Raw genomic sequence first — 125,806 nt, forward strand, 5'->3', positions numbered from 1 at the left:
TCTTTAAACAGGGCCAATCTCTGAGTGCACCCCCAGCAATGACAAGTTGGGTAGGTCTTGATTTTTTTTTTTCCTTACCATGTAAGTAAAGTGGCATCAGCAATGGCACTGTGGGACACTGGTGCACCCTCAGATCTAGGTGATGAGCTCATCAGCATCATGTCATACCTGCAGGCTCACACCATAGTTTCTTGGAGGCATATCTTGGTTTTCCTGGGGAAAACCATCCCAATCCAGCCACCTCTTGAGGTAAAGTGTGGCCTCCTGGGTGAAGGAAAAGCAGAGGGTTGTGTGTTTTGGGCAAAACTCCTTGTGGCGTTAATACTGTTGAGTCATTTACTCATGGTTTTAATTATCTAGATATTATATTGTAAATAGCTCACTTAAATACTGAGAGGACCTTTGTCCCCACCCCCCTGTGGAGGCAAGTCACAAATAACACCACTATTAACAAGCAGGCTGCCTCTGGCGCACACACACACACACACACACACACACACACACACACACACACACACACACATTATGACAACAGTCAATAAAAACATTTTTTTCCATACAGTACTCCAGAGGTTATTCTTGGTGACAGTGCTTTCAGCTTGTGGCCAGGCAACTGCTGCTCCCATTTGTGTGTGCTTGTTCTTACACCAAGGTCATGGTCATGACCATTCCCCAACAGAATTAACCCCAAAATTTCCCCATGCCCACCCCCAAAGCAATGCCAGGTGAATGATATGAGGATTCCTGAAGCTGTGCAACACTACACATTCAAAAACTGATTGAGGATGGTCTATCCAGAGAGGTGGTGCAGTCATTGTCTGTGGAGGTGTTCAAGAAATGTGTACAAGTGGCACTGAGGGGCAAGGTCAGTGGGCATGGTGGGGAGAGTGGGTATGGTGGGGATGGGTTGATGATTGGACTTCAGTGGTCTTTTCCGAACTTTATTATTCTATACTTTATCTCACCAATGTTGAAGTACTATAGTGGCTTTCAAAATGCCTTCCCAAAGTGAAGTGCTTTGCTAGGGAAGGCATGTGAATTGGTGTCATCCTACCACAGCAATGGGCCAGGGCTACTGAAGCCCGTGGTGGTGGCACTGGGCAGCCAGTGGTGGCTTCTCCTTGCGGGTGGTGCTGGGAATAAGGCAGTGTTGCTGTTTTCAGATGACGAGTGGAGGATACCAGGGACAAATGGCTTACAAATGAGTCCAGCAGCCACAGCTGTGAGATCAGAGGAAATGTAAATTGCAGAATATTTCTGTCTTTAATTTGTGCTTGTCCAGAAAAGTTCTGATGACACTAACACAACAGTAACTACCAAAAAGGTAAGAGACTCGGAGCTAAGAGCTGCAAATGCATTCCTCCCTGGTTTAGAAAGTTTGCTCAACAGCTTTAACAGCCTCTCAGTTCTTAACTGTTACTGCAGTAGATTCTCCAGGCCTGCAATCTCCTCTCATTCAGCCCAGCTTTCTTTGGAATGGCATCTTCAGGTTCCAGACTATCCTCTGGGTGCTGGGCTGCCTCTGTGCTGTGGTGGTAGTGAGCCAGGTATGCAGGGGACTCCAGCACCCTATACCCCAAACATAGTCACTGAAGCCAAGGGCAACAGCTTTCCCTTGTTTGCAGCAGCAAGGAAAACAGAGCAGCAAAAGTTCCCCTCTGCAAAGGGTAAGCTGCTGCTAGATCCACCTAGCACACCCAGGCAGGGAGTGAAGCAGGCTGGGTGAGTGATGGTGCCCAGACATCTGCCCAGATGCAAGCACACAAACCAAAAATAAAACATAAAAGCCTCAGCAAAAACAAATCCCCAAGGCACCACGTTTGCTTTTTTTTTTTTTTTTTTTTTTAGCTTGCATATTTTTTAATGAAGTAAAAAAGGAAAAATAAAATAAACACTCCACTGAAGTTGTCAGGTTGGCACAGATCTCCGCAGTGCACCGAGGGCACCAAAGTCACCATGCAATTGGCAGTCACAGATGCTCGTCCCCCTGCACCCCCTCCCACAGAATGAGCCTAAGAAAGCTGCAAATGAAAAGCACATGACTGATACAGCACAAGCAACAGAATAACAGCACTGCAGCTCCCCACGCCCAGGTTTTTAGCTAGGAATGGGTGAACTGACATGGTTAAAATAAGAACTCAACAGACTTGACATGTCCAAATTAAAAACAGCAATGATAACGTAATCCCCTGGCACCCTAAACACCTTTACACATACAGCCAGAGAACATTTTGGGGGCTTCTTTCATTTTTCCTTCCGTATCACACGTCTGTGCTCTGGGGTTCCAGCCTGGATGGCAGCAGAGGTGGTACCCAACGCCGGCAGGAGCTGCTCGGTGGGTGGTGGCATGGCCAGAGAGATCAACACACTTGGCAGGATCCCCATCTTTCCTGTGCCCTCCCTCAGAAGCCACCACAGAGGGAAGAAAGGAGGCAATAACCTGTCTTCCTTTTGGCTTCCACGAAGGACACTCCACCTGCAAAGCTCCCGCAAGATGGCTCCTTCTTCTCTGCCTCTTGCTTACGCACATTTACACAGCAAGATATCTGATAAACCTTTTGTACGAAAATAAATATTTCATCTGTGTTTTAAGGACCACTGTCACGCTCATCTCTTTACCTGCTCTAATGCTAAGAGTGTTCCGTCCGTGACAGCCTGAGTCCTGCTGCTTTTCCCTCACCTGCAGCCACCGTCTCCCTGTCCCAGGGCAGCAGGAAGCACTCCCGTAGGCCGACAGCCCCTCGTGTCCGTGCTGTGCTGACTGCCTGGGTTTGGCTGATGCTAGCGAAGTCACGGATGTCCCTGTACAGCACCTGTGTCTTGATAGAAGAAATTATCTTCCTCTTGAAAACACTTTAAAAAAAGCAAGGTTTTTTAACAACCTCTTCCAGGTCTCAGTTAAGAAATGTGTTTATAGATAGAGCTGTTTATATAGATATAGGTATAAGTTTTATTTAATTTGATTACCAACCCAACATTTCGAGTTGTAGCCGTTGATGTAAGTAAGTCATGACATACTCTTGCTTTGATTTTTGTTGTTCCTGAAAAAAGAAATGCACTTCAGATGAAAAGGGTGTGCCTGTCTGCCTGTCTGCTCTCCTGGGATGCGCTGGGGTTGGCACAGGACTGCAGGTGGGCAGCAGTTTGAAGCCCGGCCGCTTTCATGGTGTGCAACCTGCCCTTGAGACGCCAGGCCAGGCAGGTGAGCAGGGCTGTGGTGCAGCTCAGGGCAGGGCATGCAGCACAGCACCGACGCTCCCTGGGCTTCCTGTCACCCTTCACTTACTCCTCCGCTGCTCTGGTGTGGTTTTCTCAGCAGCTGGGTGACACTGAGGCCAGAGATCAATGCACGAGGGAGGTGATGGGTGGGACAGGGACCCTGCTCCTGTTCACCAACCTGTGAGTTTAAACCTAACCTCAACCTGGAAGGCCAACGCTGAGAGAGTTGTGGGAGACACCTGGAGGCTTCCTGCTCACGTCGGCACACCAGAGCAGCGTGTCACTCACTGGGATTCACTCCCACATCCAGTGAGGCCTACAGGACAGGGCTGTGCCACCGCCTCCATCTTGGGCAGCCGCTGTCCACTACTGCTCGCCCATTAACATCATTTTCTCCTGCAGTACCACAAGCTCAAAGTTAATTATACAAAGAGAAATGCCATAGTCAAAATATACATGATACATACTATATAAGAGGGTTGGGGTTGGGTTTTTTTTTCCTCTTTTTTTTTTTTCTTAGCCCAGGCAGGTGATTGAGATGCTACATGCTTCAGCCTTTGTCACTGAACTGGTGTGTGTGTGTGTGTGTGTGTGTGTGTGTGTGTGTTTGTATTAAAAATATATCAGTCCTGTGATGCTCTTAAAAAAGAAAGAAATGGACGGAGGCGGGGAAGGAAACTTGTGAGAGTGAAAAAGTTCTTTGACAGTGTCAGAGTCTGTTGTGGCTTCAAAAAATACACCTTCAATTCCAGCACTGACGGCAGCTTGAAGCTTTAGATTTTAAACTTTTAACATTTTTCTGTATAAGTAGTAGGAAAAAAAAAAAGAAACAAAAAAAAAAAAGCTGTGTGCCCCCCCCCCCAAACTAAAAAAGCAATAAGCAAAAAAGATAAAAAATAAAATAAAATAAAATTTCCTATCATATTTCTGCAATTCCTAAAGAGTAAAAACAAGAAGGCATCTCCTTACAGCAGAGGGGTGCTCCAGGGAAGAGGAAACAAACCTGCGGAAGAGGCGGCCTTGGTACATGGCTGAGACTTCTTGATCACATCAACTGGGGTCAGTGGCTGGGTTCACTTTGCTTTGTTCATTTAAACACTTGCCGTTGTACTTTCTCTTCTTTTGCATCATTTTTTGGGGTGGTTTTCGTGGATTTCTTTTTTGTCCCTTGATGGATCTGCCCATCCTGGCACCCAGCTGTCACGGCAGCGGGCTGACAGCCGTCCCTCCTGCCGAAACCGCGCGCCCAGGGCCGGTGTCCGGTGAGGTAATGGAGGAGGGGGTCCCTCCCTCGGCGGCACCGTCCCTCCACCGCCTAAAACCCCTTGATGTAGCAATAGGCCTCCAGGGTGGCAAAGAGGATGTAGAGCAGCCACAGGCTGACGAAGAGCAACGTTGTGGCCAGTTTGCAACCCCGGGGACCGCCCAGCTCTCCCCCGAGGTGGGGCCGCCGGCGGTAGAGGAGGACGCTGATGCAGATGAAGGCGAAGATGGTGAAGAGGGTGACAGAGAAGGCCAGGGTGCCGGCCGACACCTGGAACTCCTGCCCCTGTGACGCCCAGTAGATTGCCGCCACCGACCACGCCAGCCCGATGCCCAGGAAGACGTTGACAGCGTTGCTGCCTGTGACGTTGCTGATCGAAGCATCGGCGTACACATCCTGGATGGCTGCAGCTTTGCTGGCGAACGTGTCTGCAGGGGAAGGAGGGAACATCAGGGTCCCAACAGGAGAAATGGGCAATCCTTCATGCCTGGGGGATGTGGATCCCACTCTCTAGACCCCCCCGTCCCCTCCCCACGGCCTTCCCACCTGGTACGGAGGTGCCGAAGGCTACAAACACAACGGCAGTCACGGAGTCCTTGAGGCCGATGGTGCAGCCGAAGTGGGAGGCGAGGTCACCGATGACAGCTGTGAGCATGCCAATGATGAGGATGGAGACAACGAAGCAGGCCCAGCCATTGCAGTACTCGGTGGGGGGCACGCAGGCAAACAGCACCTTCCAGAAGACGGTCAGGAAGTGCATCACGTAGTCGAAGCAGGATGGCAGGCGCTCTTCACCAGACTCATCTTCATCTTCATCACCCGCTGCAAACAATGTGGAAGAAGAGGTCCAGCTCGTATGATAGAGCATCCTCACCGCCACTCACCTGCTGCTGCACTTTTCCAGCCTGGACAGTGGGTGCAAGATGGGGAGGTTGCCTCCCTCCCTAAGCTGCTCCCTCCCAGCACAAAGCAGCACGGAGGTGTACAACATTGCTGCCAGTCACCACCTTGAGAACCAGCTGGTGGGACTTAGCAGCTGCCATAGCCCTCAGTGGCAGTGGTGGGGCCCAGTGAGACAAAGGGACTCCTCAGTCACCTCAAGACCACACATCCATGCCATGTGGCTACGGGACAGTGAGCAGCATCCTCAGGGGTTGTCCTTTTCTCATCCCCAGCCATAGGCCATCATGGAGCACCTAGTTAGCCTGTGGAAATCACTGCTGAGGGAGATCATGAAATCACAAAAAGTTATAGAAATGAGTGCCACTGAGGGAAACTAGAGGGCCCTCTTGGTCCATCTGCTCCAAATCATGAGCTGATGGACAGTGTGTTCCCAGCAAGAAGTGTCACACCTGTATGAGGGTATAAGTAGCAGCAGCTGTGTGATCTCTTGAAGGGGGGGGGAGACTAACTCAGAGATTGGAGGCACTGCTGGTCTGGATGTGAATACAAGACGATGGAAAGAAAGAAACTGGAGAAAGTAGGTATGGAGCACAGGGCAGATAGCAAGGGAGGAAGAAAGGAGGTGGCCTGGGAGAAAAGACTGCTCCAAGCATGAAGGTACTGTTCCCAGTGAGGTCATTTTGTTAGTTGCTAAAAAGAAGAAAAGTGAATATCCTGCATCTCTCTTTTTGCTTCAGAAAAAGCCCTTCTGGCCACTGGTGAAAGACCACCATGTATATACTCAACAGCTGAGCAGGTCTGACCAGGCAGAAGCTGCCTCACGGACCCAAACACATCTCATCCCTGGATGCACATGCCCTGGGTATGCTGATCCACCCCCTCACCTGCGCTGACGGTGATGGCCTCCAAAAACTGGTCCCTCCAGGAATGTGTCCCTACAACCAAAGCTAGGTTTGTCTTCTTAATGAGCTTGTCCACAGTACTCTGTTGTGGGAATAAAGGTGCACAGTATTAGACCCTTTGTTAGCAGGCAAAGCTGATCTTCCCTTCTGCCCCGTTCCAAACTGTGGAGGTGCCACAAACATGCTCCTACCAGGAACTCCACGCTGAACCCACTCATAACTCCCTCATTCATGAGCTGTACTTCACCAGAGTCTCCTTGTTTACAACTCCTTATCCAAACAAAGCTCAAGCTCAGCTCCTTCTCTGCTCAATCCTGCTTTACAGGTACAGTTTGCTCCTGCCTTCTCTTGCATGCTGCCATCTTCTGCTTCCAGCAGGACTTCCCTGTCTTCCTCTCTTCACCTTTGCCTACCAGCAGCTGCAGCTCCTGGCATTTCTTTAGGAAATACCCTCTATTGTATCACGCACTCCTTTTCCTCATCTGGCAGCACTCTCCCTGCACACACAGCCACCCCCTCCTTCTTCAGCCCTGCTTTCTATAGCAGCTCTTCACTGCCACATAGCCTCCCCCTCCTGGAGGACCCCAGGGACAGCCACTGACCTTGAACTCATAGGACTCCTCAATGATGACTTCCAGTTTGGGGTGCTCGCCAAGTATTGGTTTGCCCATCTCTGCAATCCTCTTGGCTTCTTCTTCTTCAACCGTCAGCTTCCTCTCAGCCACTTCTGCAAAAGCAAGGCCAACACTGAGCTGGGGACAGCAGCTGCCTCACAGCTCCCTGCAGTAACACAGACACAGGGCAGGGGTGGGGTGCTGGGCGACGGGAATAGAGGGCCAAGATTTCTGCCTATCGATAAGTCACTGAGAGCATATAAAGCATGGTTGTCTTTTTAAAGAAAAAATTTCCAGCCTGCATTGGTGCTCTTGGATGATATATGCTGAGTTGTGGGAGCTCGGCAGAACCTGGGGAACAGCGTCCCATTCTGGCCAAGCAGTGGGTCAGGTATTTCCAAGGCTTCCTGCTGAGTTCACGAACACCCCAGGTAATGCCTCAGATGTAACTAATCCCACAAGGACTCCAGCAGATCTCACACTCCTCACCAATATCACACAGAAGAGATAAACTCCCAGCACAGTCCAGCTGTAAAATGTGCCTTCTTTTCCTCAGCTCTGCTGGACTGTCTGAGGAGACTGTAAGCCTTGTGAGACTGCAGGGTTTGTAAGATGTATGAGAACTCCTATGTCAAGTGGTATTCCTATAGCCCATCACAGAAGCACAAACAACTACATCCATCACTTGAAATCAATGAAGTACATCATAACCATTACTGCCTATCTCCAACACACGTCCTGTGGATCTGGGAATCCCCAGAAGTTTACACGTACTGACAGAGACAGAAGAGCAGAGCAGATGGGGCAACACAGGGTGGTGGAGGGATGGAAGGCGAGAGCAGGCAAAGGCCAAGGGGTCCCGGAGGGGATACCTGGAAAAGTATTCTGCCGTATGCTATGCTTGGAGGAAAGATTCAAGCTACTTATATGCACACAGGCAGGGAGTTCATTAAATCTACATCTCTTTCTCCAAGACAGAGACCTAGAAAATCCAGTCTCTGCCTCTACCCAGAAGTTTGCGGGGACAACAAGCTGTATCTAACATCAAAGATTCGGGTGCTTGCACATCAGTAATTACTGTTTCACATGTGTGGCTTACTCCCCCCCCATCTCCCCCAACAGCAAAAAAAACTCAGGGGAGGAAGCACTCACAGCTCTGCAGGGGCCCAGCATGGCAGATGATGCTGATGTGTGCCCACAGCAGGGAGCTGAGGATGAATCACAACAGCCAGCCATCCCAGTAGGGCTGCACGACCCAGACCCAGTGACAATCTGGCTCACTATGACCTTCCCTAGGAAGTAACTCAATCAGAACAGCCATGGGCTGCAGCTGGCAGCACCAGGCTCTTGCCCACCAGCTGCTGTCACACAGCAGAGAAAACAAGAGTCTGGAATCAGAACTGCCCTGAAAACCAGGAATCTTGGACCACATTTCCCCAGCTCAATAACTACAGGAGAGGTGCTGTAAAAAACATCTCAGTCCCCTCTTTAACTGATTTGACAGAAGCTTTTGACGCAGTAGGACAACAGAGCCTCATGCAAATCTTACCATCTTCAGATTGGTCCCTAAGAGCGCGCAATGCAGAACGTGCTCTCCTCCCTGCGGGGAGCAGCATCTAACACAGACTTATCTCAGCCCCTGCCTCCTTTCTCATGCTGTTTGATGTGCCTGTGCCAGGCAGGGCAGTGCAAGAGCTGCAGCAGCACGCTGAGGAGCGGGGCTGCATAGAGCACCGTGCCCAGGCTGGCAGCAGGACCTCTAGCTGCTGGCACGTGGCTCTGGGATGTGCAGTACTACCACAAGTGTCAGCAGAAGTGCCACCTTCACACCCAAGGCCTCGCCAGGTGATGGCCAGAGCTGGAGAGCTGCAACCTGCTGACAGCATGACCTGCATAAGGGAAGCCCAGCTGCCTGCACACAGCTCCTCTGGGGCTAAGAGAAAACATGGTCACCCAAGAAGCCAAGACAAGGGTGCCCACTGTGGGCAGGTGGTTGAATACCACTGCCATGCTAAATCCCTCAGATACGAGCTGCAAGTAGGTGTCAGCTCATAGGCAGCATGTCTGATGGGGAATCTCACAGAAACATTCACAGAGGAAGCTTATTTCAGCTGCAAAAAGGAGGCAATTCCTGCACGACTCGAGAATCATAGAATCACAGAATCACCAAGGTTGGAAAAGACCTACAAGATGATCCAGTCCAATCGCCCACCTATCACCAACAGTTGATAAAACCAAACTCACAAAACTGTGTTCCTCAGCTGTGTTAGACACAGACACCTCCAGGGTCGGTGACTGCACCACCTCCCTGGGCAGCCCGTTCTATCACCTGAACACTCTTTTGGAGAAGCAGTAATGCCCAACCTGAATCTCCCCTGGCACAACTTGAGGCCATTCCCTCTCATCCTACAACTAGTTACACAAGAGAAGAGGCCAACCCCCAGCTCCCTACAACCTCCCTGCAGGTAGCTGTAGGGAGCGATGCTGTCTCCCCTGAGCCTCCTCCAGGCTAAACAATCCCCATTCCTTCAGCCACTCTTCATAAGACTTGTGCTCCAGACCCCTCACCAGCTTCATTGCCCCTCTCTGGACATGCCCGAGGGCTACAAAAAGCAGAAATATTTCCAGTATATTTCCAAATATGCAACAGGAAAAAGAAGAACCTCTTATGCAAAGTTCAAAAACATAACTTCAAAGGTGAGTTTGAAAATGTTAAACCTGAGTCTTTGGTCCTAAGTTCAGATACAACCTGAACTGAGCTTGCTGATTCTGGCTGTTCCCATGGGACGCTGAGTGGAGCCCCATGAGTAGAGGCCCAGCAGCTGAGCAGGATGGGAGAGGCAGACTTTTTAATTTGCAAGGTCAAGTCTGACAAGGTGAACGCTGCCAAACTGCAGCTTAATTATTAACTAGCCTGACTTCTGTTTGTATCAGCATCTGCACCTACTCTTCAATGCGGATTGCACCCTGGACTCCTAGCTGTCAACCCCAATTAAGCCTGATAGGGTCTGGATATGCCTGGCAAGAACAGGAGCTCACCAAAGCCTCCTGGGCTGTCATCACCTCCTTCCTGGGAAAAGGAAGGTGGGGAAAGAGCAGTCCCCAAAACCCTGCTTGCACTGGGATGTACATTGGTGACCACCAAGGGATAACAGTCCATCGGGACTATAGGAGATGTGTAGACTGCTCAGGCTACACAAGCTGAGCCTTAAGCACCAGGTTCTGCAGGACAGTACGTGCTCCTAGTGCCAGGTTGCTCGTGGGCTGCTACAGGCAGGGGAGACCTTTCAGTCTGCAAGAGCAAAGGCTGGGTGGGAGCTCCTCCCACCTATTTTTCCCCTAGGAATGGGGAAAGCAGAACAGCATTCCCACAGCGTGCACTGCATCTGAATGCTTGCTTGCTCAAATCCCTTCAGACCACTGGGAACAAGTGGGAACTGGACATTGTCTGGGTATATGGTAAATCACTTAGATACAGTCCACTGCCAGCTCTGCGCTGAAACAGGCAATGGCAAGGCCCAGCAACACTGCTGGAGAGGTAGATACCTATCACCTAGGAAATGCTGCAAGACCAAACAGCCACGGGCCGGTCTCCATTCCCTGTCACTTTCTGAATAAATTGGATTAAAACCAGCAATGCATTCATGAAAGACTGCTACGAAGGCTATTTCACACCCCTTGAGCTATCTCATATCCATCCATTTCTACAGTGGGCACAGATCTGCAGGAAGGTCACCCCTTCTGGGAACTGTGCTGCTAGGAAGAAATTAAAGTGACAATTAAAGTGGGATTTTTTCTGCGGCTCAATAAAATATAATCCCTGCTACACAAAGTAAACAGTGTGCGTGAATGAGCTCCTCTCTCCGGAGGACTGTCAATCCATCAGTCACAACTGGGAAAGGCTGCTGGCTAAGAGACACACTGCTGGTGGACGCTGGCATATTGACATGCCCTTTAAAGGAACACGTGCACACACACATGCACGCACACTCACATAGCCTGTGCCACTGTCTAAAATGGGAGGAATCTGCTTACTTAGCTCTGAAAGCTATTTTTGAGGTGTGATGCATCCAATGTACATGCTCCAGTGTCCTTAATGCTAAGTGAGAAACTGTGCATCCATGAGAGGAGGGCTAACACGCAGCCAACGCACAGATTCTATAGTTGAACTTGATACTCCTTATGGGGATCCAAGGATCCAACCTGGGCTATTCTATGATTCCCTAACTTCCCTGCTGCTCTGCTCTCAGGCCCATGCTGGTGGCCCTGCTCCCCAGCCTTGTCACCACAAAGCAGGCAGCGGCCACGCAGCTCACGTGCCAAAAGCGGGTCCATGAATTTCAATGCTCAAAGAAACATTTTTAGAATCATTATTCCTTTGCTGTGGATGAATATGTGGAACTGAGGGTAAATAAGTAGCTAATATTTCAGTAATTCCTCATACCTTTAAGAATCCAAGTATCCTAAGCCCCCAAAAAGCTTGCAAGTCTGCCTTGGGGATTGGTGAATGCAAATGGCACAGCTGAACCCGAGCCAAAGCTGTCCCAGCCCAGCAGTGCTGCCCTGTGTATAACAGCCCTGCTTTCCCGGGTATGGGCCTGCAGGAGTTGGCACACTCAGGCTCTCCAGTGTTAAACAAAAGGCCGCTTGGCCATGAAATGTGTTTGCAATTGGGCTCATCTCCCCACTTACACTGCATCCAGGCTCTGGGGATTTCTGCAAAAAGATGGGGTGGGGGCTGTGCCATGCAAAGGCAGGGGAATGTGGGAGATGGTCTACAAGGGAGACGGCTGGAAGATTCCCCCAGAACGCTCAACAAATGCATTTTTACAAAGATTCCTGCACTTCTCTGTAACTTAAATCAAACATGACATGAACTAAATGAGAACATCACTTCTCTCCCTACTTATTAGCCATGATGGCTGCTGAGTGATACTCCAGCAACATGCTCTGGGAGTGGGGCTGAGTGCTGCCAGCCCAGACCCCGGTCAGCACCTGGCCAGAGGCATGGGGCATCCCAGCTCAGGGGACAGGGGGGGCTGCACCCCACAGACCTCCCCATCATGTGCAGCTATCTCTGTTTGCTGGAGAACAGCTTCTCAGAGCTGGTGACCACAGCATTTGCTAACAACTACCATAAGCAGTCGAGCCGGATTGCAACAGAGGGAGAAAGTTATATTATTTTAATACAGATTATTTGGTTCCCAAGGTTCTGATCAAATTAGGCAGCTACTGAATTAAAGCAATGAAATTACTGTGAAGGATGCTGTGCTCAACTTATTCGTAGTCATCCTGGAGCTGAAAAAGTAACAAAGGAAGCCATCCAAACTGCTCGGAGGAGTTTTCCATAAACACCCTAAGCTGATACTCGGGGAGCTGGGGATTTCTGCCTGCCACTAGCAATTTCCTAATTAGCCCCATCTCCTGTGGGCTCAGGCCTTCCCTGCACAGCACATTTGGCATGCTCCTAAAAATTGCAGAGACAGAAGCTTTCATAGCAGATACTCCCAGTTTGCAGCGCAGCTTGGGTGTTACGAATAAATGCCATCAGCGCTTTGAATTCACCTGCAACAAAACCTACTAAAAACCAAGGCCTGTACTGATCCAAAGGAGCACAGAGCTCTTCTTGGGGTTCTGAAGCCTGCAAACAGCCCCCACCATCACTGCAGCCACTGCAGGACTCACAACTCCTACATACGGGGATGCTGGTTTTCAACTCGGCATGCCAACCTGCCAGCTTTTCCCCGTACCCCGCTCACCTGGCCTTGAGCTTTTGATAAATGTTTCTTTAGTGCAGACTGAACTGTAATCATAGCTGGGGTTGAAGGAGTGAGAAAAATACAGGAGGCATAAATCACCACTGCGGTGTGATCGAGATAGACCAGCAGAACAGGGATTTCAGGCAATGAAGTGGGATTTGGCACTAATAAAGGTAAATGCTGCTATGGGGAGGTGAGAAGCAAGAGCAGGGCTGGCAGCAGTGCTTCCAGCAAGGGTGCCTGCTCTGGCCAAGGGGTTCTGTGACCACAGGAAAACCCGGGTGCAGCAGAAAAAAACAAAAAACAAACACACACAAAAAAAAATCACCCAAAAGGCCCAGAGCTGCCTGAGGAGGGGGCAGAGTCGGGGTCAACGCTGTGGGCCCTGCCTTGCAGCCTGGTTGGGCCATTTGCTGAAACTGCAGGGAAATTTCTGGAATGGGGAGGAAGGGGTCTCAGGCTTCAGTCACTGCTATGGTCTTAATGCACGGCTGTGACCCAGCCCCTGCTGAATGGGAGCGCCTGGAGCTGGGGTGCCTTGCACCTGCATGCAGCAAATGCAGACAGAGAGGGCTGACTAAAGAGGACAAAAACAGGCAGAGCAGGATGAGGAAAGGAGAAAAAGCAGTCTTACCTTGGGTGAGCAGCAGAGCTGTGGGGAGAGAAGAACAACAAGGGACAGACAGAGAGAGAGAAGAAAACAGGGAGAAAGTTAATGTTGCACTGGGAAAAGCAGGAGAAGCTGTTTAGCAGAAGACAACGTTCAGTGAGTGATGGCCATGGCCCAATGCAATATGTGAGCTTCTCAGGGCAGCATGCCAGGCAGAGGCTGGGGACATGGCAGCAACATGGAGGTGATGCTGGTGAGCACCACACCAGGGCTCCCAAAAATCACCCCCCAAGCAAAGGCAGAGGGATGGGATGCAGGTGGGAAAGGGAAGGGAAAGGAGCAGGGGACAGCCACGCTTGCCATCGGGGCCTGGCATGACTGCAGCTTGGTGTCCCCCTAAAAAGCCACAGTCTACACCCAGCTTTCAAAGTAACAACAGTGAAGCCTGTGAGAGAGATCACACAGCAAAACATACCAAACCTTCTCCAAAAGGAGTGAGCACTGTGCCTTAGCTGTAACTTCTGCTTGTCCTTCAAGCAGCAAGCTGGTCTCCAGAGACTCGGTTGCATGCTATGACGATATCATAATTACTAACACTTATTATCACGCACTTTGAGTCTCAGAAGCTTAAAACTCTGTACAAAGACTGAGTCAGTATTAACATCCCCACTTGACAGATGGTGAAACCAGCAAAGAGAGGCTAAAGGGAACATTTTGCAAACTCAGAAGTGGGCAGGAGTCCAAAAGTGCTAATTTATGCAGGCTTGCCAGCTCAGGCCTCAGAGAAGCAGGCACCTTTGCACAGAGGTACCTAATTTTATCTATGCTGGTTTGAAAGTGATTTCCTAAGCAATTTGTCAAAGGTCGCATAGCCAGGGGAGCACTGTTGTGTCCTGGCTCTCCTGCGTGCTGTGAGAAACCCTGCCCTGAAGGCTGCAAAGAGGCATCGACCATACAAGACCAGCCCCATAGCTCAGCACCATTCATGGCCCTGGTTGTTGCCCCTGAATCTCTGTAGCTCTGTCCTAGCTCCATGCTGTGGCCTCCTTCCTCTTCCATGGTCTACTAGTCCTCCAGACAATGGGAGGAAATTTAATTTTCCTTTTGCAATTACAAGTATTAATACAATGGGTCGGCTCCATGTCCAAATTTAACGTAATGAAGTATTACTGGGCCCCTGAGCTACTGTGCTTATTAAAAATAATAATAATAATAAATCATTGGTTCCTCATGCTTCTTTAAAATGTTACCCTAGCGCACTGGGATTTGAGTTTATTTTTTCCCCATTTACTTTTGAGCCTGAAAAAGAAATATTTTTCTCCCTTTCACTTATGGTATGATACATGAATATTTGAAGAAGCCTATAAAGCTATGAATGAAACATTAAGAATACAGCAAGCGGAAAGCCAAGGGATTATTTTATCTGTATATTTCTGAGTGAATGTTGTGCGTACAAGCAAGAAAATGATTTCACGGACTAAAGCTTCCTTCCCGCACATGCATCCGCTAATGTGCCCTCAGTCCTGACCCGTACAGCTTCCTGACAGTCTGTCTGAGTATGCCACACCTATACTGGCTTCCCACAGCCCCTGTGCTGTTCCTGCAGGCCTCCTCCTGCACTTCTCCACCCTGCCCTTCCATCCCTCTCCGAGCCCAAGCCAACCTCAGCACTGCTGCTGGTATGTCAGGTAGGCCTGGCAAGCATCTCTTCATAGGCAGCTGCTAAAATTAGCTCAGCAGCCAGATCCAAATGAGCAGCCTTGAGAATCCCTAGCCTAAACCTCGCACAGCTGGAATGCGGACAAAAACCTGTGCCTGCAGACAAGGCCACGGACACTAATGCTGCCTTCCCCTGGACTCTCATAAGACTCAAAGCCTTGATTTCCATAGGGAAAGAGTACAGCGGCAAATACTGAAAGGAGCAAGCGTGGGGGAGTGGTACACAGATAAAACCACACAAGCTCAGATGTTTTCTGAACAATAACGTATCTTTTTCTGCTCTTACTTTTTCACAGAAAGAGTTCACCACACCGCATGCTTTATTTTGGCCTCATTGCTCAACTACATAAATCTAATCAATGTACCTAAAGATTCCAGAAAGCCGCTACGTAGCTAAAAGGATCCGCAGAGGAGGTTAAATGCATACTGCTTACAAAACAAATGGAAACAAGGTAGGCTGAGGATTTGGAGGAAAGCCCCACGTACAGCACACGCAGTGAGAGGAAAGGTGAGTACATAGGATCATAGAATGATTTGAGTTGGAAGGGACCCTTAAAGGCCATCTAGCCCAACCCCTCTGCAATGAACAGAGGCACCCACAGCTAGATCGGGTGCTCAGAGCGTGAACTTCAGTGTCTGCAGGGACAGGGCACCTACCACCTCTTGGGGCAACCTGTGCCAGTGCATCACCACCCTGACTGCAAACAGCTCCACAGACTTGCTGAGAATGTACTCAGCTCCACTGCTGAGAAAAAGAGCACAGCCTGGACCCTGGGGGCACACAAAGGAAACACCACACCACAAGCTACCAGCCCACCAGCCTGAAGCAGGGCTCACTGTAACTGCCCATGGGCTCTGGCTCCAGCTTGCACTGAAGTGAGCAAACTGCTTTCCTAAAGGACTGTGAAGAGCTATGAACATGTATTTTTCATTAGATAAACAAGGCAGAGATTTTGAAGCTTTAGCCTTAATCCTGTTATTATTGAAGTCAATGGCAAAGACTCCAAGAAACAGACCCTGATCCATTCTGTCCATCAAGAAAATTCAGCTTAATCACAGAGCTGCAACAAATTATTAAACCTTTGGGGAACAAGGCAGCAGCAATCTAACATTTCTTTGATATTCCCATTAGCAGCTAATGGTAGAAGGAGTTTTCAGAACCTGCCCGCACCACAGAAAGCTGCTGCACAAATCCTCACATATCGATGTGGCACAGACCTTTTTACCCACTCGTGCCATCATCAACATTTTGAAACATAATTTGTTTGGATCAATCCAAGCTAGGAACCCATTTTTCTTTGCAGTTTAATCCTCACACTGACTTCCAGCCACATCTGCCCTCTCAGCAATGACGCTTTCATGTACAGGGAGGTGACAGAGATGTGTGTCAGAACATCCCTACAACCAATTCAAGCTGTGCTGGGAAGGCTGAAGGGGAGTTGAGAACAAAATCTTCCCAAACCAGCTGCCTATTTACTAGTGTTCACCAGCTACCTGTGCTCCCACTTCCAGTGAAGTCATACCTTGTAGTTGCATCATTGTTCTGAAGCAAAATCTTGCATGAAGGATGTTAGTCCCTTTTGCAGAGTGTAACGCTCTAGAATCAGCATTCAAGCTCCATCCCTGGGGTTGAATCCTCTGCCACTGCGCCTCTAGTTGGGTTCTCATGGGCAATCACCCTCATGAAACAATTTTCCAATAGTTATTATCTGTTACCAAGGGAAATCTTCCAGAGTAGCCATTTGAGCTTTATCAACCTTAAGGTTAACCACAATTTAGGCAGAAGACCGATTTCTTCCAGGAAAAGCAAAACAAGTTTTGTTCCCGTAATCCAGGACTACAGACAAACTGTGAAAGCTAATGTGTGAAGAAAGTAAAAACAGGCTGGACTTCTCTGACATCCTGCAGGGCTGGCAGCAGTAAAAACCTATCTCTGAGAAGTGACACAATACCAGAGCTGCCATGGGAGTAACAGTGAAACCAAAATATTGCATCTTGTCATAAATCAAAGAACTCATTTCACAGAAGGAACACTTTAGAAAGGTGCTGAGAAAAGGATGGCCAGAAAGGTGGCTGAGGGCAGGGAGGTTTCAAAGCCCTGCTGTCCTTGGTGGACAGAGATTTGGTTTATGTGACTGCAAACACAGAGGAAAAGTGTAACAAGACAGATCCAGAGATTAATTTCTTGTAAATGGAAAAGATGAAAAAAGAAAGAATCAGGAAATGTGCAAGATGGACAGGAAGACAAAGAAAAGTAACACTCACTCTTTGCCTTTCGCCTCTTTGCCGAGAAGGGAACGGGATTCTCCCTTTGATTTCTTTGTATTTATTCACATCAGTAAAACCAGCTTGCAGCATGTACCATCTTCGCTAGCTCTCCTTGCATCTGACATGCTGCTACAGAGTCGGTGTCAGTCTTCCTCATGGAATGGGCTGGCAAGATACCCATCGCAGATCTATCTGATCTCTGAATTATTTGAGTACATCAACAGAAAAGTTGCTAACGCCAACTTGCTCAGTGTGATTTGTTTGGACAACAAGAAAGTCTTTGAGAAACCATGGCTGCAGAAAGCAGCTGATGAAGAAAGGGGCTACCAGACAGATTCTGGTACCGCACACATAACATCTATATATGAAGAAGTGCATAGAATGGAGTATGTGGTCAGCAACTCTTATGGCAAAGTATAACAGCAGCACATCCCCAGGCTCAGAGCAGGTGTGGTACTGATTCAAGTGGCACTGAGGAGTAGTGACTGCAGATAGTGCAGCATGTTTTAGTCAAAATTCTCTATCAGCCATGACACAGGCAGGAGGAGCACCCATCTTTACCCTGAGGTGCCTGCCCACAGTGTGGGCCCCGAGCAGCCTGAAGACAGCAGCTTGCGTCTGGATTACCGTGGGCCCCTTCATGGGTAGGTACGTTGTTCCTCTGGGAGAGTGCTTCCAGGTGCAACAGAGCCAAAGCATGGGTATGAATTTCCACACGGAACCCAGGAACACCTCACCTCACAGCCACTCCCCTCTTCATCCCAGCTCTGGCCAGGGTTGTGCAGACACATCTCCCTGCCCACTTCAATCCTGCCGCCTTGCTCCTGTCTATCAGACAAGCCAACAGCTGCGCTGAGGCCGTGGGCAAGTGCAGGCCTTGGCATGACGCAGTCCTAGTGCAGGCTCCACAGGGATGAAGAAGCTGCCTCTGCACAGCTGGGCGGCAGGCTGCTTCCCAGCATGTCTGGCAGCCAGCCGAGGCGTGCAACACAATCCTGCTCCCAGGGGGGCCAAAAGAGATGTTCTGAAGACACCATGAAGGGCTGTCTGAAAACATGAAATGCTCCTACAGCACTCTAGGTGCCCACACAGTATGACAGAGCCAAATGAGGAGTAACAACTAAACAAGGACACACAGTCAAGAAAACCACACCTTTTGCAGTGCTAGAAAGAAGCGTGAGTAGCTGAAACTCAGGAAGACTCTCCATCAAAAGCAACCCAGCCTGAACCTCCCAGGAGAGTCGGGAGTTGCGCTGTGCTCTTGCCTTGTGAGTCGCATGGGGGCCCATCCATCAATGCGCTGAAAACAAGTTCCAGCTACGTGGCACTGTGTGGAGACGTTTTTCCCAGGCAGTAGTAAGATCCTTCCAGCTTTGTATAGGCCTCTTTGCACAGAAGTGGCTGCTGAGGAATTGCTTTGAGTGTCCTGCAAGGTAGAAGCATATGTGATGCAGTACAACATGGGCATGTGCCTTCACAAGTGCTGAGAGCCCATGCCTTGGGCTGCCTTCTCTGCTGGGAGCTGTCCATGATGCTGCTGGTGATGGCAGTGGCTGTCTGTCCCTCCTAATGTTGCTGAACTCCTCATTCTGTCATCCCAGGCTCTATGTAAGCTCACCAGAGAGGCTGTGCCGTGCAGCTCTGCAGAGCTCAGGATCCTTCCAGATGCCCTAGAATCAGTGTAGTAACTGTGCCACCTTGTGCCAGGAACACTTACAGATGTGTTTTAATCTATCTCCTCCTAGATTTTACAAACACACAGCTCTTGCTCTGACTTTTTTCTAGCGAGGCCAACCAGTACACTGTGTCTTCTCCTCTTCATGGTCTAGCACTTCCTCCTGGTAGGCAGAATCCAGCTGACACTGCACCCTCACCTCAGGTGGAAGTGGCTGCCTTGTGCAGGCTGCGTCGTGAAGAGCAAGTAGCCCTACAGTTCTCTGCCTGTGACAGATCTGGCAATCCCACTGACTACCACTGATGCTAGTGTAAATGAGGCATGCACAGTACAGAAAGCTAGCATCACTATCCTGCTAATCATGAGGACGGTAGCCTAGACAGGAAAAAGAAACACAGGATTTCACAAAAACTAGCCCTACCCTACCTAGATCCTGTAGCTCACTGCTTTAGAAAATGATCCAGGGCTCACAGACAGCAAACAACTGAGAAGGAACTTCCACGAGATGCTCCTGCATGTGCAGGAGGGAGTCAGAAGCAGTGATTTCCCTTCTGTACCCTGTGAGATGGAAGTGTGAGCCCCACATACAGGAAGGGGCATATGTGGAGAGAAGACCCGGGAGGGGGGGGTGGGGGGTGAGCTTCTAGGATTCAAGAAAACATTTTGCAGTCCTAGGTTGAAAAATTTAACCTCGTTAACCTTCCAAGAAGAAATTTAAGTGAAATCTAGATATAGTGAGTACCTACCCAGAAGATGCAGCACGTTACATAGTTCTTAAATCTGATAGAGGAAAATAGCTAATGGCTACAAGCCGAGGCCAGGCAACTTCTAGGTAGAAGCCATGCCCACATCTTTACACTGGAGGGAAGTGAATATACCCTCATGGGATGTGGCAGGCTTATCACTGCTTCTCATTAAGAGTGAATGCTCAGTAAATCTGGACTTGGGTGAAACCTCAGGAGTTAAGCTCAACATTCAGAGAAACTTCAAGTTCATTGCCACCCAGGGGAGGCATGGGATGGTCTAACAGCACTAAACTACTAATGGTTTGGGGATTTACATTTTACAAATCCACAGATGCTATATGAAATTGTCATGCTAATGCAATCTGTGTCTATCCTAAACGTCCTGGAGAGCCTTGTAGGAGAGCTCAGACTAGGGGGATAGTTCCTGTATTTATGAGATAAGAAACAGGAGATGTTTCAACAAGGGAAAGCTGTATGATGCACAGGAAATTGCCAGATGTTTCTATCATTAGCATCAATACATAGGATTAGAAATAAGCCCACGGGCATGCACATCTGTTTTCATTTTGTATCAGATTCCAAAAGATGAATTAGGATTCCCTTTTGTAAAGTGCTTCTCTGTTTAAAGATCGGCTCTTCCAGGCCACCCCAAGGCTGATGACGCCAATGGCAAGACTTGTTCAATAAGAAAGAGGTCAAACATATACAAGGACAAAGATACATGCAGGCAAGGCATGACAGAAAGTCCGGGTTTATTCCTACTACAATCCTGATCTGCTAGGAGATCCCAGGTCTCACTGTACCAATGCTCAGGTTGGACATTAACAGAGCTCTGCACTCTGCATAACAGGCTGGGGTTGCCTGAGACACATTAAGGTGCTTTTCTGATGAAAGACACAGAGAACCATTTTGTAAAATAAACACAGGACAGGATACCTCATACCTTCTCTCTTCTGTGGGCTTTTCACCACGTCTCACAGGGACCCAAGAGCACCAAGGCAATGCCACTGGCAGGCAACAACAGGGGGAAGGACAGGGGGGTGTACGGGACGAGCCGAAGAGGCAGCCATGCACTATGCCCGTCCCTTGTCTCTCACATTCCCCAAGGTCCTGGCAAAGGAGCAGGAGAGGGGAGAACAGCAGAGGTGTGCTCAGAACAAAAACAGACCAAGACAAAGAAATCCAGACAAAATAGTATAGCCTCTGAGGCTCAAGCACTGCACAAAAGGAGGATCGGAAGTAAGCTGGGCTCTAAAAGGAGCGGTAACACTGGGACAGGGGGAGAGCGAGAATACGGAAGGGCAGAGAGTCCAAGTCCATCAATCCACACAAGGAGGAGAAAAGGAAGGAGGGGAAGGAGGAGAGGGTTGTATTTTCTGGATTTGGGGTTTAGAGACTTGATTCTATTTGTTTTTTTTTTCATAAAGGATCTCACACCTGATATTCCTCGTTCCATCCATTTCGGCTCACCAAGGGCAATGAAGAAATTCTCCTGCCTTTCGTATTCCTCCTCATCTACTATCTTAACCCTTACGGTCTTCCTGTGGGGACAACAAGAGAGACAACCGTGTACAGCGGGTCGGCGGGCCGCAGGCAACGCGGTGGCAACAGCAGTGCAGGCTCCTGGCACACGGCCCCTTCCCACGGGGCAGCGCGCCTCGGCCGGCCTCTTGGACATGGCGCATCAGTTGCAGCTCCTTGGGGAGCAGGAGGGTGTTAGGGTAGACAGGGCTGGCGGGGAGGTGAGGAGGGAGGGGAAAGGTGGGGTCCTTGCTGATGGTTAGTGGGAGGCGACTTCTGCAGCACATTTTTTCAGTGTCACATGGTAATGGAAAGGGTATCAGCTGCCTGGAAATCAACAGGAGCCATGCTGGGGTACCAACTGCATTTTAGCTGGAAGATCAATTGTTTCAGCTACTCTCACAATTAACAAAGGGACTCTGGGCTCAGAGCTTGAGAAAAAGAGAGATGCGTACTCACAGCCACGTTTCCCTGTGGGATGAGGCTACAACACTGCTAGCTGCAGCAGGCTTGTGTTTCTAATTCCCAGTTTCAAAGCAGCACATTTCATTGTTTCTCCTCCCTAGCGCTGCCTGCCTCTTCCCCCAGCCTGTTCCGTGATTAAGGGACACAGCTCACGGAGCAGGGCTGGGTGATGAGCTCTGGACACACTCAATATTTCTAGTAAGCATTGCCCCCCAACACTAAAGAATTTGCTTTGGCCTTTCTCATCGGCGGAAACATTTGCGGAAAAACATTCCCATCCTTCTTTCTTTCTCTCCCTTGATATATGCCCCCAGGCTCCCCTGCTGCCCCCATCTCCCCAACTCCATGGGTACCATGTGACACAGTGTGTGCACAGCAGTGTTTAGGACAGAGCAGTTGGAAACAAAGAGAAATTAGAGGAAGAGGAGGAAAAGTGGAGGAAGGAGAAGAGAGAAGAAGAAAGAAGAACGTTAACGTTAGTCTGGAGGGCCAGTACTACACCTTTCTGTAAACTCATATCCACCATGCGGGGGCTCATCAGCTCAATGAAGAAATTCTTGTTTTTTTCATACTCCTCATCATCAATTACTTTGATGTGAATTGTTTTGCTGTGGATGGAAAAATAATAGTAAGCGTCATAAAGGGAAGAAGGGAACAGAGGAGCAGAGTGGAGGAAGGTTGGGAGCTGAACAGGAACATTAGAGAGTCAAAGTTTTCTCACCCACTTGAACGAGCTCAACGCAGCTCTGGAGAGGGCTAAAGCCCACTGCTGACAGCAACACTGACCAATTTCTGTTTAACCAGCAGGCCCGAGAGCAGGGCATGCTGGGCAGGACAAAGTGAGACTCAAACAGCTCTGACTCAGGAGCCAGGGCTGGGGCTGCACCATGCAGGAGAGGAGCACGTTCACCCGCACCGCTGCTGCTGCACACACACACCAAAGCACACGCACACCTCTAGCTTGGCTCCTGCTGCCTTTTGCCTATAACTGGTCTCAGCTGTAGATGGCAAGGATGAGAACAGCAGGACTGGCAACTGTAGAAGCTGAAGAAATAGCCCCAGACTTCAAATGACAGTGTGCCTCAGTTCCTCTGAGCTGACCGGCTGCTTCTGTTCATGTGCTCACAGATAAGACAGAAAGTACTATTCCCTGTGCCTGATTATGAAAAGGACGGCTGCACTACGAGCCTTGCTCTCTTTAGCAGAGGTATTAAACACTTCACATCTCACTCCCTGTGCTTGGCTCTTGCTTTGAGATGTCTTTCAGATGATAGCATATGGGATAGAGGAAAGAGTTTGAACAACCCCTTCTACGTTCCTTCAGCGTATGAATATGCAAAAGAAGAATATCACCTCTAATTCTCCTAAGCTAACTCAGCTTTATTTTTGCCAGTGCTTGTTCTACCAATATGCTGTGCTAATGGCAGCAAGCCTCGTTTCCCTTCTCTAGACCTTTTCAATCTCCTCTAATCCAGCCTGAAGGATGTAGGATTTTAAATGATAGGTCTCTGGTGTAAATGGTGGTGCTTTGCTAAGACTTCATCACAATAATTTCATTGCATTTTCTTTGGAGAGGTTGATGGAGTTTCGCTTTTGAACCAGATGTTGTCTGGGCCCCTGGTACTTTGCAAAGCTTTTTCAATTTGCTGAATTAAATATACATCTGATTCACAGCTCTGATCTCTTTCATGCTACAAAACAGAAGGTGGGATTTTCAAAAGCAGCCAGCACCTCCAGAATGCAGGCTGCTTCTTAAAATCCCGTTCATAATTACTATTGCTTACGGCTTTCCACTACAAGAGCCCCATATCACTCAGTAACTACAATAAAACTTGTCTCCAGAATCAAAGTCATTCTAAAGCTTTCTGTAATGCATATTAAGCATATACACAATTTGGGTTTGGTTTCATGCAGCGACATTCCTTTACCCTTCTTACTTTTCTTTTTTAAAATGAGGTGACTCTCCCATTTTCATCAGTAGTACACGCACATAGCAGAGCAGAGGAGAAATGCTCCTTTAATGAGACAGCACGCACGGCAGATGATCTCTATGGTTGTGCTGTGTGTGGAAAGCCTGACTTCCCACAATCCACCTGCCTGCACAACGCACGCACAGAGCTGTGGACTCAAAGAATAATGACTCGCTATGTGCCCATTTTGTTAACTACAGAGCTCTATATCGTATGCTAAGCAGTCCCACAGCGATGAGAATTCCTTACAGTGGTCTTTTCTAATGCTTTTTTTTTTTCATTGTGGTATATATATATTTTTATATAAAATCGAAGAATGAGAAAGGAAACACAGTGAGGACCATAAAAAGGATACATGGTAAAATGCTGACCCTGCATAAAGAAGTCTTCTGGGGTCAGGACACTGCATGCTTTCCTAAGACAGCCAAGCAACCACTCCCTACAAGACTTCTGCTTGTAGTATGGCTGTCTCCTTGAGCTTCCTTGCTTTGCAGTGGCACAGGAAAGTAGGACCAGATATATTTACTCAAAAATAAAATCAAGTAAAGGGACACTACTTCTAACACATTTTCTTTTCTTTTTTTTTTCCTCCTTCCTTTGGGTTCGCACATACTGATGTCTGCTTGCTGCTGATTCCCAGTCAGTACCTACTGCCCTCTTCCCAGCCTGCCTTGCCTTAGCTATCCATCCCACAGGAGCAAAAGAACACCAAGTCATGTTCAGACTGACTGCACAAACAGCTTTACCTCCCTTGCATGCCACAGGCATAATTAACTCAGGACGTAAGCACAGTATCTTTTAAAGCCCAGTCCTCTCACAATCCCTTTTCCACCATCAAAGCAGCAAAGTTCAACCACAATCCAAAGTAAAGGCTGTTCAGAAGAGAAAATCTGTGCAAGAGAAAATGTCATTTGCAACAACATCCCCTGCCTGGTGATGGTTGGTTCTCATGGAAATGACTGAGGATTGAGCAATGATAGCATCACTCAAACTTGGTTGGAAGTGAGTCTGCCACAAGGTTCAGGAAGGAAATCAAAATAAGAGAAAAACAAACAAACAAAAAACTTATATCTTTGCTAGAATATCTCAGCTGTAGTAGGGAAGGCAAAAGAAACAAGAAAAATATTCAGATTTTTCTCTTCTGCGTAAATATGAACAGATGCTGAAGTTTTGCCCTGATACATAAGTTCAACTCAAAAGCAGAAACTCCTCAGGAAATCTACTAAGATCTCTCCGTAAGCGTCAATCCTCTGAACTCCTACATCAGCTCAGCAGATAACCGGTTCATCTCTGTACACATGGTTTTTCAAAATATGGAGTCTGAATGCGGCAACCAATCCAATGACCATCAGCTTGCCTGTCCAAGAGGAGCACTTGCACACTCCCTGTCCACAAGCTCCATTTGGTCAAAGTTACCTTCATCAACTTCATCCTGCTCACTTCCTAAAATGAAGGAGTCAAACACAAACACAGGAAAAACACTGCAGCCCTCATCCAACCTCAGGCCCACAGGAGAAGGTGCCCCTGGGTAGCACTGCTGCACCCAACCTGCATAGCAAGAGTATGGCACTGTGAAAGCTCCAGGACCCAGCACAGGAGCCCAGCGGTGTGGGCTGCGTGACAGGGACCCTCCTGTGGCTTGGAACCCTGACACTCATGTGGTTGGATGGTACGGGCTGGTGCAGCCACTGCCTGCTTCCAAGCCAGGTTGTTTCCTGTGCAGCCTGCAAGGAACTAGGCCAAGCTTGCTTCCAGGTGGGGAAGTGCCCTTCTCAGTGGATCACTGGGCCACTGTCACAGCAGAAATGTCACTACTGATGGAGAGCAGTTATGGAGTCACAGGCTCCGCAGCTACTCTGGCCACTCAGAGCATTCCATTCCTCTCCCTGATGAGATCTGTACTATTCTTTGCCCAGCCGTGCAGCTTTTGCACCCCACTCTGATGGCTCTGCAACAGGAAAGGAACAGACTTGCCATCCTTCCCCTTTCTGACACGGCCTAGATGCACCTCAGACAGCTTTAAAGCAGATAACAACAGAACATCCAAAAGTCTATCCTAGCAGTCAACAGCCTTCATTAAATGCCTCCAAGAACTAGCAGCAAGAAATCACTGCAAACCCCAAAGCTCCAGCACCAGCACCAAGCCACATCATAGCTCAATCAGCCCCCAAATGGCCAAATCTGTGAAAAGCACTCTCAACTCAGCCCTCAGAGGTGCTTTCAGCAAATCTGAGCCATTTGGACAAGCATAGGTAGCATCCTTCTGCATGTGTGCCTATGGATCAGATAGGGCCTGAAAAGGACCATCTTCAAGAGCACCAAACCACACTACCAAGAGCCCCTCTGGTGCCAGTCCTGCTCTCCTTTAAACATGCACTTAAAAAATAATCACCGTTTTCAGAAGTCAGAGATGGGGAAGCTTCCCTTTTGGGGAGGAACATTAAGAATGAGATTTCCCTGAGTAAGCAACAGAAGATGAAATGAATAGACATCGATCTTCTCCTAAAGGACTTTACGCGCATGATGTTGCTAAATTCCCCATCTGGGAAGTACAGAGGATAATCTATAAAATCATTTTATTTGACAACACGTCCACTTCTAACACATAAGGCAACAACTGGATGGTTATTTGATTAATGTGCTAGAAAATATTGAGTATCTCTCTGTGTGGAGACTCTCATTTGCAGGAATTATTGCAGAGGAGGTTAAGAGGATGTGTCTGCATGACTTTGGAATGTGAAATAAGGCTCAGCTCTAAAAACAGCGTAAGTCAGGAAATGTCACATGGAGTATACCATTGAAACAGGCAGGGTTGTGCAAGGGCAGGATTTACAGTCCCCGGTGGGATGCTGTTAGCTGGGATGGAAAGCAGCCAGGACAGCAAGGTAAACATCCCTAGGACAGGGAGAAGTACTAGGAGATCTTCAGTAACTCATTAATGTGAGCCATTGGAGCACGCACCTTGGGTCAAGCCATGACATTCTGGAAGCACTGTGATATACCCAGACACTTGCCTTTTTTGCTGCGGGTGCAGGTACCTGCAGCATGAGTTTCAAAGTTTCAGAACCACTGTCTGACTTTCTCCCAGAGCTCAACACCTGTTGGTACTGGGATGGATTTTCAACCCAAAATTATGGGTAGGACCTATTCTCTCTGCCAGAAGATCTCATTGAGAAGTTCTGCGGCAGAAATGCTGACTAGGTAAGATGCCAGAGTGTGAGGCAAACCAGAGAGGATTAAATAAGACTAGGTGTTTGGTACACTGTCTTTGCCCAGCTCATTGGGAAGAATATATTTAACAGTGCAATGTGACGCAGTGCTGGCAGGCAAGGTGAAGAAGACAGCAAGAGAAACCCTGATATGACGCACATGGTCAGAGCTGCACACTGAGTAATCCAGCTGGGACAATCTGAACCATTTTGAAGCAAAGAATTACGCTGTCACGTACATAAGACAGGAGGTTTTTGAAAGGAAAAGCATTCACTCCCAAAGCAGGTTCAATTCAAGGTCATAAAGGAAACAAGTGATCCTACTGTCAATTGGAAATCATGGTAATTTAGGAAACTATCCAGCGTTAAGAGCAAGATGGACAGGACGCACTTTGGTCTTCAGCCTATGCCCACGAAAGGAGAAGTTTTGGCTCCCATGATGATTACAGAGGGGAGAACAAGTTTAGAAGCACTCAGCTGCAGCCACTAGGAGTGGCCCCAGTTTACTGGAGAGGCCAGGTCAGAAATGAAGGAGCCTCTAAGGTCAGAGCCAACCCTGGTACCAATTATCTAAGCAGATAGGATAGATGAACTGTCAGGATAGAGTTTCAGGCAGATAGTTGATGTACAAGTTGCTGATGTAAGAGTTACAGAAGAATTGGTGCTAGTGCTGAAGCTGGAGATGAGCCATTGCAGGCCAGTTTCCAGGAACCGGCTGTGTCATTCATGAGGACCTTGGAAAAGCGGCTGTACAGAAGCCGTCCCATGACATGCAGCAAGCATACAGGGAACAGCCCAGGCAGTTTCACTACCAGATCAGTCTGCTGCAAAGCATCATAGACAAAAGTCCTCTAAAAATGGCATTTTTTTTCTCTTTTGTCTTCAAGTTAGCCTGTGGGATAACCAGATGATAACTAGTTATCGTTACAAGATGGTTCTCTGCAGTGCTAATCATTACATGACCTGTTATTTCTCCAGGCAGTCCTGAGGCTATCCAAGTCACTTGATATGTCTGTGCTTCAGTTTCCATATCTATGCAATAGCTGTGATCCTTATTTCTCACAGAGATTTGATAGGGGACAGTTGCAATTTGCAAAACATTTGAACTTCTCACTTGTAAGATGTTACAGAGATGCAAGCTAAGGGAGGGCAATGGAAGGAAGCAAGAGAGCTTGGTGCAGTGGCAGAAGTGGTATGTATCAGTATCAACATATTCTGCCTTGGTTCCCACTTGAGGATTGCTGTGCATTTCCCTAGGGCACACCCTCACACAAGTCCCTCTGTGCCATTAGAGAAAAAAGTCCCAGAAAACAGAACTGGAAGCAACTGCTATCATCCTTGCAAGAAGTGGCCATTGCCTGAGACATAGTACAGGCTGCCCAGCCCAAACTCTGCATGCCTTTTCTCGTCCGTCCCACTGGGACTGTGCTGGGCACTGTCCAGGAGCCCCATCTGTCTGGCGGCTGTGGTGTAGAGTTTGTTCACATTGCACCAGGTCTTGGAGAGGGATAAAAGAAGAAATATTGACACAAAATGTGATTTCCCTTTGTGTATTCCCCATGTAGTCTTGGCTAATTAGTAAATTGGCTCATGTTTCAATTAGAACTATTGAAAATGCTTTAGTAGCTGACACATGATAATTAAAGGGACATAGCCAAGACTAAAGCCTCTTTAAAAAAAAAAAAAAAAAAAGAAAATCTTTACTTGTACTAGAAAAGTCCAAAGTGCTACCAGTGAAAGACATACAGCAATACCTCGTAAAATAAAGTCAAAGTGAAGCACAAGATATCTGTTATCTCTCCTGCATCCTGAATGGGACAGCTGGTGGGCATTTTGAGGTCAGATTCATCTCTCAGTCTGAATTCATTTCCTGCCATTGCAGCACAGCCCTCACTTTCCACTGCCATGCAAGCATAGAATGGCTTATGTTGGAGAGGACATTAAAGATCTCCCAGTTCCAGCACACTGCCATGAGCAGGGCTGCTACAGACCAGCTCAGGCTGCTCAGGGTCCCATCCAATCCACCACTGAGTGTCTCCAGGGATGGGGCATCTACAGCTCCTTTGAGCAACTATGCCAGTTCCTTACCACACTCTGAGTAAATAATTTCTTCCTAATATGTAACCTAAACTTCCCCTCCTTTAGTTTAAAGCCATTCCCCCTTGTTCTATCACTATCATACTGTGTGAAATGTCAGCTCCCCTCCTGCCTGTAAGCTCTCTTAAAGAACTGGAAGGCTGTGATGATGTCTTCTCAGAGCCTTCTCTTCTCCAAGCTAAACAAACCCAAGTCCTTCAACCTTTCTTCATATGAGAGGTGCTCCAGCCCTCTAATCATCCTCATGGCCCTCCTCTGGACCTGCTCCATGTAAAGAGAAAGTGCAGTCAAATCCACACGACTGTTTCTCAGCTACTTTGCATGGGTGCGAACAGCTATGCAAGCAATAAGAAATCAGAGCTGCTAAGTCACAGGCAGGTGAGCCCATTAAGCACAGTCATTCCTTGCAAACAAATCCCTAATCACCTGGTATGGAATTTAGGGTAACTCAAGAGATGCAGTGCATCTACACATGTCAGCCATAGGGATCAGTGTTGGAGCTATTAAACGGCAAACATCTCAAGCTCAGCTCTGAAGCCCTGGAAGAGCAGAAAAAGGCATGCTGGGCAGGCACAGCAAAACACCCTGGGAGCCTTCTTAGTGCAGGCAGCTCTGCCAGATAAGCAGATTTCCCAAGCGCTCTACATTTCACTTTGTACAAGCATGATAAAATTCTCCAATACAGAGGGGTTCCTCACGGAAGCATGCCACAATTTGTTTTTAAGAATTACTGCAAGAATGGGAAGAACATGGTAGCATGGGTTGTTAAACTCCCCTACTCACAGCTGATCCACACTGCTGATCAGCTGAGTTAAATTTGGTTATACAAACATAATAGCCCAGCACCACAGATTTTTTTTCTATTTGGTTTAATAAAGCTATCTTTATATTTAGCACATTGAAGGCTAAGCTATATAGTCATTAAATTCCCTTAAAAAAAATAAAAAGTAACAAACCAAAGCACACATACAAAACCAAACACACTCTGGGCTGCTTTGTGCATCCCCTCCCAGGCTGCTGCTGCCTACTGAAGTCCTGTGTGCATGCACAGGCCTCGCCTGGCTGGCTGCAGGTCAGCTTCTTCCTGCTGACCCTATGAGACTTGATGCTTCAGGGCAGCAGAGAGCAGACAGCCCCAGCAGCCTATGGAGCTACGTGCTGCAGTCTGCACAATAAGCACTTTTCTTACACAAGCAGTAATGCAGCTCGGCAGTCCGTGGAACCACTGAGTACTGGTGGGCATCAGCCTGGTGTGGCTACAGAGCAGTGTCAGGGCCCTGGGCATGAATGTCTCTCCCCCCTTAGCTTGGGCTGCTTCCCAGAGGAGCAGCTTCTCTGCTCTACCCTTTTTCTCTCAGAAAGGAATTTTACAAGGAGCAAAACCTCAGCCACAACCCCATGTAGAATTTTAGAAAAATTAGAGGGTGAAGAAAGAAGGAAGGGAGACAATTCATTCCTTATCAGAAGACTTTGAATTTCTCTGCTTTCAGCTTTTCTGATGCATTGCAACAAAAGACTGTAATGTCAAACCCCTCATGGGAGTTGATGGTCAAATGAAGTACTGAGATGCTTGCTGTCTGCTCTCAAGAACAGCTCCAAAATCTGATGTGCAGGAGCAGAGGTACATTGGGTAGCAGAAGGCAGGCTGGTCACCTCAAAGTGCCTCAAGTTAGTCATGAACAATTCAGCTGAAAGGGCCCTGTCCCACCCAAGTGCTTTGGAATCCCACCTTCAAGATGCCCTTTACTGTCTGATACATCAACAGCCCAGGGCTTCAAGCACTCCACCCTGGTTTTAGGCTTTCAGCTGAAGGCATGGAGATTTGGAAGCTATATTTAGACATCTTCCTTATTCTTCAGCAACAGGGTTGCCATGGAGATGCTGGCAAGGACGGGAAGGTGGGGATGAAGGGGGAGAGGAAGTTGGAATTAGAGGTGCCAGATTCAAACATATCACCAGCATGGGGAGGCCTGAAGTTCCCTGTGGGGCAAAAGTCGCTGAAACTTGCTAGCTGAAAGAGTCCCCTGGCACTGCCTCGCATTGCTCCGTGCTGTTGTGGCAGGTCTGAAGAGACCCTGTGGGCACTGATAGCCACCCACATCCCCAGGAAATCCACTCTGCACATCCTTAGGATAACCAGCCATGTCTTCTTGTCTGGGCACAGCTCCGAGGGCTACGTGCCATCCGCTGCTGGCTGCTGCCCAGCTAAACTCTGAGGAACTTCTTCAATCTCCCTTCAAAATCCGATTCTTTGAACTATCAACAGACATGCAAAAACTTTCAGCTATGAGGTGACCCGAAACAAACTTGTAATGCCATGTGGCATCCCAGCAGACCCTCAAGCTGCCTCTGCCTGAGAGCCAAAGCCAGTCCTCTGCAAGCTCCACTCAAGCCCTGCTACTCCCATACTGCAGTACAAGCTCATATTGATTCTGTACCAGGGACTCAGGTGGGAATGAGAGGCCGGCAAACTGATTTATAAAGCTCTGATGAAGGAACACCACCATGTAACACGACCCAGCTCAGGAATCGAAGAATAGACAGCAGAGCCATGTGAAAATGCCACAGCAGCTATTTCTGATGGCTGGGCTGGCAGCAGTGGGTCAGCCCCAGCATGCCCTGACTCAAAGGCGATGATGCCAAGGGACTCGGGTTCCAGCTGTCATGCATGCATAAATTTCAGAGGGGAAGAGAGGAAAAGGAAGGAAGAAAAAGGAGATGGCCACTGTGATCCCCTCAAAGGCTGCTGATGGTCTTGGCCAGCTGCTGGCATTGTTGGGATGGCTTTAACTCTGCTTCCAACTGAGGAGGCAGACATGAAGCCCCAGCTGGGGACATTGCTGCTCAAAACTCCCCGGCAGAGTGGGCACACCAGGGACAAGAAACTCAGCAGAGCGAGGGAGGCTGGTGACCATGAAGATCTGAGCTCTCTGTGATCACACCACCACAGGTGGCCAGCTGTAGCAGCAGAGAAGGTGGCCACTGCAGGCAGAGATTACCACAGTTCATCTCCCTCTGTGACACATCCACATGCCCCTTGCTGGCAACTGTTGCAGCACAGCCCAGATCCACAAGTACCTCCAAAAGCACCACTCTTCCCAGCACAGGAGGACAAGGACTTTTCTCAGTGGGAATGAATGCTTCCAAGACTCCTTGACCTACATGTACTTGCATTTACAATGAAATTCTGCTTTCCAAGAAAGGTCAGAATAGACCCCTAGTTCCTCACATGGGAGCTGCCACACCTCACCTCTCTCACACTTTCTAGATCTCCAGCACCTAATAGTATCGCCGGCTTTCAGTGCTCAGAACACATCAAAAGCAGTGAGGAGCAAAGCAAACACTGACCATGTTTACAGGTCATAGAGATGAGTGAATATCAAGTGCAACGTATAGCTGACAAAAACATGGCTCTTCCTCAAAGATGACACTGGGGAAAACTTCATGAAGGTACACAGTCACAGGCTGGGAAGAGACCAGGTGACTGCAGTCAGGAACTTGGGAAGAGAAAGTCTCCCTTCCATCCCTGCACAAGCTGCTGCTGCCACAAGGAAACCTGTGGACATGAGCTTTGCATGGTCTCCTTCCCCTCTCTCCCCATGCACACAATGCTTTCAACCCAGCGGGGCAGTGCTCAGCCCAGCCATTTGAGTTGCTCTACATTCAACAGAGCAGCAAGGCAGCAATCTGTATGAAATTAATGAGCTGCAAACAACATTGTTCAGCTGCCAGCCTGCAATGAGCCTGCTCTGCATGCTGCAGATAGAATTATTATACATGAACAAAAGGAACTGGAGCCGGATCCTGGATGCTTTGGCTCTGGTCACAGGCTTCTTGTGACCGAGATAAGGGACATCACACCGAATTTCCACAGCAACACCACAGTTAAACATCCAAACATTTACAGAGAGCCAATACAGTGCATCTTTATCCAAGGCAATGGGCATTTGACCATGCTCACTGTTTTCTTTTTTCTCTTCCATAGCAATGAATATAGAGCAGAGGATACACAGTTACACCATTTCATTCTTTAGGGTTGTTTTCCATTTCACTTCTTATCTAGTTAAAAACAGACTGGGAAAAAGAAAAAAAAACCCTAAAAATGGGGTGACTTGCTAGCTCCCAGGAGCTAACACAGGTTTCAAGTAGGAGGCCAGTTCTGTTGGGCTCATAGCCACAAGCTTGTGTCTCCAGAACCCAGAGCTTTAGACCATTAAAAGACCATTCCTTATCCAAAAATAACACCATCAGTTATCTTTGCAGTGAGCAAGAGTGTTTCAGAAGGACATCCTTCAAGCCTTGCCGTATTTTGCAGATGACTCTGCTTCCACTCCCCGAGCTGGGATGCCAGCCACCTTCCTGCCTCCCCACAGCTAGTCCCCTTGCAGGACAGCCCTGCTCAGTAAGGGAAGGGAACAAGTGCTTCATGCTGGCACAGCCAGACCTAACAGACCCAAATGACCACAGCCCACACCCACCCAAACTGGTCTCATTTAATCAACCACCCTACTGTTGTAATTTCCACTATAAAACTTTGTCCCATCTCAGCCTTCACACGTGGGTCCTGCTTTACGGGAAGCACTTTTCTCAAACTCATCCATCTTACCAACCCACATCAGAGACAGTTTAAATTCCTCCTGGGGTCCCTGTCTGACAGGCAGGAGCCTCCTCTCCTGCTTCTTTTCTGCCATGTGACAGAAAGCTCACACTAAGGCCCCAGCCACACTCTTGATCCACTTTGGTGTACATCCCTTCAAACTTCCGCTGAATTTGGGGTTTTCAAGCTGGTGCTCAATACTTTTCATGACCTGAGCAGAACCATAACCTAATAATGAAACAACAGTTCCCTCATCCCTGGTGTTTCACCCAGCTCAGTAGTAAGCATAGCACCTTTCACTTCAGCATCAGCAAACACACCCCCAGGGATTTAGTGACATAGCACAGCTGCCTTTAGCTGGAGCTCTGAAGGACAAAACCTCTCACAGACCTCTAACAAGGAATCCCTTGCACATCCAATGTTGTCTAATTAGCTTTTGCCTTCCAAGCCCTCTCATCTTAAAAATATAAATCCCTGACTCTATTAAGTATCCTTCTTACTGTGGAACCTAGGAGCAAGATAAAGAGCTCCTGAAGACAAAGACATCAGCATTTGATGTTTTCTGAGCTGATTTTGCTGTTCTCCCACAGACAGAAGATACAAACCAGCAATGCCATCGGTGCCTGCACACTGCTCCAGCCTATGCTCTCGCCCAGCTGAGTTCACACGTGCCCTGCTGTGCCATCACTCCTACCAGGATGCTGCTGTATGCTGGGGAGGCTGTCAGGAGTGGATGCCTTCTGCTCAGTCTGTCTGCGAATCTGGGCGTCTCTTAGTGTTTATCAGCAGCTCATTCTATGTTTCTGACTCTCCCAGTTCTCTACTATCACACTCCCTCTCTGCTTCTTCAGTCACCCCAAGAGGTGCTATAGTAAAATGTACGCTGAGAAATCAATTCTAAATGCTCAAGGCCCCCGAGCAGCTGATCCTGATCAGCCACAGACCAGATCTGAACACACACTCTGTTAGCTGAGGCTCTCCCATGGCTTTTTGCATGGTTCAGCTGCATTTATCTCTGCTCTCCAGAAGTAGAACTGAAGCAGAGAAGGTGCTGAAAGTGCTCGGCTCCATATGCAACAGTCAGCTAAAACAGCCAGGATGACACACAGAGCAGAGCCTCAGGCTAGCTGTGTCTCCTCACTGCAGGGAAGGACCTTGTCCCTGCAGCCTACATCCATCCTCTGATCTCTTTGCCACAGCCTTGCAGGCACATAGAAGCACAGGATAAGTGCCGTGGACCCTCTGGATCCCTGCTTCTCCTTGGTGGGAGCTCACTGTATTGGGGTGTTTCAATTCAGAAATGGGAATAAAGCAAGAGACAGAAGGGGACCACTGAGGGCTTTCTGAAACAGCTTGAGTGGCCCACTTTCACTCCACTCCGACTGTGCAAGACCCAAAGTCGTAATCTACCGCAGGAGAATGTCTCGCCCTAGTCTGACAGAGTTGAAGGAGAGCTGTGTTTCCTGGATGTACAGCAGCAGTAGAGCAGAACCTGTCAGCCCTGCCAGCCATGGGCTCTGGCTTCTTCATGGCCCTAATGTTAAGCAGGGCCTGCAGAACTGGCCTTGAAAATAACTCCCTATTGAGGGCTTAGAGACAGCCTACAGCAGAAACAGCCTGCAGCTGCAAAAGCTGGCTGTGTGAGGCCCACAGAGATCCAGGGCATATCCCATTTTCTGCAAATGGGAAATCATCTCTTTTTCTCCTTTCTTTTTTATTTTTTTAAATATGTTTAGTTACCAGTTGGTGCCTCCCACAGAAGCAGAAATTTGGAAATCTGCATCTGTAGAAAAAGGGAAAAAGCCTCCACTCCTAATGGCATTGCCATCTCTTTAAAAAGCAATGATAGTAAAAGTCCCCAGCAGCCCTGGGAGCATCAAACACAGCTCTGCCCTGATAGAGGGTGACTGTGAAGGACGGCAGCATTGGACTCTGATTTAATTTTTAGACCTACTGCTCCAGATCAAACTCTCATAGAGATGGTTTTTATTAGAGACGAGTTGCTGGTCTACAATCAAGCTGGTTTCTTCCCTTCTAGTGCCTCGGCACAAATGAGAGCAGCTTTGCAGGCTAAACAAGGCTCTCCAGACCATCTGTGATGCCCGCTGAAGACTGAAAAATTGCCCAGGTGTAATTCAGGATAAAACCTGGTTTATGGAGCACTCAGCACTGCTGAGAGAGAGGGGCCCATGTTTTGAGCCAAGAAATCCTCACTGACAGATATCACAACCCTTTTTTCCCCCCCTCTCTTTCCTTCCAGTGCCAGCAAATCCAATTTGGAATGACCAAGAGGGAACATGTTGAATTCTTTCATACAGTAAGTGCAAACTGCAGTTCCTCAAGTAAGGACATAGGCTCAAATTCAGCCTTTCTAAAACAGATTTGGGCAGGACTAGGTTTGCACTAAACATCTATGGTACCACCTAACTGTTTCCTCCTTTTAGCTGCATCCTTCTTCCCAAAATATTCACAGCTAGAAGTTCAGTACTGTTCCTCAGCTGAGCTCAGATGAGTTTCTTCCTGCCCCTCCAGGCACTAAGGTTTAGCTCAAGTCAAGAGAGATTTGTTATGTGCAGCCTAATCTAACCAGACCCTGTCATTGGAAGCTGCCAGCACTACACAGAACCATGCCATGGCACAAAAGGAATGTCTGACCATGAAGTGGCCCTGGGCACCGCATCTGCCCCACACTCAGGTCTGCCAGCAACAGGGGCTGCAAAAGACTTCCCAACCCCATGGCAGGGATGTGTCTTTTGGCTAGCAGTAAATCCAAGCAGGGTGCTGCGCCCACCAGGTGAGTACCAAGGCAGTCTGGAAGGCATGTCAGCTACCTGCTGACCAGGCTTTGAGCAGCCATCCCATTATACACAACCACCACTGGCTAAAAATACAGCTGCAGCCCCTGCAGCCCTGGCCTGGCAAGATGCAAATTTAATGAGGCTTCCATGGCAACAAGCTTCATGGAGGGGCTGCTGGGGGGGGGCAAGTGGGAGATGGACACAATGCTCCTCGGCTGCATGGGAAAAGCTCGCGGCAATCAGGCTTCAGGTTTTTTCCTCACCGTTACTAATAACATTTTTGAGTGCTCAGTTCAGTTAGCTGCAGCCAAGGAGGCAGGCTGCATAGTATTTTAACAGACAAACCTGCATCTATTTCTGTCATGAGGATAAATATTTACTAGTCGGCCTTAATTAAACTCAATCACCCACAGGCAGAAATGTTAAAATAGGGATAAATCAAAGAGCCCATTTCAGCCTACCAATGCTACAGAAATCCTTTTCGGTAAAGTCTGGCTTCTGCCATAGCTCATAAAATACAGGGCTGGAACTGGCCGAGCCAGAGCCCCGAGGACAGCTAAGGTCAGTGAGGGAAGTGGCATTGGTTGGCATTTCATGGATGATGTCCTCTGTGCCAGTGCAGGGGAGGAAGAAAGAACACAAAGCAAAAACCAATAACAACAACAACAACAAAACAACCCACCATCACAGTTGATGAAAATCTGGGATAAAAGGTTTTGTAAGTCTGGTTTTCAAATAAGAATAAACCCAAGTACTGCCTCTTGTTCACCATAACAATCCCCCTACAATGTGTATAAGGGTATGGATACATGCTGGCTAAAGTCCCACTTTGATGTGCACAGCTCTATGCATTACATCAGCAGGGGCTGTCCTTTGCCTGACGGGTGTTTAGGGATCCATAGATTATTTCTGCAAAACGTGGAAAGAACTTCAGAAATAGCTAGCCTCTGCCCAGCCAATTCATTGCTATTCGTTGCAGGAAAATCAGAGCCCCTGCTTCCATTAGAAACATATGGTATTTTTCCACAATATAGATTTCTTTGGAGATTTTCTGCTTATTTCATTTATAGAGCAATATACCACTTTGTACTCAAACACTACTTCGTAACAGAGGACAAAGAAGAAATGGAAGCAACTCGAAAGAAAATAAAGGTAAATATAAACTTTTTCAACTTTATGAATGAGAAACTGAGGCATGGGAAAAGGGAATACCCAGTCTCCCTCCAGATCTAAGTATTTGGCACTAGAAACAAAACCCAAAGTTCTCAGAATTAATTGCAGCTCATTATTGAAAATCCTGGCCAAAATCAAGCACTCCCCAAAAAATCAACACCCCAGGTAGGCTCCTCTGACATGGCAGGAAGCCCATATTTCTGAATGTTAAAAACAAAAGCAGTTTCCTGTTTCTGGTTCAGTTCAGATGCCCTCCGATTCAGAGAAACTCGCTCAGCACAAAGATGCACCTCAACTAATGCAAGAAGTCACCATCGCCTATACAAAATCAGCTTGTGCAAGAGATATGTTACTTCCCATCAGTGACATCTCTCCTGCTAAGACAAGCTCATGTCCTGTTACAAACCCACTGAAATACAATATGAAGTATTTCACAAGCTGTAGCAGAAAATCATCTCTACATCCCATGGAAAATGCCTTCTGCTAAGGATGAAACATGGTGCATATTAAACAACACGTGTCACAAAAACAAGTGGTACAAATTAAGATGCTGAAACCATTCAGGGATTTTAGGGATATGAAATGCCAATACCCATGCAGAACACTGGCTATGCTCTGTATACCCTTCCCAGGGCAGGGGCTGAAGGTGCAAGAGAGGAACTATGGCAGCATCCCCTTGATCAGAGGAGGAGCCTGGGCTGTCAGAGCTCAGCTCTGAGTGGGTGAAATGGACAGATGAGTCTGTAGGCACACCTTCACTCAGATGAAAGCCTATGGAGACGCCCCTACGTGCTCCTTGTTCTGCCTCTAACAACATCCTCCTTTATAGCTCCAAGAAAACCACTTCATTGCCCTGCTTGTAAAATGGAAAAAGCACTCCTTTGCCTCTAAAGCACATCAGAAGCACAAATGCATTATCATTTCAAGATGCTTCAATATTATAGAAGAGAGAATGCTTGAAACGTGTAAATAAATAGAAGCAAGGTTATTAAGGAAAGGTAATAGGCTTTACTAGCTCAACTAATATTTCTGTATGTATAGTTCTGAGCATAAGGGATTTGTGCCCAAGATGTACTCAGTTTGAAAATTGGGATTTCTTTTCAAGCCTGTAAAAAGGTTCGCATTGACTCAAATTGCCTTTTCCTGGGAACTCGCACCAATCAGCTGGACTCACATTTTCTCTCCCCAGAGACTTTGCCACTCTCATATCCTTAGGCCATCGCCGTTTACAACAACATAAATAGCTAATTAACTTCTTATTTAAAAGTAAGAAAGCAATCATGCCAGCGTCCTCATCAGCTTCTAGAAATCTTTCAGCTTTCTACCACTCTGACTTCAGATAACTCAGATGAGATGCAGCCTGGAACATCTGCTGCATCAAGAGGGAAGGCAGTAAGGTTCCAGTTACTGATACAAAGAGATTGTTTACCCTACAATCACCTAAACTGCTACGCAGTATCATACAACCTGGAAACAGCAAGACACAAAAAGTACTGAGAAAGAACTAGAAAGAAAGAAAACATGGAGCACAGTAGTAACTGAGGCCAAACTCTCAAGAATTGAGTAGTTCTCTCCAGGACTGACCCCAGCTCCAGTCCCACTAGGCATAAATTCCCTCCAAAAGACAAAATGGTGTCCCAGTTCTCTCTGAAACAGCAATAGCTCACTTCAGTCTACCAAGGACATTACATAGTGAGTTTATAAACTGCAGATACACTGTAGGAACTGAAAGCATGTAAGCTACCAGAGCAGAGCCAAAGGCCATACCCAGGAGAATGGAAGCAGAGAAGATGCCGCAGAGCACTCAGTCACAGAATGGCTGAGGTTGGAAGTGACTCTGAGGGCCAACTGATCCCAGTTCCCACCTCCAGCAGGGACACACAGAACAGGTTGCGCAGTACCATGTCCCCCAGAGCAACACCAGTCCTGCCTGCCCTCTTTCAGCCACACTGCTAAGCACTCAATTTCCAGACAGATTGGAAATCTTGCTTTACTATATATACTGTATGCATGCGTAAAAAAACAGTAAGTCCTTTTTTAGCCCCAAAGCTACTCTCACAGGCTTTGCACGTGGGCTGTTTTCACGCTTCACAGTGAGGCACATAATTCTGGCAGGTTTCCACCTCACCAAGCAGCTCAGACACCTGGCCTCAGACAACCTGCCCACTTTGTGCTCTCTCCCTTTCCAGGATTTTTCCTTAGGGATGCTCTCAGCTGGGCAGGCTTCCTAAACACCAGTCCCATTCCTCTCAGTTTCTATGCAAGCCCCCCAGCTGCCTAGAAGAACTGGTGCAGGACCAACAGCACTGAGGCAGGCAGGGAGTTGGCTGCAAGGGTGATAAAGCTGCCAGCAGGGGAAAGCTCAATTGCCATGTGCCTTCTCTTTCTGCTGGCAGGAGGGTACCCACAGTGTAACACCAAGACAGGGACACATGGCACATAACCTGAGCAAAGGCTGGGGTTGGCTTAGATCCTGAGTCTTTTCAGCACCTCTACTGCATCCCCAACTCCCGCAAACCAGCTATCAGTAGATCTGTCAAGATTGATGACACCTAGCTACAGACCCAGAGACCTCTGCTTGTTATAAATTATGAATCTTGCTAGCAAGAGCATACAAGCGTGCTGTGATTAGGACGATCGCATCCACTTCTAACAATATGGTCTCTTACAGAACCTCCTCATGTTCTAATGCCTTGCACACTTTCACACATCTGCTATTGCAGACAGAGACTCAAGAAGGAGTTGACTCAAGAAGGCAGCAGTTGATGTTCCCACCCACAGCGCACAGCAATTTGGGCACTGCACAGCTCCTGGCTGCCAGCTCTCATGTGGGGAGAAGACCCCCCCCCACACACAAGGGCTCCTACAGATGATAGCTAAGGGATGGAAAAGGTTATGTAAAGATTATATTTGAATGCTAAAAAGGTCTGATGCCTCCAAATAGACAGTCAAGAGATTTCAGTGGGTCAAACTCCCACCCTGCAAAGCAGACAAGTTCATAGCTTCCCATGATTGTACCACTCCAACAGAAAGGAAAGAAAACCACTAAGCAGGGACACGCTGTCTGCTGTAAAAAAACTCCGCATAGCCAGGACCATCAGAGCTATAAGTATATAACAAGACTGTTTTCCAACCTACCTTCAAAGAACGAGGCACTACAGCACACAAAGCTGGAGAATGTGCTGTAGTTCTGAACCACTTACAGATACATCTCTACTACTTCATCACTCTTAAGAAATACCATAGCATGTGGGTGAGGAAGAGTCAAAGCTTTGCCTTGTATTTGGCTTGCTTTATGAGAGCTCTTAAAATAAAACTATGCCCAAAAATAGAGTGAAGGGGTTTTGTTATTTTATCTTATGAATAGGCGCACACAATCTGGCATGCTGGCTGCAAAGAGAAGTCTGTAGTAGATTACACCCTCCTAACAGGCTGTCGTTACATTCGGGTCAGGCAACTGGAGAGGAAAGAAGGATAATAAAATCATTAAACTTCACTTTTACTTATTTGTTAATACTCTGGATTTTAGAGAATGAAATAGAGACAAAGCTTCTGTTAAAGCACGCTTAACAAGCACCTCTGGCCTGCATCTCACGCATAAGTGATTCTCTCATCTGAGTCTTGATCATCTCTGGAGAGCAGCCTGCCAGAGGTACCATAGGTGACAGATTTGCAGTGCATGTCTTGGATAAAATCCTACATTCTGCATAAGGTAGCTAAGAGCAGATGCCTAAACTGAGCCTCACTTTATTACCCAAAATGAAACCATGTATAGGCAGAAAAGCCCTGTTAAATACTGTTTTGTGGAAGGGAATGAAAAATACCTCTGTGATGGAAGAGGAGAAAATATCAGACAAAGGCTAAAAGAGCAACAACAGAAAATCTAGAGGCTGCATAGGAAACAGGATTTAGTCTAGGCAAATATCTGGCTCTCACCACGTTTGCTGATGGCAGCCTGCTAAACCTTGGGGTTAGAAGGCAAGGGGAAAACTTGCTTTTGTTCTTTTGGGTTTTGTTTTTTAACTACTCGGGTTAAAAGGGGCACCACCTAAACCTCCGAAAGGAAGAAGCTTGAAGCCTGGAAGATGTTCTTGAGGGCTCGATCCGTCATCCACATTACTACTAGTGAGCCACGCTCATTTCCCATCCCATCTCAGAAATCCACCCCTTGCTTTGAGGTTGCTTTCTGAAGAAGCTGAGCACAAACTCACAGAATAGACCCAGTCCATTTAGCCCAATGAGGAAAAAAACAACCTCACACAGGCACAGTGAAGTTGTGCCTGCTCCTGCATACGCATGAGTAGCCTGCCACAGTCCTCACAATTAACTTGTTTGTTACAAGGTGAACCCGCAGTCCTTTTTCTCATTAGCCCTGAAAACAACAGGCTGCAAAGCTCAGTTTATTGCTCTGTCTGGTATCTTCTCATTTGGCTCTAATCCTCTCCAATATATATGCAGTATTTCAAATGCTCTTCTGAATGGGGCTCTTCTGAAGCCCTGACATTTTTATAGTCCTAGCCAGCCATTCATTTCTGTTTAACTTAGTTCTTGACAAAAATAAACATATGCACTGAGATTTACATACGGGTAGGGTTTTCTCAGGTTTGCATGCTGGGGGCTGCATCTGTAGTGCAATTGCCTATAACTATGGGTGATGCTGAGCCACCCTGCTGGTTATCAGCAGCCAAATGGGAGGCTGCTGCCAATATGACCAGGGCAGCACAGAGGCCCTCACAGGCTACGAGCTACCTGCAAATCTGAGAAAAAAAACATAGACTACATTCCCTTCTAATCTACATCAACAGTTTTAAAACCATTTCATGTCTCCTTTTACAGCTGTTGTCACAACACAGACACCCAGAATTTAAAGAGTAAAACAGAGGGTTTATCCTTTTAACACCCCAACTGCCCCCCAGAGATACTGTGCAGTCACAACTCCTGCTTGCTCTTCACAGCCACAGGTTTCTTACCTTTGGGCAAGTGCTGTGGCTGTAGCTCCTCTACACTGTTCACTAGAGAGCAGGGAAAGGGATACCTGGGGCCAACAGCACTTTTTCACTCCCAGTTAGCAACAATTAGTTAAGACAGCCCCACTTGCTTCCACCTGGGCTAAAGGGTGAAAAACAGCCTTCTTCAACCTCTCCACAGATGGTTGTTCTTGAACTCCCAGTGGGTGTTCTCTGAATTGGTACTTTCATTTCCTAACTGGGTATAAAATTCTTTTTTCGTGGAGCTCTGTCATGGTTCCAAATACAGAACTTCACAATTGCAGGCTCTGTCTGATGTTTTTTTGTTTTGTTTTTTATGGACAGTAATGCAAGAGAAAGGGAAAAAGCACAGGAAGAGAAGCTCAGCAGGCACATGGCTATGTGGAAGGTGGTTTCCTAGGAAAAGGTCTAGGCTGACTTGCAAAAAAAACAAAGAAAGGAAGTTCAGGCCTCACAAATACACGGTCTTAGCCAATGGCTAGTGTTGTCCCAGACTGTATAAGGAGACTGCTGAGACTATTCAGCCTGGAGAAGGCTTCTGGGGATCTTGTCAGTGTCTATAAATACCCAGAAACCACCTGAATGTGGTCCTGAGAACTGTGGCCCGGTTGAAGTAGGGGCTGGACCAGGTGGCTTCAGAGGTCCCTGTCAACCTCACCCATTCTTAGCAGTACCAAAAGGGAGCCTTCAAGAAAGCTGAAAAGCGATTCCTTCTAAGGGAACATAATGATGGGACAAGTAATTATGTGTTTAAACTAAAAGAAGAGGGGTTTAGATTTTAATTTCAGAATAAAGTCTTTACTCAGAGGGTGGTGAGGTGCTAGCACAAGCTGCCCAGAAAAGTTGTGGATGTCTGATGTGTTCAAGACCAGGTTGGATAACACTTTGAATTAGCTGGATACTAAGATGTCAAGTGCTTTAGAAATGAGCATCATATGTCACTCTACAAAGGAATAACCATTCCCTAAAGAGCACAAAAAAAAAAAAATAGTAATGGAAGCATATGATGGGAAGACTGCAAGGATACTGATACAACCAGTGTGCCAAGCTGATATTGTGTCTGGGTCTCATGCAACAGCCTATAAGGTTCAAGCTGATTGTAGAAGCAACGCTTCTGGCCAAGAACTTAGTTTCATTGTCCTGCATGCATTAAATCATCACACTGGTACATACCTCCTTCAGTCTTAAATGTTCTCGCTGTACCTCCTTATTCTGTCTCTCTGGATAGACACAGTGAATGCCTTCCCCCTGCTTACCTGATTCAATGACATGTCCACAGAGGAAAGAGGATTGGTGACCCCTGTTCTGAGATAGATTAAACAACCAGCTGGACTTTCACCAGCAGATTAAGGAAAATGACTTCCTATCCCTCTTGCTCTGGAAGAAAAGTATGACCTACTCATTACAAAGTCTGAAAATCACTGAGAGAAAAGTCAAACCATTCACTCCCGGGATCTTGAACTAGAACAGCCAACACAGAGCGGTAAGAAGATGCTAAATATTTCAGTGATTGAAAGAACGTAAGGGGTAAGTAATTAAAAACCCATATGGCAGACAGCAGTTCTTAGACCATGGTCTGTGGGGCACCAGTGGCCTGCAGAGCATTCCTATGTGGTCAGCAGAAGGGCTGCTGTCACAACAGCAAAGCATCTGTCACTTTTCAAGCGGTGACCTGCCCTGCTCTTTCTTCTCCTGTGCAAGACTCACAGAGTTCCCTGAGACTATTTTTGACCCACTGTGCTGACAGAGAACCCAAGTCTGTCTGTTCGTACCAGGCACTGGACTCTCCCGCAGTTTCTTTTGATGACTGATATGAAACATGCAAAAGGAGCCATGACGAACACCAGGCAGAGCACTATGAACTACACAGAGAGCACTGCAACTAATCTACACAAGGGTCTATAAAGAAAATAAGCAAGCTGCAACAAACATTAGGTTGGCCAGGGTGGTCTATCCAAGCATCTGTGCCACTGCACTGGAAAGACTTATACCACCTACTTTTCCTATAATGTTTGGTAATATATATTTTTTAAATAATTAGTTCTGATACTATAATTGCCTCAGGGAAGGAATGAGGCCAACAACTGAGGCTAGAAGAAGAGAGGAAGATGATGGGCAAGTCATCCAAATGATCTGCTCAGAGAAATCCCTTGTTACAATCCTGGTGGATGATTTTCAAAGGCAAGAGAAGAATTCCCAAACCCCCTTCATTTTCAGTTCCCCTTGACTATCTCTCTTACATGATTAGATGCAACTTGAATAGATGCAACTTTCTGATAGAAAAATCTACCCTGAAATCTTGTAAGAACAAGGTTTTTTGTGTTTCTTTAACTTCAGGGCCAGAAAATCCACATGAACAGCCTTCATCTATCCCGAGTCCGCAGTCTCCGAGTGCCTTCTAGCTGTTCATTAAGCAACGTGACTAATGCTTGTCACGTGTGTTTTGTTATCACTCATCCTCCCCGCAGGCTCTGCACACAGAAGGCAGGCTCTGTGTGCAGCAGAGTTTGGCCTCAGTAGGGTTTAGTATTTTTCCTTTTCCAAGGTACTGGCTGCTGTGAGGGTATGTTAGGCACAGCAAGCTGCAGAGAGGTACCTTGCATTTAGTGAGGGAGGTATTATGTCTGCAGATGTCCCCTGCTCCTATGGGAAGTCATTCCAGTGCCCGGCACAGGCTGTGCCTGGCAGAGATGTCCCAGTGCCTCGACATTTACAGCTCCAGCCTGGGAAGAATTAACAAGTATCACAACAAAGTGTTATTGATTCTGAGCATGGGATTAGAAATGAAGGTGGCTCTTACTGGAAAGGAGGACACCAATGCCTAACAAAGCAGAGATATGTCAGGATCCTATGCCACATGCCTCACATATGCCTGAGCACAGTATACGGTGGGCTAATCTCACTCAGTGCAACACTCAGCATATCAAGACAGGCTGGCTAAACACCAAGTAATTCACTGGTCTCCTTCCTGATATATGCAGTTACAAAGCATACATCGGAATGAAGCCAGGGCTGCTAAAACCACAATCTCTCTGAGGGTAATATGTAATATGGAAAGGTTTTTGCTGCTTTCTTCTCCATGTGGGGAAATGATGCACTGAATGTCCCAGCTCCTTCGATTTGGTGACTGGAGGCACTAGGTGACCTTATCTCTCCACCAATCTTCGCACTGGCTCATTTTCCCTCCCCCTCCATGCTCAGGATTGCAGAGCAGTGCCTCTGGCATGCACAGTGAGTCAGCATCCCAGCAACTTCTGCATCACAGAAATACTCCCATTCCCAGGGCTGTGCTGCTCTTGACTTCCCAAGTAAAGCAAGGCACCCTACCTTTGACAAAGAAGTGCCCCACAAGGAGTCAGATTTTCTTACACAGCCAGCATGCCAGGCAAGCTAAGCTGTGCATTTTGGATCTGGACACACACAGGGGGAAGGTAAGCAGCCCTTCCCCTTGCTCTCACCAAGAATGGTCACGCAGCATTTCTGAGATGCTGAAGCCAGTCAGTGAGTGAATTGTTTGGGTGGTTTGCTTTTGTTTGTTTGTTTTTTTCTTCTTCTTCTTTTTTTTTTTTTTCCATCTAGTTTCCCAGCTGATGCTCTGGGGAGTAAAAAAGAAAGAAGTACTCTGAACTTCTGTTGCAAGCATCTGAACTGAACCCCACTCCTGAGATCTCAAAGGAGCTTCTTTAGCTTTGTAACTTCTTGCTGCTCTCTACATTTCCACTTCTGGATGGTAGAATGACTGAGCAGACTAGTGCTGTTTCCACGGTGCGTGCATCATGTCCACTGGCAAATGCCAGAGCTCCTGAAGTAGATTTCCAGTCTCAGACTTTCTGAAGAGCTCTGAACACATTTAAACACTCAAAATTCCAGCTACACTTTTAATCAGATCCTTTAAGTCGCCCTCAGAACTCACTGCTCTGCAGCCAACAGCACATCTCATGACTTTATGATGGCCATGACTTCAGCCATATCCAGCGACTCTTTTCAGCCAGAGCAGCACTACCCAGTAAGTACAAAACCCAGAACCTCTGTACTTGCATCTCATGATACCAGCTTGTCTTGCAATAATAAGGCCTCCTGCACTTCCATCACGGCTGAGCCACTACACATCACTGGTCCTCTAACGAGGTTGCTGGCACTTCATGGGAAAAAGGAAATTTCTGAGAGAATGTGGGCTGCACTCTGCCTCATCACTGATGTTGGTGTGGCTTTTTGACTCCTGACTTTCCATGCAAGGTCCCCCAGACAGACTCTGTGGTTTCACAGGCTGGCAGCCAGCATCCTATGCTAGCCATCACCTCCTCACTGATGTACGTGTCACCAGGAAAGCATACTCCTTTGTCTCATAACATCAATTCAAGGAAATGCTCACCAGAATTACAGACACTATTTCTGGGTTACAAAGCGATGTCCACAGACAAACAAACAAGTGGTTTGTTCTTTTCTTCTGTTCATACAAGAAATTGCGGTGGTTTAATTAACGAAGGGTTAAAATCTGATAACCTTAATATAGTGCAAATCATGGTAGAGAAACTAGACCCTTGGCTTACATATAAGTTTAATGAAACGATATAACTAATGAACAAATTGTTCCTTGATGTATGAAGAAGCTGCAAAGCTAATCTAACGTTGGCATCTAAACTTGTAAAAAGTAGCAAGCTATTTAAGGTCTAGCCATGCCAGATGTGACTGCTAATTGCCCTTTTAAGTATAAATAACAGCATATCATGATCACTTTCAGTGTAAATGGCTATATAAAACAAAAAAGTAACATATTCCTGATCCCAGCACTATCACTCTTTAAAGATCCAATTATGTTTGGAAATTCATATTAGACTAGCAATTAGACTCTAAATTTTCATCCTCTGCTGTAAATTCACTCCTGAAATCAAATCTGTCAGAGGCAGGGAGCTTAATATGATCCTGTGACTCTCTCTGGTATTTGCTACTATGCTAACACATTACATTCTGGACAACACATTAAGCTGTGATATAATATCAGAGTCACACCGGGATGAGTAAGAAGCAATATGAGAGCCCGTGAGCAGCCCAGCCCGATTCTTCACTGCCGCCTGTGCTTTGAGTTACTCATATTCTGCAAGGGCAGAAAGATGATATGGATTTCTGCTTAAAAGCATGAACCGTGGAATGATAATCAGACACCAAAGGTTAGCTTTAGTCCAGCGCGGAGGTGAGTGCTGACAAATCATCAGCAAGCTCCTATGGTCCTGACTAGAGGGCTGGATGGGAAAAGAGAGAGCTGCATGTGGTGTTCAAGTAGCAGCACCCCAACGTGCTGCACATACGCACACTTGGCAGCTCAAAAAAGCAGTCATCTATGCATACGCCTACTCAGCCCTGTGGTGCTGACTCCCAGATAAAGGTAGCACTTCTCTATAGTACAAAAATGATAGGTGTGGGGATACACAGAACTACACACGCCAGCAGAGTGTACCAATATTACGCGCTGAAATACCATCCTCAGTGGGAGGCACAGGATCTCCTGCCTGCCTACACGGTCTCCTCCACAGGAGGATGTGCTGCTGTGACAGCCTGTAGTACTTCCACTGGTGGAGAAAGGATGCACTCTTGCAGAATCTTCCTCCCTCTCATTATTGTTCATTTGGAAGCTTTTAAAAAAGTCACAGATAACCAAACCATGTCTCCTCCTGCACACGTTCTTCTAATTTGAAAGCAACAAAAACGTTTTGCACTGTGAGGAAGAAAGGACTGAAATGTGTCCTTTGTCTTGATGCTCACCTAGTGCCTGAGAAGCAGAGGCACTGGGAGAAGAGGGCTCCACTTGAACAACCCTGTCCTCAGTCTTCTAGACAGCAGAGCACCACAGAGGCAGACAAGGTGTGTTCTTTAGACGTCCAACACACTGAAAACTCAAGAGAACACAGATCTCACACTCTGATTCCTTATTTTAAAGGACAGATACTCAGATGTGGGACCAGAACAGTTAGAAAAGCAGAGCTGTTGGGCTGCTCACGTTGGATCAGCGAGTGACATTGCGTCACTGCAGCGTAAAGCACCTCTGGGTTGCATAGCACTGGGCACAGGGACTGCTAAGATTCAGCTGGGTCAGGCAGTAAGGGACAGAGCTGAGATGGCTCTGTGGAGCACGAAGCATTTGGAAGAAAAATAGAATCCTTCCACAATCCTTTTGTTGGCTTCTCCCTCCTAGACATTTTTAGCTCTCATGAATGTAAAATAAGCTTTTTCTATAAAGATGCAGATGACATGGCTGCTAAAATCCTTCCTTAAATATAGTCAGGGAAAACTAGCAAAAAGGGAAAGAAAAGCCATTTGCAGGGGACACTTTGGTTGTTTTCACATCCCACTCCTCAGGGCCTGGGGCTGCCCAGCTCTCTGTGCTCCACTGAGGCCTGCTAGGAAGGAGCAAACTGGGAGTTACCCTCAGCACAGCCTCAGCTGGGTTGCTCTGTATCGGGGAACTGCCAGTCCCTTCCTGACCAATACCACAGGCAGTCCACGTGGCTTAAATTATAGAATCATTAAGGTCGGAAAAGACCACTAAGGTCAACTAGTTCCACCATCAGCCTATCCCCACCATGTCTGCTAACCATAACTCTCAGTGCCACATCTACACATTTACTGAACACCTCCAGAGACAGTGACTCCATTACCTCCATACACAGCCCATTCCAGTGCCTAACCACTCTTCTGGAGAACTTGTTTTTCTTAACATCCAACCTGAACCACTCCTTTGTGCATCCTAAGACCATTACCTCTCATCCTATTGCTATTACCTTGAAAAAAGAGGCAGACCCCCACCACTCTATAACCTCCTTTCAGGTCACTGTAAAGAGTGATGAGGTCTCCCCTGAGCCTCCTCTTCTCCAGACTAAACAATCCCAGTTCCCTCAGCCACACCTTATAAGACTTGTAAAGATTTAAGATTAGCTTAATAGAGCTCATTCCTGGTTTCCAAGGGTGATGTCCAGTTTGGAGCAGATTGGTAAGGCATCTCAAAATGCCTTCAGGAAAATAGAACATTTATAAAACACAGCTGTGTGGAATATCAGTCCTACTGCACATCACACTGCTAGATGCTTCTTGCTCGCACCCAGGTAAACAAAGAAGCCAAGTGTGCACAGCCGTTTCATTTTATTAATTAAAGTGACTGGCATTTATACAGCACCAAAGCACTTTGCAAATCTTAATTAAGCTTTGCAACAGCCCTGTGAGGTGAAACGTGTTCCCATTTTACAAACAGCAGAAATGAGACACAGTGAGGTAAGTGACCTGCCAGTCTGCTCAGGAGTTCAGTGGAAAAAAAAAAATGGGAAAGAATCCAAACTCCTGCTTTTCCAACCCTTTCCCTATGTGCTGCTCCCTTCCACCCAGCGTGGAGTGACTTTAACCCTGAGCAGCCACCCCAGGGACCTCCAGCTCAAGCAACAGTGCGTGGGCAGGAGTAACACCAGCACAGAATGTTGAAATGTTCTCCCATGCCTCAGAGATGCTTTAGGGTTCTATAAAAATTTTATTATTTTTCATATATTGAAACAGGTGGAGTATCTACAGCCAAGGCTTCTAAAGTTCATTTCACACCGCCCAGGGCCACTGATTTTTATTGCACTGACAGTGGAGAAGACTAATACTATGTGTCTGGGTGCAGTTATTTCCAAAGACAAATGACCCCAGCAGCAAGTAGAGACACAGCAATGTATAAACAGGGTTCCTCTCCAACCCACCAGCATCATCCCACAGGGAGCCCTGTTAGTGTGGGGCCAGCACCAGGCTCCATGGGAAGGACTGCCATTGGAGACCCTGCCAAGGCTCTACATCCACCTCCAGCCATCAGCATCAGGGGATAGACAGTAGTTGGGTGGCCAAGGTCTAGTGAAAAGGGAAACCCACCCTTGGAAATAGTACTTGGGAAGAGAGGGGAGCTGGTATCTTGATGCTCTACATCCATCAGAAGTTCCCATCTCTCCTTGGGTGGGACCTTGTGCTGTGAGAGCAATGCCACGGGAGTGAACATCTGCCTGAGGGAAACCAGCCTGACAGATATTTTGCACAAATAATTGAATTATTTTTAGATGCTCTACACATCCACTCACAAGACAGCTAGCTACACTGAGATGAACATATCTCACAGCCCCTTACTAATCCACTGAAACAGCTAATCTCCTTAACCCTTGCAACTCATGAATAACAGGAGACATGACAACCTTTGAAGAGGCATTGCACTGCGTTGCTTTTACTCAGGATGAAGTGTTCAAACAAAGGTGGTCTGCAGTACGTTCCCCACTTGTTTCTGAAGGGAAAGGAGGAATCAGGATCAGCTATGAGGGGTCTTTTCTTTCCTCCTTCACAGTTTTTTGCAGTGTGACATATCGCATACGTAATTCATCCTTGCCAAAGCAGAACAGGGTCATCATCACTCATCCCAAAAGCACAATAACTGTGTTGAGGGAGAAGAGGTTATCCTCCCAGCATCTCTGAGAGCCTCAAGCGTAGAAACCTCAGGGTCAGTTTGGTTGAACACAGAAAAGAAACCCCTTGCAGTCACCTTCTGTTTTTCTTTGGTTTTTCACTTCTTTCACTGAACAATCTGAAGTGTCTCATTCTGAAAGACAGCTCTCAGTGCCCTGCACATACCACACTCAGCTCTGCCTTCACCCTTCACAACAGCAAGGATAGGGTCTCATTCCCAAAGGCTGTATCACCATTTTTGAATGTACAATGTATAGTCTACAAACCTGCTGCTTAAAGCCAATCAGCTGAACTAAACCTTGGAGAAAAACAGCATAGAAAGAAAGAATCCATAAACACATGCTTATACACGCTTATTCAAAGTTCAAGGGAGGTAGGGACTGCATCACCATATTTTCCCCACATGGCAAGACACAAAGGTAACAGATACTTCAGTGCTGCTGAGAAAATATCCCAATAAGTACAGGTCTGGCTATACTTCAACCAGCACTATCAGCAAATCCATACAATTCTTTGATCTAGGGAAAAATGGGACCATGCACTATATTCACAGCAACCAGCTGAGGTTGTTGTGTCCAGAAGAGATGCAGGAATTGTACAGCCGTGGCTGTAGGCATGTCTGTACCAGCTCTGCTGCTAAGTGCTTTGGAAAATCCTCTCAACTGCTGCAAAACAAAGCATGTTATGCTTTTCTGTAGCACACATTGCATAATACTTTCACGTAACTGCATACCTGGTTGGATTTCTAGCACAGTTAGGGTACACAGGCATGGTGGAAAATATTTCTATGTCTCATGAAATTCACATGAACACACAAAGGCAATGATTGTTACAACAGCACAGGCAGGCTCTCGTTCACTTTGACGTGCAGGATCTGCCAATGCTTTTCAGCCAAGACCTGAGCGCACCCCCACTGCTGCTGGGAAAGCCTGCACAGAGCTCAAATGGCCCAGCCCTGTGGTGGCCTGAAAAAGCTAGCAATGAGCCCCACCAGTACACGTGGGTGTGGAGCAGAAAGGCTGGCCTTTCCCAACATCTGGCCACAGCACTGCAGTCCTACTTTGTCAACAAACACCCACAAGAAAGTCTTGGAGTGACCACAGATTACAGTCGAAGGTGCACTGAGGCTAAAGCCAAAGTTAGCTCTCTATTCTGCAGACACAGCACAAGTCCCATAACTGGCAGTGGGGCTGCAGCAACAAATCTAATTTAGATATGACTTTTTTCCAGATTCAGCAATACTTTTGACATAATTGCAGCACTACAAAGCCAAGTGTCTTTGGAGATCTCCAAGCACCCTAATATCTGTGTACATTTACTGCTAGCACTGCTGCTGTGCAAAGTGAATCCAGCTCTGCTTTTATGCAGAGCATGTTTGCCAGCAGAGGGTTTTACCTGCTCTGGAAACCTATCTGAAGAAAACCCTCAAATGCCGTACCAACAAATTAAAATCTTCCTTCCAGAATGACTACAGCTATTTTTTTTCCCTCTAATATGGAGGAAAAAAAAAAAAAAGCAGAAACCTCTACAAGGTGAGTTTTGCCTTTTTTTTTTTTTTTTTTACAGCTATTTTTTGCTGTTATGTGGAGAAAAAGCAGCAACCACTATAAGGAGTTGTTTTATTTTTATTTTTTCTTCCCCACTAAATCTGTCATATTATTCAAAGTATTTCCAGGATAGGCTGGCTGCCTCATAGCACAGACATCCCACCAGTCTGCACAAGAGCAGCTCAAAGTACCTGCTTTATCCTTTCCATTGCTGCTTTATACAACTAGGAAGTCTGAGAGTATTTCAACTTGTTGGCAGTGTCACAGCAGCACCTCCCACCAGCAACAAAGACACAGTTAAGGTTAAATTTGCATTAATATTTAAAGTTATTCTATTCCATGCTCTACTGTTTGTGAGAAAATCTCTCTGAGGATTTCCAGTCAGTTTCTTTGCCCTGACACGCGCTAAATGAGAACCGATATTCTGCAATGAGTGTTCAGTATTACAGCATCTGGAGCACAGTTGAAATGCACGGAGTTTTGGAAGAAAAAAAAGAACTTGGCCTATTATTCAACCAAAATACCTAATAAATAAATAAATTGTGGGCTTCTTTTCTCTGGTATTGGACCAATGCAGTACAGGGGAGCTGGCCCTGCAGCCTGCTCCTCCACCCATTCCCATCCCTGGCTTCACATCCCTCTCCCTCTTGCTCTGCCAAAGCCAAGGAGTTCCCAAGGACCACACTTCACGTGCCTCCCACCAATCATGGTACCGCCAAGCACCTTCTGATCATGCAGCCCAAGGAGAGGAAAACACAGAGGCTTGAACTTCTAGTGAGTGCAAAACACAATGCTCCCTCCTGCTCACTGCAGCTCCAGGACTGATGCATGGCTGGGATCGCTGAGACCAACAGGTTCAAGATCTCCCTTCCAACCCTCACCTCACCTCCAGCAATGTCTCCCCTAAGAAATAACACATTTTGCCTGCTGGACCAATTGTGCCAGTGCACTCCTCAAAGGAGTCTGAGGAAAGCCTGCAGAACTGTACATGTAGAGTATAAACTGCCCCATTTTTAATGGAGAAAAATCCACACATGGCCAAAGCCATGCAAACACCCCTTTTTGCATAATTGCTGAGGGCACAGCTGGCCCTAGTATGGGACACAGGTGTGCATCTATTTCTTGCAATTGCTGTTGAACAAAGTTTAACAAAGAAGCTCTACTCATACCTCTTTTGCTCCTTTATCATTTCCAATGTTATTCTGTTCCATGGAAATAAGCCTGCTGGGATCGTTTCATTTATGCTGCTCACCAGTGACGTGGTGCCTCATTTGCATCACCAAGGGATGTAAATCTGCCCCAAAGAGCCCACGATCCACCCACAAAATGCTCTCCTGAGCCAGACAGAAGAGGTGCAGAGGGAAAAGAAAACGGCTGGGATGATGCAGAATAACAGGAAAAAAAATCCAGAAGAACTGAGGAAGAAAGAGCAGAAGGGAACAGAAATATTCTGCAATGCTACCTTACCAATTCCTCATGTAAAGCTGAAAAATGCTATTGTGCACAATGCCCCCTGCCCTGGGCAAACCTCCAGCCACCGTGCCTTGCTCCTGGCCTTCTGCTGCATTCACAATGTCAGGTTAACAAAAGCATCGAGAAGTGGCCTGTGGAGCTGGGAAGCTGAGTGTCACAGCTCATCACAGGGAGGAGGAAAAAAAAACAGCCCAGAGCTCTGACAGCTCAGCTCTGCGTGTCACATCAGTGTCCATTGAGGAAAGCAGGCACAGGAGATGTCTCAGTACAAAAACTGCTCTACACAAAAAAGCAGTGGATGTGGGAGGGCAAAGGAACTCAATGGCCAGTGAAGATATTTCAGAGACGAATGAAAGGTTCCATTTCAAGTTACAGAGAAGATTAAAACTAAAAAGGCTGTTTCTAACTCAGCAGCTTCCTGCCAATGACTGAAATCCCTTTCCCACTGCATTCTCCACAGTGCTGGTGGCCTAAGCATCACGCGTGTATCTGTGCTGTGATTAACACACCTCCAGGAGGCAGGGAAGCTCTCAGGTTTGCAACAGCAAACTGGGAGCAATGCTGCATGTTACCACAAAGCTTCTGAGAGCCAAGCCTGATTTACCAAGGAAGAAAAGAGCATCTCCTGGGCTCAGCTAGGTGCCAACGATCTGTTTCTGTGGCATCACTGTCTCTCTTCTGCACAGAACAATTTGAGTGGGTGCATCCAAACCTCAGAAACCTTGGTCTGCCCTGGACCCAAGGACTGGTCCCACCACTGCTGCCATACAACAGGACTGACCATGTTAAGAGCTCACCTCAACACCTAGGACAATGGACTGTGTTCAGAACTTCCAGAGCCTGGGTGACTTGGAGGACTGAGTGCAGACTTAAGGAATTTTCATCTTTAAGTTGCTGGATCCCACTCAGACCCAGTATGGAGGCAGATGATAGCCGATGGCCAGCATAGGGTCCATCTCACATAAGATAAATAACTGTGACATACCAGGAAAAAGAGCAAGCTTCAAAGAGGCTATAGACATGCTGAGCATAACAAAGGCATGTTGGTAAAAATAAGTAATTGTAAAACTGCTGTGGAAGGCAAACATTAAACCAATCTCTAAGAGTGACATTTTAGAAGATAGTCACGGAAGCAGCCCTGTATATAGCCACAATGATGCTTCGTGTGCTTTTCTATGTCTCAGAGAGCGGAAATGATTTTGAGATCTCAGGTTTGTTGTTAAAGTAACATCTCCTAGAAGTCCCCCCTGAGATCTTCAAAAGGGCAGAGAGAGAAGGCACTGTAGGCACTCTACCTCTTCATCAGCCATTGTCACTCCCAGTTGTACCTGCATTTTCTAAGAGAAAAAGCTAGCTAGGATTTAACTCCCAGAAAGTGGGGGACTGGCCCTGTCCTCACCCTGCATCCCATAATAGCGCAACAGACATCTGCCCCATCTAGAAGGTGACCTGTTGTTCTACCTCTACATCTTGGCAGTCAACAGCTCCAGCTCCTTTTGGCATGGTGCCTGCAGTGTGCCTATCTGCCTTAGAGGTCTCAAATGGTCTTCACTTTCTCCCAGCCCTGAACAGGACACAGCTCATACCTTGAAGCCTGTGGAAACCTTCCATCCTAATCTGTACAACTGAGTCTATTCTTATTCCAAGAATATTTAATTTATACAAATATTGTTTGCAAATTTAAGAAGCAAAGGCTTTGTGCACTGGAGAAGAAGCTCCCAGCAGCTTCAACTCATTCTGCTGCAGCCCCATCCACACTAATTTGCTATCCTAGTGCCACTATCTGACAGTACCCACACCTTACCTGTCCTCCCTATCACTTTTCAATATTCTCTTTCCTCTGATTGTCTTCAGACCTCAGGCAGATCTAATCCATTTGTTTTGAAAATCTCTCCTCCCCAGCTCCTCTCCTAACAGTCATCACTCTCTCCCCAGTCTCTTCAGCCACCTACTCATCCACATTCCACGATACCAGAGCCAGACCTGCCACCAGTAGAGATTCCTTCAGAAAACAGCCAGCCCACCACCTTGCTAGGTGACTTAAAGGAAGACTCCTGGCTCCTTTCCACCTAGGATTTCTGGAGAGCTGTTCAAACATCCCTTGCCCAGCCCAGCAGCGTCTCTTGGCAGCTCAGTTCAGGCTGAATTCAAGTAGAGTGCATATTACAAAGTGCATACAAAGTATGATATGTGGTCTCATAGGCAAGTGTGGGATAAGAACGGTACTTCGGCATGAGGGTTTGCATGCAGCATGAGTGAACACTGGCATGAAAGCAGATGTCCTGCAGAGCATCATGTGGCCAGAAGAGAGGACATGGAGGAACTTACAGCAGCACGAAGCTGAAAGGAAGGAATGAGAGCAGGAAAGCAGACACAGGGAGCATGCCTTCAGTTTTAAATGGAAAGTTCTGCTGACTGCACTGATAACTGCAGAGATAGACAAGACCTACTTTTAATTGACTAGGAAAAGAGGCAAAAATAAGAGTTAGAAAGAACGATCTCCTCCAGTGCCTGGGACCAGTGTGGGCTGACAGGACCTAGAGCAGATGGCAGAGATAGGAACAGATCAGCTGTCCTGGGACCAGTGCAGTTTTTCATACCACCTTACATTGAAAAGACCCCATCTGGAGTGTGAAGTCCAACTCAGGCTTCTTAACACAGCAAATTGAAAGAGTTCACAGAAGAGCAAGAGAGAACAACTGAAGAGCTGGTTTACTTGAGGAAAGGTTAAAGAAACCACGATTACCCTACAGACTAGAAGAACATAGGGTGGGAATTGCAACTTTCAGGCATAGTATTTGAGAATGCAAAAGATTTATCCATAAAGAAAGGGAAGAGTGGATGTGGGAAAAACATATTTTCCACATCCTCAGATATGAGGCTAGAGTTAGAGCAATTCTTAAATCAATTTAAGAATTACTATCATCTTTTTAGGGGGTTAGGACAGTGAAAGCCTACAAGAGATTGACTAGGGATATTTTAAATAACTCTGCACCAAAAGACCTATAAGAACGGCTGGAAAAACATCTGTCAGAAATGACATGGATGCATGTGGCTCTGTCTAAGGCCAAGACGACATTGCATAGAGCATCTTTTAGATCATGTTATACCCATATTTCTCAGCTGTACAGAGCTTACCTTGGAACAGCAAAAGGAGGACTCTCCTCTCCAGATATATAATCTCTTGACATTTGTAGATGTTGGCCATCCTTACCACACTCCACAAAGTGAGCTTGCCCATCACCCTGCCTTGTCTGCCCTCCCCTGTAACACAGCTCACTGCATTGGCTGCAGCTGTTGGAAGGTGGGCTGGTGCCAGGAAAAAGAGAAATCTCTTCCAATTAAAAGCAGGCAATAACAGGGACTGTTGTTGGTCAGCTACCACAGCAGAGCAGTGGTATTCTCCTCCACAAACACCAGGGCCAACAGAGGATGAGCAGCAAGGCTAATTTGAGAGCTGGCTAGTTAGAGTAGAAAACTCTTTGCTTACCCGACTTGACCTCAAAACTGTAGAGCACTACGTTGTGCGTGCTGTAGTAGAGACGCTTTCAATCACCTCCCCTGCCAAGCCATTTGGCCCCAGTGTTCAGATGAGACAGGCTATGAATTAAGGATGTGAGAACTGTTTTCACTGAGCTGAAATCCACGTCCATTTTTGTAGCATCACCAGTTTTAGAACACTGTTAAAAATCAGATTTTTTTTATTTTTTACATCTTCCCCCCACCTATTCCCATTTTCTCCTGCCAACAAATTGCCAGAACCTGGCCAAGAACACAGTCAGTGTGCTGAAATCTAATGTGAAAAGATACTCCTGCTTCTAGCTGAATTACTCTAAGCATCTGAACTTCACAAGAGATGCAGAAACATCCCCTCCAGGTTTGGAAATAGCAAACAGGCCTCATGGTCCAGGATTTATCTGTGTAGCAGAAGAAACAAGAGAAGAGACACAGACCTCTGTTCGGGTCTCCTGTGTTCAAGGATGGGGAGCCAGACCACAAGGATGCTTCATTATGGCTGCAGAACTGTGTTCTGAAGGGTTCCTTAAGGTGGTTATCAAGGGCAGTTGGAGCCAGAGGGATGAGAATCAAGCCACACAATACCTTTCATGCCACAGTTTATAAAAGCTGAGTATTCCAGCTTAAGTGACAGAGAGCCCCTTTGCTAGAGCAACATTTTGCCTCATTTGAATACCAAAGGAAAAAGTAGTTGTCATTACTGAAGAGGCCACATGCTGAGCCGACATTTGCTCTCCCTTTAAAACAGAGCAGGGAAGGGCTTATAGAAGCAAATAAATGGAAACTCATATCTAGGTTGCAGGACTAACTGAGGGGGAAAGTGACATCGTTCAGAGATCCAAGAAAGAGGCAGACCTCTGTCTGACCTGGACTGCAGGCTAGAGGTTTTATGAATTACCAGCATCTGAGGACAACACCCTAGCCTTTCTCTAACAGCAGGGTGCTGCTAGCTGTAAGGATCCCTGCACTTGAGCTTGTTGACACAGTTGTGAAGAGGCATTGTCATTCTTCCCAAGCTAGAGGAATCCAGGTGACATACATCCTGTGTCATACTTGTTCTGAGGAGTAGGAGAAAGCATCTCTGAAATTAAAATCAGAGTGGGATGTAGCTACGCGTGTGTATGCTAAAGTTAAGAAGTGCAAATGTTACACTGCAGCTCTGCATTTAAATATGATAAACAGGGCAGATAAGCAAAAAGAATCCAGATAGATTTACTGCTTAATAGCTTTTGTGGAAAAAGCTATTCTTAAGTATTTCAAATACTATTTGCAGTGTTTTGGTAAGTATTAAGTACTTACTACAGAACCATATAGCATGCTCCCTCTGAAAGCTGCTGGGCTGATGCTCAGATCTTATTTATCTGTGATTTTTTAATTTTTTTTTTTTTTTTTTTACCTTCACAATTCCTGACAGTCATTCAATCTATTGTTGTATGAGTGCTGCAGGCTATCCATTCTAGCATTTAATTGCCCCCTGGAGCAGGACTAGAGCTGTGATTTCATGGTCATCCCAACAGCCCCAGCACTTTTGACAGCTGCAGCCTGTGCTGCCCCAGCTGGAGTGCAAGGCTCTGGAGGTGACCCTGCTGGGCTGTGCAGGGAATGTGCCACCTACCCACCCACCAGCCCCTCCGCCACACACACTGCTGTAGAGAAACACAGCTAAGAAATTTGCAGCAGGCAAAAACGAGTAAGCTCAAACACAAAGCTAGTTTGGGCTCAGGGGCTGGAGATGAAGAATAATGGCTATAGTGAAGCAGCTATCTGGAAACATCCCAGAAAGCCAGGCAACCACACATGGCATCGATGCTAGCCAGAACATTTCAGGACTGTCTCTTCTTCCACCAAAGGCACACTAACCCTAGCCCTGGAGAAGCAGATGACCCACCTTGCACAGTTACACTGAGAATGTACACCCAGTTCTGTCTTGAAACACACCAGTTCTGTAGCAGCCAGTCTGGATCCCCAGCTCTGCAATAGCAGCAGCAAGACAGAGACAGACCCAAACACCAGGCTGACAAAACCCAGAGTGATCTCCAGTTGGAAAGCCCTGGAGAATATGGATTATATAGAAAAGCTTGCAAAGGACCTTACAAGTAGTATGAACCAGCAAGCAGGTCGAGCAAAGCAGAGGAAGAAGTTTTTTTATAGCAGTCCCACCCTCAAGACTGACTGCAGCCACAGGACAGAGCCATTACAGCTCCCTCTCATCTCCTACCCAGCCTCAGCTGCTGGAGGTGCTCTGCTCACCAATGCTGGGCACACCTCCTGCTGCAGATTTACTGCTGCTCCTGACAGTCAATAAAAGCCTGCAATGCACTAGATGGGAAATCTCCTCTCTCCATCCCTCCCACCCTTCCAGCTAGAGAGATCCTGGGAGATTTATTACTGCAATAAAAACAAAGGAGACAGAAAGATCCGGGGGAGCCTTGGAGCCAGGCTGTGCTTCAGTAAAGCCCAGGCAGACTCATGGGGAGATGCTGTTCTCTGGGACAGATCACCCCAAATAGCAGTGAGCAATTCATTCCCTGAAAGGGGAAATGTCAGCCCACACTCACACAACACTCCCACAGGACAGAAAAGTCAAACAGAGGGAGCTCTGGGCTCTTAGTTTGTAAAATACTTGAGTGGAAGGACACCTGCATGGGTAAGGAGATGCTGAAGACAAGGAGTCAAGACCCATTCATGCCCGAGAATTTCTACCACCTGACTCCCATCACCACACCTCAGGCCAGGACAACAGCCAATAAACTAAAAAGCTCTCTCACTCCTGCCTAGGCACTTCACTGCCTGCTCTACCACAGATGGCTCTGAGAGAGGATGAATGGTCCCCATGCCACCACATACATGTGCTCTGCAAGCATAGGTAATGTACAAATTCCTCCGTGGGAGCCTTTTGCTTGGGTCCAGCAGAGCTGAACACCAGTCCCTGTGATCCAGAGATGTTCAAAGGAAGAATGTGAGATTAGGTTTTTCCGCCTGAGGGCTGGCACTCCACAGGATTTGTGGCTTCTTTCCTCCCTTCACAGAGCCCTTGCAAGTCCACACCATCACTCTTGCCCTGGAATTTATGGATGAGCACAGCACTGCTTACAAGCAGAAATCACTCACCAAGACACTGAAATTCCTCAGGAGCCGCGCTCCCTGCCCAGATCCCCACCATCAGCAGTACCTAGGTAAGCACCCCTTGTGTACACTCACCAACCTTCTCCCTGGACAAATGGCACATATAGTATAATGACACTGCAGTTTTCTTCATCTAAAAAGTGAGAGAAACCTTTCCTCCTTCCTAGTGCTTGAAAATGGAGGGAAGGGAAAACAGATAGAGGTAAGGGAAATAGCAAAAAAAGCCCTGGAAGCTTCAGTCCTGTTCTCTCCTCTTCAGGGCATCACGGTTCAACCTCACAAAACTGATACCTTGCCTTAGAGTTTCATCTACAAAAGAGGGTGTTAGATCAGTAAGAATATTAAAAGTGCACAGTTGCTCCTACAATGCAGACTGCAAGGCAGGCTCCCTCCTCGTGGCTGCACAGCCAGTGAAACCAATCAGACAATGCTGATTTGCACATGCACAACTTCTGGCTACCCATATCCCATACGCTTCCTCATAACCTGCTTCATACTCTGTTTCTTCTCCCTGCAGTCATCTCCTAGGGTGAGCAATGTACTAACGACCACCATAACCCACAAGCCCTTGTACAAACCATAGAGGGCTCCATCAGAATTCAGAAATGGCATCAGCACTGCCATTCCCCATCTACACAGAGCTAGCATCCCTATAAGCCGCCAGGAGGCACTACAGTGCTGAGATACTGTCATACAGAGCAAAAATGATCTTCCTGCCAAATGGAAGTTTAAAATCCAAAGTAAACCATGGTGAGACTGGCTACTCTGAACATTCTCCAAGGGAGGCTAACACCAAAGTCACAACCAAACTCCACCTTGACCACCTGTTATGGTTTTATGATTTTTGTTGTATTATTGATATTCCACATCATAACATCACATTGGAAGGCAGACCTTCAGCTTTCTAAACATCCTTTCAAATGCAACCTTTGTTTTTAAAAGGTGCTTTTCACTGGCTGCTTAACTCCTTATCTATGCCAGGATTTTCTGCTCTCTCCACTGTCTAGGGTGCATAAATGGTTCAAGATGAACTCGAGGCAAAGCCCTGCTCTTCTGCCTCCAGACCCAGGGGAGGTGACTACGTGAAGCAGCATCACAATGGGGTTGAGACACTCAAAGAACCCTGTCATTGCTTGGGATTTTTCATGCCAACAGAACTGATGATGAACATCAGTTACCCTAGAATTACTCTAACACAAGCCTAGAGTTCAGTAAAAATGCTACTATTTACCCCAAATCTCACACAGATAGACATATTCACATTTTCTGTTAACACAGAAACAGGTTTTCTGTATGTGCATAACCTGCTAGTAATTCCATAATGTCTCCAGATAAAATAGATCTAACGATCTGTACTGGGATTGCAAAAGCCAGCACCCATCCTATCTCAATGAATCACAGAATCATTAAGGTTGGAAAACACCACTAAAATCATCTAGCCCAACTGCTGATCCATGACCACCATGCCCACTAACCTACGTCTCTCAAAAGAGATGTGACAGCAGCTTCACCACAAGACAGCTGCACTTCCAGAGCAGGAGTGAACACATGGTATTTGGACAGAACACCAGCATACAGCATCCCCTTCTGATACCCGTTTAGCATCTGCTCTTGACCAGACAAGAGCAACTACCAAAAATCAATGGCTTTGATAGAGAAGAAAAAGTGATTCCCAATCCTTCTTTTCAATAAGTAAATGTATCTGAGCTTAAAGCTTACAAACCTTTGGAAGAAAAAATAAAAATAAAAAAACCTGGTTAATTCTCTCCTGTGTGCAAAGCTTTCCAGTTCACCTTTAAAAGAAAGAGATGGATGAATTACAGTCCAGCATCCCAAAAGCAAATCTCTGCTCCCCACACAGGAGGCAATAATTCAGCAAGGCTATGCTGCCATCAGTCATGCTTCTCATCTTCCCAGCGCACCTTTCCTGTCATTGCCTGGCAGGGGGAAATGGATGACAGATGCTCCCTGCTATGTCAGTTTTGGGGGTGGGGAGTGGAAAAGATAGAAAAGGGATGACCTTGCAAACACTACCAGTGAGATGCATGTGTCTTGCTAGGAGATGTTTGGTGGCCTCCTTAGTGACTGCCTGGCTTTTCTAATTAGATGCTTTCAGTGTTTGAGGGAGACATGTTTAGCTCCCCAGAGTGTGGTTAGCACTAGAACAACTCTGTAATTTGTTTTTCAGTCATCTTATTGGTGCTGGTGACTTTTTTTTTTTTGTCCTTTTGTTTCCCTCCATATGGAACAGGCTCAGTTTTCAAGTCAAAAGATCTCTTGTTTAATTTAACTACCACCTCTGCAAGCTCAGCCCAGGATCTGAGAATCAGACAAGGTGTTTTCTGCATTCCCCCATATTAAAGGTCCTGTAATTACACAGCGAAGTCTGGCACTACTACATAAACCAGAAGGCATCCCAGTGTATTTTCCTTTGACTTCTAGTGCCCTAGAAGTAAAATCTAGAAGATCATTCCTTCAATCTGAAAGCAAACATTCTTCAGTGCTTCTAACATACAAATAAATACGTTAGACCTGGAGGTATAATGCAGCACGTCATTTTAGTGAGGTACAGCTCAATGAACGTATTTGAAAAATCTACTTGGTCCCCAGAAGGAAAAGATGCTTAGTCCTTGAGTGGGCCATAACACTCAAGACACTCTATCTTGAGTATGAATTTTGGGGCCAGATCCAGGGCAAGTGACCCTCCATGATTATGTAGGGTTATACAGTGTAATGACTGCTGTATTACTGTCACTGTGCAAGGAACAGCAATGCAACTTTCCCTTGGTGCACAGCAAATCAGAGGCAGGTCAGGAAGAGGAATCCAGCTTGCCCACACTATATATGCTACTTCACTATGAACTGCAGCATGGTACAGGGACAAATCTTATTTCATCACGTGTCCAAAACTGGAAAAGAAGCACAACTCTACCAGTGCTGGTAGAAAAATCCCAATGGAAAGCATACACCAAAACCACAATATAAAACACAATCTAATACTAGCCCTAACTCAGTTCCAGCAAATGAAGACATAAAGGGGGGATTTCTGTTTTTGCCAGTGAAGGCGTATGTTGCCCTCGTATTTATTTACTCATCACAGCAAGACAGACCAGTGTCAGGATGAGCTAACCCTAAGCTGTTACCTGCACTAGGTCCCCGTTGGTTTTCACAGCCAATCACTTTCACAGATGCCAAATCTCAGAGGTGTTTACATGTGCCCCAGGACAAAGCCTCAGGCCCAGATGCTCCAGGTGGCATTTGCCAATTTCTTTAAGGACTTTAAGAATACTTCTGTTCCCCTTGTCTTCCAGATTCAGCATGAGGATGAGCATGTGCTGCAGACATCACATAAGGAAGCTGCAGCCCAGCAACACTGGGAAGCGTTCACCTTCCTGGGGACACTCCAGAAAGACCAGCTGTGTTAATTAGGAGTATGGAGTTAAGGTATGAGAAAACCCCATGTGAACACTCTCACTTTGAAGGAACATGACCTCAGTTCAGTTCAGCTTAATCTTCCTGCAAAGGCAATTAGGCTAGCATAAGGCATAAGGGAATGAGATCAGCCACACAAGGATTTAACAGACTTTAACTAATGTCTGCTGACAATCCCTTAGTCAATAAAAATACAACTGGCCCAGCCTGGTTTTGAGAGCAGCCTGTGCGTGCTCAGTGCATGACCACAAACCCACACACCAGCAGTACTGCCCTCTACCTTTGTTCCTTTTCAAGTTTTCCACAGCTTCCAGCACACCTTCATCGCAACAACAACAAAAATCATATTGTAACAATGACCATAAACTTCCCCCTGTTGTGGTGGCAGAAGCCAAAGCCATTATGAGCTTCCTGGAAAGCAGCACAGAGTTCAAGAACCATTTGGACAACACTCTAAGACATAGAGTTTGGATTTTGGGTAGTACTGTGAGGAGCCAGAAGTTAGACATGATGGTCCTCATGGGCCCCTTCCATTTCAGAATCTTTTATGACCCTATTATTTGGTTGCACTAAGAAAGGTACACAGTTCACAATGGCAATAGTAAACCAATAGAAATATGTTTATATGGAGCTAACTGAAAAATAAACCCTCTAAAAAGCATGACTTGATTTTGGTACAGAAAGAGATGATTAAATCTGTATTCTTAGCTTAGTGCTCTGGCATATGTACTACCTCAATAAAATAGAATGGCAACATCACAGAGAACACAATGATGGCAATTAATTTTGTTCCATGGTACAACAGAGCGTTTACCCACAGTTCTCTCTTCGTTTGTGGTATGGACACTACCAACATAACCACAACTTCTTATTTAAATAATACAAAGCCATATTATTTCTGTAAGCGCAACACCTCTCAGTAGAAGGAACTGCTTCAGATATTGCAGGCAGAACTTCAGAGTCATTCATGAGAAAAGAGTGTAGTACACTGCTGTTACACAACCTACTAGAATTTAAATATAACAGCACATAATAAGAGAGAAACACTGCAGGCATATTTAGGCCACCTAAGTTTTGCAGCTAGAATAGCTCTGAAGTTAAATACTTCATCCTTTAAAATGGAGTGCTAATGGACAGTGAATGGTACAACACACACTCACTGACTTGGAAAGGAACGTTTAGCCTAAAAAGTCTAGAAGTGGTGGCTTTCAGCCTGCCGTTTTGATGGCAGACTGCAGGCTGCTCCTAAGGGATTCATGAAAGGCTACTGCAAAAAAAAAAACAAAAAAAAACCCACCAAGATCATTACATGCCATAAAGCAAACTCAGTGAGGCTTTTTCAAAGGGGCTTATGTATCCCTCTAGAATATTCTGAAGGGGCCACAGACTGAGGAAGGCTGACAACCCCTGCACTGACAAGCTCCTTATTTTATTTTGCCTGGTTCATGTCAGTGTAACTCAAACAAGACAAAGGGAGTATCTCCTGATGAACATCAGTGGCTCAGTAAAAATTAAGAGAGAATTAGGCATAGGTCATGTGGCAGGATCGGGGTAATTAAATTGGTAGAAGTACAACAGACTGCAAAAATACAACAAGATGTTTCACATATGAAGCTCTGTGTGTAGAAGACGCTGAGAGTACATTTGATTATCAGATAAACAGTTTGTAATTGTGTAATTAAATATCACTTTATAACTATACACACTGCAGGCAAAATTAATGTTCTGCTTGGCATTATTGACTTCTAGGACTTAATCATGCAAATGGAGCATTCTCTTAACGAGATTTTTTAAAATAGTCTCTCATGGGCTTAAATGGGGAACACAAGAAAAGAAAGAAGGCTCTCCATCCCAGGGCTGGATTTAGTGCAAAAACATTATGTCTGCCCCAGGCAGCTCCAGCCAGTAATTTGTGGGGCTGAGGATCAACCCCAGAGGAAATCACAGCCTATTTCACTATTTCAGAAGGGCTCTCAACTACGGTAAGCATCCTGCTCCAGAAAGTCTGTGCAGGCATGGAGGAATTCTAACAGTCAAAAGGAATGAGAAGATCAGGAGTGGTTGGAACACATGGCATTCATGAACACCTACATCAAAAACTCAGTTGTATCTAAAGTCTCCATTTTGTGCCATTCCCATGGCTGAACACAGTTCAGCAACTGCCAGTGCAGAACAAAGCTAGGTTCCCTGCCCAGTACTAAAAACACCATCAAATGTCTGTCATGCTGATGCATACCAAGCATTAAAAGACCATTTAGCTGGGCCCAGTGACATCCCAATTTGCCACTAATGGCCCTGCGTAAGGCTGCAGCACACCGTGCTCTGCAAGGTTAATGAGGGATGGCAGGAGGGATCTTGGCCCTTCCCAGCATAACCTCCAGTTCAGGGGAGGGCAGAGGGTCTCCCCTGGCACCTGCCTTCCAGTCACTGTCCACTTAAAGACCATCTGTGCCTGAGCCTGTATCCACAACAACACGTTGAACACAGGGGGCTGTAAAAGAGACTGCCCTTTATAACCTCTTAATATTGCCATGGTGGAGGTGATGCTGACATTATGTATGGTACCCTCAGCTTTCCTTGTATTTGCATTGCTTGCCAATCCCGGCTCCTTTCTACAAAGGATTTTAAAGCACATGAAGCAAAGATGCAGTCGGCGGTGAAATCACAAGTGAATCAAGAAATGAAGGAGGGTCAGAGAAGAGAGGAGATAGAAGATAATAAGAGAAGTATACTTAAAAAAAAAAAAAAAAAAAGATGAATTTCTATCCAGCTTCTTTCAAGAGCATGGATGCTTGCTCTTATTCCCAACTGCACAAGCCTCTATTGTTTAATGAAGAATCAGTATTCAAACAGTAAGCACAGTCTGCCCCACCATACAATACCAAGTTGTTCTTTCTCCTCCCAGAGTACGTTTGATGAATTCAGTCAGTGCTGCTAACCTTAGGCTGGAGTGTGGGTGGCTGTCACCGAATGGCACAGCTCATGGGGACAGTGCCAAAAGCACTAATTTCCAGACTGATCTCTCTACGTAGGTCTGATAGCACGACAAGCAGCCGTGCCAATACCAGCGCCCAGAGCATCCCCTCTGAGATTTGCAGGCTGCAATTAGCAGGTGAATGTGCTGTCTTCTAGGGTTGATGAAAGCACCTCAGGTCCTATTGATTGCCAATCAATAGCCACTTCCCATCTCTCCCTTTCAGTTTCTGCAGTAGCAGTGTTAGTAATCAAATAAGAGTGGCAGGCTGATAAGATCCTGTCATCAGTGCACCAGCAAAATGGGATTCTAGATCTAATCTCTTATGTCACATTTCCAACCCTGATCATGGAGATTTAACCCCTCCAAAGACTGAAGCGCCAGACTTCAGAGGAAACCTCCTGATCTTCACCTAAGCAAAAAAATAATAATAATAAAACCACAGATTTTCTGCTTTTGCTGAAACCCAGGGGAAGTAGGGACAATTGCAGGAAAGGCCCCTAATTGCAGCTATTACCAGTTACCACACCTTCTCATTACTACTTCTTGTACTCTCAAGTTATTGGAAGAAACAAAAATATCATGCAGCTGAAGGTGCTTAAACGGTCTTTTTATTCCTTTTCTCACAAAGAAATACCACCCAAAAAATTGAAGTTCCCAAGAATAATTTCACATGCTCATCCTCTGGGCCTGTGAAATCTTCACACCCTCTCAGCTAGGAGAAAGAAAGCTCTTCCACCCAGTATAGGACTTAAATATTTTCAATGCTTGCTTGAACTCCTGTCTTGGCAGATCTTGGTTAAAATTGTCCCAGTTTCAAGGCTATTTACTGATGTGCCCTCGTGGCACATGGATGCCTGGGCAGGGGTGCTTTATATAAGCTGCCACGACTGCATGGCTACTGTTCTTCCATCCCATCACATCAAAATGACATCAAAATGTTCTGTGCTGGGTGAACACTGTCCTTGTCAACAGAACAGCAAATGCCAGCAGTGACATGGTTAATGCAATCGCTCCAAAGGCAGGAGCCTTTCTATCACACGTAACAGGCTTCAGCTCAGGCCCTCAGAGGACTACTCTATTTAAAATTGAATGTTAACAGAAAAAAGAAGAAATTCAACCAGACATTAGGGTTGAAAGACATCCAGGCTGGCTGTTGTGTTACTCTGCATGAAATACACAATATTTGAGATCTCAAAGAGATATCACTTTTGCCCTCCTTATCATTAGCATTAAAAAAAGAAGAAGAAAACCCATAAACTATTACTCTAATGTAATTCTGCTTTTTCCACCTTTTTCCTAATGGTATACGCTCCAGCACTGGCTGTTCTCTCCTGGGGAGCTCTGCTACATGCCTAATAACCAACAGCTGATACGCTTAGCATCTCGCCTGTTCCAGATGCAAAAAAGAAAAAATGGCACAAAAAAGATTTTGGATGGGAAATTCCAGCTCAGTACAGACACCATTCTCTCCAGGAGCAGGGCAGAAGGCAGGCAGCCCTGGAAGACCTTCCACGGCCCCCCCAGGAGGGCTGCAGATGCTTCTCTTTTCACAGGGACCCCAGGTCAGCAGTGCATACATACAGTGCTAATGCTGAGCATGTGCTACGCTGCTGACTCATGCCCAAGGGGACCAGCAGGTCTGGTGAGGGCATACAGAGCCCATCCTGGGGAAAACAGCCATCGAGGTAAAACCACCATGGGGGGAATCATTTATAGAAGGCTGTTAAGTAATCCATAGTTGAATATCAGCAATGCATAGGTGCCCACTATTGTGGTTTATCCACTGCATTGCTGATATCAATTTTCCTTATAGAGTTCACTGATTGATGGTTAATTACACGCTGCTGATAAGTCAATACACCACTTCAATCCTGATTTGGTTGGAGTTGCCTGAAGGGAGCAGTTTTCACACAGCACAGCTCCTGCCTGCAGAGCTGCTGGCAGCCAGCTGGCCCCTGGCCTGCACCCTGCAGCCACTGACAGCTCCCCAGACCCCACCTGGGCTCCCTGCACAAGGATATTTAGACTGGTCACATTTTTAAGGACACTAGCGCTCTCCAGATGGGCAGCACAAGCAGGGAAGACAGTGGCTCTACCACTCTCCTCCCTTGCCTTGGACACAACGTATGTAGTGTGTGTGACAGAGAGAGAACAGTGTGCCCAGTGGCTGCAAACACACTAGGACAGATAAATATTTCTGCAGTTGCTACAGGGTTAGGTACTATAAATGGCAGGGCTCCAGTAAGCCCCACAGCCCTGCAGCAGCCCTCCAGCAGCAGCTGACATTCAGCTCCCAGCGGTCTCCTCGGGGGAGACGGCCTCCAGCACGTTGCTGCAGCCCAGGCCAGTGGGGCATGGCATGACACGAGGCCCACCAACATCTCTGCTGACAGCCCCACCTGCACTGAGCTCCTTGTGACTGCTCCCCGATCACCCTTCTGGCAGTCACCACACATGTCATAAGAGCAACATGTGCCTCCTCACAGTCCAGGCACTGCATCCAATGCTGTTAGCCCCAAGGCTGTCTGCTCTTCAACTGTTTCTAAAGATAACCACATCAATCCTGCACTGCAACTAAAGAAACATGGCCAGCACATCAAGGGAGATGGTCTGCCCCTTCGCTCTGCATTGGCAAGGCACATCTGGAGAACTGCATTCAGATGCAGAGTCCTCATCACAGGAGAGTCACAGATCTGTTGAAGTGCATCCAGAAGGGGGCCACAAATGATCCAAAGGATGGAACATCTCTCCTACGAGGGCAGGCTGAGAGAGCTAGGGCTCTTCAGCCTGGAGAAGAAAAGGCTCCAGGGGCATCTGAGGGAGGCCTTTCAGTATCTAAAAGGGGCTTTAAAAAAGAAGGGGACAGACTCTTTAGAAGGTCTGATGTGATAGGATATGGGGAAATAGTTTCTAACTAAAAGAGGGGAGATTTAGACTGGATAAGGAAGACTTCTACAGAAAGGGTGATGATGCACCTGCACAGATTACCCAGAGAGGTGATGGGTGCCCCATCTCTGCAGACACTGAAGGTCAGGCTGGAGGGGCTGTGAGCACCTGATGTAGCTGTGGGTGTCCCTGTTCATTGCAGGGGAGTTGGGCTAGATGGCCTTTAAGGGTTCCTTCCAACTCAAATGATTCTATGATTCTAAGTAAGTTAAGCATGAGCCAGACAGTAAAAGAGAGTTCCCTAAGAATAGAAAACCAAAGTGTTATCTCACAATGATTTCCTTGTACAAATGCAGATGAGCAGTGAGTTACTCCAGAGCTGTAGTAAAAACATAACCCCTAACAGCCAGAGAAGGGCCTGCCACAACTGCCTGCCTACCTCCCAACTCTGTTCTAAACAAAGATACAGTGCTTGAGAGCCATCAGGGGCTACATAATGGTTCATTTTTTTTTTTCATGCTATATCTCACTTTGCAGCAACCTTCAGAGCTAGGGACCATCATTACAGGTATCTGGATGCCAAGAGGGGAGGAGAAGATATGCACTGGCAGGAAAACTGCTTCTTTTCTTCACTCTGCACTATGCTAAGTTAAAGGCAGTGATGCCTGAAAAAGAGCAGATGGCTTCCCAGTGTGATCTGAAGTGTTCATAAGGAATAGGCAGTGGGAGAAAGTAGGCTCCAAATTGCTACAGTTTTGGGGGGGTCTGACAGAAAAAGTAGCAGGGAAAAGAAGGAAACAAAACAGCCCCTCCTTTTCTTGGCTCACCTCAACAAGGCTGGAAGTTTTTTCTCCTAACAGTTACTGGCATGGGAGATCAGAGATCAATCTGAATCCATTTCCAAGACATCTCCACTGAGTGAGAATACATTTATCTTCACCATTCCAACCACCTTACTCCCCCGTCTGCCCTTCCTCAGGGTATTCAGCTATCTACACCTAAGCTCCTCAGACCCTGAACATATCCCCACAACAGCCCTGCTAGCCAATGAATCCCTGTGTAATTAATCCCAAGGAGAGAAGAACTCCAATTAAATAGTCCTCTGCTCCGTATTTGGTGATACACCCCTGAAACACCAGGCAAGGACGTACAGCGGGATTTGGATCAGCTGCCTTCAAGGTCAGCAACATTCTCCTTCCTCAAACAGGAGCAAATATCACTTGCTTCCATCATCATTTCCTAACGGTGCCTTCCCAACCCTCTTCACTGCTTTCATCTCATATTCCAGAGGCATCCAGCTTACTCACAGCTCCAGTTATTTGAAGGCAAAATAACGCTTTGGGATTGACAGCATCGACAGCAAATACAACCTCACGGCAGGTAGATGGGATTAATTAATCGCGTGAGTGGGCAAATCTGGGAGAGCCATCTGGAGCAGCTGAACCACAGAGGGTTGGAGCAATACAGCCTTGCCAGAAGACCTCATACAATACATCCACCAGACCTGAACAGACTAGTGGTATCTCTTGATCATGAGGCAGCTGCTGCTGTTTCCCAGAGGATTCTCCAACACAAAATTCCAGCACTTTATTTCTTTAGGCTACACAAAGTCACTCTGAGGCCACTTCTCTCTAGTTTTCTGGAGATTGATTTAAGCTAGTGTGAGTAAATTGAAATTGCAGTATTCCATGGAAATCCCTTCCATGTTTGTCATGTTTGGTGTTCCTCAATTCCAGCCTTAAACTATCTCAAACGCTGGAGGGGACTGGGTGAGTCCATAATTAGGCATAATAATTACTCCTTTCACCCAAAGCATACCAACCCCTATCAAAATTCACAAGCTGGGGCAGGAAGATAGGACACCTTGCCTGTTCTGCCACTGAATCCCTTTAGCATACTTGCTATTTCAGACTATTACTGCCCAACAAAAGGAAAAAGAAAAGGTTAAGGGAAACTTCCCATCTGTCAGATTCCCTGGCAAATTTCAGAGAGCAAACTGGTCAGAGCAGACAGCAAGGCAGAGGACAGCAGACCCAGCTGGAGGGTAGAAGGAGGCTGTGGGGTGGCAGAGCAGACGTGCTGCTAACAGGTTTATTCCACTGGCAGGGATTCCCTTCCGTGGCAGGCGGGTGAGCTCTGCAGACCAGCGAGCTCAATCTGCGCTAAGCAGATTAGTTCCTTACCGGTGAAAGGTTCTGGGCAGCAGCAGAGAGTTGCTCACCATGTGATACGAGGGGGCTGTCATTACGTTTCATAGATATGATATAATTATATGTTCCCTGGAGGGTACTTCTAATTGAATTATAGGGTGTCTCACAAGTATTCTGGGCAGTGGTTTGAGGAAGCTCTCACCGCCCAGAACAAGATAGAGATACCCTTTAATTCCATTAGATGCACCCTCCAGGGAGTGGGCTGCTATACTATGCAGCAATTCCCTTAAAAATCATATCCCTCCCCAAACAAAATTGGAAGGGAGGTGTCTTTAGTGAAGTTTTGTTGTTGCTGTGTATTTTTCCTTAAGACTTTTCTGCAGAACTGCCACTCCATCAAACTCCCCAGCCTGCATCCCAAGGGAGAAATACCCCATTGAGAGCAGTCATGGCCCATTTCTAGGGGGTAATGGCCCTTTCTGGGTCAATTCCCAGCACAGTGCTCAGCAGATACAGTACCACACAAGGCATCACATTCAAGATTAGGTGTATGAGGGAGATTTCAACCTCCTTAAGAAAGCTGAGAACCCACCCCCCTGAGGAGTCCTCAAAAACAGCAGGGACTACCAGACACACAACCTACTTGTCTGTTGTCCAACACCACAGAGCTGCAAGCAGCTGCCACAGTGATGCAGAGGGAGCAATGCAGCCCCAGAGCAGGGTCACACCCAGCCTCTCCTCTGGGTGCTGTGCATCAGGGAAACTGCTGCTCTCCTGCTCCAAGACCTCTGCCTACAACTTACTGACAGCCAGCGGAGATGTCACATCTGCTATGCCTTTTTCTGCTGCTCTGTACCATACAAAAGATGGGATAATCAGGCCCCTGAGCCTATTATTTTTTCTATCACCTCAAGGGAAAGCCAGCACCAGCTGCCCACCACAAAACGGAATGACCTACTGAAGCTGTCATCAGCTTTGACTCCTACAGACTGCTCGCTCCTGTGTCTAGCACCGCTCCACTTGTCAGGACGCAAAAAGAGCAAGGAAGACAGTTATGCCAAGGACTTGCTAATTATAGAAAATGAAGACGTTCCTGCAGGAAAGGTACCAGAGCCAGTGCTGAGATAAGGCATGCAGCTGCTGACACTTGCCTGCTGCTCAGCACCATGGCAGAGTCTGACACGCTGCACCGTCCTGCGTGCAGCCCTGCTCTGCAGCACACAGCCCATCCAGCCCCAGGAGCCTGGCTGCCAGGCAGGCAGTTATTGCTCATATGTAGTCCATTTGCTACAGATCTGCATTATTCATAGCTCTGCCCACCTCCAGTGGTGTCAGCTAACAGGGTCCCATCTGTGAAAAGCTGCCAAGTCACACATTTTCCCTTCACAACCCCACTTCAGAAAGAAAAAAGTACTATTTGCGTTATCAAAACTAACCATAATCAAACCCCAAAATACTTCAGACTTTTAAAGAAGTACTCCTGATATCTGAGAAGCAGACAGCAGGGTGCTTATTTACTCCTGCAGAGTCACTGCATTGTTCCTGGCATATTCTTCCTCACCAGCACCGTAGCACAGTTATCTTTATTAAGGGAGGAAGAGGTAGAAGCATGAAGCCAACATGATCAAGCAGATGAGGTAAAGAAGAGACTAATTCAGGAGGGAAGACAGGTAGAGCAAAGATAACAGGAGCAGAATTTCTGCATTAAATATTGATGGTTTCATCACATTAGGATAAAAGCTGAGCAGCATGGTGCTCAGGTGGTGGTACTTATGAGGGTACAACCTGGTTGGCTTGCTCATCTGATGGGAAGAAACACAGAGGCACAAAAGGTAATTCTTAGCACATTTCACTTTAACAACACGCCTTTACATGGAGCACAAAAGAGGTAAAGTAGCAGGCAGTCCACTTGGACATGCTCAACACACCAGAGCTGCAAAGGCAGCCACTTCTGGAAGCTCTGTTTGGTGAGATGAACAATAAAAAGACAGAAAAAAAACACCAAACTATGAGAGCTGGAGGAAATTTTCCACAGCCTAACAGAGAAACCAGGAGATCAGAGCCACAGCTCTTACTTGCATGCAGCACCAAGCCCCAGGCTCCTTGAATAACCAGAAGAGCTCAACACCACCACTTGGGAGGAGGAGCTGGCAAGGGGAAAGGATGGCCATTGCTCCCAGTTAGCTGGTGTGCATCTACTCCTGAGAGCAGCATAGCCCACTCAAAAGGCCCAATACTGGGAGCACCAGTGCCTGCTCAGCACCAGGGCTGGCTCCAGGTGAAAAGCTAGCAGCACTAAGTGCTGGCATCCAGGCATGGGCCTGAGGGGCCTCATCTGTCAGCGGTCCATCTGCCAGGACAGCTGTAAGCACGTACCAGTCCAGATTCCTCCCAGCTCTAAATCTGCTGTTTTCACTGAAGCCAAACAGAGGGTGAACTTGGTTCACAGTGCTTACAACAGCTAGAGTAGCAAGTTCTTTTATCATCATAGTTTATCCTGACATGAGGTAAATAAGAAACAAGCCACACTGCTAGCAACAGACAAGTCCCTTCTTACTTGAAAGAGCTACCCCTCTTTCACCAAGGTCAGCTGCTTCTATTTAGCCACAACAGAAAAGTGCTTGAGGACCTCTTGCCAAGGATACTTTAGATTCTGCCTGTCTCCTTATCTCCTTTAGAAAACCATAAGCCCATATTTTACTTGGAAACTTTGCTTGCACTCTGATCTGTTAGAAGCTAAAAATGCATTGAAGTGATGCTGTAATTACTGCTCCCACTGCAGACTTAAAACAAAACAAATGAAAAGAAGCCCACTTATACCTGTACTGAGTGACATAAAGTCTGCCTAGCCTTGCCCCAGCATCTGCTCTCAAAGCCCTGTGGCAGCACTTTTCAAACCACAGCTTCTCCTCCTTTTAGTAAGCGGGAAACAAATGTGATCTGTGCTCTGCAACCCCGTACATGAAAAGCACATCTACTGGCCACTCATCCAAAGGTGCTTTATGCAGTACTGCATGACTCAGGAGGAGGCTAAACTCGCTCAACACACAGTAAGCTTGTTTTTATCTTGGATCAGTTCTGGTCAGATTGTTTTTAAATCCAGAATTTGGCTGTTTGGCAAAATGAATTTCCCTGTGTTTGCTCTGAACTCAGAGTGTTGCTACCTTCCCTGATATCTCCCAGAGCTGCCCCTCTGAGGGCCTTCTATTGTATGAACCCATCAGGTTCTCAGGGACTTCTCTGCTAGACCAGAGCTTACACTAACTCTGAAAAGCCACTCTCTAGTGCATGCTTCTCTTTTGAGCTGGGTTGAACTGGGGTCCCAGGCCCCCTTGTTTAATGCTATTACATTAATTCATATAAATGGCTCCTTTGATAGGCAAAAAGTCACAGTGCCTGAGACATGTAATCTGTCCTTCTTCATGTATAGATGGATTGCTTGTCCACTTGACACCTGCCAACAAGGCTATCTGGGAAGGTAAAGGTCAGCTCGGGTCTTGTCTTCTTCCCAGGATGGTGTCACTGTCTCACATTTCTGCAGAATGACTTCACGAACACTCCAGGAACAGTCCCTGTCACCTTACACTAATCCCTGCAGGTCACACCTCCTAAACCTCATGGCAGGACTAAGGCAGACACTCAGAGCAGGCATCTGTGTAAATGACTTAAGTTAAATCAGAATCTGCTACTGTTAAAAACTCTAACATGAAAATTTCACTGGAAAGGCTGTTATATTTCTTTCTTCACCTCTGGCAACATAATGGGAGAAAGCCATTGGAGTGGTTTGGGGTTTATTTGATTGTTTGGGGTTTGTTTTTTTTAACAGGGACCATATGCAAAACCGACAGTATCACTTTCCAAATCAGGGTCTACAAGAAACATTTTCTGTAGCAAGTAAGAGTTCAGATGGACAGGTGAGATAATCACCACAGGGAAACAGAATTGCCTTTCTCTTTCCCCTTCAGGAAGTAATTAAATGAGGCCAGGGAACAACGCTGGAGTTTCTCTGACTATTCCTTGAAAGGCCATTATCTCCTCTCAAAGACAGCTCCTACTGCTCTTCCTTAATCTGGATTAAAATAGGAATCAAGAAGTTCCAATTTACATGAAAGTGGATTAGGAGAAAACCAGAAGGAGCTCATCCTCTAATGAAAACAGATTGAAGAAGAGTTTGGAGAACTCATTAGAAGTTAAATCTCAAGTGAGTTGAAATGGGAAGGAACAGCATCCTGGGAGAAGGAAACCATCAGATTCATACAGCAAATCTTCGCTGCCTAGATTCCCACTGCTTAGTCTAAATTTGTTGAGAGCTGTTCTACTTCAAGTCCAGAACATTAGGATCTGTGCAGAGTACATGAGAGCTGCTGGATAACAGTTCAGACTAGATTATCACAGTAATTTCATCATGACCTTGGTCATTAATTTGTGTCACTACAGCTGACACAGATAAACCAGTGACTCCAGATTCACATATACCTCCATATATGACCAAAATTCAATTTAGGAAAATGAGCACCCAAAATTGCAGTTAGTGTTGACAGCCAGGGGGGAAGAGGGTCTGTTTTCAGTGACATGAAATTACAAGCTTAGTATACACAGGCCCTCCTCTGCATAGAGCATAGGCCAGCAGTTCAGGGAATCAGTTTTATTCCTGACTTTTCATCATAGTCCAGAGGGAAGAAAAGTGACTCTCTCTGCATTGCTCCCCCAACTACAAAATGGGAATAACAACCCTTGATCTCCTTTGCAAAGTGCCTTTAGATCTACTGAGGAAGCACCATGCAAAAGAGCTAAATGTTGTTCATAGCATTCCCCTCAAAATGCCACAACCATGACTGCGTAGGTGATCAGATTAGCAAATTAAGTTGACAGTTTCTTCAAGCACCAAGTGGTAAAAAAAAAAAAAAAGATAATTAATTGCACCCAACCTCAGTATGACATCCTCTACACAGGAAACTGCCATTCACTTTTCTCTACTATTATCTCCACCAGATCCACAGGGGGAAGCTAACATCCCACCACATCAGGGCTACAAGTAAGAGGTGGCAACCTAGGTAGCCCCGAGCCCAAGAATGGCTGGACAGGAAAGGGAAAGGAGGCAAAGGAACAACTACTGACCTTCCCACCAAACACGGTGGCACAGCATGAAGGCAGCAGCAGCACTTGGTGGCTGCCTGGGGCAGTTGTTAGCCACCAGCCCTGGGACACAGTACTGACCTGAAACAGGACCACATCCAGCACAGCTCTGGCCCTCACATGCATACACACAAACACATCCCATGAATGTCCCTGCTAGCAAAAGCCTCCAAACAGGAGGAAATGCTTGTGGTTTTTCATTGCCTTGTGCTTTGGAGGACCACCAAAGCTGAGAATGTACTCAGAGGCAGCCCAAGGCTTTCTCTAGAAGCAAACAGACAAGGAAAGGCAATGTATAACATACAGCTTCATCTCCAAATCATAAAGGCCAAAATCAAACAAGATTTCACTAGCTATCAGGATGTCTTAAACACATTCATCTCTAGCACTATCTGCCTTTCATTACTATGAGATCTGACTAACACAACATAGGTAAATGACTGTACCAAAGAGCAGCCATGCTGACTTTGCAAATTGACTTCACAAGACATTTAATACCAGTTTAACACTACAGTACCTCCTGCACTACTCCTTGAGCCACAGGCAACACTCAGAACAATGAACTCAGAGCAGACAGCTATGCTTCCATTAGACAGCAAGTCCTACAAATATATAAGCAACCAATAATATGGGCAAGCAACAAAGTAATCTCTCAGTCTAAACCTTAGCAGCAGCAAATGACATGGACACAGCATAACTTTGCCTTCCAGGTGGTGTATTAATTAGTTCCTGGTAACTTGTGCGTTTCCTGAAAATTACTAAAGCAAGACAGACAATTTTTCACACGAATTTAAACAGTTTTAAACAGAGGAACCAATTCAAAGTAATGTAACTTAATTTTAATTTTCTTTCCTTACTTGCTCGGAGATCCCTTTATTATGCAGAAAGAAAATCCTTTAAAATCCAATTCACTTTTTGCTGCTGGCTCTTAATCTCTTAATGATTTCTGTATTGCTCGGACATGATAAAGCAGCATGGTCTATCACCTTTCCACATTTTCACACATCCAAGAACCAAACTTATTTCTGCAAAATATTATTTGATAGAAAAATGTTTGGTCCTCAAAAAAAAACCCCTAAGTTTTGGACTTGCTTCCTCAAGAGCCTCCTTTTAGTCAACAAGAGATCTAAGAGCCTCCTCTAGCTGTTTAGGTCATGTCTGAGTCTCAATGCAACAGGAGTTCAGAAACCACAAGTGTTATGTAAAAGCAGCAGAATCAAGTATTCTAAATTCAACCAATTCTCTTCTTTACCAGAAGACAGAATTCAATATCATGCGGTTTGATTTATAGTTATCCAACACCCATACACATTCATACACACACACTGCATATTTCAGTAGTGATGCCATTGTTCTGAGTCTCCTCATCTCAGCCCACATTCTCTGTGCTCCCACCCAAATGTAAGTAAGGAAACTTTGACCTTGTTAGTTTAGAAAGAATCACAGAGGCAGAAAGCAAGAGCCGGCGGCAGGATCCAATTCCCTCTTATCTGTAATTCATACAACTACTCAGCTTTTTTCAGTCCCACATACTTCAGGGAAAGCCTCTTAAGAACAAGTCCAATAACAGTTAACTTCACCTGATAAATTTAAGGGAAGACATCATCTCCATTTTGTTTTAAAGGAGAGCGCTCACTGTAACCACCACTGGCCCTGGGGATTTACTAAGTGGTGGTCCTCCAAAATTTTGATCACAAAGATGCCATGTAATCCAGTGTCCCTCAGATTAATTTAGGCATTGCTACAGTTAAGGAGGCTAACCTAAAATCTACTTACAGATCACATATAGACTGCTACAGCAGAATGCAATCTAAAGGGTTCTTACTTCCCAGCAGAGAATGAGCTAAGTGTAAACTACAGCTTTTGCCCTCTTATAACATACACTAACGAGCATTTCTTTGTGGCAGTAACATACGTGCATAGTCACAGTAAAACTCAACACTGCATTACATGTCTGCATGAGGCTGCCAATTCACATGCTTCCTTCTTGAGCCAAAAAGCTTTTAAAAGTGACTTCCATGAGGAAAAGGACAAGCTTAAAGTTTCACCTTTCCTAAGTAACAGTCTGACCAGCAGGCTGAAGTGGGAAGCAAGTAACTTTCACGGCCTTCTAGCACCTTGCCCTTAGCACCGCATACTGAACACTGTTTCCCTGCTTTTTCTTCTCTTCTACTCAGGGTTTTGTGGACCCCGCTGTTCCCCCTTCAGCACACAGGGACACCTCACAGTAAATTCCCCTCAGTGGGGAGACATTTAAGAGGCAGGCTCTAAAGCTTCCAGCCAGGCAGAACTCCAGCTGTTTGGTGACCCAGTGTCTTCATACAGCCTCATATTACATAATACAGTCACCAGTCACTTGAACATGGCTCTCTGGACCTGCAAAATTGGCCCAAACACCCCATTCACCTGTCCTCCTAACCTAGGGATGACCCAAACTAGATAGCATTTGCTGGAATAGTATTGCAGCTGCTTACATATGGGCAAAGAACTGGCAACATACAGCACCTGACTTGCTTTCAATGAACTTAAGACCAAGAGATGATTTCAAAAACTGCCCTCTCACGTTTCTAGTCCAAAACTCCACTCCCAGAAGACCTAGAGAGTTAAAATGAAACCTAGGCATGAATAAAGGCAGCTTGCTGGTCTACGTGGTTAGGCTGCTGTAATGGCAAAGGGACCAGCACAAACGAGGAGATCTTAGAAAAAGAAGGAACAGTTACCCACCTCTGAGGATCTAGGTTTGCAGAAAAGAACTCCAAGAGAAGCAATCTCCAACAAGAGATCTTTCCTCTGTGGCAGTCAGACCTTAAATGAGATCTATGATGGGTGGAGCCTGGCTCTACTTCCTTCGGTTGCACAGGTAAATTGCCTTCACCTGTGCTTCCAGGGCTGACCTAGTCTTTTCTCCAAGTGTTCAATCAGTGATCCAGACTATGACTCAGCAGTTTCCATACAGCTGTTAAGATCCATCACTTATTTATTAGTTTGACTCAATCAGTTATACTAATTTTAACTTCAAAATAAACTTTCCATTAGCCCTACAGCCCTATGCCACAAGGCACAGCGGGGCTCCCCTGTGGATTGGAAACTGTTTCCAGCAGCCTTCTGACACAGAAATTAAAGACACAATGTGTTAGGCAAGGATGTAGTTTTGACCATACAAATGTCCAATCTGTTCTGTGGCATCTTCCCTGGGCCACAAATTAAGCATCTAGAACACATCTGTTTTCTGGACTGCCTTCCTCATTGTTAGTCTGTTCTACAGGGATGTACATGGTCCTGCTGAACATAATTTGTTTTAATGCAAGGGAGCAACTATGTGGGTATTCTCAGACTTTTCTAAGACAAACAGAAGTCTCCCACCAGCAGGAAGGTAAAGGGAACACTGATGGCTCATGGACCTATTCTCCAGTACCCCAAACTTACTAGACTCTGATGGATCTTAAAGCCTTTTTTCTTCAAGGTCTGGGTGAAGCATGATAATGCATACTACATTTTAGGTATCTCACAGAAGACTGCATCCACACAGTTGACATTCTTCCTTGCTTTCTCTGGAGAAATTAGCTTGAGGGACAATTTAGGAGACTAACCTATCTGGCCAATCACTGTGAAAAGGGCAGATGAGGACAGCTGATCCTTCCTTCCCCTTCTCTGTTGTGGTTGAATCCAGACAACCAGGAACTTCTGTTCTTTAAAAGGGAAGAACATGCTTACAATAAAGCATGAGAACCATGTACATTAGCTGGATTAAGTGGTTTAGTGGGCTAAGGCAGAAGGTGCTGCAGAATTAGGGCATCCCTACTCCATGGCATTTAATACATTAACACCCTTTCAGATTCTGTATTAGGAGACTTGGTACAAAGATTCCCTTTCTCTGATGCCAGTTGCATCTGTACAATTCTTCCTTTGATGGCTCAAGTGATTAGGTGTTAACAAGAGGAACCTAGGCACTCAACACTAGGGAGTTTTAGCACCAGGTTCACACCCCCTCCTTCTCCCTGCTCAGCTAAGGGATTTTTCTCATTCCCCACTAATGTTAACAGCAGGTACTTAAAGCAATTAGACATTATCGCCTCTCTGGTCTTTATTACTTCCTAGCTTCGTATCAGCTACTTTGTACGCCATAAAAGAGCTGAATTAACAGGACTGGTGCAGACTATTCCGCTTCCTTTCTTAATTCTGTATGAAAACACTGGGTCATAGAGCCACATGGACAGGCTGTGAGCTGCAGTGCTTTAGTCCATTATTGTCAATTGCCATAGTATTTTATAAGGAGAAGAACCACAGGTAGCTAAAAAACAGACATAAGATCATAAAGAAGGTGGCATGGAGAATATGGGTAGACCAAGGGGGCATAAATACTGTAAGGATTGCACAAGTCTAGCAGAACAGCTTGCAGCTGTGGCTATCCTTTGAATTAGCTGCCACACAGACCTGCAAGTTGCACAGGCAGCCTAAGGACACAGGTATGATGTGCTGTTCATTTGAAAATAAAGCCCCATAGCTACTGAGCAGCTCTTGATTGCCTGGGAATAGCTGTTGTAAAATTTTCATATGAGAATATCAGGAAATTTGTCTCCCCTCTACGTTTGTTTCCCAAATGGAGGCTTTCCCGCATTCACCCAGTCAGTTAAAAGCTCCCCCTTTTTCTTCTCTCTCTACCTTAACTCATGTTAACCCAGAGCTCAAGTACAGAATGTCTGAAAATGAAATATTTTCCTCCTGTCCCCTGCAGTATTTCTAAGTCTCACTTTGTTATTCCCAAGAGGGAACGGACAAGACTTTGAGATCTTAAATCCTGCTGTCGGTTCTTGCCTGAAAGAGGTAAGTAGGGAAACTGAAGAAAAGCTGAAGAAAGGAGCCTGGCCCTTGTCAGAATTCACCTGTAATGGAGGCAAAATGGGGAGTTAAACACCAAAACTAGACCAAGGAATAAAAGTGAATAGGGTACTTACACAGTTTCATCATTCTTGAACTCCAGCTCCCCATAAGTGTCTTCAAAGTCTTCTCCACCTCCTTTTGCCGTCCCTTCTACTGTCCTAAATGGCACTATGACTGTACCCCGAGCACCTGATGTCCTTAGGACTTTTACTTCCATCACACCAATGCTCTCACTGACATGTATAACATCACACTCAAATGTGAAGATGCCAGCATGGTCATCATCCAAGATGGTCACTGTGGCCACACAAGGAGAAGCCAGCATGGCCTTTGGGTATGGGGAGTTACCAAGCTCTGGAGGTTCCTCACTGTCCACCACACGGAGGTTACTGAGCCGAACAAAGAAATGTTCATCCTCCTCAAAGATGTCATCATCAATAATTCCCACTGCAAAGTCCTTCTGGGTCTCCCCTGATTTCAAGACAACAGTCCCCTCTGTGAACTCATAGTCAGCACCAGCGTTGGCAGAACCATCCTCAGTTTTATAGTCCACATAGATGGTCTTGGACACATCCCCTCCTTTCCGCACCACTGTCAGGAGAACGGCACCACAGTTCTCAAGACACTGATAGGAGCACGGGTCAAAATAAATTTTGGAGATGAATTCCTCAGGCTCATCCGGCTGCACCTCGTGTAAGCTGGTGCTCTTCTTGGCTTGCTCAGCTGCATGTTTCTTCAGAATATTGCCAGCCCCGGTCATCATTCTGGTAGCCTGAATGCGATAAAAGGCTCTGCTCTTTTGCTGATGTGACAAGGCATAGTAGTTAGCCATTTCTACCAGCTGGTCCAAATCCTTTTCTGGGTGTTTTTGCTTCAAATCCTTAAGGATGCGGATCATCTCTTTACGAGATTCATCTACCTCTTTGCCCTCAACGGTCACTAAGTTTCCATCCAGAAAATGGGAGTTCATCATCTTGCCATCCATCTCAATTCCCTTAGGGTGATCACCTTCTGATTCTATGATAATGCCCCTGTGCTTATCAGTACGGTACTTTTTGTGCATATACTTATAGAAAAGCAGGCGTCTATCAGCTATCCAAGCCAGAAGAACACAAAGCGGAAAGAAAAAAAGTGTGAGCAGACCTTCCCAGACTTGAACCACACCTGGAGAGAAGACAGCAAGGATCATGTACAACCAGATGTAAGCAAAGATGCTCCATGCAGCTGTGACAAAGAAAACTCTCAGGTGTTTTATCTTTCTGGTTTCCCCATCAGGGATCACGTAGACACAGATGGCAATGATGATAAACATATTGAAGGCAGCACTGCCAACAATTGTAGATGGCCCCAGGTCACCAGCTATGAATCCATGCCCACACACTTCTATCAGAGACAGAAGGATCTCGGGAGCAGAGGAGCCCAGAGCCATGAGGGTCAAGTTGGAAACAGTTTCATTCCAAATCCGAATGGTTGTTGTTGTGGTCTCTCCATTGGGTTTCTTAATTGTGATTTCTTTCTCTTGTGATGTAATGACTTCTATAGACGCCATGAAACGATCTGCAATGATGGAGACTCCAAGGAACATGTAGATCAGTGCTACAAAGTATACAATAACACGGGCAATTTTGTCCCCAAGGGATGGGTTTTCTGGGTACCATATTGGCAGGATAACACCTTCCTTGCAGTCAAAAGATCCTGAACACGAGCTGTTTTGTACTGAACTGGTTGAGTCTCCCGTCAGGCCAGCATCCACCTGCAAACCATGCAAAAACAGCACAAAAGTAACCAGCCCAAAATGGAGGAAGGCCGAGGTGAGAGGCTGCAAGCTTAACCACGCCATACACAAGATGCAACTTCCACTGTGTAGATCCAAAAAGGCCGAGAACCTGAAACAAACAAAACAGAGAGGGAGGAGGGAAGCATGAGAGAAAAGGAAGATGTAACATTTACCCAAATGCACTTCAGTATCTCACCATGGAAGAGTACTGGTAGAGATGCAAATGGTGTCTCTCTGTCACTTTGAAGAAGACATTTAGCAGGGACTATAACAAACTGCAGCATTTATGTGCCCAGCAGATGAAGATGAATTGCTAGAAAACTAGCTCAGAGGAAAACTATACAACAGCCCACAACTGACCTGCAGCATATGCCATAGGAATACTACCTAGCTCAGCTGTCACTCTCCTAACGATGCCATCACGTTCCCAAGAACACTGTGCTTGAGCTCAACACAAGAAACCAAATCCGATGGCAACCCTGTCCCACCTCCAAGGGGATGAGACAAGTCAAGGAATCATTAGGAACAAAAAGAGCATCATTTAAGGCCAGAGAGCAATCTCCAACTTAAGTCAATTTGTAGGATGTAAATCAGTTATGGAGTATAGAGGCCAAACATCTCCTCCCCCTCCCCAGACAGAACCTTCTGGCAGGCTGCAGAGCGTCCAGAATGATCCCAGGGCTCCCCTAAGCTTTTGAAGTACAGAGCCCCCACTGATAAAGATATCAGCAGGAAAATAGGGCAGAAGACTACTGTGCTTGGCAAGGCTCTGATGGCCGTTTCTCACTAGCTTTGCTACTGTGATCTGGAGGATCACACTTTACATCAGTAATCCTGCATTTAAAAGGACAAGAAAACCTACAGAAACACTACCATTAGAAAGAGCCTTAATATACAGCAAATTGTACCTGCAAATATTCCTTCTGTGTACCTAAGAAATTAATACCTTCTAAAACGAAAGTCATCTCTAACCTGAAACACCAGGTAAAAACAAAGAAGCCAACTGATGTATCATGTGGATTTGGTGCATCACTGCACAATATAGTTCTTTATGGACTGCATCACAGAAGGACTTACACCAGTTGAAAGTAGAATTTCAGCCCTTCACACACTACTCTTCTCTCTTTATGCCAGGAAGAATTTGGTCTCAGACTCAGTTAAAAAAAAAACACATTTGTGAGTCCAGCCACAGCCAAGTATCTCACAGGAAACATCAAACTTAATAACAGCATTATCTAAAGCACTTGGAAGGTTCAAGAGCCTTAATTCCCACTAACATTCATTGAGGTTTGTACTGCTAAATCAGTAGGACGGGGATTCATTTCCCCTACTGTAACTATCTAAATCTTGGGCAGTAAATTAAATTAAGTCGCCTAGGCTCCCTTTGTAGTTAGAGGAAAAAGACAGCCACTTCCTGGGTATGATTTGATCCAAAACAATTATTTCAGATGCATATCTCCAGAAAGGATTTTATCTTATACCGTCTCTCTCCATGCTCTATTGAGGTTGTCCAAACAGTCAACTTAGAGCAAATGCCTAATTTTTGGATAGAGAGAGTTCAAAGGGATGAACTGGTCCCTGAGTCCTTGTGAAGGTCCCACCTCTCCCTTGCACTGACTGTATGGATTCCAAGCAACATTATATTGTTATCAACATTAAGAAACATCTCAAATGGCTATTTTATCATCACATTGTGTTGCTCACATCTTCCCAAATGCAGGTGCAATCTTCCCAGTATCAACAAAAATGTTTTCAACTTTCTGATAAAAATCTATAAAGACAAGCAAAACAGGAAGGAAAGCATGAACAAGAACTGCAAATGAGCAAAACCATCCCTGACAGAGCACAGCAGAGGGGAGAGAATTGATTATGCAGTATCAGGATCACAAATCCATACCTGACACCCTTGATATGAAAAAATAATACACTTCTTCATATTACCTGAACTAATTCAGAAGAGACAGATTCTCCCATATTAGTCTACTTATCTTCTGTTTCAAATGCCTACTTATTTTCCTTTTCATTCCAGCCCAGCCCCCAGGGTTTGGAGAAACCACAGCCTCCATCCTTCTTGTAGGGAAGACGGAGCTACCCAGCCAGGACGTGCAACTTGGGTCCAGTTTGACACTGCCATCTCCCATTTTGTTTTTCTTCCCCCTCACCCCAGTGTATTTTACCAGACTCAGAGAAATCCCTTAGAAAGAGACAGAGAAAAGACAAGTAGCAAGCCCAGCTGTAAGCTACAAAGAAGATGCATTCACATCCCCATCAAGATGACAAGTTCCAGGTGCCTCTGGCTCAAGGTACACACACACAACAGCTCTGGTACACCCCAGGCACATCAGCTCATCCCTTTCTGTGCTGCAATTGCTGGCAGATATCCACCAGCCTCTTGACTTCTCCAGCTTCCAGAGTCTCGTTAACTGAACAGCAGCCAGTAGGTGCAGTGTCCTCCAGGATCAGCCACGCAGAAACGGCTGACAGAAAGAGAGAAGTCATTTCAGAACCATCTACGTGACTCAAGCACCTAAATTTGGTTTCAAAAATGACTTAAGAGTTTAATTATTACATAAATTCAGAGCCCTGTCTAGGAATAGTACAATGACTAAACCAAAACTAATCGCTGTCACCACCACGAGCTGGTACAGCCACCTTGTGTCATTATTAATACTGTCTGTCAACCCCACGTAATGCTGGATGGTTCCTGTCACCAGTCATGCTAGTCACTCCAAGAGCTTCCCAGTCCTTCTTTAATTTTATATTTTATTTTAAGCATTGGCTAATTCTGTTGTTATTCCTCAAATTAACTGATATCATTTCAAAAACAACCTCTATCAGGGCAGCCTCTGTGGATGCTTTTGGACTTCCAAACTCAGGCTACTGGTTGTAGACTAAAATCTCAGAATTTGGGAACATATCTTTTCATTGCTTTTTGCTTGCCTTGGCAAACACTTTAACATTAAATGGAGGTCACAATCACTTTCTGAAATTATGACCTGATCTTGCAATTCTTTGACACAGACAAAGCTCCCTGGTGAGATCAACAGGAACTTTGCCCATGGACAAACTGCCTAATAAGATCTTAACATGCATTCATTAACACAAACAGAGTTAACCTAACCTATTTGAAAAGCACAGGAAAGCATTCTCACTCCTCTCCACACTTGGGAACTGGTGCAAAAGTGCAGAATAAAACTATTAAATTTTAAACAACTGTTAATAAAATATTGAGGAAACAATTTTACCATTCAGCGGTCAGGGGATAGAAGATTCAAAACTCACTGTGTAGCTCTAGGTCAGCAAGGCTGCTTACACAAGATGCAAGTCTGCCCCACGTGCACCTCCTACAGTCAGTCTCAACACCACAGCTGCGGACCTGTGTAACTGTAGCTTTCCCAGGAGGAAGCAGTCACAGCTCTCCCTATCTCTCGCCCTGCAGCAGCACTGATCTTAGCAGGGCTGCAATGAGAGCTCCTCCCTCAGAGGATGGAGCTTTGGGGTGGGCTTGCAGCACATTCCAGAGACGCAGCTTGTCATCCAGGAGTCAGCCTGCTGTCACTCCTCCAGCTCCAGCCCAACAAACCCCATCCACATCTGGTGCAGAGATAAAATTCCAGCTGCACCATGGCCCAGGCCCTGCAGAATGCAAAAGAAAGCTGCATCAACAGCAGCAAAAAGTCAGTTGGCATCAGCTGATCTTTGGCTTGATACCACTGAGATCACGATTTTGCTGGTTTCTGCTACCTCTTTGCATCAGACATTATTTTCTTCCATAGATCTCAGCCCTGCTATCATGAGTCCATTGAACACATGCAAGTAAGGGCAGTGGTTCTTAGTGAAGTGTCTCCCATCTGATGGGGTAAGCTTTCAAAGCATTTCATTGGTGTCAACAGAGACAAAAAGCTGCAAGGACCAGCACAGCAGAAGAGGCCAGTGGTCAATAAGAAGGCTCTGGGAAGATGCGTAATGGTTATTTTAGCAGGGGAAACTCCTTCCACAAGAGTTGACAATGGCTGTGTGATCTGTAAACCCATAAATAAAACCCATAAATAAAAAAGATCAGTTCTTGAAATACTTCTGGAGACAGTCCAGAAGGAAGCATGGACGATGCTTGTCACTATTAAGTCTGCAATAGAAAATGACTTTGGACAACTATCAAGCTCCTTACATCTTTTATAAAGGCTAGGTTTCAGAAGACTGGTGGTTTTTCTGCTGCAGACCTATGGCAAGGCAGGGAGCTGGGAAGGCTGTATTGATTGATCCCTTGCACTTCAGCATTAAGCATATATCTCCTCACACAACTTTAGGCAGTGATATTTTCAAAAGGAAGCATTCAGGACAAAAAAATAAATAAAAAAATCAAATCAACTGGGAGTAACCCTCCACATGCCACACTCCCAAGGTCACTGCTCAGTAAATGCAAAATCAAAGGCAAAGCTCTAAGTTTCTATTCATTCCTAATTTAGGTAAGACTCCCCCTAAACTATCATAAAAACTAGAACCTTTGAAATTGACCTGCAAATAACATTAGGTTGCCTGGCACCTCCCTCCCACCCCCACATAAATGAGGGGCACTGAGCACATCTGAGGCCAAGCATCTTCTCTCACTCTGGCTCCAGCCTAGACAGGAAACACTACAGATCAGATACGAGCGCTGTCTGAGCCCCACTCAGGCGTGGGCGATGCTCTAGGTCCAGACGCAGACATCTCAGGATCAAGGGCTTTGTCTGCTTGACAAGCATCTGCCCCAGAGCAGAGTGGATGTGGTACTGCTATCCATCTTACAGTCCCACGCCTAAGTTGGAGGACACAGAAATGAGGTTCATCTAAATAACATGGATAGGCAGAAAAATTAAAAATTACCTCACGTTCCTCAGCTCCAAAGCACGTAAAAGCTTTTTGACTGAGCATAAGATTTTAATAAGCATCAGCAAAAAAGGAAATTATAGCCTTTCTGCCAAAGAACACAAATTCTTCACAGAAATATTGTTCCTGATTTGCACTCCTTCGTTCACCAAAATAAAACCATAAGAAGTACTTAATACAAAACACGGTATATTTTTCAGTCATCATTATTCAAGTGCCATCTAGTCTTTTGCTCATCACTACAACAGGACCCAAAGTGTAAATTAAGATTTATCTGCAACCCAAAAGCCAGAGAAGTGTAATTAGATCCACTGTGTCAGACAAATGCAAATTTCCAAACACATGCGATGCCTTAAGCAACCACACTGATGGTATGCATCTATCTGATAGGAACACAACCAACGACTCCAAGCTTTCTTCATGTCAGATATCATATAGCAATGGGTAGCTCTGCTCCCTGCTACTGCACCACTTATATTTTATGAGAGAAAAAGCACCGTAAGTCATGCTTAGACCATGACAAATCTCCAGAGCTTGGCTCTATAGAAAAGTTATAGCAAGGAGCCATAGCTGCTTGTTGCTTTGAGTTCCACAGGAAACATGCCCAAAACTAGAATTAGTTGACTACAGAATAACCCCTTGATATGCACCCAAAGCCCTTTTTCTCCTCTCAAGATCATGCAAAGAGCTACTTTAAAAAAATCCAGCCCCTGTAGCAAGTCTTTAACATGAACAAGCTGGAGACTCTACTAATTTGAGTAGTTTCTTTCATTTTAAAGGGACATTAATCTACACAACTGAAGTTTAATAATTACCTACAGAAATGCTGCAGTGAAGTGACAGGATCCAGTCACATTAGCTGATCTCTGAGGACGGGCTAAATGAACCACAAGTTCATGGACAGCTAGAGCAATCTCCAAATACTCAATGTACCCTAGGGAACTGCTCCACGATGTTTCTTCTGTTTTTTAGTATCTGTGATGCTCTTGGAGAAGCAGTGCCATAATTAGCCAGCCTATAAAGATGCCCATACTTCATTGCCCCTTCCCATATTGTGCACCATGCACTTGACTGGCCAGGCATTTTACCTTCCTCACTCTCATCCCAGCTGAAAAATTACAGCTGCCTTGCTCTGCTGAGACATGTGCAGCAAAGCTCAGAGCTCCCAGAGCCAGGCACCCAAGCACCACCAGGCAGGCAGCCACTCACCCAGCACCGTGGGTTACACTGTGCACAAGCACGTGAGGAGGCACTGAAGGAAGCCCTTCACGAAGTCATGCTGCTGACCCAGCCCTTATTTATGGAAAGGGTTAGCACAGCTTCCTGCAGAGCCAGAGCTCTGAAGGCAGTTTTCACTGCTCCAACTTGCTGGGTTACAAAGAGCAGCAAAGACCATTCGGGGAAGGGCAAAGGGAAACAAAAATGATTCTAGAGGTGTGAGGAAAACTCCTCATCAGTAAAAGACATTTTATGTAGTGCCTGTGGCAGCACACATGACATGTTATTTACTGTTCCTGCTCCTTGGACATATTATACTGCTGGTTCAGGCACCACCATCAGAGTGCAACTTATCACCTAGTGGCTCACAGCAGCACACAGGAAGGATGACAGTGGCAACTTGTAACATTCCTCTAGCATTCCAGTGACAGGTCTGCAGTAGCTACAATTAAAGACCCTAGGACTTGTCAGCAGCACATTTGTGCTGCACAGCCAGTAGTTACTTGTAAACAGAGGTGTGCTAACTTGTAATGAAGAAGAGAAAAAACTGTATGGTCGTATTCCAATCTTTAGACGCAGATTAGTTAAGAAAAATATGTCTGAAGAGGTTTTCCGGCAGAAAACATGCACTTGAGACAAATAGAGCAAGCCAGGTGATGTGCTGGGCTTGTAGCACTAAGCAGCAGGCAGGGAAACTCGAGCAGCCACACTGGTGCTTCTCCATGCACCACTCCAACCCTCCTAAAGCCTCCTCTTCTTTCCTCAATGTCTCCCCCAGGGAAAGAGAAAAATCAGTATTTCTTATTTTTGCTAAGAACACAGCCAAAATTATATTTTAACTGAGATTTCCACATTATACACAAAGGAAATGAGTCTTCCACAATTCTTTGCAGAAGGGCTCAGCTCCTGGCTCAGAGAGGAAGAAAATATATTTTTTAAAGTGAATGGGGGCAGAAACAGTGTGAGCAGAGTGGTGGGAGAAAGAGCAGAAGGCCACAAGGGGTTGAGAGGGAGAAAAGGCCACAGTTCATAATCCATCTGCACAGCAGCACAGAAATGAGAAGCTCCGCATTTGTCATGTTGAGCTGAAGACTTCTACACTCCCCTGTGCAACAGGCACAGAAAGGGGGTAGATGGGAAAGGCTCCTGCTTAGCCCAATTAGCACAGATTTCACAGCATTAGTCAAATTAGAACCAAAAGAGTTGTCTGGCCCATTCCTCTGGGGCCACTGCAGCATTGTTCCCCTCTTGAACGCTATTTCCCAGCACTTTGTCCAGCCCAGTTTTAAATTACCCAAGTGATGGCACTTCCACAACTCCCCATGGACACTGTGCCACAATGTAATTTATCTCAGAGGTTTTAGACATCTTCCTTACATTTAGGATGAAATTAAGGAAATTTATGCTGCTAGTTCTCATTATCCTGTCCTTGGAGCACTCTCAAACATTCTCCTCCATGCCTGAGATTTACATGCTTCAAATACTTGTAAATAGCTGTTCTCTTCCACAGTTATTCTTTGGCCGCAGCACACAAATTTATTTTAATCTTTATAAATTAGCCCAGGCAGCCCTTTTGTCTTCATCTTGTTCTACTCCCAGTTCCTTCGAGATGGTCAGCAGCAGCCTAATACCTGGGAGAGCCTGCTCCCACTGAAGCCAGCAGCAGATCACCTGCTGGTTTCCAAAACAACAGGTTTTCAAGAGGAGCTAGACTGTTACAAAGCTTAAATCTAGAGCAGTGCATGCAAGCTGCCTTCCTTGTCCACCTTTGAGGGTCTCTCCACCTGTTTCTGCACACCTGGTGCTTGCGTGAGGACTGCCATGCCAGCTGGCACGCAAAGGAGGGCAGCGATGCTTCCAGTGTTTCAACCCAAAAGTCAGGTCTCCAGCTTAGAGGAGCGAAATGCACTGTAACGCACTCACTGCCTCTGCAGATCTGATCGCAGCAGGGGACGTGAAAAATACACTGATACGGGTTATCCTCAAAATACCTCCCACTTCACTCAGAAGGTGCCAAAGCCTGTAAATTCAACCATTTGAATGCAGTTCTCACGTAGGATTTCACACAGCACCCTCAGCTTTTACTGACATGTATCCCCACATATCCTTCATTGACAATTTAGACATCTTAATCCTTTGGTGGTTTTTTTTTCCCTGCTGTTAATTCTGCATCTGCTTAAGAAAAACCCAACATCCATAGCCTTGTATCTAGCATGATTAATTCACTCTTTTCAAGTCCAGGCGGTTTATTGGTCTTTGCTCATTTACGCACTAGCTGTTTACAGATTCTCTTAATATTAGCTCTGTTATTTGCTGGAGACTCAAGTCATATTTACCATATGGTAATTGCAGAGATCACATGGACAACAAACAGTGGAAGCTGAGCTGTTACAGCAATTACAGTAAGCGGCAGCAGTCTCCAGGCTATCCACTGCCCCACCTTCATTTTCTTCCCCTTCACCCTCTGATGTTTTTCCTCATGGGCTGTATAAACCCACATGCCATTCTGATCTCTATATCACAGAGATTTGTTCTTTGCTATGGCATTACTGGACAGGCTTATTCACCTTTCAACCTGTGTTTCACCTGCTGGTCTGCCTTGCCTGGTGCCTGTCTTGCTCTGTTCTGTCAGGGGTAGATGATCTGAATTGCAGTCTAGAGCTGGTCACCCTAAATATCTGTGTTTTCTCTTCCCCTTTTTGCAATAGAACTACCTTCCTCCCCTGCCCCAAACAGGATCTCAGCATGCTACATCTCAGAAATTTCACTGAGGGAAACCTAAAGGGATAGATTTTACAGGGTAGTTATAAGTCTAATGGAGCAGCTCTTTAAACCTACTTGGACACCTTGACCCCATTGAATTAATGAATTTTTCACTTGCCTTCTAGATGTGATTTAACATTCCCACTGAAACCCAAGCAGATTATCACAAGAAGCCACTGCTGTTTTCTCTGAAGAAATACATGAGGTTTTTTTTCCTGATTCCTGACAAGAGCACTGGGCAGGTCCCACATATGGAAGGTGTAGCACTAAGCCATGTATGTAGCTTGACTCTTCCAGAAGATTGTAAAAGCCTCAAGGTTTCCTGCATGTATGCTATCATAAAGCAAAGTTGTCATGACTGGGGCACACAACAAAGCACCCTGTCTGACAAGGATAATCCTCCCTCATCATTTCTAGCATGCTTGTAGTGATGAGACCCTAAAACCTAGCACTCAACAAGTCCAAACTGAGATACTAGAGAAGAACACATAGCAACTTGGATGCATGACAATATCTATCAGAAGAATTTTCTAGCAAAGTACATGACAATTGTAGTGGTGTTTTTCTCCAAAGTGGGAAAAGTACCATTTTCACTGTATTCAGAGCAGTACTTTGGCCAGCTTCCTTCCTGAAGGCCCCCTTTTGTGCAAAGTCATCTCACTTTTGTGCCATGTGAGAACTCTGTCTAGCCCTGTCAACCTATACACAGTTAGGTGAAGGCTGGTAAGACAGAAGGAGAGAGGGTCCTTGAGCCAGTTCCTTTCTGATATAACTCAGCATAGCTCCCATGAGTCCAAGAAAAGCTGCCAGAGGAGCTCTGGCATCACTGTGTATAACATAATCTCCCCAGCAGGAAAGCTTAATCTACTTCCTCTCTTTAACTCACGTCACACCCAGCAGCTGGAGGAACCCTCCTGCTTTCTCCATACCCAACACTGTTCCCACCAACCCCCTGGTTCCCGCCTTTCCCCTGCACTCTGCGCTGGCCCCAGGTTTGCTACAACTAGTCCTGCCAATAGAAGCAGCTGAGTCATGACCATATCAGCCAAAGGCACTGAAAGGAAATAAGAAGAGAAAAACCTCTTTCCACAACCCCAAGTCTCAGCAAAGAAGTTCCCTACTCCAGCACATGCCCAGTGACACTTGGATCAGTTTCCTGAAGTGGCTCATCCTGGAAGTGGAGTCACAGGCTTAACGCTAGTGCCTGAACAGCGCATTCAGCCTCACACTGTATGGGCCATTCAAGCCACTGGGGCTGAGAGGTCAGCCTCAGCCTTGCCACAAAGGAGCACAGCCTTTGCTATTGATGCTAGCAGTCCCATGTCTCAAACACTTTTACCAAAGAGCTCAGCACCCACTTCAGAAGCTACCCGTCCATTCATTTCTGAAGAGAGAAGATTGGAACAGAGATGTGCTCTAGTTGCTTTGAAGTCCAAATCTCTTCCAAATCAAGGCTAAGGCAAGGAAATAGCAGGGTACCTCACTTACTGAGAGTATCTGCAAAGAACTGGCTTGAACAACAGCTAAGGCAAAAATTAGTAGCCTGCATTCTCCCCTTATTCCATACTCAGCCTGTCCCTTGACCCCTCAGGCCAGAAAGCCTCTCCTGCCCATCATACTTGCCCAGCAGCACCCTGAACCCAGCTGTCACTGATGATAGCCTCTCCAGAAATAAAAAAAAGTCACTCTTAAAGCCAAGCAAAGACTTGAAATGAATATATTTTGCTGTAAGAGCAAAATGAGCAGACAAATGAATAAAAATGGTTTTCCAATGAATTTGAGCCCTGTATCCCAATAACACCCCACTCTTCAGCAATCCTTCCTCTGCCTATTGTCTTCTTCCTACACTGTCCACACAGGTGCTGGGCTACTTCATTACCCCTCATCTGACCTCACAAAAACCCAGCACCCAGCCAAGCAAGAAGCAACCCATTTCAACTTCAGCACTAAAAGATCAGCAGCGCTTGTTAAACTGTTTCAGTGCTTCGTCACATCCAGGATTGCGGGGCATAAACCTACTCTCATTTTAAGAGCATCAAGTTGCAGCTTCCAGTCCAGAATTGTCCCTCCTTTGTCCCTTCGAATGAAGGATCAACATGAAACCATTGGCTCCAATGTAGATATGTGGAAATTACAATCACGTCACCTCTTCAGGCTCTCTACAGCAGTAAATAGAGGAAGTTCCGGGGGGTCTTGCATGAACAAACACATTTCTCAGCCCTGTCATTGCACCCACACCGCTCCCTCAGTATTTCTTATAAAATGAGCTTTGGCTAGAGGAACAGTCAACCAGTACAAAAGAAGCCCAAGAGTACCACTGGAGAGCTCCCACACTCAGTGGTATTTTACATATCAAGCACTGGAAACTTCTGATGAGCATTCATGTGCAATCTGTGGAATTCAATAAGTAAATTAAGAGAAGAATTGGAAGACTCAAAGGAAAACTAGATATGCATGGAATATTCAAAAGATCTATAGGATCACCAGGTGGGATGCAACCCTCCTCCTGGTCTAGAATGCATTCTAGACCACTTGCTTGCCAGTCTTCATGAAACTCAGTAACGGGCATGTACAGCAAAAGCTGGAAAGGCCCTTCTTAACTGAGCGTTTGCATCCTAACTGGCCCAAATGCTCTCTTCAGCTCAGCAGCCAAGTCCTTATGGGCCCATGAGACAGTCAGAAGGCCACACACCAGATAAATGGAGGACTGAATACGTGAGGGATGCTGTTAGAAGCCTGGGGAAGGCATGGACTTGTGCAGTGTGGATGCCCCATCCCTGGAAGAGTTCAAGGCCAAGCACCCTGATCTAGTGGGAGGTTTCCATGCCCATTGCAAGGTGGCCTTTAAAGCTCCTTCCAACCCAAATCACTTCTGATTCTGTGAGTTGGGACAATGGAGTATCATAAATAATTACATGTACTTAAGTAGGAAAAGCAGAGGGAAAGGGCCAGAGATAAGAGAAGGAGAGGTGGCTGTGACTCACTGAGGTGCATGAGGCAGCAAGGAAAAGATCTAGGCAAGCAACAAGCAGGCTGGCAGCCATTTGGCTGACAGAAATGCACCAAGCGCAGCTGAGCATCTTCTCACCTTCAGCCTCCTGGAGCAATTCCCCCAGAGGGGAGGCAGCTCTGTCATGCTCTGAAGGTGAAGCTTTCCCTTCTGCCTGGTATAAGAGCACATTTCAGCCAATGGGTAAAACTGCCTACCTACTTAAAAGCAAACCCCAACACTGCCAGGAGGGACAGGCTTATTTTTAGCTGGGACAGCAGCAGGGTCACTGCTGGTGCTGCATTTCCCCATGGAAGCCAGGGTTTCATGAAGTGCGCTGTGTGCGCAGGGTCACTGCAGGGGAAACATCTGTCAGGTCAGGTTTGGGGAGATAGATTATTTAAGTTAAGGAAGAGGAAACATTTACTAGAATAAGTGAACCTGAAACTATTTTGTAAGGTTAAAATGGAAGCAAAAAAGATGATGCTTCAAGTGTAAGAGCAGGTGGCAATTTAAGTGAGGGCAACTTCTGCACCCATCTCCAGGATGCTCAGGCAGGAGAACTCTCCATCACATCTAACACCAGACATATCCCCTATGCTTACCTCATATCTGAAAGGCCTATTCCCGTCTGGGGACTGCCAAAACAAAAGCAGCAACATGTCACTGTCCCTCATCGGGATCCTTTACAAATGAAAAGCCTATGCAGAGAGATCCTGCTTGCACTGTGCGTTCAAAACAACACTGAGACCTCCATATCACTTGGGTCCACAAAGCAGGGACCCCAGTTGGCTCTGAGGCAGGCAGCTCCCTCAGGTCTCTCAGGCCATACTGACTAATCAGTCTCAGTACACTCCATGTGAACAGGGCAGTGGACAATCAGACCACTGCTGCTTCATGAGGATGAGGGGTCAGTCTTCCCCTGCCAGTAGGTTTTGCGGGTGCAAACCTGATAAAAAAAAAGGGTAAATGTTGTTGGGAAGATTTTATATTAAAAATTCAATTCCTTTGTCTTCCTCCACTCCACAACTCTTAATAGCTTACTGAGTACTTTGCAGACCCCATCACTCTTAGGTTCTTTGCAACTAATTTGCATTCAGGACTACCCATCTCATCAAGAGTAGGCTTCAAGGCTGAACCCACTCCAAGCCTGTACTGCTTCAGGCAATACAAACAGCATTTTTACAGGTGGAAGCAGGACTTCTTAAGCCAAGCTGAACATTTTCCACGTCCAGTCATCTGCTCCCTCTCTGCACTATTCTTTGCCTTTTTGTTGGCCTAACAGTCTGCATGGCTATGCCATGAATAATGACCGAGAATTGACAGGGCAGTAGAAGAAGCTGAATACAACACCTGCTCATGCACATTTTTCTGCCCATTGCCTGTAGGGGATGGAACAGGAGCATGAACAAGCAGGTGGGAAGTCTGTGGAAACCAAGATAAAAATGTCAAACATGATAGGGGCATCAGCTATACAGACAGGGACAGGTCTCTCTCTTCAGCATCTGCTTGACCATTCATCAGCCTTGTCCGGCTACACAAAGGTCCTCCCCCTTATATTTTTCAGCCACCATGCATAACCAAGGGTCGCCACATAAACTCAAAATCATGGAAAACGATGGAGGTGAACTTTCAACTCAGCATAAAATATTACTTCTCATCTAGGAATAGACACATCAAGGTGGAAAGCAGAGACACCTAGGCCTTAGCGCCCTTCAAACAAACACTTCTGATAATAAACTGCACGACAGCTTCTCCACACAGAGCATCACTGCTTGAGCAATGCCTGTGACTGTGGGGAGCTGCAAGGGGCACCCAGAGTCCAGGGTAGGTTTCAAAGCCTGCCTACAACCTGGCAACAGATTCCCTGCTACAATTTCTCCCATCAAGGGGAGGTAGGGCACATCCAGACAGCAGAACAAGGTGTGGACATGTGCTAGCATGGTGCTGCCCCTATTTCAGGCCCTAGGAAGTAAACCAGCTTTCAATAGCACACCAGCATACAAACATGCTGGCACACTGCATCAGCACCAGAGGTCCACGTTCACTCCTGCATGTGTCACCTTCAACACAACCTCACCAGTGAGATCTAAGAAGTTCCCTCTCACACATACATCCTACACCGCTACCATCTCTTTTGATTAAAACCCTCTTCTGCTTTGCTGCTGGATACTGCTGCTGTTTACTTTGAGACAGCCTCCAAGAACCAGGCTAGGAGGGGGTGATGATGAAAGCAGCGGCAATGCAGACTCATATGCTATAGTTTTTAAAGCTCTTTGACACGTCCCTGGTTGCAAAACATGCCCAGCAGCACAGGATATTTAGTATTTCTGATTGCTCTTGACCTGGCTGTCTCCGCTGCTGTCCTGAGTTAGGAGGCTTAGGTAAAAAGACAGCAGAGTATGGGAAAGAAGCAAATAGAGCAAGTCCAGCTTTGCAGCCCTGAAATAATCTGCTAGTGAAAGGAAAAGCTGAATGGAAACAGAGGCTTCTTCCTGAATCTGAGTGCTCTGGAAAAGCTCCCTGCTTTATTATGATGGAAAATCCTTATTGGAGTGTTTAGGTAGAAAACAAGCCATCATAAAGGAAATGTTAAGAGCCCTAAGCTCCCCTCTCTGCCATGATGTCAACTGTCAGAGACATCAGTGACAGCTCAGCTGTGTGATCAAAGGCTCCAGCAAGCGGATTTAGAGACAGAATTGCCAGAAAATAAAGAGTTGAAGGAGCCCAGGGCAGTGATGGTCACCTGTTTATAAATGCTTCTCATGGATGAGCTAATTACTCTATGATGCTATATCATAGGAGCAACACCTAGGAGCAAGACAGGGGTGGTGGTGGTGGTACCTTCAGCCTAGACTGACAGATCACTTGAGGTCTTGGCTATTTCTGCAAAATCCTGAGTTTGGGAGGTCATCATGCTCAACTTTGTGTATATATGTGATGGTCGTCACCCAGAGTTTTCAGTTTCAAGCAACAAGACAAAGGAAAAAGAGAGGAAGGAGGGGAGCCAGCTAACGCCTATGCGTTGCTTCTTCCACAGCAGCTTCTTGACACTGCTGCAGGCTTATGGTGGTTTCCAGATTCCATCCTGAAGGTACGCAGGGACAGAAAGCTCACCTACTTCCACAGAACCCATGTCACTGATCTCAGCAAATGTCAAACTCAGCTGCACAGAGTGCTTTAGCTGAGTCCCAAGAGCAGCTTGGGATCTCGCATGTCTCTCAGTGCACAGAGCTCCTCAGGACAGAGCCTAGCTTTTATTAGACATTTGTACAGCACGTAGAAACATGGGCTCCCGACTGGGCTGATGCCTCTAGGAGTTACTGTTATCAAACAGTAAATCAACAATAGTGCTAATCTGTGCCACAACACCTAAGCGTGGTGGGTGATGGCAGACAGGGTATCACAGCCATCAGTTTCCTGGCTACAGAGAATCTTTTTCCATATCAAGATTTTTTTTTTTGTTTGTGTAATTTAATTTCCTTGTTTGCTTTTTTTTTTTTTAATACAGAATTAGATATTACTGCCTGATTAAAAAAAAAAAGGTACCTGGCAGACAACCAAAACCATTTTTTTAACTGTTGAGCACATGAAAGGCATCAGAAACAGCAGCAGCAACAAAGAACAAGGAACTATTTGTCAACACTGTTTGGTCATTGAGGAAGCTTAGGGGAGGAGAGGGATGCTGTTTATCTAAAACAAGCGAACAAAACCCTGACAGACAAGCCATTTATCTGTACAGTGTTTCACTTTAAGATATTGGTGGAGAGAATACATCTTAACTTGGTCTCTATCAAAAAGTGCTGACACACTCAGTTATGGCTCTCCCCATCCCTGGGGATGGAAGATGCCATGGCAAAAGGGACCCTCAGACAAAGGGAAGAGATGGGCCAGGTGTGATGCAGCACCAGGTCAGCACAGGCTCCAGTAACGCCCTCTGCAGCCCTACACAGGGTGCAGAGCTGCTCCAGCACTGATCTGGTGATGGGAAGGGCTGTCCCCCACCTGGGTGCCACACTGGGAAACCCTGTTGGAATCCCACAGCTGGACCCTCCGGTGGTGGTTTGCTGAGGAAGGCAATCCACATCCATTCCTCCTGTCCCCACCCCAGCTTGTGTTGCACCCCTCTGTTCACAGCAGGAGGGTGGTTGAGCTGGCTGCCATCACACTGCATGCCAGCAGCAGAACCAAGGGCCCCCACGTTCCTCCTGCTCTGCCCCAATCTGCCCTTGGCAGTAGCAGCAGGACGTGCTCCTTTCCAACATCACTACTCCTGCTCAGGAAACAAGTCTCGTTCCAGCTGACCACAGAAGCCTGACTGCAAGCACCAAACGCAAATCACTTTCCTAGCTAAAACATCATCAGAGCACACAGCTGCCCACAACAGCAGCGGATGGGGACTCCCTGGGAATGCCTGTGCCATGTGGGAGCAATACCTCTCCTCACTGCACCAAAGCAGAGTGTTTTCAAGGCCCATGTGTCCCAGCAGCTTCTGCCATGCTGCCAGAGAGACTGGGAGAGCACTTTGGTTAGGATGGGGCTGCCAGCTGGGACCTCCATCCTCCAGCTCCATTCTCTCCAGAGATAGGCAGCAACTCAAGAAAAATCACCCTCTTGGTCTATAAAGCGATGTGAGAAATTAATATACATACATGCACATGGAGAGGAGGATACATATATGGCACACACATTCTTCCAGTGCCACCCCTTTGATCTGAACCATATTTTTCAGGTGAAGTCCCCAAAGCAAGCTCAGGAATGCATGAAGGAGCCAAGAAAGCCAACTACTACTGTACATTTCCACTTGGGAGAGGGGGAAATGGCTACATCCTAGCATTTTAATATAATTAAAATAAAAATCAAACATGCTTGCAATGGTTTTGTCTCCTGCTCAGGGCAATACTTCAGACACAGGTGAGAACAATAAAGCACCAAGAGAGGCTGGGTAGGAGAAAGAACAAGAAATCACCTGCCACCCAGGCCAGTTTGCATGCGTGTGTGTGTGCGTGCCGGGGGCTGCGGGGGCCCCGCAGGCGGTCCCGTGCCCTATTTAGGGCAGCGCCTGGCGCAGCAGCTATATTTGACACCGGGGGTAAACAAGCGGCACCGGCGGACAGAGCGTGACAGCTGCCCGGGACGGCAGCCCTGGTTGCCCCCCAGCGTGAGGTAGGGATGGCACAAAAAGCACCCCACCCCGGCACAAAAATAGGATAATAAAGAAGGGGGGGGGGAAATGAAAATAAGGACCAAAAAGAAATAAAACCAAAAGGAAATAAATTTATAGCACTGCATGAGAGGCGCAGCTCCAGGCAGATGCCCCCCCACCCGGCTGCCGGCATCCCTGCGGGCCGTGCCGCGGCACCCCCGGGAAGGATCCCGGCCGAGGCTCCCGCTGTGCCCCGCCGCTCCCCGGCCCCCCCGGCACCCCTAAGGCTGCAGCGGCCGCCGCGGGCACGGCGCTCCCCCACCCCGGACACGCGGCACCGCGGAGCCGCCCCCCCCATCTCCGGAGGGAGCCCACAGAGGGTCCACCCCGAGCACCCCAGCCCGGCATCCGCACGGACCCCTCGGCGGCGGGGCACTTGGCCGCCTCTTCCCGGGGAGCATCGTTTACTTACCCCTTCTGGCGGCTTTCCTGAGTTTTTGGGCGGCGGGGTGGGAAGGGGGGGGGCTCCACTGGGATAAATCCTTCCGGTTCCTAACGGAGCTCACTGCATCTCGTGGGTACCACCGCCGTGCGTGTGTGCGGGGCTGCTCCTCCGCATGTCAGTCCGAGTTGCCGTGCTCGCTACGGAACCTGGGCTCTCTTGTGCAGCTGTCAGGGTGAGCGGGGAGGTGCATCTGGAAAAGGGGTGGGGGGGAGGCGGGGGACGGGAAACGTCGGTAAATCCACCAGCCTCGATCTTCAGCTCCGGGCTCGGCGAGAGAAGGGGGAGGAGGATGGAGATGGACGAGGGTCGAGGAGGGAGGGGAGAAAATGGGCTGTACCCCAGATGGCAACGAACGTGCCGGGCTTCCCCGGCGCGTCCAGGCTCCCCGCACCGCGCAGCAGAGCGGCGCGCAGCCCGATTGCCGCGAGACGCCGAGGTTTGCACAACTGCAGCAAGAAGCCAAATCAAAAAGCCAATCTGCGAGCCTCCGAACTCCACGTCACCCTATCAGCTGGGAGCGAGAGCTGCAACAGAATTACAAGCCGTGCATATTTATTCTCCTGAACCCATGGGGGGGGAGGGGGGAATTTTCGGAATGTTTAAAGGGAGACACAGTGAAACCAGAGCAAACCTTTCTCAACACAAATAGAGGCAGAGCAGCTGTCTTGCATGTAACGTACGCACACACGGACCTCTGCACCTTCTGTGCGTTATGGACGGATGGGAATGTGCACTCACCCTCCCTGTGTACTGACTTGACTTCGTGCATCTCAAGCAGAGCAGGGGAGGGGATGCACACGGTGGCCAAGCCTCACAGCAGAAGCTATTGATTGTGCTTCTGAAATACAAGGGAACTGCCAAACAGATTAAATATAGGCAATGTAATTACACAGCAGCCTTAGTCCTGGTAACCACCCCAAGCCGCATGCTATGGCTTGTGCTTGCAGAAAGCACCCAATCATTTTTCTAACCAAAGTCAAATAGTAACTTGTGAGACAGTAAGTCATCCCAAGGCAAAAATACACATTGCCTCCAAAGTTGCTATTTGACTTGGGCCAGAGACAGCCAGAGGCTGGTTTCCATGACCAAGGAGCAGGACTGCAGCTCTGTCTCACAGAAGACATACAGCAGTGTTTGCACATTGGTTTGTCTCCTACTGCCATCCCCTCTATTTTTTGCCTGTTGCTACCACAGACACAGGTTTCCAGCCATCTTACCTGCCGCTTTGGCTTTTCACTAGTGTAAAAAAAATAGTAAAGGTGCTGTAAGGCAATGTTCCCTTACACAGCTGCACAGCAGGGATGGGCAATTCCACCCCTCAGAGGGAGACTAAAAGGTCACAGCACCCTTGAACACCAGCTGCTTTGTCCCAGTGATTGACCCACAGGGCAGCCCTGACCCCACCCTGATAGGATGGAAGGTTCCAGAGACCTGCAGGAGCAGTTACTTATGGTCTGGAACCTGCTGTTAATTAGAAACAGAGGAGCAGCTGGAGGAGTACTCAGTCACTGCCAGGTGTGGTAAATGAGCAAGAGGCAACAGCACAGAACAGCCCATGGGGCCCAGCAACACCCTGTGTCTCACCTGCTTCTCATTTTGTCTCCCAATAACCCCAAAAAGATGGGCTAGCTGGGGACATGACATGGAACACACCAGTCAGAAAATAAGCTGAACTCTAGTTAGGCCAATATGCCCAAGCTAGGGATGTCATCCTAAGAGCATCATCCTTCCAGTCCCCTCCAACACTTAGTGAGGGACAAAGTCCCTGCTGGTGTGGGGGGAACTCTCTGATGCAGGACTCATCATCAGGTGGCCCCAAGCAAGCACAGGGGACATCAAGGAGCTGGGGTACAAATGGCACATCAGTGGGTGCACACCCTTATGCAGCACACAGGATGGTAGCTGACAGTAACTTCAGACAGACAGAATGCAGACATTTCATTTCACATCAGCTTCTCAGCCCACTACATAAAAATACACATAACATGTTTAAGAGACACTCCTGGGCATCTCCCTCTTTCCTCTCGTTTTATATGGGCCTGGTCTTGCATTGCTCAGTTAAGGTAGAAAATGTCCATTAAAATAGGGAATACGTGAAAATTTGACTTCTTGATTCTGAAGGTGTGTTTGCAAGGTACTAACTTGGGGTGAAAGCATCCAAACACTTCACATGCTAACACTAATATTCACAACTCTCTTGCGTTAATGTTATCTTTAGCAAATGAAAGAGATTTCAAACTACCAGACTGCTTGCTACCAGCCTACTAAGCAAACCTGGATCTCAGTTTGATGTTTCAATGTTACCTAACCTAAACCTAAGCTACTAAAGACTACCAAATCCTCATATACTTAGCAAACAGATGATTTCTTTCAGAAAAGCTTTTCTCACTCTCTGTGAATGACAAGCATAATTAATAATTACAAATAAAAATATATGAAATGCATAAAGCAAAAAAAAATTTCCCTCCAGACTCCTCCAAGATCACCTGAAACCTGAGAGAAAAGATCTCTTGTGAATCAGAAAAGCCCCTCAAGCTCTTGAGATTTGGGTTAAAACAAGAAATACAGACTTTGCTATCCTTTCCTTGCCTTGTCCACCTACGAGTAGAGAAAATTCCTCTATATTAATCCATAGTTTCAACACCCTATAGCTTCAGTCCTTTGCTGGCAGCCACGCTGCTAACAGACACTGCCAGCAGAGCACACCTGAAAGCAGCACAGCTGATACAGGCAACCTGTGGGGCAGGCACCGACTCACACTGTCAGGACACAGTAAAACCAAGAAAATCTGCCCGTGTCACATACATTCTGGAAGATACTCTGGGAACACATTAACTGAATCAGAAAGGATCTATTTCTACTCCTTCACTCACCAAGTATGCACTTAACACGTAGAGGTAAGAATTTCACACAGTTTCTACAAAATTTGGACCAATAAGGCCACATTACTACTATATTACAACAGACATCACAAGCTGCAGGCTTCTCTTCTTGGAAAATTACTAGCTGAGCAAGTGCAGGGAAACAGCTCCCACCATCTTGCTATTCTTCTCTGATCTTTCAGCTCATGGCCTACTGAGCCAAGGACAGATACAAACACAATCTACATCTACTCGTGCTGTTCCACCAACTGTTCCCGATTCACTGTTTGTATCCAAGGGCCTAGCACAGCTCTTTTCTCATTTGAGATTTGATTTTGGTGCATCTGGGCTGCGTCATATTCTTTCATAGCTTTGCTTTTCCTACTTCATCAGCTTTCATCAGGTGCCTGCTTACGTTAATGTCAGAAGCGATGGGATAATGTCACATTATGACATTTAATAGTATGATGCATCTCCAGGGCCTTGAAATGAAGTTCCAGATCTGAGGAAAAAAAAAGAAAAGAAAAAACCCTACTTTCTAAAGGAAAAGAGGAAAGGAATTACTACACTGGAGGCAGCTTCAAGGCTATCTGTGATTACATAGGAAATGAACCCAGTTTAAATGTGAAGCTTTGTGCTTTATTTCTTTCCACAAAAAAGAACCTGCTTTGCAAGCATGACTGGAGCTCTGAGAGCCAAGCTGGGCTTTATGCACACATCCTTACCAGCAAACAAGACATGGTTTATCTGCAATAGCCCATAGGTCTTCATAGTACTTCCCATGACAAGAGGGCAGTTTCTCCACAGATCTTAGCAAATTGCTGTCTGCCACAGATGCACAAGAAAGGATGGAGCACTGCTCATTCTTTGTTTAGCATTTGTGCACTGAAAAGATAGGATTTAAACAAATTTGATTTCTGATTTGCAGATGTGACTTTAACATGAAGGGAGTGATAAGATCCTCTCAACAATACTCAGAACTTCCCAGAAGGTATAGTTTGGGGTCAGTGTCTGTGTTCCTCAGGTTCATCTCAGAAGGATGAGTAGTTCTGTGTGACTGTCTTCACAATAGCAAATGAGCACAGCGCAGAGACAAGCCCAGTGTAGGTTACTGATACTACAAACGTATCTTGGCCTGTTCTTGCCAAAGGTATTTGTACATGAACAAGGAGATAAAGGATAAACCTAATGTATACCCCAGACACTGCATACAACAAAAAGATTTAAAAAAATTTATTTTTAAAGGGAACAAAAGATAGTAGCTAATAATTGCGTGTCCAGAGTATCTCAACCACTGAAAACTTTTGATAAGAAAGAAGAGTAAGAAGAGTAAGGGTAGACTTCAAAGCTGGTCCTTGGTTATGGTGGGATCCTGGACACGGTTCTGAAGTTCTCCATGTTAGCATTGGTGAGTGGATAACTGTGGCAGAACATACCTGCTCAGGAGGAACAGTCTGGAATCAGACCTAGCAAGATAGCACAACCCAGGCAGTAACAGGAGTTCACACAAAACTCTTTCTCCAGCATTTTAATTACTAACTAGCGTCCAGAGATTGAGAAGCTCCGAGACTTTCCTTCTTTGTAGGCATCCTACAGCAATAGCACAATACCAAGCCTTTTATAAACTAGTGTATATATTTTAGAGGGCTTTCATAGCATAAGATTTCTCTGAGAAGGATCAACAGGACTCTGTTGCTTACAGCATCAGGGACCCCACCTAACAAGGGAGCATAAGCAGATCAAGAGGCCTCTTCCAACTGCAGTGACTAATAATTAGCAATCAGCACCCACACTGCTGGAAATACACCCCTTTTCTCAAATGGAGAAATGCTTAGATTACTAAAGTGGCTTGGACCTGCTCCTCTCCACACTCTCACCAAGGAAGAAGAAACCTCACATCAGATGAAGCCGGGCATGACAGATGACAGCAGCAGATATCGTCACAGAAAGAAGCCTGCAAGCCCACTAGCACATTCTGATTATTCTCATATATGTCTCAAATCTCTAGAAGAGGATTTGGCTCCCAAACTTGTCTTTTTTTTTTTAAACAGTTTCCCAAAATCATTTCAGATTCCAAAAGTCAATTGGAAAACCTCATACATCACTGATTTCAAAACCCAAGAAAGACAAAAAAAATCAGTGGTACCTCTCTTCCACTCTGGTTTCCCTGTCAAATGCTTGCATCAAGATTTCTTCTCCTTCCTACACACTGGCTAACGATAAAATCAAAATCCACATTTCTAAAACTATGCCAGCCCTTTGCGGGCAGGAGGACTCACAGACACCCTAGAGCAGCAGCTGGTGCTTCAGCCATGTGCTGTGCATGGCCTCTCTCAGACTCTTCCCCTTCATCTGTTCCTTCACAGTTTTGGAGAAGCTACTATCTAGTGAGTGCACTTACTAGCTGGCTGATTTGTGCTGCTATTGGTAATGATATATTATATGCGAGGTAGAGCACAGGTAATGGAATCAATACATGGCATGAGGGTGAGGGTTGCCTTAACCTAGGGCAGAACATAAGGCAGCATCCAAGGCCTCAAACCATGGCTTCCCACTGCTTTGAGGTGCGAGATGCTGGAGCTGAAGGCCCCCAAACTCAGGGATGCTACCAGATCACACAGCACAGACCTTGATAACACAGTCCAGCGGGGATAACAATAACTGCTGAATAAAGACAGAATAAGATTTTACTGTTCCCTTAAGGTGAATGTAATAATTTTCTTAGCAAAACAGCTGGGACATACTAAAAATGTCTCCTATGCAATAGCATCTCTTCCTTTAAAAAACTGGGGCAAAGCGAGGAGCGCCAGATTGTCTCTTCCCCTTGAGCAGTTAGAAGGAAGCCACACTTCCCTCCAGAAGACTCTGATCCTAGTTTGCAAAACTCCAGGGAAAAAGGACCTTTAATTCACATTAAACCAGACATTACTGCACGCTAACAGTTTAATCAAAGGAGTGAAAGCCTCACATGAGGAAGCACTAGAGAGGTGCATCACTCTGGGGTACGTGTGGCTTTCCCCCAGGTTAGACAAGAGGAGGAGGAGTGCTCCTGGTCCTGGCTGCTCAGACAACATCCTGCTCTTCCAATCAGCACTGAGGAGAGAGGTCTTACAACAAGGCTTGGTGATGCTTTTGACATGTGCCCTGGTTCTGGATCAAGTGGGTGACCCTGAATACTTGGCCTGGACCTGCCACAAACCCCTCTGCATTCCCTCTCCAGCTGTTGTTCTTACCGATTCTGGTTCTAGTGGCAACCAATGATGGGCAGAGCTTAACATGCTTATATATCTTCCTTGTCACTGGGAAGGAAAGTAGAGGTTGGCTCCATGGGACACAGACAAAGCACTGCTACCTGGGGACTAGGCAAAAGACCAAGGATCCTGTTTCCTCTGGCTGGTGGGGGCACCATCCCCTCTGCAGCTTTTTGTTTAGCTCAACGCTGTCTCCAGGCTGCTGCACTCAAAAACCTGGGGTCTCTGAGCCCTTGGATGGGTCTCTTGCCAGACCCACCTGGGATCCCAGGAGAGATAAAGGAAATAGCCTCCCTCTCCACATGCCTTAAGGGTTTTAATCACCCAGGCATGCAGGGACAATAGCATACAGAATAGCCACAAAGAGAACCTCATTTCAACCTGTCTTTGGTAAGGCAGAAACCTGGGCACATACCCTATCTATCCTCTACACAGACATGTTCCTGTTCTCATTTCTTCTGTGGTTTCATTGTTTACTGCCTTCTTGAGATAGAGCTGCAACTGCAGTTCCCTTGTTGGACTCTTTGGTGGGTGTATTGAGACCTTAAGATTATTACCAGAATGGGCTTAAGGAGCACACATTCAAAAAAAAAAAAAAAGGAAAAAAGATATTAGAAAGAGCAAAGCCTCAATGAGTCCCATCACTTCCCTCAGTTACTGCTGTGTCTAATCATTTCCATAGAGCATCAGGAAGTATGAAATCGCATTAATTTTATGACTGTGATTTTTATCTCAGAAGGTGGAGACTTAAAATCATTTTCTTCAATGCAGCTGCAGACTCCCCCTCTCTCCCCCTCCCATCTTACCCCTCATATTGCTGGGGAAACCAGCAAGACAAAACATTGCAAACCAGGTCACCTCTTTGGATAGAACCATGCAGACAAGCTCCAGTCCTTGTTACAGAATCCCCTCAGGGTGCTGAAACATTGAGCACGTGAACTTACCTTCACAGACTTTCCAAAAGCAAATTGTGAATAAATAAGCCATGTGCACTCCCTCCAGGGTACTGCTGCCTGGGAAAGGCTCCTGCACCTCTCAGAGTGGTAAGTGCAGGCTCTGAGCCAGGTCTCCATCCAAACACTTGTGCCCAGCAGCTACAGCTGTCTGATCACTGCACTGTTTATGGCCAAGACAAGGATCTCCATGTCTTGTAGGACCCATTCAGAAAACACATGCTGCTGAACTATGGGTGGCCTCCTCTTGTTGCTACAGAACTTGAAGTAAAACCATCCTCACACTCATCCACTTTCACCAGCTCAGGCCCCTCTGCCTTGCTATGTGCTTTTAGAGAGGTGGGCACAACAAAGCCCTGATCAGCCTAACGTTACCACAACATGCAGATGGAAAATGGAGCTTCCCATCACTTTAGAGAAGAACAGCAGCTGATGAGATAAAGCCTGACACTGATCCTACAGAAATCAGCTGGAATTTTGTCACTGTTGAAGCTATAGTCCACACTACACTTCTGGAGAATACAGAATCGGTACAGGGAGGCAGAGGGCAAGAACTGAAGCATCCTGTATCCAACAGCTTTCAAGGGGATTTCTCAGAACCAGAGCAAAAATATGGACTCTGTCCAGGGCATCACAGCTACCAATCCCCTGCAGAGCCTATCAGCAGATCTCTAACGACAACAGCTGAGTGGATGTATTCTACTAAAAAACAAGATCACAACAAACATGGCATTGACATGCTGGACAGAACAGTTCTCCAGCTACTGTGGCGCTGGATGGAGCTAGCAGCATGGGAACGTGCAAACGCACACTGCTTGGCTTCCACCAGTGTCCAAACTGGGCTGAGCAGGTCAGAGAACTTGGATAGGGAAAAATTCTTCAATTGGAATACAACACTAAACCAAAAGTGTTACAGGTTAAGATGAAAGGAAAAGTAATTCCAAGACCATGAAGCACTAGTTTTCCTTTGTTGGTGTGTTTTTTTCTTCTCCCCTTGCTTTAATATGATGGATCACCTGATAGTGACAGGCAACAGCTCTGACTGACATGTACAATCAGGATAAAGGAGGAAGGAAATTGGATCTGGGGCTCCATACTGTATTTTAGCAACTTCTGGAACCACCAGAAAGGGCTGCTCGGTCAGATTGCTAAAGCCATCACATTCCCTGCAGCCGCAGACATGCTAGTCATGTGTTCAATTTCCTGCCATCACTCGTTGTGTCTATCGTGCAGCCAAAGAGCAGGAGTGTGAAGTGTATCTGATTTAGAGATGTACACAAGTGAGGCACAAGCTCTGGCTACAGTAGGAAATTGAACTGTTGATGAAAATTGTTTTCAACAGGGAGCCGCCTCCTCCTCTCCTCCCCTCCCTGCATACCCTTAAGCCTGTTGTCCAGGGCTTAAGCTCATAAGTATGGTCACTTCCACCAAGAAATCAGTGAATTGCTTTAATAGTCACTTTTTTAGCTCAGCCTGTCTCTGCTGAGAGGAAATATTTCTCAAAGGACACTGAGGCCTTTCCTCCCTCCCATTCTCCATGCCTCAGCTGATCTGAACCATTATGGAGGTAACACATTGAACAACAACCCTGCTTCCCTTTATCCTGACACCTTCTGCACCCTGCAGAAAAAGGTGGTTGGTCAGCTGAAGGGGAACAGAAGTAAAAGGGACTGTAGTAGGACAGTTACCTTTGCTAAGGTAGAGTGAAGACTCCTTTGCGTTCAGATACAGGATGTCAGGACAACAGGAATCCTGTTGTGTGGACTTGGCTAGGTCCTCAAGCCAAACCACAGAGCACACGTAAGCTGCTAGGCAGGAGGGCAGTCATCCAGAAGAATCATGAGGCCAGCGGGTGGAAAACCAAACTGTAATGGAGCATGGGGCACTATGTACTGGATCCTACCCTGCTGATATCTGGAAGGAGATGAAGCTTGCATATCCTACATGGAGAAAGGCATTGCTTCCACTGCCTCATTCTGAGCTGAGCACACACAGCTCCATGTCCTAGAGGTTTTGGAGTCCAGAACCTGGATTACAGCCCTCACATCTTCGCACTACCAGTGTGCAGCCTGGATCAGTCAGATGCAATGGGTTTTACCCAAGTACAGTCAGTGCTAAGCAGAATACCCAGGATAGTTCATGAAAACAACATATTTTTATTGTACATCTATGGACTGGACAAGCATCTGCACATGTATGAGCCTAAATTGCATTCCCACCTTTGGGGATCTGCACTACATCCCCCTGAAATGCCAACCAAGCTGAAAAACTCACCCAGTAATAATATCACTTGTCTCACTGGCCCATCAGGCAGCAATGTAATAGACAAGATATTGATGCAGCAACCTGATGTAATCAAGAGCTATAAAAGGCAAAGCAGTAAATCATTTGGATGCAACAGTCTGCGCACTTAGCTGTTCTTTATGTTTTCAAAAGCTTCCAATAAACAAAACTGCATTTAACTATTAACAGTCACACAGGAATTTTCCTGCTATCTTGTGCTCTTGCAGACAGACAGTGCTAGGGAGGTAAACATGGCAGGGAAGTAAGTCAGAAAGTGTCCACAATTAAAATTTATTTTTCTTCCCTACCAGCAGGTTATCTGAAGCTTACCTCACAGTCAAGCATAGCTCCTGCAAAAGGCAACTCTCACTGCTCCTGGGGTTAAGGAGTCAACCCCACACTCCCTAGAACTCAGCACTCCTAGAACTGAGCATCAGGCATGCTTCTAAGACCTGAAATGAGAGCTGCAGCACAGGCAGCTCTTAGAGAAGCCTGCGCAACACTAACTGGAAACGAAGAGCCAGGTCTGCCCCTTATACCTCAGCTAGGATCAGGATCTTGGCAGGTTGCATGGGCAGAAGTAGATATGCTGATGGCTATGCTCCACCTGAGCAAGACTCACTGATCCCCAGAGCTGTGTGTTCAGGGAAGTTGGAGACTTCAGAAGAGGTTCCTGCTGGAGAACCATGAGGCCACAGCATCAGAAGTGGGGCACGGTCCCCTACTTGCCAGGGACTCAGTATTTCAGCATACTCATGGAAACACAAAAACTCCTTATAGATTGTAAGTCTGCAGAAGCACTTCTCTATTCCAGCCCAGGAGACAAGCTTGACTTTTCCTCCACACCTCAAGACTCTGGTTTCCAAATAAAGAATCAGTCAAGATATACAGAAGGTAAATAAGATCAATAACTCCTATCAGTTTTAAAGTGACTAAAGAGACTGCTCAGGAGCTGAAAACAGCTGTAGATTGGGCAGAAATTGAGGCACTTTTTCAGCTGCTTCTGTACATTGCTGAGAACCAGGAGATGTCTGAGCTTTTCTTTGCTTCCTTGGCCTCAGTAATGAGGCAAACCTTGAGTCTCAGACAGAAAAGAGTACCAAACACATCAGGTTTCCTTACAAACCCTGGACCATCTCATCAACCTTCTCCAACAAGTATGCCACAGGTGAGCACACAAAATGAAACTTGCCTCCAAAACCAGGCAGATCTCACAGTGAGCGTTTGGTGGCAAGTGCTGTGGAGAACAGCTGTGGATCTGCTTTAACTTACCCCAGCTGAACATCTTTCCCCATTGGCTGACATTTAAGTGCCCTGTTTTTTCCAGGATTTATTGAGAACTCAGGCACTCAAGGTGACTCATCCCCAGCTAAGCCATACCAAGCAGAAGCTGTCACACTGTGCAGTGCTCCGGCTGCCCAGGGGGGCCATCAGTAACAGAGTGACCAGATCCTCGATTGCCTTATTAACTTGGGTATCAGCAGCATATAGCAAGGCATCAGTCAGGTTGGAAGGACCCATCCTGGGTAACAGAGACATGAATGAGGAGGAGCCCCCCCACCCTTGTGTTCTGCAATGGAAGATTTTTACCAAGGCAGCAGCAAAATTCAGTTAGGTCTGTGCAGAGCAGCCCAACTAGCTTGTATGGAGCTACCCCAAAATAAATAGAAAGAAAAATCCCTAATTATAATTACTCGACAAACAACTTGCTCCTTCCCCAGTTCTCCTCCCTTTCCTTTATATCTTGCCAGTCTCATTGTCAGCATGCTCATGATTTTCACCACTTAGCAGCATGTGTAGACTGAGGATAAACCTTGCATGTGAACAGCAAAGGGGACAGCAAAGTAGTACTCAGTAGAGCCTGCAGCAGGAGGCAGGCGGTCAGCAGTATGTCCTGCATTGCCGGGCTTTGGAAATACAGGGTATGTCTGCACGCACCAAAGGTTTTTCACCACATCCCCCCTTCCTTTCCCTTCTGGTCCCACTGCCAGGCTCGGGCTGCCACACTTCTCACTAGAGGGCAGCAGGAGGCATGCAGAGCAGCACACAGCAGCGCCAGTTGTGACATATGTCAGGCCAGCCCTCCACATCCCCCAGATCAATGGCTCTGTCCCATCCCTGTGTGGGAACTCCCAGCCAGCAAAGCACTGGGATTACTCCAGGGGCTTCGGGGCAGCATTGCCTTTCATTAATATGCTTGGCACAGCACTAAAAAGGGAAGCAAATGGGACGGGAGGCCAGAACAGCAGCCTTGATGTAGGCACATGAAAGGAGACATTTGCTATCAGATCAGAGATGAGGAGGCGTCATGACAAAAGAAAAAAAAAGCTACAGCAGAGGGTTCAACTGCCAAACAGCCATATGACGGGCATGAATCTGGAAAGAGCTGCTGCTCCCTCAAAGAGGCACACACAGCTCTGCCTCTCCCTGGTTTATTACTGTAGAAGGGAATGAAGCTGTGCTCACACTTCAGAGACAGAGCTGCTAAAAGCTGTGGAAAAATGAACTGAACACACAGGATGAATTGAACAATAATGCTGAAGTGACACAAAGTTTGTCACTGGCATCTTGGGAGTGGGAATTACTCAGTGTGGGCAAGCTACCCTCTGTTTGAATAGTGGAAGCTGCATTTATAGAGCAGCTTGCTCTGGGAGGCAGATTAGTCCTAGAGAACTGAAGGCTGCTCTCATTTTGTGGGCCAGGAATCTTCCATTTTGGTGTACTGCAGCACAAGCACACGCTCCTAAAGTAGTTTGATACATGTTCTGCTTAAATAGTAGACACACTGTAGGTGACACCACTAAATTATGGTCCAAATCAAATCAAGCTTCACTGGGTAGATAACAAGGTAGGAGGAGCAAAGCCCCAGAAAGCAGAGTGTGCACCAGCCATGATGTAGTTCATCCTCCCCAAGGATGAAAGAAGATTTTGCTGAAACGATATGAACCATCCTCAGCCACACATCCTCCACTGAAATGAAACTGGAGGAGCACCACAGACATAGTCAGCTTTAACAAACACACCTGCTTTAGGACCAGAGGTGAAGAAGGCAATATCCAAATAGCACTGGGAAACACATTTTTACATATAAAGGGAAATCACCACCACTGGGACTTGGCTCAAGAGAGCTCCTGAGTGCTCTGTGGGATTTTAGGCCTGAAAATATACACCCAGGCCAGCAAAGCTCAACAGGAGCTAAGGACAGGGTGAAGTTAGGTTCCAGACACTGAGTGGTGGGAATAACCCTACATGGGAACAGCATTCTGGAACACAGCTAGTTTTTTGTAACTTCAGATTTTAAAAATAGTTCCTAATACTTTTAACTGATCTGCTTTACTTCAAGCAGGACACTTGAACAACCCCCTGCACTTTGTTTGCACAGCTTACATACCAGACACCATCTCTTCCTGCTCCACTTGGGTATTTGCACAGCTCAGACTCAATAGGAACAAGATCTGCTTCCTAAATTTCACCTCAGCTTATAGCTTCATATTGACAGACCAAAAGAAAACTCTCTGCCCAAAGATACCTGAAGTTTAGGAAGAGAGTGATGAAGTTTGTTTGACACGGGGGTAGCAGGAGACACGCCCAAAGTTTTTCCAGAAACCAAAGGAAGGTTCAGCTCATTTCAGTGGGGCAGGTACCACACTCAACTTTTAAACCTGCTGCCTGGCATTCTTCTGTCCCTGCAAAGTGAGTAGAGAAAGATCTGTCCCTGGGAGCAGGCCTGTGGGTGGGTTCTTTTCTCCTAGTACATCCCATCTACAGTAACACCTTGCTGAGCCCAGAGGTGCAGGTGTGGACACCAAGGGCACCATTCAGAGAGGAAAAAGTGCTCTACAAGCAGACTTATAAAAGAGAGCTGGTACATGAAAGTGCAAACTTGCCTTCTCAAAGGTTTGGAAAATCAGCACTGAAAAGGAAGCACGAGTCATTAGAAGTGAAGGATAAACCTCTCTCTTGTATTTAAAAATCATACAAAACTTTTTAGCTTCTCAGCCTGCATTCCCCATCTGTACAAATATGGTTCATGTAGACATAATTAAAGGCACAAGAGGAGACCACAGCAGGCAGTACACCTCCCATCTGGCATACTCTCATGCCTTGGCCAAGTATTGCCTTAAGTCACAAGAGGATCTGGGAACATCATCCTTGCAGAAGCACTCTCTGGGAGGCACTGACACCGAGAAGCTGGCTGACAGATGAGGATATTGCTTGCTGACATGAACCACTGTCTGAACCATTCCATGGTCCAGAACCATTCCTCTGTATCCCTCTACGCATACCTACACATTTCAGTTCTGCAGATGAGTGTCTCCAGCACAAGGCTGTGGTTCCAGCAGCTTTGTTTGTAGCCTTCAATACTGGTTTACCACAAGGGAGCAGCAGCTTGCATTCCCCCTGCGCTGTCCCTCTGGGACACCGATAGCAACTTGCAGAAACCACTAGAAGGGGAGGTATGCAAAGGCTTAACTCCTCAAAGCTGAGCTTGCTAATCATTCTTGGCAGACACAGCCCCACCAACAGCTGGGCTGAGCATAAATTTGGCTGGCTTCTTCTAAACCCACCTATGGAGGGAAAAATCCCTTAAAGAATGGCCTGGATTTGGAGGACATTCAGGCTTTGTGCCTGTGCAACATTTAGATAAGCCCCTCCAGTTCTATTTGTACCATTGCAATGTTCCCAGATTTTGAGATTACTTTCCATATGGGTCTGTATACTCTGAGGACTCCCCTCCTGTCCCTGTTACCTGCTGGTCAGAATACTGGGGACATGTCCTCAACAGAACAACATGAGACCTCAATCAATGGTTAGAGAAACAGAAGCAGGCCCTACAAACAGTTATGTTTGAGTACATAATTCCTAATTACATACTTAAGTGAAGCCTCAAGTAATTTAGTAAGTTAAGCATGTAATTCCACTTTAACTGATGGGCAAGTCCCTAAAGCAAGTGCTTATATGTGCACAGGGCTACTCCCTGTGTCCCACGAGGCTCCCTGGGCATCTGAGAGGTCACGCTCCAGCCACCACATCACTCCACACACCACCAGACTACAAAGCCTTGCTCTACATTCATGTGACAATTCCAAATCACTCAGAGCAACCACTTCTGTAAGAGGGACTGATGGGAGACAGATGCAGTTTGATGTGGCTGGGGGCTGCCTGGCCCTAGCTACACACTGCACCATGCAGCTTGAGAGCCCCCCCAGGAGCCCTGCCCCTCTCCATCTGCCAGCACAGCTCCAGCAGCCAGCTCACCTCCACTCACCCCACTGCACAGCTGTGCTGAAAGGAGTTCATAGCACAAACCTGCCTGCTTCTTAGTTACAGCATCTAAAAAAGAAGGTTAAAAATAGATTCTAAAGGTGGCTGTCTATCTGAAGATCCTTTGATGAGTGCTGTGCAAATAGAAGTTGTTGTCACTAACAGCCAGGTAAGATGAACAAAGAAGTGGGGGGAAGACCTGTGCTCAGTCTTTTGATGGGTTTGTCGCATAAAAAAAATTAAAGATCTATTAAATATACCTTTTGCTGCTCAGAATAAAACAAGAAACAGCACCACTTATTTCACTTTTCATCACACGTATCTCAGGTCTTTGAGTCCACAGAGTCCTTTGGATCATCAGCTCCTCTACAGAAAGGGGAAAAAAAAGAGGCAGGAGAAATCATTGTGGCTTAATTAATTTTATAGGTGGCTGTCATGCAGCAGGAGGTAGTGTAAACATATGACTGAAGACTTGGCAAGTTGGAGAAACATCACACTTCAGCTGGTGCTGATACAAGGGAGAAAGGATTGAATATAATGCTCAAGAGAAGAATCAGAATAGGTGAAGGCTGTCTGCTGCTCTTGGACACATGAAAAGTGCTCCCAACAGTAACACCTGTTAAGAAGCTTCCAGCACTAATTTCACATCCAGTCAAGGAAGGCCACCCAAGCCAAGGTGAAGGCCACAGATGGTACCTTCACAGCTGCAGTGAACTGCCTGGCATGCCACAGCCAACTTTCCCTAAGCAAGTGTTTCCTCCTACTTCGTTAACTTCCAGGATGAAAACATCGCAGTGCACTGAAAGAGCGCAAAGCACTCCTCTGGTTCTTACAGCAGATGTCAGCACACCCTGCCGGAGTTGAGCCAGAGGCATAAATTCAGCTGGGCATCTTCCTCCACTGCCACTGAGGCTAGCAGCTCAGCTCAGGCTGGAGGCATCTCCCCCTGCCCTCGCAGAGCACGTCACTAGAACATGGGACTTAACACATCACATCTTCTGGGTCTCTGCACCTAAGGAAGATCACAGCTGTTGTCAGTGATTGCAGTAATCTCCTCACTATTATCAACTAAAAGGGATGGGTAATGGTCTGAGCTGCTTGCAAGGAATTTAACTGGTGCAGAGGATAATTACTTTGGGCATTGCATAAACGCAGAGAAAATAGTTTTTACCACTTGCCAGCTCATAAAGGGGTAAAAATAAAGGGTGGGAAAAAAGAGCAATTACCCCTTTTTCCTACTTGTAGCACTTATTATGCTATTTGTCCATGATTACAGAGAGAGACCATGACAGACCTTCTGTAACTCTTTTATACCTCCTTAGCAAGTAGGGAACAATTTCTTTCAAGAGCAGCAGTCAGTAATTCCTCCAAGGTCAACAGTCAGTTCAACCTAGACAGCACAAATGCTCATTGGCATTTCAGAGGTGAACAGCAAATAAACATTCGTTGTTGAACACATTCCCTCCCCTCTTCCTTGTGCTAGATATGATTTCTCCTTATGGAAAAGGACAAAAGGAACAGGCATTGCTAAGTAACTTCCATTGAGCTACATGACATCATGTTTCCAGGGCTGCCATACTCTCTGCGCAGGACAGAGATCTACTCCAGGGAAACATCCTTGGAGGCACTCAAGGCTGGATGAGGCCTTAGGCAGCCTGAGCTGGCAAATTGCAGCCCTTCCCATGGCAGGGTCTTAGAACTGGGTAGGCTTTAAGGCTCCTTTCAACCCAAGCCATTCTATAATTCTATGATCCTCACAAAACACCCCCGTGTCAGATTTATTCTGGCTGAATATAATCTGGAACACAATCACATGGGAAGAAATGCAGAGATGCATGAGGGAGGAAGGTGAATGGAGCTGAGGATCTGGGAGGGGAGGAAACACACAGGAGAAACTAGACATCCTGCCCTGCCCAATGCCAATATCACTGTGCACAGCTCGCGTGCAACTCAGTCAATCCACTCTGGGCCTGACATTTCTCTTGGTAGAATGTGTCCTCCCCCCACTTCTTCCACTCTAATGCACTGATGCCTTCATTTCAAAAGGTGACATGATTACAAGCAATGCTAAAAATATACATGGGCCTTCGTTCTCCTCTCCCCCCTACCCCCACTCCATCTCTGGAGGAACAGAATTTCCAGCTTTCGTGTTAGCAATCAAACAGTGATTTAATCTGAAAGATGTTCTGGGGGCCAAAAGCTTTTTTTTTCCTCCATTACGTCCCTCCTTTACACAACACAGTGCACCAAGGCTCATACAGCCCCACCTAGCTCTCTGGACAACTACCAGCTCACTCTCCCAGCCAAAGGGAGGGTACCATTCCCTCTCCCACCCTCCAACATTAACTGTGCCCTTCTGCACGGTAAGAGCTCTAGGTTTGTAGAGCTCAAACTTGGCCATTTCAACTGCTCTTTGAAGCCAGTACAGCCCTTTGCTTGCCAAAAGACCAAGGTCATGGCAGACACCAAGCAGGGCTTCATTACACGCAGCAGCCTGATTCTTCCCCCAGAAGAGGAGCCAGCATACACATCAGAAAAGCCCTGCCAGCTGCATGCAGGAGAAGGCCTCAAAAACCAGACTGGCACTTAAATACAGGAGATCTTTGATGACAAAAAGTTGATTATAAAAATCCTCAGTTTTTCCTCACCCCAAATGTACTTGTAATTCAACAAAACAAAAATAAACACCACATTCAGCCTACAGGTGATATCTGACAGACTTTACACAAGCAAACTGTTCAAAATGATGGGAAAATGGTTAATAAAATTACAGCTTATTCATATAACATTAAGTCACCATAAACTTTTGTTAGCTTTAAATGCTTTTACCTCACATCTGCAATGGTTTGAAGGACATATCCAAATACTAAGTTACAGTAATTCCTGCTTGTGTGTTAGGTATCCAGAATAGAAGCTTTAATTACGGGTTGGTAATGCTATAAACAGCAGGCAATAGATCTCAACAACAGCAGATCAAAAGGGAATGAAAACCGGCAACATTCTTGTTTTTTTTCCCCCCCATAAAACCAGCACACATTAGCCTGGTACAAGACATCAGTTATTAGAGGGAGAATTTTACCTCAAGCAAAATACTATGCAAAAAGATTTATGCCTTCAGAAGATTAAGAAAATACAAACACTTCTATTTATTCATTATCAGTATCATGAAATTCAGGTACTGAGACTGGCTTTTCATTCTTCCAGAAGAAAATACCCCTTATGCCTCTGATTCCTGCACACAAGAGCTATACTACTGAAAGGTACTTCTTTCGGCAAGTGCTCCTCCAAAGTAACCAATTTCAAAATTCAATAGAAGTTGATGGTTAAAGCACTCTAGCATTTGTTTTGAGGTCCCCAATTTATTTATTTTTTAATCTCTTTAAAATCATGTGTTTACTTAACACCTCAGAAAGTCCTTTGGAGGTGGATACTCTGTAGTAGCATGCATACCTCAGGGAGCATCCTCATTACAAAGCTGGACACAGAAGACATCTTCCCATTAAAAATAATAGCACATGCACTTCATGTTCTAGTTACTGATCAGAGATTTGAGTATAAAATCTGTGTTAAGGGATAATGAGTTATTCCTTCAGGAACACAGAAGCATGCTCCTCTGCAAACCCAGAAACATGAGTTACCTCTCCAAAAAAGTGAAGAAAATGGAAGGCAGGCTTCTGAGTAAGTGTTTCATTACAGAAACTATGTACATTTATCTTAAAACATTAACACAATGATACTTCCATATGCGAACCAGGCTCACTACCACGCACCAGGAAGAGGCTGTGCTCCCCCAAAAGACAGCCCACTCCTCCCAGGTCTGAACAGGACTCTTCAAAGAAGAGAAACAGATTACATCCACAGGAAATGTGGATTATTCATCTCCACCCTTCCTTTTTTTTTTTTTTTAAGTAACAAGATGGTCACAAATTGTTATGATTAAATCTAACCGCAGCATTCCCTAAAAGCACAGCAATGCTCCCTCTACCCCAACCAACAGAAACAGACAAATCACATCCTGCAAACAAAAGTAAGAGGCAGGAAATAAAACCTGATCTCCTCTCACCTGTGTCAGTAGATCAGAGAGATTTTTCATACCAAGGCCCTAAAACACACTGCTGCCATCCCACAGTCCAGCCAGGAGCTGCCTGCAGCAAGCCCAACACCCTTGCTGTGGAAGGTATGGCTGCCTGACAGCACCTCGACAGCCCTCCCTAGGTGAATTCACAACACCCTCTATGGACCTGCTCCACCACAAGCAGCTGCAGGGATAAGGGAGGAGCTCTCAAGTGATCTACCCAGCACCAAGAGTGGAAGGGTGGAGGGGCAATGGCAAGGGTTGTCCAGAGAGATAGTTTGTGCCCTATCCCCAGAGATGTTCAAGGTCAGGCTGGAGGGGCTCTGAGCACCCTGATCTAGCTGTGAATGTCCCTGTTCATTACAGGGCAGTTGGACCAGATAGCTTTTAAGGGTCCTTTCCAACTCAAACCATTCTATAACACAGACTGTATTTATCTAGGAATGCTGGAGCGAAAGTGCTTTCAGCCGTAGAAGAGGTATGACCAATACCATTTTATGGTCTCTTCCAGAAATAACACCATTTCCCATTCCTTAAGTGACTGAGGGATTACTTTGTAAAAATAAAAATCCTTGCATATTGCAATTACGCTGATGCAATCATTCCATATAATCCCTAAGATAAGATCCCTTCAGAAAGCAAACCAGGGACTGCTCTGAGCAAACTCACCAGAAAAGGTTGCACAGACCTTTCCCAGCATCTCCTCCGCTGAAGGTTAGGCTCCTACAGCCACATCAAGACGTAAAAACAGGAAGGAAAGAAGGGATGCATTATCTGCATGATCCCTCAGATTCTAAAAGAAGCACCACCTCCAGTCCTAGTACCTAGTAAGAGACATAGCTCAGGCGGGCAACACATGGAAAAACCCAGTGTCCCAATAAAATCCCAAAACAAATAGCAGTCTATGTTTTTAACAGGGCCATGAAAACCTCTGTTCTGTTCCCCTCTTTTTTTATTGCAAATTAACATATCTATGTAGTGAAACCTGGATTGGGTGAGACTTCTATGCACTAAGCCTGGCTGGTGATTACACCTGTGAATGCTTAGGTTTGGTTTTAGGAAGTTTAGGAACCACCAAAACAAGAAAAATGTGGAAGTATTACCACTATATTATCAAAGTATTGTAAGGGCTTCTTTGTAGGATAATTATTTTTCTGCCTGGTCTCAGGACATCACCAATGGAGGAACGCAAAGCCCCTGGGGGGGGGCGAAGGACTTCAACTAGGAGAGAAAAAAAAAAGTGGGAAAGAAAAAAAGACTTATAAAGCTATCAGGTCTCCCGAAGAGCAGGAATAACAGTAGTTACAGATGGAAAAGAGCCAGTAAGTCACTGAGCGCTGCAGGCCCCCAGAGAGACACACCAAGGACGTGCCAGGACTTCAGCTGGGACTGTGCCTGAACTCATTCAAAAGGGCAAGAAGTGGTGATAGGATGAGAACAAAAGCTACCTCTGTGCACTCTGCCAAGGAGAGCCAGGGCAAACCTCTTTGGGATAGAAGATACAACTTCTCCAGTTAGGCAGATGGTATTTGATCTGCTCTTATTACATAATCCTGAAAGGTCTGTGCCCAGTTTTCTACTGTCCTAATAACGCCATTTTGCATGTTAAAAGAAACCTGAAGCAGCATCAATAAAGTATTCTCACAGGAACAGTTTGCTGACACACTGTTCATGCTTTTGCAGTACACAAGGTTATCTTTAATGGCAGAAAATATCTTTTTATTGCTCCCTGCTGACTTGGAGGAGATACATCTGCTGACCTTACCACTCACGCAACTTGTGCTCTGGCTGAAGGATGTTCTAAGCAAAACTTTTGCTTCTAAAGGAGGCTGACTAGATGATCTCTAGAGGTCCCTTCCAACCCCTACCATTCTATGATGAGCTTTTCAAAAGAAAGAAGAAATTTAAAATGATGCCAACATGCTCTGATTTCTAAGCTTAATTCAGAGCCTGCAGCTCCTTTCACAGGGCCAGAGTTCATGATTTTGTTATTATTCCAGCACAACCAATAAGCATTTCTGCACTTCACAGGGAGCACACAGACCAAAAGGACTTCACGAAAAACATCCAATCTCAGACTCACGTACCAAGAATACACATTTGCATCACAAAAAGCATCTGTAGCGAGGTAGAGAGCCAAACAGCAGTAAGACATGGCCTCAAATTGGATGGGCTACAGTCACTTCAAATATACAAACATGAGTAGGACTAGAGTCCTCCCACACTTGAAAACCATCTTATTAGACAGGTGTTTTACAAAAAAGCAGAACTGCTTCTGCCAGGCTCCTGGCAACACCAGGTAAAGCATTTGCAGGTAGGCCAACAGTCAAAAACAAAAAAGAAACTCACCCTACTAGTGAACAGGCTCCCTAGCAACACACCCATCCTTCTCAGAAAGCAGCCTACATCCTAGAGACACCCCCCCTTCAGTGGCTGGCCATTATATGAGCCTAGGGCAGCTCCCCCCTCCCCCTGTGGATCCACTCCTGCTCATGTGGGTAGCACAGGTACAATCAATGTTCCTGTGCTCCCTGGGCCAGACACACCTCTTCACCATGTGCTTAATCATCAGCTCAAGCCCTGACCTAACAGTTCCCCTAGAACAAATGACTTAAAATGATGGAAAACCTACGCCTATCTTTTACACATGGGTAGGAAAACGTTGGGTTTCTTCTTACTACACAGCACATGAGATTTCCGTTTGAAATGTTTAATGTGAAATGACATAATATAAAATGAACAGAAATAAATTTAGGTTGCTGTATTAGCGAAAGGAGGACGTCATCAGCCAGGAGAGCAGAACACTGCAGTCAATAAGGGAAAGGTATTCTTACAGAGTTATTGGGTACCCAAATCTGCAAGTGTGGAGCTTATCCTCTGCAGGTGTGCACAGCTGGTGGGAGTAACGCTCATGCACACGGCTGCAAGGCGTGCAGCTACACACACACTGAGCATGTGAGGCACAGAGTCACCAATTAACTGAGGAACCAACTACAGCAGCTGGTTAAAAAATGTATCATAGAACATCTTCTATTGACTGACATTTAGTAACTTGTTCATTGAGAGGAATCTATGCTGTTAAATTACTCTTACTGAGAATATTTTTTTGTGAAAAGTTTTGGAAACTGCTGAAACATTCTGTGTTGATGTTCTTTTGAGCGAAAAACATGCTTTTAAGACCAGTGGCTTTTCATTTCCAATGTTAAGCCACCTGAGAAAAAAAGAATCCAGAGCAGGAAAGCACGAAAAGCAAAATAAAACATCACTGTTCGCTCAAATAAAATCATTTCTAAAACCACCACCTTTCAAAATACAATTCTTGACTTTTCATTCTGACTTGAGACGAGAGCATTTTTAAGCCCAGAAGTTTTTCCCGAGACAGAAATAATTTTCCTTCTTCCTCTATCCAGAGGGACCAGTCAGAAAGAACACTCTGTTTTCTACTACTATTTTTGTCCCTAAGCTTTTCTTCTTTCCACTTTTTTAATTATTTTCTCTTAGTTCCTTCTTTTCCACTTTCATTTTCTTTCCTTTTCTTTTCTAAAATGCCCTATGCACTGTAAAACAGAAGAAACTTGAGCTGGGAAGCCAAGATTCATTTCTCTTTCTCTCCTCCGTTATTCAGAGGGAGTATGAAAAGAGATATATTAAGCCAAAATTTTATTCTGCCATCCTCTATTCAACAAAAGATAGTCCACTAAAGCAACTAAATCACAGATAACACTTTTCTGGGCAACGTTATTAGGAGCTGACAGCTGGTGATGGATGAAGATCTCATCTTTTAAAGAAAAAAATACATTTAATTTCCTTTGTACATAAAACAGAGAGCACAGCATTGTGTATCTGAAGATAAAAAGAGACCCAGTGTATGCAGGGTGCCACACTTAAGGGGATATAATAATGGAACTGTGTTTCAGAGCTTACATTTTACAGGACATCTTCAAATTAATTTAGAAACCATTATTCTTCAACTCTCAATAGACAGTGAACACTAAATAAAGCAGAGGACATTTTGCGATCAGCTCCATTAGAAATAAGCAGCGCGGGGCCTGCACTGTTACTTTTTAGCAAGAACATTGGGAGAAAAGAGGAAAAGAGGAGAATGGATTTAGAGGACAGATTCCCGATTATTCCTTGGATTAAGCAGAACTCCTGGGAGCCACTGGGCTTCCCCAAGGTTGATACTGGCATGGATTTGATACAGAACATGCACAGTATTGACGCCAAGGATTTCATCTGCCACCTTGAAAGATGGTTAAATGTTAAATTAAGTATGGCTATTTGTCCACCAAGTAAAGCACATCAAGCCCGATCCTGAGAACGCTGAGTGAAAGCACATAAATTTCTACTGCGGAGACAGGCAGTACACAGTACTGCTTATGGTTAGTTTGTTTATTTTTTCCCTCAAATGACCTGTGACCACGACACATTCTACTTTTCACATTTGCAATGTATAACTGCATTTTGCATGGCCTTTCTGCAGCACTAACAGCTGCTCCTTTGGTTGAATTTAATTTTAGCACACCTCCCAAGCAGGACGGAGATGGTGAGGATGAAACTTTAATTACCTGTCTGTGCTAAGGAGGACCTTAACTGCAAATGTTCAACAAGAAAATACAGTCAGTCTGACTCCAGTGGTAGGAAAGTCTGCTTTGGTCTCCTGAGGTAAGGAAGAACTTAAGAAAAACATCTGTATAGAGCTCTTGTTTCCATGTCCAGACTTTGGGTGCATTCGGCTGAAAGTCCTCACAGGAAAAGAAGGCCCAATAGTGAGCAGTGACCTTACTTAGAATACAAATCTGTAGCTAGCTAGGCTAAAATACGAGGGACATTTTCTGAGAACCTTACTCCAGCAAAGGATGAAAAGAAACTTTCCACTGAAAACACAGAAAAAGCAGCCTTTCCAAAAATAGAAGTGCATGGAAAATTCTGTGATCATTTTCATGTCAAAGCGGTTCTTCTGCTTTCTGGAAGACCTAAGACCAACCCTTTCTCTCATCTTATTTATTTCCTTCTTATTTGTCTCCACTCCTATTAGAAACATTGTTTGAATTGAAGGATACACTTAGGTATTTCTTATAGAAAGAAAAGTGCACAGAAAATTCTGGAAATCAACATACAACTTGTCCTAGGCTAGTGCTGGAAGTTCAAATGCAGCAGCTTAGAGCAAATCTGAGATCATTAAGAATTACAAGGATCTAAGTACGTACTTCAGAAGGTGAAACACGTTGCTTAAGTTTCATCTATAAACATGTGCACGCAGTTAAGCACAAACTGCGTAAAACTTCCACTGAAAACTCACCTTTAAATCACTCCAGGTCGCTGCTTCTCTCTGCAGAAATGGGTTTCCCCTGATCCGAGTCCTCAGCACTGTACATGTTCCTGCCAACACCAATCAGTGTCACGACCCTCTGTTTTTCAGGATTGCTCCCCACCTGTTGATGGAGTGTGTCTAAGTTTTTAAGAAGTTTCTGCATTCTGTACTTTGGTTTAAAAGTTCCATCACCCATCCCTCATGGGGTCACTCCAAAAGTATTGCTCTCTATTTATTTCCATAGAAACTACGAAGAGCACAATAACACTGTCTGATAGAGCAAATTCCCATCTACAAAATAGTGCTCTTCAACATAGTCACCACCATTAGCTGATGAGCTGATTGAGATGCTCTTCATTTTGTGGTATCATGGCCATTCACAGCTGCCCACAGTGCAGCTTGTCTTTCTCACTGCCATCCCCAATGCTGAAACAGTGCTACCAGCTGGGA

General features: G+C 46.1%; 1 protein-coding gene across 1 annotated transcript; it reads right to left on the minus strand.

Annotated features, from left to right (window-relative positions):
• Positions 1-4,123: 4,123 nt before the first annotated feature.
• SLC8A3 (solute carrier family 8 member A3) lies at positions 4,124-83,970 on the minus strand. The gene is made up of 6 exons (XM_065754646.1): positions 82,165-83,970; positions 21,117-21,220; positions 6,891-7,015; positions 6,271-6,370; positions 5,030-5,305; positions 4,124-4,911 (listed from the first exon to the last, which is right to left on the minus strand). The coding sequence occupies exons 1-6, from the start codon at positions 83,928-83,930 to the stop codon at positions 4,535-4,537; spliced, it is 2,748 nt and encodes a 915-aa protein (XP_065610718.1). The 5' UTR covers positions 83,931-83,970; the 3' UTR covers positions 4,124-4,534.
• Positions 83,971-125,806: the final 41,836 nt, after the last annotated feature.

This window comes from Cyrtonyx montezumae, unplaced genomic scaffold, assembly GCF_038088225.1.
Source record: "Cyrtonyx montezumae isolate F1298 unplaced genomic scaffold, pur_monq_1.0 scaffold_10, whole genome shotgun sequence".
Lineage (NCBI taxonomy): Eukaryota > Metazoa > Chordata > Aves > Galliformes > Odontophoridae > Cyrtonyx > Cyrtonyx montezumae.

Coding starts and splice junctions, on each gene's coding strand:
- SLC8A3 (XM_065754646.1), bottom strand. CDS start 83,930: ATGGCGTGGTTAAGCTTGCAGCCTCTCACCTCGGCCTTCCTCCATTTT. Junction 21,221..82,164: donor TTCAAGAATGATGAAACTGT/GTAAGTACCCTA, acceptor TTGTCCCCACAG/GAAGACCGTAAGGGTTAAGA. Junction 5,306..6,270: donor GGCCATCACCGTCAGCGCAG/GTGAGGGGGTGG, acceptor CATTGTTTGCAG/CGGGTGATGAAGATGAAGAT.